Source organism: Globicephala melas, chromosome 12 (assembly GCF_963455315.2).
Source record: "Globicephala melas chromosome 12, mGloMel1.2, whole genome shotgun sequence".
NCBI lineage: Eukaryota > Metazoa > Chordata > Mammalia > Artiodactyla > Delphinidae > Globicephala > Globicephala melas.
This window is the reverse complement of record NC_083325.1, coordinates 8,061,070-8,205,248: the sequence shown is the minus strand read 5'-3', so window position 1 is coordinate 8,205,248 and position 144,179 is coordinate 8,061,070. Positions and strand designations below refer to the sequence as shown.

Here is a 144,179-nt window from a genome sequence, read left to right as displayed (position 1 = left end):
AGGATTCCATTTATAAAAAGTTTCCAAATAGGTAAAACTGAACTATTTGTCTTAGAAATCAGGACTCTGGTTATTTGGCAAGACAGGAAGAGTGATTGGGACGGGGTACCAGGGAAACTGCTGAGATGCTGGAAATGTCCTGGATCTTGACCCAGCCAGACAGTGGTTTTATGGGTATTTGTGATAATTCATTGTACTCTTCTACGTGGTTATACTTTACCACCAAAAATGCACTCTATGAAGTACTGCTAAGATTTTATTTTTTTATTACTAGATTTTTCTAATAATGAAATACAGAAAATTGGGATCAAATACTTCCCTTATCCCTATAGGTGACATTTTCTAGCCTTTCTCAGTGTATCTGGCATATCACAATATCAGGTTTATGATCCTATAAGATCATGGTCACAAAGACATTTTGCCAGAAAAGAAAAAGTCCTACTTCTCATTGTAGAATCCAGAGATGTCTGCTCTATTTTACCCCAGAGAGCTCTGAGACAATGAACAACAGAGCACAAAGAAAGAAGCACAGAGAAACACAGAGAGGGACAACAGTCTACCCTGTCTGGTTCTGATGATCTGCGGAAACTCCTCAAATGGACGATTCCTATTCATTCTTTCTCATCAGAATTTACCTGTGTCAATCTGCCATTCACTGCTATAAAGGGAGATACTGTTCTATTGCTTCATGTATGAATTAACCACTTGCCCCAGTGAAGGTGTTTATTTCAAAACCTTTAAAGGCTAACGTACTGCCAGATGGGAGCTTAGTGAAACCTGAAGTCATTTATCTTTGATCTACTTGCAGAAAATCCTTGTCTCTGAACAATTCAAACTTCACAAGTGACTGAGGTTTGTAGGTAAGCAGAGGGATTTGAAAGATGCTACAATGGGGGCTGCAATAATCAAATGTAGATCAGTTATAGCAGTAGCCAAAATTCAATCAAGGTACAGAATTGGAAGAAAAAATCTTTTTTTTTATCCACAGCAAGTGTAAAATTCTGATCATAAACACAGTTTAGAACTTTTTAACACATGGAAATTTTTTTGCAATAGGAAATTGAAAGTCCTGGGTTTATGTGGACACATAATGTATAAATTTCTGTGAGTTTATACATAAACCCATAACTTTCAATTACTTATTATAAAAAGTTTTCACTAGTCTGTGTAGTTATTAAGGGTTTTTTTTTAAGTCATTCAATACAGCTTTTTTCTAATAGAGGCAATCAAGTCCTTGTACTAATGCCTATGAAGCCCAGGATTAACTGTCCACTTCCAAATGGAAGTCCTGAAAATGGTCAAAGGGACTTGTTTCATCATGGATTAACTTGATTATTGAATTTTACAACTCTGGGCTGCTAAGGAAAAGATCTTGAATTTTTTCCCACCTGTGACCATCTTCTTCAGATCTGCCTTTAACTCGCTTCTGAAAAAACCCACTGTCTGCTTTTTTCTGAGGAAATTATTATTATAAATAACTACATAAATGCATTAAAGCTGTGTTTTGTTTAGCTAGAAATTTTTAGAAGGTGGAGAGAAGTGGGCCATGTTTCAAAAATGTAAATGCAGTTGAAGAGAATCCCTCAGCCGAGCAGAGTCTTTACCAGCCATTTGGCTGCAGTGAGGGAAACATACTAAGGCTGCCTGCACTGGAGCGCAGTTCCAGTGAGTTCTTGGAGCTACAGGGAAGTACTGAGGCAAACCTTTCATCCTGATGAATATAAAACGTAGGTCTCACTCATTTGTTCATTCAGCAAATATTTATTGAACATCTACTCTATCAAAGTCACTGGTACTTGAGTGTGAATTGGCGGAAAATGCTGCAACAGTACAATGAAAGAAAAACAGGAAGAACTATATGAAAGTAAATATCAAATGAAGGTTACACTTAAATACAGATAAAAACACTTTCCTCTGAAAACAAGATGACCGTGAGGCATATTCCTGATTCTCTCCATCACTCTCATTAGTAGGAAGCCAAACCATAGGTCTATTTGTCTAGAGGCTGTTATCCTGAAGTACAGACATGCACAGATGGAGTTAATTAGCTGCCCTTGAGCTAGGCGTACTTCCAATTGCCTTGACTTTGATGGAAACATCATTAAAGAAACTGGTCCTTTAATAGCAATCCCTGCAATTCCATAGCCTGTTAAGAAAACTGAGGAAGCAGAAGGGATTTCTGCCATATCAAGGAGTCTGAAGTCTTCTCTTTCAGAATATTGCAAAATGGCCTCTCTATTATATCAGACGCTATAGCCTAAGAGATGATGCAAATGTATTAATAATTACTATAATGTCTGTTTCCTACTGAGATAAAACTGGTTTAAGTCCAGCTCAACAAAACACATATAAAGAGGCAGCAAGCAGAAGATAGATTTTTTTCCCCTTAAACCTAAAACAGGACACTGTATTTGTCTTAATAGATAACAGCTCATGTTACCTTACCTGTAATTAACCTTACCTCCAGAAGCAAAGTAAACATAAGATAATAATTCTTCATCCTAGGGACAAAATGGGATATTTTCTATATTTTATCTTCTCTTATTTGTTGAGTCTTTATGAAATTTGGTCTTCATTTTACTAAATGTGTAAGTGTAAGATGCAAAATTTCCTGGAAGTGCAGCAAGAAGAAATTTAGAACACAGAAAGCTTTTGCACGGTCAAGGAAACCATTAACAAAATGAAAAGGCAACCTACAAAACGGGAGAAAATATTTGCAAATCCTATCTCTGATACGGGGTTAGTATGCAAAATACACAAAGAACTCATACAACTCAATAGCAAAAACAAAAAATTGGATTAAAAAATGGGCAGAAGATTTGAATAGATATTTTTCCATAGAAGACATACAGATGATGAACAAGTACACGAAAAGATACTTAACATCACTAATCATCAGGGAAATGCAAATCAAAACCACAATGAGATATCACCTCATACCTGTTAGAATGGCTATTATCAAAAAGACAAGTGCACCAGAGGGCAGACAGCAGAAGCAAGAAGAACTACAATCCTGCAGCTTGTGGAACAAAAAACACATTCACAGAAAGATAGACAAGATGAAAAGGCAGAGAGCTATATACCAGATGAAGGAACAAGATAAAACCCCAGAAAAATAACTAAATGAAGTGGAGATAGGCAACCTTCCAGAAAAAGAATTCAGAATAATGATAGTGAAGATGATCCAGGACCTCAGAAAAATAATGGAAGGCAAAGATCGAGGAGATGCAAGAGATGTTTAACAAAGACCTAGAAGAATTAAAGAACAAACAAACAGAGATGAACAATACAATAACTGAAATGAAAACTACACTAGAAGGAATCAATAGCAGAATAACTGAGGCAGAAGAACGGATAAATGACCTGGAAGACAGAATGGCAGAATTCACTGCTGTGGAACAGAATAAAGAAAAAAGAATGAAAAGAAATGAAGACAGCCTAAGAGACCTCTGGGACAACATTAAATGCAACAACATTCGCATTATAGGGGTCCCAGAAGGAGAAGAGAGAGAGAAAGGACCTGAGAAAATATTTGAAGAGATTATAGTCGAAAACTTCCCTAACATGGGAAAGGAAATAGCCACCTGAGTCCAGGAAGCACAGCGAGTCCCATACAGGATAAACCCAAGGAGAAACACGCTGAGACACATAGTAATCAATTTGGCAAAAATTAAAGACAAAGAAAAATTATTGAAAGCAGCAAGGGAAAAATGACAAATAACATACAAGGGAACTCCCAAAAGGTTAACAGCTGATTTCTCAGCAGAAACTCTACAAGCCAGAAGGGAGCAGCATGATATACTTAAAGTGATGAAAGGGAAGAACCTACAACCAAGATTACTCTACCCGGCAAGGATCTCATTCAGATTCAACAGAGAAATCAAAAGATTTACAGCCAAGCAAAAGCTAAGAGAATTCAGCACCACCAAACCAGCTCTACAAAAAATGCTAAGGGAACTTCTCTAAGTGGGAAACACAAGAGAAAAAAAGGACCTACAAAAACAAACCCAAAACAATTAAGAAAATGGTCATAGGAACACACATATCGATAATTACCTTAAACATGAATGGATTAAATGCTCCAACCAAAAGACACAGGCTTGCTGAATGGATACAAAAACAAGACCCATATATATGCTGTCTACAAGAGACCCACTTCAGACCTAGGGACACATACAGACTGAAAGTGAGGGGATGGAAAAAGATATTCCATGTAAATGGAAATCAAAAGAAAGCTGGGGGCTTCTCTGGTGGTGCAGTAGTTGAGAGTCCACCTGCTGATGCAGGGGACATGGGTTCATGCCCTGGTCCGGGAAGATCCCACATGCCACAGAGTGGCTAGGCCCATAAGCCATGGCCGCTGAGCCTGCACATCCGGAGCCTGTGCTCTGCAACGGGAGAGGCCACAACAGTGAGAGGCCTGCGTACCGCAAAAAAAAAAAAAAAAAAAAAAAAAAGAAAGCTGGAGTAGCAATACTCATACCAGATAAGATAGACCTTAAAATAAAGCATGTTATAAGAGACAAGGAAGGACACTACATAATGATCAAGGAATCAATCCAAGAAGAAGAAATAACAATTATAAATATATATGCACCCAACATAGGAGCACCTCAATACATAAGGTAACTTCTAACGGCTATAAAAGAGGAAATCAACTGTAACACAATAATAGTGGGGGACTTTAACACCTCACTTACACTAATGGACAGATCATCCAAAATGAAAATAAATAAGGAAACAGAAGCTTTAAATAACACAATAGCCCAGATAGATTTAATTGATATTTATAGGACATTCCATCCAAAACCAGCAGATTACACTTTCTTCTCAAGTGTGCACGGAACATTCTCCAGGATAGATCACATCTTGGGTCACAAATCAAGCCTCAGTAAATTTAAGAAAATTGAAATCATATCAAGCATCTTTTCTGACCACAATACTGTGAGATTAGAAATGAATTACAGAGAAAATAACGTAAAAAACACAAACACATGGAGGTTAAACAATACGTTACTAAATAACCAAGAGATCACTGAAGAAATCAAAGAGGAAATCCAAAAATACCTAGATACAAATGACAATGAAAACATGACAATCCAAAACCTATGGGATGCAACAAAAGCAGTTCTAAGAGGGAAGTTTATAGCTATACAAGCCTACCTCAAGAAACAAGAAAAATCTCAAATGAACAATCTAACCTTACACCTAAAGGAACTAGAGAAAGAAGAACAAACAAAACCCAAAGTTAGCAGAAGGAAAGAAATGATCAAGATCAGAGCAGAAATAAATGAAACAGAAACAAAGAAAACAATAGCAAAGATCAATAAAACTAAAATCTTGTTCTTTGAGAAGATAAACAAAATTGGTAAACCATTAGCCAGACTCATCAAGAAAAAGAGGGAGAGGACTCAAATCAATAAAATTAGAAATGGAAAAGGAGAAGTTACAACAGACACTGCAGAAATACAAAGCATCCTAAGAGACTACTACAAGCAACTCTATGCCAATAAAATGGACAACCTGGAAGAAACAGACAATTCTTAGAAAGGTATAACCTTCCAAGACTGAACCAGGAAGAAATAGAAAATATGAACAGACCAATCACAAGTAATGAAATGGAAACTGCGATTAAAAATCTTCCAAAACAAAAAAAAGACAAGTGATAACAAGTGTTGGAGAGGATGTGGACAAAAGGAAGGAATGTGCACTGCTGGTGGGAATGTAAATTGGTGCAGCTACTATGGAAAACAATATGGAGGTTCCTCAAAAAATTAAGAATAGAAGTACCATATGATCCAGCAATTCTACTTCTGGGTATTTATCCAAAGAAAATGCAATGAAAATGAACCCCCATATTCATTTCAGCAATATTTACAGTAGCCAAGATATGGAAACAACCTAAGTGTCCATTGATGGATGAATGGATAAAGATGTTGTGGCATGTATATACAATGGGATATTATTTAGCAGTAAAAAGGAAGGAAATCTTGCCATTTGCAACAGTATGGATAGGTCTTGAGTGCATTATGCTAAGTGAAATAAGTCAGACAGAGAAAGACTGATACTGTATGATCTCACTAAAACAAAACAAAAACAAAAGAATGAGCTCGTAGATACAGAGAACATATTGGTGGTTGCCAGAGGCAGTGGGCTGGGGAGGAAGTGGGCAAACTAAATGAAGGGGGTCAAAGAGTACAAACTTCTAGTTGTAAAATAAATAAGTCATGGGGATGTAATATACAGCATGGTGACTACAGTTAATAATACCATATTGCATATTTGAAAATTGCTAAGAGTAAATCTTTAAAGTTCTCATCATAAGAAATTAGGTATGGTGATGGATGTTAACTAGACTTACCGTGTTAATCATTTCACAATGTAGACAAATACTGAATCAGTATATTGTATACCTGAAACTAATATAACATTATATGTCAATTATACCTAAATTTTTAAAAAAAGAATAGTAGGTTTTCCCCAATATTAAATCATAGACTTATAGAAAGAGAAGGGGCTCAGAAAGGATACCAGGAGCATGTTTCCCAGCTGAAAAGCCGACCTTTCTCACAAGGAGAGCTTCCCTGTGCATCGGGGCCTCTAAAATTTCTCTCCTTGGCTTCATTGGCTCCTTGTTTGACTCTCTCTGCCACATCTCTGCCCACCTTAACTGAAAGTAATAAAGGTGAGCTCTCCAATCACAGTCCAAAGAAAGGAACTCTTATTATCCATGAATCTGGGTGCCCATCAAGTGCATGTTCTTTTCAAAGACCTAATTCTTTTCACTGCTCATCAATAGACTAAACTCACCATCATTTCATTCTTCTATTTTCATTAGTAGATACAGCAAAATACCCTTTTTTAAAAAAAGAGGAAATAAAAGAAAAATCTCCTTTGAAATACTCTGAAAGTTTATCGCTACAAATAGAACTCCCATAAGATCCAGTGATTCTACTTCTGGGAATATATTCAAATGAAAACATTAACTCAGAAAGATCTGCACCATGTTCATAGCAGCATCATTTACAAAAGTCAAGACATGGAAACAACCTACGTGTCCATTAACGGATGAATGGATAAGGAAATGTGGTATGTATGTACAATGGAATAACATTCAAACATTTAAAAAAATGAGCAAATTCTACCATTTTCGACAACATGGGTGGACCTTGAAGGCATTGTGCTAAGTGAAATAAGTCAGACAGAGAAAGACAAATACTGAATGATCTCACTTATATGTGGGATCTAAAAAACACCAAAACAAAAAACCAAAAACCCCAACCTCCCCCAACAAACTTATAGAAAAATTGGTCAGATTTGTGGTTACCAGAGGTAAGGGTTGGGGGAGGGGGAAATGAGGAAAGGTAATCAAAAGGTATAAACTTCTAGTTATAAGATAAATAAACACTAAGGATGTAATGTACAACATGATGACTGTAGTTAACACTTCCACATGATATATAGGAAAATTGCTAAGAGTACATCTTAAGAGTTCTCCTCACAGGGAGATTTTCTGTGTGTGTGTGGTACGCGGGCCTCTCACTATTGTGGTCTCTCCCATTGCGGAGCACAGGCTCCGGACGTGCAGGCTCAATGGCTATGGCTCACGGGCCCAGCCGCGCCGCGGCACGTGGGATGCTCCCGGACCGGGGCACGAACCCGCGTCCCCTGCATCGGCAGGCGGACTCTCAACCACTGTGCCACCAGGGAAGCCCCAGGAGATATTTTTTTTCTTTTTATTGTACCTATCTGAGATGAGGGATGTTAAATAAACCTATTTTGGTAATCGTTTCACAATATACGTAAATCAAACCATCTTGCTGTATAACTTAAACTTATACAGTGATACATGTCAATTATTTCTCAATAAAACTGGAAAAAAAACTGGAATAAATTTATCAAAAGAGGTGCACTGAAAACTGCAAAACATTGTCAAAAGAAATTAAAGAATCCATATCACATATTCATGGATCAGAAGATTTAATATTGTTAAGATGGCCATACTCCCCAAAGTGACCTATAGATTCAATGCACTTCCTATCAAAACCAGGTACTCTCTTTTGCAGATGTTGAGAAGCTGATCCTAAAATTCATATAGAAATAAAAGCAACTTAAAGTAACTAAAGCTATCTTGAAAAAGAAGAACTAAGTTGCAGGACTCACACTTCCTGGTTTCAGAATTGACTACAAAGTTATAGTAATTGTGACAGGGTGGTACCGGCATAAAGAGAGACATATAGGTCAATAGAACAGAATTGAGAGTCCAAAAATAAACCTTCACATTTATGGTTAATTTATTTTCATCAGGATGCAAAGGGAATTTGATGGGGGAAAGAATGGTCTTTATAACAAATGTTGCCCAGACAACTGGATATCCACAAGCGAAAGAATGAACCCAAACCCCTTCCTCACACTGCACATAAAAGTAATTCCAACTGAATCATAGAATTAAACTTAAGAGCTAAAGCTATAAAACTCTCAGAAGAAAAATAGGAATCAATATTCATGACCTTGAGTTAGGCAACGTTTTCTTAGATACAACACCAAAAAGTACACCTAACAAAAGGAAACAATACATAAATTGGACTTGATCAATTAAAAACTAGTACTACAAGTGATACCATCAAGAGAGTGAAAAGACAGCCTAAAGAATGGGAGAAATATTTACGAACCATACATCTGATAAGGGTCTAATATCTAGAATAAAGAAAACTTACAACAATAATAAAAAGATAACACAATTAATAAATGGGAAGTGGATCTGAATAGACACTTCTCCAAAGGAGACAGACAAATGTCAAATAAACACATGAAAAGATATTCAGTATCGGTAGCCATTAGGGAAATGTAAGTCAAAACAATACCATTTCACAACCACTAGGATGGCTATTTAAAAAAAAAGGCTGATAATAACAAGTGTTGGTGAGGATGTGGAGAAATTGAAACCCTCATACATTGCTGATGGGAATGCAAAGTAGTGCAGCTGCTTGGAAAACAGATTGGTAGAATCAACATTGTGAAAATGACTCTACTACCCAAAGCAATCTATAGATTCAATGCAATCCCTATCAAACTACCACTGGCATTTTTCACAGAACTAGAACAAAAAATTTTGCAATTTTTATGGAAACACAAAAGACCCCGAATAGCCAAAGCAATCTTGAGAATGAAAGAAGGAACTGGAGGAATCAGGCTCCCTGACTTCAGACTATACTACAAAGCTACAGTTATCAAGACGGTATGGTACTGGCACAAAAACAGAAAGATAGATCAATGGAACAGGATAGAAAGCCCAGAGATAAACCCATGCACATATGGACACCTTATCTTTGATAAAGGTGGCAGTAATGTACAGTGGAGAAAGGACAGCCTCTTCAATAAGTGGTGCTGGGAAAACTGGACAGGTACATGTAAAAGTATGAGATTAGATCACTCCCTAACACCATACACAAAAATAAGCTCAAAATGGATTAAAGACCTAAATGTAAGGCCAGAAACTATCAAACTCTTAGAGGAAAACATAGGCAGAACACTCTATGACATAAATCACAGCAAGATCCTTTCTGACCCACCTCCTAGAGTAATGGAAATAAAAACAAAAATAAACAAATGGGACCTAATGAAACTTCAAAGCTTTTGCACAGCAAAGGAAACCATAAACAAGACCAAAAGACAACCCTCAGAATGGGAGAAAATATTTGCAAATGAAGCAACCGACAAAGGATTAATCTCCAAAATTTACAAGCAGTTCATGCAGCTCAATAACAAGAAAACAAACAACCCAATCCAAAAATGGGCAGAAGACCTAAATAGACATTTCTCCAGAGAAGATATACAGACTGCCAACAAACACATGAAAGAATGCTCAACATCATTAATCATTAGAGAAATGCAAATCAAAACTACAATGAGATATCATCTCACACCAGTCAGAATGGCCATCATCAAAAAATCTAGAAACAATAAATGCTGGAGAGGGTGTGGAGAAAAGGGAACACTCTTGCACTGCTGGTGGGAATGTGAATTGGTTCAGCCACTATGGAGAACAGTATGGAGGTTCCTTAAAAAACTACAAATAGAACTACCATATGACCCAGCAATCCCACTACTGAGCATATACCCTGAGAAAACCAAAATTCATAAAGAGTCATGTACCAAAATGTTCATTGCAGCTCTATTTACAATAGCCCGGAGATGGAAACAACCTACGTGCCCATCATCGGATGAATGGATAAAGATGTGGCACATATATACAATGGAATATTACTCAGCCATAAAAAGAAATGAAATTGAGCTATTTGTAATGAGGTGGATAGACCTAGAGTCTGTCATACAGAGTGAAGTAAGTCAGAAAGAAAAAGACAAATACCGTATGCTAACACATATATATGGAATTTAAGAAAAAAAATGTCATGAAGAACCTAGGGGTAAAGCAGGAATAAAGACACAGACCTCCTAGAGAACGGACTTGAGGTTATGGGGAGGGGGAAGGGTGAGCTGTGACAGGGCAAGAGAGAGTCATGGGCATATACACACTAACAAATGTAGTAAGGTAGATAGCTAGTGGGAAGCAGCCGCATGGCACAGGGATATTGGCTCGGTGCTTTGTGACAGCCTGGAGGGGTGGGAGGGAGGGAGACGCAAGAGGGAAGACATATGGGAAAATATGTTTATGTATGACTGATTCACTTTGTTATAAAGCAGAAACTAACACACCATTGTAAAGCAATTATACCCCAATAAAGATGTTAAAAAAAAAACAAACAGATTGGTAATTCCTTAATTACTATATGACCTAGAAAGTTCTCTCCTAGGTACCTACCCGTGAGGTTAGAAAACACATATCCACACAAAGACTTGTACATGAATGTTCATTGTATTATCATAATAGCCAAAATGTGGAAATAATCAAAGTGTTCATTAATTCATGAGTGGATAAATAAGATACAGTATATTCATGCAATGGAACATAATTCAGCAATAAAAATTAAAGAAGCACCAATACCTGCTATAGCATAGAAAGCCCCTGAAAATATGCTATGTGAAAGAAGCCAGTCACAAAAGACCACATGTTTGTATGGTTCCTTTTATGTGAAATGTCTGGAACAGGCAAATCATAGAAGTGGAAAGATGATTAGTGGTTGCCTAGGGCAGGGGGTTGAGTGTGTGGAGGAGAATGGGGGATGAGTGATTGCTAATGGGAATGCTGTTTCTTTTTGGGTGACAAAAATGTTCTAAAATTAGATTGTGACGATGGTGACACAACTCTGTGAATATACTGAAAACCATCGAATTATATACTTTAAATAGGTGAATTGTATGGCATGTAAATATCTCAATAAAGCTATTAAAAGGAAGGATAAAGGGAGGGAGGGAGCAAGGGAAGAAGGGAGGGGGGATGGAGGAACTAGAGCTTTGACTCAAAGGAAATATTTTGAGGGACTGGAACAAAATGTGTATATTCTCAGCACCAGAAAACACTACAAACAAATAGACCCTGGTGTGTACAAATAAAGAAAAGGACACTAAGTAAATGAAGATAACTAAATAGACTGTATAGAGGGTGTGCATTCCAGTTTATGTTTCTAGCACATTAGAACAACGTAGGTTGTTTCGGAAAATTAGTTTTGGCATACTGATCAATCTTACCTTGTTCAAAATCTAGAGATCTGATACTGCACCTGTGAATCACCCTAGCATTTATTAAGCACCCACTTACATTTTCAGCATGGTTAGAGATGGAAAAACTTAAAAACCGGATCCTAGTATTGTATTTGATGAAACAAAGCAAAAACACGTGAAGTGGGAACCTAGCTAAATACACTTTAACCCATTCAACATATATTTAAAGACTACCTGTGATGTACAAAGGACTGTTTTGAGCAGGAGAAGGCTGGGGATAAAGATAAAAGTGGGTGAAACTATGTTCCCTTCCCTCAAAATATTCAAAGTCTATTATAAAACATCTACTCAAATAGGTGTAATACAAGGCATTATGTGATACAGGCCTAAAAAACGTAAACATTTTAAGGGGAGGTCAGAAGGGCAAACTAATTTAGGGCTGATGGGATTAGAGAAGACTTCAAAAGCCTTCTAGCTGTTGATCTGTTTCTCACCTTCTCTCTTAAAACAAAATAAAAACTTAACACTTACACATTCTGTTTTAATTTTAATCAAAATTATAAAAGATTCAGATAGTTCCACAAGGTTATTAAGACAAAAGTCTCCAGCCAGCCTTATTTCCACCTGTGCACTTTCCCCTCCCAGAGGCCACCAGTTTTACCTCTTTTAGCTGATTGTTTTGGTGTCCCTTTCTCTAAATAACAAACTTGTATCACTATTTCTTGACTTTTCAGTTTTAGGCATTAGCTATTGACTTACCACCACAAAGGAAGAGAATTTAGCTTTATTTCTTTCCAAGGCCTTCATTACACATTGCTTCTTTCCAATTCCTTCATTCTCTCATTAATTCATTTTGTTCATATTTATATTCAGTGTTTACATTATTATGTCTGCGAAGTACTATTTGCAATTGAGCCACCTGGTAAACCATGATTAATCTTTCCCTTCCTAAACTGCTTTTCGTTTTCCCTATCTTGTTTTTCATTCGTTTGATCTCCTATCTCTTACCTGCTAAGGACTAACAAATCTCTTTCCCCAGGCAAGTTTTCTCTCTTGATACTGAAACCTATAGATTTCTTTATTAATTCAACAAATCATAAAAACATCAACTGACCACCTACTGTACATCTGGCATTGTACTGAAACTAAGCACTTTAGATATATTATCTCAGTTAAACCACATGATTCTATTTTGGGTTAGGTACTATTATAAATATACCTTTTACAGATAAGGAAAACAAAAAGTTAGCACTTTAGAAAGTGCTAACTTGCCCAAGTACACAGCTATGTAGAAACATGACGTAAGGTCAAGCAGTGGGACTTAAGAACCTATGATCATAACCACCTATGCTTTATACTCTTTCAGTAAATATATATCAACTGGAAACCACCATGAGTCTGGCATGGTCTGTACCATGATAAATAAACCAGACTATTCTTGCCTTCATGGAGCTCACAGTCTAGCAGGTATGACACACAAACAAGAAGATACAATAAGAATGCAACGGATACTCCAATAAAGATGTTAAAAAAAAAGAATGCAATGGAACACATGGGATAAGTGAAATTAATAGTGAATAGAAAAATACACAGAAATTAGCAAGAAATAAAAAGGATTTCATTTTTAGAAATAAATATTGAGCACACATCAGTGCCAGGCACTGTGCTAGGTGCTGAGGACACAATGTTAAGACAAACAAGAATCTTCCAGGCTGGGAGGGGAATAGGAGAGAGGGAAAGGAGTGATCCAGGCAGGAAACAGCATGTGCAAAGGCCGAGAGATAAAAGAGCATAAACTGTTCAAGGTACTGAAAGCAATTCAGAATAACTATAATATATAATTGTAAGGTGGGGGGTGAGGTATGAAGTTGAAGAGATTAAAAAAAAACAAAACAGAGAGGTCTGTAAAGGCAATGTTGAAGAGATTGGACTTTAGTCTAATGATAAATTTGGTACTCACAGCGTGCGTGTGAGGAGAGAGAGAAGTAAGCATATTTGTGTTTGAAAACTTTCTTGATTACAGTGTGAAGAATGGATTAGATGGAAGTATGAAAGCATACCTGTTTTTTGTTTTGAGTTGTAAAAATTCTATATATATTCTGGATATGACATCTTTATCAGATGTGTGATTTGCAAACATTTTCTCAAATTACTTGGGCTGCTCTTCATTTTCGTGATACTGTCCTTTGATGTACAAGGTTCTGTAATTCTGATGAAGTCCAATTTATCTATTTTTGTTGTTTGTCATTTAGTAATATTTAAGAAACCTTGTGAAATGCAAGGTCATGAAGGTTTGCTTCTATGTTTCCTTCAAAGAGTTCTACAGCTTTAGCACTTACACTTAAGTATAGGATCCACTTTGAGTTGATTTTTGCATGTGGTGTGTGGCAGGATCCAACTTCATGCTTTTGCATGTGGTCATCCAGTTGTCCCAGCACCACTTCTTTTCTTTTTTTTTTTAATAAATTTATTTATTGTATTTACATTTTATTTTTGGCTGCATTGGGTCTTCATTGCTGTGCGTGGGCTCTCTAGTTACGGCGAGCGGGGCCTACTCTTTGTTGTGGTGCGTGGGCTTCTCATTGTGGTGGCTTCTCTTGTTGCCGAGCACAGGCTCTAGGCACACGGGCTTCAGTAGTTGTGGCACGTGGGCTCTAGAGTGCAGGCTCCATAGTTGTGGCATATGGGCTTAGTTGCTCCACGGCCTGTGGGATCTTCCCGGACCAGGGCTCAAACCCGTGTCCCCTGCATTGGCAGGCAGATTCTTAACCACTGCACCACCAGGGAAGCCCCCAGCACCACTTGTCGAAGAGACTGTTCTTTCCGCATTGAATGGTCTTGGAACCCCTGTCAAAAATCAATTGACCATAGATGTATGGGTTTATTTCTGTGCTAATAGAATAAACCAATTCTATTCTATTGATCCTTATGTCTGTCTGTATGCCAGTACTACACTATTTTGATTACTGCAGCTTTGCAGTAAGTTTTGAAATTGGGAAACGTGAAACCTCTAACTTTGTTCTTCTGTTTCAAGACTGCTTGGGCTATTCTGGGTCCCTTGTAATTCCATAAGAATTTTAGGACTGGCTTTTCCATTTCTGCAAAAAATAAATAAATAAATAAACTCCATTGGGGTTTTGATAAGGATTGTATTTAATCAGAAGACAGTTTGGGAGAATATTTCTTCTTAAGAATATTAAGCCTCCCAATTCATGAATGCAGGATGTCTTTCCACATATTTAGGTCTTTAATTTTTTTCAGCAATATTGCATAGTAGGAAGTGACATTTAAGTTGACAGAATGTGTGGAGTGAGAAGGGAAGGGAGTGACCTGGTGTGGCATCTGGCCTCAGGGTTCAGGTGTCTGACTTAGTGGCTGGTGTGGCACTCCATGGTGGGAAACCAGGGTAGAGACTACAAGGAGGAAACATTGTTGAATTGAGTTTAGACGTAACAAGACTCAGTGCCTATGAGATATTTAACTCAGAGGGTTAATAATCCTCTTTTAAAACACACTTACCTCAGCAAGAGTGGATGCTTTGTACTAAACATGACTTTTCAAAACTGAGAGCTCTTTTTCAGGAGATTTCTTTGTCATCAAAGAAAGAATATGTTTGGTATAGTTTTTGCATTCTGTATTTTATTGCAGTTTCTCTATTGTGTCTTTACCATATCAATAGGCTATTACACATTTACCTCAAGCAAATAGAATCTCATTTAAAACAATAAATGCGATGGGCCCCCAGCCTGAGGAGCAGGGGCGGGAGCTTTGAGACTAGGGTGGTGCAAAAGCCGTGTGGATAACAGGCTCTTGGTGCTCCAGCCAGGCATCAGGGCTGTGCCTCTGAGGTGGGAGAGCCAACTTCAGGACATTGGTCCACAAGAGACCTCCCAGCTCCACGGAATATCAAATGGCAAAAATCTCCCAGAGATCTCCATCTCAATGCCAAGACCCAGCTCCACTCAATGACCAGCAAGCTACAGTGCTGGACACGCTATGACAAACAACTAGCAAGACAGGAACACAACCCCACCCATTAGCAGAGAGGCTGCCTAAAATCATAATAAGTCCACAGACACCCCAAAACACACCACCAGATGTGGACCTGCGCACCAGAAAGACAAGATCCAGCCTCATCCACCAGAACACAGGCACTAGTCTCCTCCACCAGGAAGCCTACACAGCTCACTGAACCAACCTTAGCCACTGGGGACACTAAAAACAATGGGAACTACGAACCTTCTGCCTGAGAAAAGGAGACCCCAAACACAGTAAGTTAAGCAAAATTAGAAGACAGAGAAACACACAGCAGATGAAGAAGCAAGGTAAAAACCCACCAGACCTAACAAATGAAGACGAAATAGGCAGTCTACCTGAAAAAGAATTCAGAATAATGATAGTAAAGATGATCCAAAATCTTGAAAATAGAATGGAGAAAATACAAGAAACATTTAACAAGGACCTACAAGAACTAAAGAGCAAACAAACAGTGATGAACAACACAATAAATGAAATTAAAAATTCTCTAGAAGGGATCAATAGCAGAATAACTGAGGCAGAAGAATGGATAAGTGACCTGGAAGATAAAATAGTGGAAATAACTACTGCAGAGCAGAATAAAGAAAAAAGGATGAAAAGAATTGAGGACAGTCTCAGAGACCTCTGGGACAACATTAAATGCACCAACATTCGAATTATAGGGGTTCCAGAAGAAGAAGAGAAAAGGAAAGGGACTGAGAAAATATTTGAAGAGATTATAGTTGAAAACTTCCCTAATATGGGAAAGGAAATAGTTAATTAAGTCCAGGAAGCACAGAGAGTCCTATACAGGATAAATCCAAGGAGAAACCTGTCAAGATACATATTAAGCAAACTATCAAAAATTAAATACAAAGAAAAATTATTAAAAGCAGCAAGGGAAAAACAACAAATAACATACAGGGGAATCCCCGTAAGGTTAACAGCTGATCTTTCAGCAGAAACTCTGCAAGCCAGAAGGGAGTGGCAGGACATATTTAAAGTGATGAAGGGGAAAAACCTACAACCAAGATTACTCCACCCAGCAAGGATCTCATTCAGATTTGACGGAGAAATTAAAATCTTTACAGACAAGCAAAAGCTAAGAGAACTCAGCACCACCAAACCAGCTTTACAACAAATGCTAAAGGAACTTCTCTAGGCAGGAAACACAAGAGAAGGAAAAGACCTACAATAACAAACCCAAAACAATTAAGAAAATGGTCAAAGGAACATACATATCGATAATTACCTTACATGTAAATGGATTAAATGCTTCAACCAAAAGACATAGACTGGCTGAATGGATACAAAAACAAGACCCAGATATATGCTGTCTACAAGAGACCCACTTCAGACCCAGGGAAACATACAGATTGAAAGTGAACAGATGGAAAAAGATATTCCATGCAAATGGAAATCAAAAGAAAGCTGGAGGAACAATTCTCATATCAGACAAAATAGACTTTAAAACAAAGACAATTACAAGAGACAAACAAGGACACTACATAATGATCAAGGGATCAATCCAAGAAGAAGATATAACAATTTTAAATATTTAATCCACCCACATAGGAGCACTTCAATACATAAGGCAAATACTAACAGCCATAAAAGGGGAAATCGACAGTAACACAATCATAGTAGGGGACGTTAACACCCCACTTTCACCAATGGACAGATCATTCCAGAATGAAAATAAATAAGGAAACACAAGCTTTAAATGATACATTAAACAAGATGGACTTAATTGATACTTATAGGACATTCCATCCAAAAACAAGAGAATACACTTTCTTCTCAAGTGCTCATGGAACATTCTCCAGGATAGATCACATGTTGGATCACAAATCAAGCCTTGGTAAATTTAAGAAAATTGAAATCGTATCAAGTATCTTTTCCAACCACAATGCTATGAGACTAGATATCAATTACAGGGAAAAATCTGTAAAAAATACAAACACATGGAGGCTAAACAATACACTACTTAATAACCAAGAGATCACTGAAGAAATTAAAGAGGAAATCAAAAAATACCTAGAAACAAATGACAATGAAAACATGACAACCCAAAACCTATGGGATGCAACAAAAGCAGTTCTAGGAGGGAAGTTTACAGCAATACAATCCTACCTTAAGAAACAAGAAACATCTCAAAAAAACTAACCTTACACCTAAAGCAATTAGAGAAAGAAGAACAAAAAACCCCAAAGTTAGCAGAAGGAAAGAAATCATAAACATCAGATCAGAAATAAATGAAAAAGAAATGAAGGAAACAACAGCAAAGATCAATAAAACTAAAAGCTGGTTCTTTGAGAAGATAAACAAAATTGATGAAACATTAGCCAGACCCATCAAGAAAAAAAGGGAGATGACTCAAATCAATAGAATTAGAAATGAAAAAGGAGAAGTAACGACTGACAGTGCAGAAATACAAAGGATCGTGAGAGATTACTACAAGCAACTATATGCCAATAAAATGGACAACCTGGAAGAAATGGACAAATTCTTAGAAATGCAAAACCTTCTGAGACTGAACCAGGAAGAAATAGAAAATACGAACAGACCAATCACAAGCACTGAAATTGAAACTGTGATTAAAAATCTTCCAACAAACAAAAGCCCAGGACCAGATGGCTTCACAGGCGAATTCTATCAAACATTTAGAGAAGAGCTAACACCTATCCTTCTCAAACTCTTCCAAAATATAGCAGAGGGAGGAACACTCCCAAATTCCTTCAACGAGGCCACCATCACCTTGATATCAAACCAGACAAGGATGTCACAAAGAAAGAAAACTACAGGCCAATATCACTGATGAACATAGATGCAAAAATCCTCAATGAAATACTGGCAAACAGAATCCAAGAGCACATTAAAAGGATCATACACCGGGCCTCCCTGGTAGCACAGTGGTTGAGAGTCCGCCTGCCGATGCAGGGGACACAGGTTCGTGCCCCGGTCGGGGAAGATCCCACATGCCGCAGAGCAGCTGGGCCCGTGAGCCATGGCCGCTGAACCTGCGCATCTGGAGCCTGTGCTTCGCAACGGGAGAGGCCACAACACTGAGAGGCCCATGTAATGCAAAAAAAAATAAAGAAAATATCATACACCATGATCAAGTGGGGTTTATCCCAGGAATGCAAGGATTCTTCAATATATGCAAATCAATCAATGTGATACACTATATTAACAAATTGAAGGAGAAAAACCATATGATCACCTCAATAGATGCAGAGAAATCTTTTGACAAAATTCAACACCCATTTATGATAAAAACCCTCCAGAAAGTAGGCATAGAGGGAACTTTCCTCAACATAATAAAGGCCATATATGACAAACCCACAGCCAACACTGTCCTCAATGGTGAAAAATTGAAACCATTTCCACTACTATCAGAAACAAGACAAGGTTGCCCATTCTCACCACTATTATTCAACATAATTTTGGAAGTTTTAGCCACAGCAATCAGAGAAGAAAAAGAAATAAAAGGAATCCAAATTGGAAAAGAAGTAAAGCTGTCACTGTTTGCAGATGACATGATACTATACATAGAGAATCCTAAGGATGCTACCAGAAAACAACTAGAGCTAATCAATGAATTTGGTAAAGTAGCACGATACAAAATTAATGCACAGAAATCTCTTGCATTCCTATACACTAATTATGAAAAATGTGCAAGTGAAATTAAGAAAACACTTGCATTTACAACTGCAACAAGAACAAAATATCTAGGAATAAACCTACCTAAGGAGACAAAAGACCTGTATGCAAAAAACTATAAGACACTGATGAAAGAAATTAAAGATGATACAAATAGATGGAGAGATATACCATGTTCTTGGATTGGAAGAATCAACATTGTGAAAATGACTCTACTACCCAAAGCAATCTACAGATTCAATGCAATCCCTATCAAACTACCAATGGCATTTTTCACAGAACTAGAACAAAAAAAAATCTCACAATTTGCATGGAAACACAAAATACTCCGAACAGCCAAAGCAATCTTGAGAAAGAAAACTGGAACTGGAGGAATCAGGCTCCCTGACTTCAGACTATACTACAAAGCTACAGTAATCAAGAAGTATGGTACTGGCACAAAAACAGAAATATAGATCAGTGGAACAGGATAGAAAGCCCAGAGATAAACCCACGCACAAATGGTCACCTTATCTTTGATAAAGAAGGTAGGAATATACAGTGGAGAAAAGACAGCTTCTTCAATAAGTGGTGCTGGGAAAACTGGACAGCTACATGTAAAAGAATGAAATTAGAACACTCCCTAACACCATACACAAAAATAAACTCAAAATGGATTAAACCTAAATGTAAGGCCAGACACTATTAAACTCTTAGAAGAAAACATAGGCAGAACACTCCATGACATAAATCACAGCAAGATCCTCTTTGACCCACCTCCTAGACAAATGGAAATAAAAACAAAAATAAACAAAAGCGACCTAATGAAACTTAAAAGCTTTTGCACAGCAAAGGAAACCATAAACAAGACCAAAAGACAACCCTCAGAATGGGAGAAAATATTTACAAATGAAGCAACTGACAAAGGATTAATCTCCAAAATTTACAAGCAGCTCATGCAGCTCAATATCAAAAAAAAAAAAAACAACCCAATCCAAAGATGGGCAGAAGACCTAAATAGACATTTCTCCAGAGAAGATATACAGATTGCCAACAAACACATGAAAGAATGCTCAACATCATTAATCATTAGAGAAATGCAAATCAAAACTACAATGAGATATCATCTCACACTGGTCAGAAAGGCCATCATCAAAAAATCTAGAAACAATAAATGCTGGAGAGGGTGTGGAGAAAAGGGAACCCTCTTGCACTGGTGGTGGGAATATAAATTGATACAGCCACTATGGAGAACAGTATGGAGGTTCCTTAAAAAACTAAAAATAGAGCTACTATACGACCCAGGAATCCCACTACTGGGCATATACCCTGAGAAAACCAGAATTCAAAGAGTCATGTACCATAACGTTCATTGCAGCTCTATTTACAATAGCCAGGACATGGAAGCAACCTAAGTGTCCATCAACAGATGAATGGATAAAGAAGATATTGCACATATATACAATGGAATATTACTCAGCCATAAAAAGAAATGAAACTGAGTTATTTGTAGAGAGGTGGATGGACCTAGAGTCTGTCATACAGAGTGAAGTAAGTCAGTAAGAGAAAAACAAATACCGTAAGCTAACACATATATATGGAATCTAAGAAAAAAAAAATGGTCATGAAGAACCTAGGGGGAAGATGGGAATAAAGACGCAGAACTACTAAAGAATGGACTTGAGGATATGGGGAGGGGGAAGGGTAAGCTGGGACAAAGTGAGAGAGTGGCATGGACATAAATACACTACCAAATGTAAAATAGATAGCTAGTGGGAAGTAGCCACATAGCACTGGGAGATCAGCTCGGTGCTTTGTGGCCACCTAGAGGGGTAGGATAGGGAGGGTGGGAGGGAGGGAGACGCAAAAGGGAAGAGATATGGGGATATATGTATATGTATAACTGATTCACTTTGTTCTAAAGCAGAAACTAACAAAAAATAAAATAAAATAAAACCATAAATGCTCTTAAATATTACCATAAGGACTTCCCTGGTGGTGCAGTGGTTAAGAATCTGCCTGCCAATGCAGGGAACACAGGTTCTAGCCCTGGTGCAGGAAGATCCCACATGCTGTGGAGCAACTAAGCCCGTGCACCACAACTACTGAGCCTTCACCCTAGAGCTCTCGAGCTACAACTACTGAGCCTGTGTGGCACAACTACTGAAGCCCACATGCCTAGAGCCCGTGCTCCGCAACAAAGAGTAGCCCCCACTTGCCACAGCTAGAGAAAGCCCATGCACAGCAACGAAGACCCAATGCAGCCAAATTAATTAAATTAATTAATTAAAAATATATATTACCATAAGAAATCATCTTTTCTTTGAATTTTAGCATAGAATATACTTAAGGTTTCCCTACCTTTGGATAATGTTGGCCCCTTTATACTTACCATATAATTTTCCTTTTAAGTATTCTGCAATTAATGGCACAAGTCAAGTACAGTATACTTTTAATCAAGTATGGAAATATTTTCTGACATACTTCATTTCTATTTCTGTCACGCCCCTCTCCCTCATACTGCCCTCTCCACTTACAATATCAAAGAGAGTCATACAGAGTGAAGTAAGTCAGAAAGAGAAAAACAAATATTGTATATTAATGCATATATTTGGAATCTAGAGAATTGGTATAGATGACCTTATTTGCAAAGCAGAAATAGAGACACAGAGGTAGAGAACAAATAACAAGGGGTAAAGGGATGGAGTGGGAGGAACTGGGAGATTGGGATTGACACATACGCAGTATCGATACTATGTATAAAGTAAACGATTGAGGGGAACATACTGTATAGCACAGGGGACTCTACTTAATGCACTGTGGTGTCCTAAATGGGAAGGAAATCCAAAAGGCAGGGGATATATGTATAATGTATGGCTGATTCATTTTGCTGTGCAGTAGAAGCTAACACAACATTGTAAAGCAACTATACTCCAATAAAAATTAATTTAAAAAACCCCAATATATGTTAAGTGCACGCAACAGGTGACACTCAGCTCCTTATCAGCTCTTCTAGGAGGTGGAGAGACTAAAATGAATATTGTGATGCTTTGCTACCTAGCAGAGGTTAATTTTGCATATCTATTGGTATATTATTTAATACCAGTAAGAAAAACTTTTCGTATATTATTCTGTAACATGTTTATAAAAAGACATCTTATTTTTAATTATTCAATTTTTAAAACCAATCTGTAATAACTGTCCTGAACTAGCTGTGTAAACCTCAAGGGTTTTAAAAATCAAAGTAAAGTGAATATAGAGCATAAATTTATGGTGAAAAACATTAGAGAGCTAATGCATAAACAAGACCTAAATCGGGGTACTATCCTACATTACTGTAGTCATAATGAATAGTGACTCTATAAAATGAGAAACTGTCTGCATCATATGAATACTATTAATGACAGGGCTTTTTAAAAATTATTAAAATGGCAAGAGTACAAATAGCTTTTACCAGTAGTGTTCAGACTGTAATATCAACATTAAATCAAAGTCTATGGACAGAAACGGTAAGAGATTTAGGAGATTTTAGGGAATAAATAAGGAATAAATAAGGAAACACCACTGAACTTGGTACTCTACATTATAGACAGCTGCCACAGGCAAAAAAATAAATAAATAAAATGGCAATTAAGTTGACTGCAGTATTTTAATATTTTAAAGAAAAACATATTAAAAATACAGACTTTTAAAAAATTTTTACATTCTTGACAGATATAGCATCACCTACCTTTCTAAAAATAGTAAGGGTAAACAATTGTAGAAAATGTATGTTAATTAGTGGTACAACACTATGTATTTAAAAACCCTGACACACTCGTACTATCTACTGCTTTGAAGTTAGATTATGGCCTAGAGTTAATGTCACGTTGGTTCCAAAATGGAATATGGGGTCCCAGGCCAGTATTGGTACACTGCACCTATTGTGGCACAACTTGTCCAGCCATGAAAGCATAAATCACAAAGAAAAAATCAGTTTTGTAAAAACGCTTTTCCCCCTTTTTATAATCTTCTTTATTTACTCCGGAGAGTTAACATAACAGTGTTCAATAGTGAAGTAAGCAGGTTTTACACTCACTATTACTGTATGGATAGAAAGAGACATATGCATTTTTGTTTTTTACAAGTCATCTCAGATCACTGCGATATGGCACATGAAAACAGAGATTCAGAGGCACAACGTTAATAAATTCATTTAACATTGGAAAGCATTCAAAAGATAAATGCAATCATATAGCAAGAAAAAAATCAGTTTGAAACTTTGACCTCTCCCAAGGATATGAAGAATCTTTTCACGTGTCAGAAATCTCTATAGCAAAGATTCCTATAAGAGAGAAAAAAATTATGTAGATTAATATTTTCAACTCAATGATTTCATGATGAATAAAAAAATGTGTTCTAATATTAATTTGGTAAGACTTAGGATTTCTCCCTCAGCTTCTGTGTAAGAAAACAGATACAATGTATTTTTTCACTCAGTTTTCACAAGCTGTGATACATCCATATCATGGAATACTATGGATTCAACAATAAAAAAGAATGAACTATTGACACACACAACTTAGATGGATCTCCTGGGCACTGTGCTAAGAGAGAAAAACCAGTCTCAAAAACTTACATCCCATGTGTGATTCCATGTATACAACATTCTCAAAAGAATAATAGAGCTGGAGAAGAAATTAGTGTTTGCTCAGGAATAGGGAGGAGAACGAGAGGACTGTGACCATAAAAGGGTATCATGAAGGAATGAGTTCCTCGGGGCTGATGGAACAATTCAGAATATTGACTGTGGTGATGTCATATGTTCTCTGTGTAAAAAAACTGCACACACACACAAGCACATGTAAAAACTAGTGAAAACTAAATAAGGCCTATAGACTGGTTAATTATGCCAATGTCAGTTTCCTGGCTTGCCATTGGGGAAGCTGGGGGAAGGATATGTGGGACTATCTGTACTATTTTTGCAACTACCTGTGAGACTGCTGTAATGATTTCAAAATAATAAAAAGTAAAACAAAGCAAAACAAAACTGTGTTACAGTCACACAATGGAATATTACTCAGCAGTTAAAAGGAATATCCAATAATATCTGATACATACAACAAGCCGGATAAATCTCAGATATGTAGTGCTGAGTGAAAGTCAGCCACTACTTAACACATGATTCTATTTATATGACAACTTGAAAAGGCAACACTAGAGGAACAAGAAACAGATCAGTGGTTCGGGGAAAGTAAATTAAGTACATTGACTGTTGTCTGGATAATAGGTGGCAGTCAAAGGATACCATTTAAAACTAACAGCAAAAAGTTAAAATTTTTTAAAAAGGGTACTTTAAGGGTACTATTAAAAGTATTAATAGAAAAGTAACCATTATAATGAAACACAAAACTTCTTGAATATCAAAAGAAATGTTCACAAGCAAAGAAGAATAATCAAATAGAGTAAATATCACATAGTAAACACGGTTATCATAACATAAGATGATAGGACAGAGTTGAGGCCAAATTTAAGTTATATCAATAAAATGAAGGAGCTTAATTCACCTGTTTTAAAAAAATTTCAAAATGATTCATAAAGCAAAACTCAAATCCATACTATATAGAAGTGAGATACTTAAAATGCAGTGATTCAAAAAAGTTAAAAATAAAGTGATGGACCAAGATCTACCAGGCAAATGGAGACAATAAGGAAACAGGAGTTGTAACTCTAATACCAGACAAAGCAGGCGTCAAGTCCTTCCTCCTTCCAAAAAAATTAAACGCATCAGAAAATAACACTTCATAAAAGCCACATTCACAATAAAGATATGATAGTTCAGAATATCTATGCCACAAATAAAACAGCAAACCACCTATATAAAACAAAATTTATAGGAGACATAAGAAGAAATAAAAACATACTAATAATAGGTTTTAAAACACCATTCTTAGTAAAACAAGTGAACAAAAATTAAACGACATTATAAAAGAACTAAAAATTAAAAAGGCAAATCTTTTAGATATATTACACTATACTCTGATAAGAAAGAATGTATCTTCTCAAGTGCACATGAACTGTTCACAAAAATTGATCATGCAGTAAAGTACAAAAAAAATCAGTAGTGTCCATAAAATAGAAATATTATAGACAATACTCTCTGATCACAATGCAATAACACTCAGAATTAAAAATGAAACCAAAACCAACAAACAAAAAAGCTCTTCTCATTGAAAATTAAAAGATTTTCTATCAAATAACTCTTGGGTAAAAGTGAAAATACAAACAGAAATTACAGAATTTATGAAAAATAATGATCACAAAAACACCATATATCAGAATCTATGGGATATATTTAAAGCAGTGATCACAGAAAAATTCATAGCTCTGAATATCTACATCAATAAAAGTGAAAGAATGGTAATAAATGAATTAAATTTCTAACTCAAAACTCTAGGGAAAAAAACCCAACAAAGTAAATGAAAAAGCACAAGGAAGGAAATAATATAAATAAAAACAGAAATTAATAAGAAAGAAAAACAGATTAAATCAATAAATCAAAATGCTTGTTCTTTGAAGCAATGAACAAAGTAAACAAACCATAGGCTAAGGTAATCAACAAAAAAAGGAAGAAACATACAAATAAGAAATGACAAAGGATATAACTATTGATACAGAAGAAATTTTAAAATTTATAAGATATTGCATTGGTTACTTCTGTGCAAATAAATTTGAAAACCTAGATAACTGAAAGCCTAGATAACTTTTAGGCAAATAGAGATAGAAAGCTTAAAAAGACCAATTTCCAAAGAAGCAATAGAGGACTTCCCTGGTGGTGCAGTGGTTAAGAATCCGCCTGTCAATGCAGGGGACATGGGTTCGAGCCCTGGTCCGGGAAGATCACACATGCCGTGGAGCAACTAAGCCCGTGCGCCACAACTACTGAACCTGTGCTCTAGAGCCCGCAAGCCACAACTACTGAGCCTGTGTGCCACAACTAGTGAAGCCCACACACCTAGTGCACATGCTCTGCAACAAGAGAAGCCACAGCAATGAGAAATCCGCGCACTGCAACGAAGTAGCCCCTTCTCACCGCAGCTAGAGAAAGCCCGCGTGCAGCAATGAAGACCCAACGCAGCCAAAAATAAATTAATTAATAAATTAAAAAAAAAAGTCGTGTCAAGGCTTTAAAAAAAAAAGAAGCATAGAAACAGTTATTAAGGAAGTACATCCCACAAAAAAAAAGAACCAAGGCCACATGGTTTGACAGGTAAACTCACCCAAATCTTTAGAGATCAAATAATCCCCAACTATATAACTTGTTTCAAAGCACGGTAAACAAAAGATTTTCAAATTCTTTTTTTGAAACAAATATAACATTTATATCTAAACTTGATAAAAATAGCACAGAGAGAAAATTACAGACCAATATCACTTACGAATATTGATACACAGATCTAAAATAAATGAAATAGTAGTGAACACCAAGAAAATAATATACTATGACCAAGTAGGGGCTATGCCAGAAATTCAAAGATGGTTCAGTACTTGAAAATCTATTAATATAATTCACATATTAATAGTTCTAAAGAGAAAAACCATATCTTCATAGATGATAAAAAGGCCCTTGACAAAACATACTTTCCTAATAAAAAGTCTTGAAAAAATAGTAATGAGTAGTATTTCCTTAATATCATAAAACATATAAACCTCAATCCTAAAGCCAGTATCTTACTTAATGGGCAAACCCTACTGGCATTCCCACCACAGGTCAGAATTAAAACAAGAATGTCCACTTCAGTACGCGGGCCTCTCACTGTTGTGGCCTCTCCCGTTGCGGAGCACAGGCTCCAGATGTGCAGGCTCAGCAGGCATGGCTCATGGGCCCAGCCGCTCTGTGGCATGTGGGATCTTCCCGGACAGGGGCACGAACCTGTGTCCCCTGCATCGGCAGGCGGACTCTCAACCACTGCGCTACCAGGGAAGCCCCAAGAATGTCCACTTTTGCTACAGCTATTTATCATTATTCTGATGATACTGGCAAATGCAGTCAACTAGAGAATACAATTCAAGAGATACATATAGGAAAAGAAGAAATAAAATTATCTCTTTTTGCAGGTGACATGATAGTATATCTAGAAACCCCTAAAGATTCAATTACAAAACTTAATGAAAAAGTAAAAGAATTTAGCAAGATAATGTGATAGAAGAGAGAGAGAGAGAGACGAAGGAACAAGTGCAAGAATGTGAGTGCGTGAGACAGCATGTGTTGTCTAAACACAGAAAAAGCAAATGCGGTAAAATTTTAATAATAGTGAGTATGGGTAAAGGGTTGCACAGATGTTCTTTGTATTTTTTTTTTAACTTCTTGTAACGTTGAGATTATTTCTAAATAAAAATGTTTTTATGAAATTTGTGACATACAGGAATATATCTAAAATATTTTCCTCTGAAAAATTAGCCTATTATTTTCCTGAAGTATATGTATTTTATGGTGCTGTAATAATTAGCCAATATTTTGTCAATGAAAGTATATGAAAAAACTGTATGATGTAGAAAAAAAAAGAAAATCAGATTTTAAAAATATAATTTATGTAGACATTAGATAAAATAGACCTTTCTTTAACATATTTATATAAAACTAATTATCAAAATACTTTATTTTTATGTCTACATATCTAATTATGTAATGATGTTTAAATAGCACTATTAATGGTAGACTGTTACAGAGTTTTCTTACCCCCTCAGATATTCAGTTTTTATTGCTATATGGTTCCCGAAGAATGGAACCTTAAACCACTTACTCTTCTACTGATCGATCCAGGCCTCGGTCAGGAGATCGATGGTGAGAACGTTCTGGTGAGTGACATTTTGTATTTGGCTTTATTGTGGAACTCAAATGATAAGCATTACTTGAGTAATTCTGGCGGCGAAGTTCTTGCACAGCTCTTTCCCTAAAGCAAAACAGTGAGACTTTTACTAAACTTTATATCCAGCGACATTATTAACACTGTCGTAGAACTATAGTTCAAATCATGCTTTAAAATCTAAGCATCATGAAATAACCAAAATCTGTGGTTATCCAAGGAACAATGCTTTCCAGGCTGAACGTGGCATAGAGACACACTTACCTTTCAAAGCGCTCTGTCCCTAGTTGTCTCTTGGTAATGTCTAAATCAGCTTCCAACTGCGTTATGGCGTTCCTGAACTGGGCCACATCTCTACTCTGGATGGCCCTGTGTAAAAGAATGTGAGTGACAGTTAATTACAGGTAAAATATGGCTAGGACTCCTAGAGTACATGAAACCATGTTGGCAATGGTTTCTCAGCTGGATCCAAGCAAAATTGTCATTTTCATAGATGTATTAGTGCATCTAAAATATGCCAGCTTTAGATGTAGTAAATGTGCAAAGCAGCCTACTAAAAGCCTAAGCTGTCCCAGCCCCATTCAATTAGTTAAACCTTTTCTGTCTCAGTTTCTTTATGTTTAGAGGGGTACTATTATCTATTATCGACCTATATTACTTATTTACTGCAGATCATTTTTACAAGTGTACTTTAAGGTATTAGGTGCATACTCCAGTGCATATAATACTGGAATTCACTAGCACCATGATGAATGTGTGTGTATATATGTACATTTAATTGACCAAATGCCTTATATATACTTGCAATGAAATTTGATATATCTACTGTTAAAAACAAAATCTCTTCAATTTAACAGGATCTTCCTTAGGGCTAAACACTGCCTCAAAAACCCTGTGATAAGGCACACTACCATGAGGCAGATGACAGAGGTGAATGCTTCTTGCACAGAACATTCTATCCTATCTGCTGGCTTTCAGGACTGCATTACAGACTGCTGGAGTCTAAACTTTAGAGACTAAGAACACACAACTTTATCAAGCTTACTTGATACTACTCACCAGCCAGTCTAAAACAGAATGTACCCCTTAAGGTGGGAGAGTCGGCACATTTCACTGAGGCAATTTCCATCTACGGCTTGAGGAAATGATCCTGCAGAACTGGTTGAAGGTACCCCAAAAGCCCAGCTGCAGTGATTGAAAAGAATGACTCAATCACAGCTGCCAAAACCTAAAATCAGTTTCTGAAGGAAACGGGCCCTGGCTTTGCAGCCTTTGCTTAGTCGGGGCTCCTACAAGTAGCTGATTCCTGAGACCATGATTCTTGTCCTTCCCCACGTCCCCTGCTCGGATGGGAGGGCAGAGTTGAGGCTGGATGAAAAAGTGTTATAGGTTGGACAGATAAGAACAGAGGCTAAGGGTCCCCATGAAGTTTTGTGAGAAGTGAGTTTAATAATAAAATATTAAGTTTAATAATAAAATATTTTAATAATAAAATATTAGTTTAATATTTTAATAATAAAATATTCACTATGTTTAATAATAAAATATTCACTATGCAGGCAGGCATTTCCACCTAATCCTCCAGTCTTGTAAACAAGGTGCTAACGGTATTAGGGATTCTTAAAATAAAAAGTCAAAATCAGGGCTTCCCTGGTGGCGCAGTGGTTGAGAGTCCGCCTGCCGATGCAGGGGACACAGGTTCGTGCCCCGGTCCAGGAGGATCCCACATGCCGCGGAGCGGCTGGACCCGTGAGCCATGACCGCTGAGCCTGTGCATCCGGAGCCTGTGCTACGGAGAGGCCACAACAGTGAGAGGCCACAACAGTGAGAGGCCCGCGTACCACAAAAAAAAAAAAAAAAAAAGTCAAAATCAATGCTCTGGGGGAAGTCTTCAGCATTCTGTAAATGCAGTGGTTCTTCCACGTAACCAGCATACACTTACAGGTACATAGGGAAATATTATGTGGCAAATGGAAAGACAGTAGCACTATCAGGTGGGTCCATAAATGGAAAAATTCTTCTGGTTTCAGAAGTGCTTAATTTCTTCTAATCTGGTTATTTCCTAAAGGCAATATGTTAGATCAGTAGGTGTTCATTTATACCCAAACAATCAACAAAGATGGTTAAACTTAAATTTAGATAAATTTAGATAAACATATAATAGAAATAAGTACTAAATCTTAGACAAATCACAATATTTGGGGTCCTCAGTTTAATTAATAGCAAATTATGACACTAAATTGTCTAAACGCCAGCTTTGAAATTCTATTAATCTATAAAGTACCAAAACTTTAGAAATATGACTTTATGCTATCATATTGCTAACCAACTCACATTTTACTTTCTGCCAAACAAAGGTGTTCTTTAAGAAGCTGAATTTCAGATTCTTTTTCTTGAAGTGCTATCTGAGACTGATATTCTTTGTCTCGATTGGCCACCAGCAAAGCTTCTAGATTCTGCATGGAGATTCTCTCATTTGTCATCTGACTCCTGAGGAGTTCTATTTCAGAACGAGCAGAATCCAACTCATTCTCCATCTGTACAATAATAGGAAGATACCTATACTTATTCCTATTCGTTCACTTAACTGATGTATTATCAGAGACTCATAAAATGTCTGTATTATGTTATAAACTGACAACCACTTTTAATTTCTTGATTAGAAATTGTGTCCTCCTTCTTACCAGATACACACACGCACACACACTGAGTATCACTTTCCCCAACTCTCTGATAATATCAGAAAGTTCATTAATTTAAGTAAAGAGTTATTAATCTCAAACTTCAAACAATTTCCATTTCCAGCTTTGATATTTCTTATTTCTGCAAGACTGACATGGTAGTATCTGTAACTACTGCTTTGTCCTGAGTTGGGTGAATTATAAACACCTAACTTCCTGACGGAATGTCATCGCGCTCCATAGTTAAGAAAGATAAGGAGTAATTGCACATTCCCTCTCTTGCATGATCCTGTGGAAAACTTCACTTTTTGAAGGTTATCTTGAGCCTAAAATACGTTCTATAAGCCAAATGTTTCTTCAAAAGGAGAAAAACCAGACATTATTTAGAAAAAAAATATTCCTTATCTCATAATACATATTATAATAATTTACATATGCATTAAAAAAGTTAAATGTTGGGCTTCCCTGGTGGCGCAGTGGTTGAGAGTCCGCCTGCCGATGCAGGGGATGTGGGTTCATGCCCCAGTCCGGGAAGATCCCACATGCCGCGGAGCGGCTAGGCCCGTGAGCCATGGCCGCTGGGCCTGTGCGTCCGGAGCCTGTGCTCTGCAACGGGAGAGGCCACAACAGTGAGAGGCCCGCGTTCCGCAAAAAAAAAAAAAAAGTTAAATGTAAAAGATAAAACCCTAAGAAAAAAAAGTTAAATAAAAATGAAATTATTAGGAAAGGGGCGGGCAGGTAGGGGAAGAACTTTTTAGACTAGATACAATTAAAAAATTATGTCTGACTGTAGAAAAAACAAACATATTTATACTCATTATAAAGAAACAAAATTTACGAGGAAAAAAACCAGATGAAAATAAACTCAGTAAATAGTTAATATCTTATTAATATAAGGAAGATGAACAAACTGCAGAGAAATATGAACTAATGATGTGAACAGAAAATGTACAAGATACAGCTAATTAGTAAACATATAGAATAACTTACCCTTACTAATAATCAAAGAAATAGAAATTAAATCAAGACGGTATTTCTAGTCCAGGATTTCTTAACTTTGACACTACTGACCTTTTAGGTTGGACATTTATTTGGGGTAGGGAGTTGCCCTATGCATTACAGGATGTTTAGTGGCATCCCTGGCCTCTACCTACCAGAGATCCACAGCAGCCCCCGACCCTGGTTGTAACAGTCAAAAATGTCTATAGACATTGCTAAGTGTTTCCTGGGGAGCAAAATCTCTTTCAGGTGAACCAATGTTGTAGTTTATCAAACTGGCAAATTTCTTAGCTTTTGTGTTGATTAACATTAAAGTGGGCAATGGCAATCTCATATACCTTGCTGGCAGGAATATAAAATGGAGCGTCACATTTTTGGTAACAGCTTTATTGGAATATAATTCACATACCATACCACTTGCCCATTTAAATTGTACAAGTCAATGGTTTTTAGTACATTAACAGAGTTGTATGATCATACCACAATCTCACAACCTATTGTGAGAACTTTTTCATCATCCCCAAATGAAACCCAGCACACATTAGCAGTCATTCCCCCACTCCTACCCCAGCACGAGCCCTAGACAATCCCTAATCTATTTTCTATCTCTATGATCTGCTTTATTTTAAACATTTCATATAAATGGAATCATACAATGTGTGTGTGGTCTTATGGGACTGCCTTCCTTCACTTAGTGTAATGTTTTCAAGAGTCATCCATGTTTTAGCAGGTATCAGTACTTCATTACTTCTATTGCCAAATAATATTCCCTTGCATAGATGTAGGAATATTTGAGTTATTTACACTTTTTGGCTATTATAAATAATGCTGATAAGAACATTTGTGTATACGTTTTTACATGGACCTATGTTTTCATTCTTCTTTGATAAATAGGAGTGGGATTTCTGGACTTTACGGTAATCCTATTTTTTCACATTTCGAGGAACTGCCAAAATGTTTTCCAAAGAGGCCTATTTTACATTCCCACCAGCAATGTATGAGGGTTCCAAGTTTTCTACATCTTTGCCAACATTTGCTATTGTCTTTTGTAAATTATAGCCATCCTAGTGGTTATGAAATGGTATAGTTTTGTTTTGCATTTCTCTGATTATTGATGTTGAGCATCTTTTCATGTGCTTTTTGCCCATTTATGTAGTGTCTGTAGAGAAATGTCTATTGAGATCCTTTCCCCATTTTTTGAGTTGGGTTATTACTAAGTTGCAAGAGTCCTTTATATACTCTGGATACAAATCTCTTATTAGATATATGATTTGCAAATGTTTTCCCCATTCTGTGCATTGTCTTTTTACTTTGTTGATATCATTTGCAGCACAAAAGTTTTTTATTTTGATGAAGTCCTTCTAATCTATTTTTTCTTCTGTTGTACTTTTGATGTGACTCTAAAAAAGCATTACCTAACCCAAGGTCACACAGATTTATTTGTATGTTCTCTTCTTAAGAGTTTTATAATTTTAACTCTTACATATAGGCCTATAAAACATTTGAATTTAATTTTTGTATATGGTACGTGATAGGAATCCAACTTCATTCTTCTCCATGTAGATGTTTAGTTGTCCCAGTAGCATTTGTTGAAAAGACTATTCTTCCCCCATTAAATTGTATTGCTACCAATTTTTTGGAAATCACTTCACCACAAATGTAAGAGTTTATTTCTGGACTCTCAATTCTGTTCCACTGACCTATATATCTTTTCTTATGCTAGTACTACACTGTCTTGATTACTATAGACAGTTTTGACATTGGGAAGTGCTCTGACTTTGTTCTTCTTTTTCAAGATTGTTTTGGCTATCCTGGGTCACTTGCACTTCCATATTAATTTTATGTCATCTTGTCAGTTTCAATGAGGAAGCCAGCTGGCATTCTAATAGGCATTGTATTGAATTTGTAGACCAATTTGGGGTAGTACTGCCATTTTAACAGTGTTAAGTCTTCTGATCCATGGATGTGGGATGTCTTTCCTTTTATTTGGGTCTTCAATTTCTCTCTCTCTCTCTGTCTTTCTCTCTCTCTCTCTCTCTGTCTCTCTCTATATCTCTCTGTCTCCAAACTGGAAATAACAGATGTCCTTCAAAGGATGAATGATTAAACAAACTATGTTACAGTAATGAACCACTAATATATGCAACAACCTGGATGAATCTTCAGAGAATTATGCTGAGTGAAAAAATCCAATCCCAAAAGTTTACATATCGTATGATTCTATCTATATAACATTCTTGAAGTGACAAAGTTTACAAGTGGAGAACAGATTAGCTGTTTGTTTCCAGGGGTTAAGGAGAGGTTGTGGATAGGAGGGGAGTAGATAGAGCTAAAAAAGGGCAACATGATGGGTCCTGTGATAGAAATGTTCCATATCTTGCCTGAAACAATGTCAAAAGCCTGGTTGAGATATTATACTATGGTTTTGCAAGATGTTACCATTGGGGGAGGCCAGGTAAAGGAGACACAACATTTCTTTGTATAGTTTCTTATAATTGCATGTGAATCTACAATTATCTCAAAATCAAAAGTTTAACTTAGAAAAATTATTTGACTGTTCCTTATATGCATAGTACAGCTGAAGAAATACAAAGATAAATAAGATAGTTCTTGCACTTGAAATACAGCTTATTATGGGGATAAACATAAATATATAAATAACTAAATTCTAAGGCAAAAAAATTTATGTCAGGAGTATTTAAAAATACTATGAGAATTAGCCTGATGACTTCACACCCATCTGGATAGTTATTAGCAAAAGAGAGAGAGAGGTTGGGGGAAGAAGGGAGGGAGGGAGGGGGGTAGAGAGAGAGAGAGAGAAAGAAAGAAAGAAAGAAAGAAAGAAAGAAAGAAAGAAAGAAAGAAAGAAAGAAAGAGAGAAAGAAAGGCTGAAAAACAAGTGTTGGCAAGGATGTAGAGAAATTGGAACACTTGTGCACTGTCAGTGGGAATATAAAATGGTACAGCTGCTTTGGAAAACAGTATGGAGATGCCTCAAAAAATTAAAAATAGAATTACCATATGATTACCATATGATCCAGAAATCCAACTTCTGGGTAGAGACCCAAACAAAATGAAAGCAGCATCTTGAAGAGAGATTTATACCCCCATGTTTATAGCAGCATTATTCACAATAGCTAAAACATGGAAGCAACCCAAGTGTCCACAAACTGACAAATAAATAAGCAAACTGTGGTATATTCACACAATGGAATATTGTTCAGCCTTAAAAAGGAAAGAGAGGGTGGAGTCAAGATGGCAGTGTGGGAAGACGTGGAGTTAGCTTCTCCCCACAACTAGGGTGCCTGCTGGCCGCTGGTGGGGGACTCTGACACCCAAGGAGATGGGAGGAACCCCAAAGTGAACCAGTAGGATGTAGGGGGACTGAGGGAGGAGGAGAAGTGGAGGCCAGACAGGATCTGTGCCCCCTAAGGCCAGGGAGATCAGTAGAGGCAGTTGGGGGGGACTCTCCCAGAAGAGAGGGAGAGGAGAGGAGGGCCATCGCCTGGCCCACTAGGGCCGGGGAGCCTGCTGAGCTCCCAAGCTGGTTTCCCCTATCCAAAGCCCGATCCAGGCCACATGCGTCCTTGGGGGCATAGCAGGGAGGCCGGAGAGATCAGGAGATGCAGGTGGGAGAGGCCATCCAGGAGGAGCAGGAGAGGAGTGGAGGATGATTGCCCTGCCCACTCGGGCCCAGGGAGCCTGCTGAGCTCCCAGGCCGGTCCCCTGCCCTCCAAGGCCGCCCACCCCTCATTGGTCCTGGGGACATAGGAGGGAGGCCGGGAAGATCAGGAGAGGCAGGTGGGAGGGGCCCTCCCAGACGGGAAGAGCAGGAGAGGAGAGGAGGGCATTTGCCCTACCCCCTCAAGCCCAGGAAGCCTGCTGGGCTGCCAGGTAAGGTTTCCTGCCTTCTAAGACCAGGGGTGGGGGGCATGCCTGGGCCTCTTCTGTTCCTAGAGCCTAAGCCCCAACCCCCCACAGCCCCCAGGGTCTTTTCCAGCCCTGTGGGTCCTAAGCATAGGCCCCGCCCACTGCCCAAACCTCGCCCTTGCTTAGGCCCTGCCCTCCACAGCCAAAGTCTTCCCCACACCGCTTTTTTTTGCTTTTTCCTCCTCTTTTTTACTATTGGGGTACTGATGTACCTTCTGGTTGTTGATTCATCTATATTTTTATTTTTATATTCTTTCTAACCTATCTGTTAGTTTCCTAGTCTAATTTTATTTTTTACTTTGTTATTGTTCTCTCTCATTTTTTTTTTTTTTTTGCTGCCCCATGTGGCTTGAGGGATCTTGTTCACGAGCCCAGGGTAAGGCTGAAGCTCCTGTGGTGGGAGCTCCGAGTCTGAACCACTGGACTAACAGAGAACCTCAGACCCCAGGGAATATTCATCAGAGTGAGGTCTCACAGAGTTCCTCATCTCAGCACCAAGACCCAGCCTACAAACCCCAGTGCTGGAAGCCTCAGGCCAAATAACCAGTAGGACATGAACATAATCCCACTCATTAAAAAAAAAAAAAAAATGTCACAGATGAAGCAGCAAGGTAAAAACCTACAAGACCAAATAAATGAAGAGGAAATAGGCAATCTACCTGAAAAAGAATTCAGAGTAATGATAGTAAAGATGATTCAGAATCTCGGAAGTAGAATGGAGGCACGGATTGAGAAAATACAAGAAATGTTTAACAAAGATCTAGAAGAACTAAAGAACAAACAAACAGAGATGAACAATACAATAACTGAAATGAAAAATACACTAGAAGGAATCAACAACAGAATAACAGAGGCAGAAGAACGAATAAGTGAGCGGGATGACAAAATGGTGGAAATAACTGCAGAGGAGCAGAATAAAGAAAAAAGAATGAAAAGAATTGAGGACAGTCTCAGAGACCTCTGGGACAACACTAAACACACCAACATTTGAATTATAGGGGTCCCAGAAGAAGAAGACAAAAAGAAAGGGTCTGAGAAAATATTTGAAGAGATTATAGTCGAAACCTTCCCTAACATGGGAAAGGAAATAGTCACCAAAATCCAGGAAGCACAGAGAGTCCCCTACAGGATAAATCCTAGGAAAAACACACCAAGACACATATTAATCAAACTAACAAAAATTAAATTCAAAGAAAAAATATTAAAAGCAGCAAGGGAAAAACAAAAAATAACATACAAAGGAATCCCCATAAGGTTATCAGCTGATTTTTCAGCAGAAATTCTGCAGGCCAGAAGGGAGTGGCAGGATATATTTAAAGTGATGAAAGAGAAAAACCTACAACCAAGATTACTCTACCCAGCAAGGATCTCATTCAGATTCGATGGAGAAGTCAAAAGCTTTTCAGACAAGCAAAAGCTAAGAGAATTCAGCACCACCAAACCAGCTTTAAAACGAATGCTAAAGAAACTTCTCTAGGCGGAAAACACAAGAGAAGAAAAAAACCCACAAAAACAAACCCAAAACAATTAAGAAAATGGTCATAGGAACATACATATCGATGATAACCTTGAATGTAAATGGATTAAATGCCCCAACTAAAAGACACAGACTGGTTGAATGGATACAAAAACAAGACCCATATATATGCTGTCTACAAGAGACCCACTTCAAACCTAGGGACACATACAGACTGAAAGTGAACACATGGAAAAAGATATTCCATGCAAATGGAAATCAAAGGAAAGCTGGAGTAGCAACACTCATATCAGATAAAGTAGACTTTAAAATAAAGACTGTTACAAGAGATAAGGAGGGGCACTACATAATGATCAAAGGATCAATCCAAGAATAAGATATAACAATTATAAATGTTTATGCACCCAACATAGGAGCACCTCAATACATAAGGCAAATGCAAACAACCATGAAAGGAGAAATCGATAGTAACACAGTAATAGTAGGGGACATTAACACGCCACTTACACCAATGGACAGATCATCCAAAATGAAAATAAATAAGGAAACACAAGCTTTAAATAACACAATAGCCCAGATAGATCTCACTGATATTTATAGAACATTCCACCCAAAAGTGGCAGAATACACTTTCTTCTCAAGTGCACATGGAACATTCTCCAGGATAGATCACATCTTGGGTCACAAATCCACAAAGCCTCGGAAAATTAAAGAAAATTGAAATTGTATCAAGCATCTTTTTCTGACCACAATGTTATGAGATTGGAAATCAATTACAGGAAAAAATCTGTAAAGAAACACAAATACATGAGGCTCAACAGTGCGCTACTAAATAACCAAGAGATCACTGAAGAAATCGAAGAAGAAATAAAAAAATACCTAGAAACAAATGACAATGAAAACATGATGACCCAAAACCTATGGGATGCAGCAAAAGCAATTCTAAAAGGGAAGTTTATAGCAATTCAATCTCACCTCAAGAAACAAGAAAAATCTCAAATGAACAATCTAACCCTACCCTTGAAACAACTAGAGAAAAAAGAACAAAGAAAACCCAAAGTCAGTGGCAGGAAAGAAATCATAAAGATCAGAGCAGAAATAAATGAAATAGAAACAAAGAAAACAATAGCAAAGATCAGTAAAACTAAAAGTTGGTTCTTTGAGAAGAAAAACAAAATTGATAAACCCTTAGCCTGACTCATCAAGAAAAAAAGGGTGAGGACACAAACAGATAAAATTAGAAAAGAAAAAGGAGAAATCACAACTGACACTGCAGAAGTACAAAGGATTATAAGAGACTATTACAAACAACTATATGCCAATAAAATGGACAACCATGAAGAAATGGACAAATTCTTGGAAAGGTACAATTTTCCAAGACTGAACCAGGAAGAATTAGAAAACAAAAACAGACCTATCACAAGTAATGAAATTGAAACCGTAATTAAAAATCTTCCAACAAACAAAAGTCCAGGACCGGGGGCTTCACAGGTGAATTCTATCAAATATTTAGAGAACAGCTAACACCCATCCTTCTCAAACTCTTCCAAAAAATTGCTGAGGGAGAAACACTCACAAATTCATTCTATGAAGCCACCATCACCCTGATACCAAAACCAGAAAAAGATATCACAAAAAAAGAAAATTATAGACCAATATCACTGATGAATATAGATGCAAAAATCTTGAACAAAATACTAGCAAACAGAATCCAACAGCACATTAAAAGGATCATATACCATGATCAAGTGGGATTTATCCCAGGGATGCAAGGATTCTTCAGTATATGCAAATCAATCAATGTGATATACCACAATAACACATTAAGGAATAAAACCATAAGATCATCTCAATAGATGCAGAAAAAGCTTTTGACAAAATTCAACACCCATTTATGATAAAAACTCTCCAGAAAATGGGCATAGAGGGAACCTACCTCAACATAATAAAGGCCATATGTGACAAATGCACAGCAAGCATCATACTCAATGGTGAAAAACTGAAAGCATTTCCACTAAGATCAGGAAAAAGACAAGGATGTCCACTCTCACTACTCTTATTCAACATAGTTTTGGAAGTCCTAGCTACAGCAATCAGAGAAGAAAAAGAAATAAAAGGAATACAAATTGGAAAAAGAAGAAGTAAAACTGTCACTGTTTGCTGATGATATGATACTATACATAGAAAATACTAGAGATGCCATCAGAAAACTACTAGAAGTAATCAATGTATTTGGTAAGGTTGCAGGATACAAAATTAATGCACAGAAATCTCTGGCATTCCTATACACCAACAATGAAAAATCAGAAAGAGAAATTAAGGAAACACTCCCATTTACCATTGCAACAAAAAGAATAAAATACCTAGGAATAAACCTGCCTAAGGAGGCGAAAGACTTGTACTCAGAAAACTGTAAAACACCAATGAAAGAAATCAAAGATAACATAAACAGATGGAGAAATATACCATGTTCTTGGATTGGAACAATCAATACTGTGAAAATGACTATACTACCCAAAGCAATCTACAGATTCAATGCAATCCCTATCAAACTACCAATGGCATTCTTCACAGAATTAGAACAAAAAATTTTACAATTCATATGGAAACACAAAAGACCCTGAATAGCCAAAGCAATCTTGAGAAAGAAAAACAGAGTTGGAGGAATCAGGCTCCCCAACTTCAAACTATACCATAAAGCTACAGTAATCAAGACACTATGGTACTGGCACAAAAACAGAAATATAGATCAATGGTACAGGATAGAATGCCCAGAGATAAACCCACGCACATATGGTCACCTAATTTACGACAAAGGAGGCAAGAACATACAATGGAGAAAAGACAGCCTCTTCAATAAGTGGTGCGGGGAAAACTGGACAGCTACATGTAAAAGGATGAAATTAGAACACTCCTTAGCACCATACACAAAAATAAACTCCAAATGGATTAAAGATCTAAATGTAAGACCAGACACTATAAAACTCTTAGAGGAAAACATAGGAAAAACACTCTTTGACATAAACCACAGCAAGATCTTTTTTTACCCCACCTCCTAGAGTAACAGAAATAAAAACAAAAATAAACAAATGGGACTTAATTAAACTTAAAATCTTTTGCACAGCAAAGGAAACCATAAACAAGACAAAAAGACAACCCTCAGAATGGGAGAAATATTTGCAAATGAAACAACAGACAAAGGATTAATCTCCAAAATATATAAATAGCTCATGCAGCTCAATATCAAAAAAACAAATAATCCAGTTAAAAAATGGGCAGAACAACTAAATAGACATTTCACCAAGGAAAACATACAGATGGCCAAGAGGCACATGAAAAGATGCTCAACATCTCTAATTATTAGAGAAATGCAAATCAAAACCACTATGAGGTATCTCCTCACATGGATCAGAATGGCCATTATCAACAAATCTAGAAACAATAAATGCTGGAGAGGGTGTGGAGAAAAGGGAACCCTCCTGCACTGTTGGTAGGAATGTAAACTGATACAACCACTATGGAGAACAATATGGAGGTTCCTTAAAAAACTAAAAGTAGAACTACCATATGACCCAGCAATCCCACTACTGGGCATATACCCTGAGAAAACCAGAATTCAAAAACAGTCATGTACCACAGTGTTCACTGCAGCTCTATTTACAATAGCTAGGACATGGAACCAGCCTAAGGGTCCATCAACAGATGAATGGATAAAGAAGATGTGACACATATATACAATGGAATATTACTCAGCCATAAAAAGAAATGAAAATGAGTTATTTGTAGTGAGGTGGATGGACCTAGAGTCTGTCATACAGAGTGAAGTAAGTCAGAAAGAGAAAAACAAATACCATACGCTAACGCATATATATGGAATCTAAAAAAATAAAATAAAATGGTACTGATGAACCTAGTTGCAGGGAAGGAAAAAAGAGGCAGACATAGAGAATGCACTTGAGGACATGGGGTGGGAGGGCGAAGCTGGGGCAAAGTGAGAGTAGCATCGACATATATACACTACTGAATGTACAATAGTTGGCTGGTGGGAAGCAGCAGCATAGCACAGGGAGATCGGCTTGGTGATTTGCGATGACCTAGAGGGGTGGGATAGGGAGGATGGGAGGGAGGCTCAAGAGGGAGGGGATATGGGGACATGTGTATGCATATGGCTGATTCGCTTTGCTGTGCAACAGAAACTTACACAGTATTGTGAAGCAATTATACTGCAATAAAAATCTACTTAAAAAAAAGGAAAGAAATTCTGCAATATGCTACAACATAGATGAACCTTAAGGACATTATGCTAAGTGAAATAAGTCAGCCTCCCAAAGACAAATACGTATGATTCCACTTATGTGAGTTACTTAGAGTAGTCAAAATCATCAAGACAGAAAATATAATGGTGGTTGCCAGGGGCTGCAGGGAGGAGAGAATGGGGAGTTAGTGTTTAATAGGTATAGAGTTTCAGATTTATAAGATGAAAGAAGTTATGGTCATGGACGGTGGTGATGGCTGCAAAACAATGTGAAAACCACTGAACTTTAAAATGGTTAAGATGGTAAAGGTTATATGTATTTTAACAGAATAAGAGAAAAAATATTTAAAGACTAGTAAGTAAGCAACAAAACCTGTGGTAAACATCCTTGAAAGATTAAAAAATAAATATAAATCATTATCGATTTTATATTTAGTTCTGCTAAGGGTAATAATTTTAAAGCTTACTAATCCTTTTGGTTATGGTGTATTTGTGTATGTGTATCAACATATAACCAAAATGTGTTGATATTTCAATTATACTATGCATCTTGAATACATATCCCTTCAGGACTCAGGCTCCATCTATTTTTCCAGATGCATCTCAGCCACCTGGCCATTGCAAATGACTTACTACTCACTCAAGAATTTACTTATAACTTCAGACCATTGCCTAAGTGGTTGTTCCCTCTGAATGGGATGCCTCATCACTTCCGAGTTCAGTAGTTTGCCCTTGTGAACTCCTCTCTGACACCCATAGGCCAAAAAGGAATTCCCTCTCTGAAAACTTGAGCATTCCTTACTAGTAAAATATTCACCCCAAATAATTTGTATGTCAATACCAGGAGGCCCTTGAGGGCAGGGGACTGTATCTTTTGAACATTATATTCACAGTGGCAAGCACAATGTCAGGCACGTGGTAGACACAGTCAAGTGAATTACAGTTTAAAAGAACTCAGCCAAATAGTAAATTTTGCTTAAAAGGATATCATTAAAGTTATTATTTTGCTAGATAAACCTCAGCCTCATGGTTCTTTGCTGATTGATATGTCAATGTGTTTTATACTTCTTTTGGCTAAAAGTAAATGCAAATTACACACTCAAAGGAAGAGCTTCTGTTATGGTCTTGAGTTGTTTGGAACACAGCATAGATTAATTTCTTGGACTTTAAAAATAAAATCTAAAGTTGAAAGGCATGGCTTGATGTAATATTTTATTAAAAAATAGTTCATTTTTTGAAAATGGTGGTAATTTTATAGTAATATTAAAAGAACCATTTAAAAACATAATACATACCATTTCTATTTCTTGATCTTTAGCAATCAGCTGTCGATTAAGAAGTTCTTTGCTTGAGTCAAGTTTAATGCAAAGTTCCCTTGTGGAAGACAAGTCTGCAAGGGCAGACACTTTTTCAAACTGAACCTTCTGAAGCTCCTCTTCCATCTTTACAACAGACTTATGTAAAGTAGCAATCTGGGACTTGTAAGACCGTTCTGCATTTAAGTGCTGCAAGGACAAAATTATTATATATATGTATTTTTTTAACTTGAAAAAAACCTACAGCATGGAAAACAAAGTGGGGCAAATATTTTAATGATAGTACTTTTAGATTATAAGGAACTTTAGATGATATAGGTGGCAATAGTATGCACAAAACATTCTGGGAAAGATAAATTTGGGCTTCACATTTCTATATATAAAATCCAGAAGTAAAGTGGTCAACTGGTCGTTCTTTTTTTTTTTTTTTTAAATAAAGTTATTTATTTTTGGCTGCGTTGGGCCTTCGTTGCTGCACACGGGCTTTCTCTAGTTGCGGCGAGAGGGGGCTACTCTTCATTGCAGTGCGCGGGCTTCTCACTGCAGTGGCTTCTCTTGTTGCGGAGCACGGGCTCTAGGCACGCGGGCTTCAGTAGTTGCAGCACACCGGCTCAGTAGTTGTGGCGCACGGGCTTAGTTGCTCCGCGGCATGTGGGATCTTCCAGGACCAGGGATTGAACCCGTGTCCCCTGTATTGGCAGGCAGATTCTTAACCACTATGCCACCAGAGACGTCCCTGGTCATTCTTTTCAATGTATTTAGAAAACAATTGAAAAGTCTCATCCCCAAAGTTAGTTGAGATATACACGTTTGGCCTGTAATTCTGTCTATATTTGCCATAGTTCCAATTATTCTACAGTATAAATATTATTATTGTTAAAGACAAAACATTGTCTACTGTTTCATTCACAATACCCATTTTCTAATTCTTGAATGGCATGCTGATATGGATCATAATATCATAAAACGAGAGCTGATAACTCTCTAGCACTTACTAATACCTCTGAAGGAAAAAGACTCCGGGCAAGTATAAATCACGAACACATCCACATTATGGAAAATAAGAGCATGTCTTTAAAACTGTAATATGAGAGTCAAGTTATATAAATGCTTTCAAATGTTCAAGATAATTCCACACGCCGCCCCTTTTTTTTTCAGAAAAATGTCTTATGTAAGTGCACTGCCACCTACAGAGTATTTGCTATTATGTGAGACTAACAGAACTGAGAGACAAATAAAGAAATGTTTCTGCTTTTACAAGCGTTTTTACAAGTACAATGCACAAAAAATTGCTCCTGGAATAAGTTATTTGGCCACAATTCACTCCTACCTTTCTGCCTCCCTTCATTCCTTACTCACTCAATTTCTCACTCATTCTTCAAACAACCTTCTATCCATCCATCCACCCACCCGCCCATCCATTCCATACTTATTGAGTATATTCTATGTTCCAGTCAATGTGCCTTGATGCATATCCAATGATAAGCAAAATGGTCTCTGCTCTCATGAAGTTTCCAGACTATGGGGGAATCATGCATTAATAAAATAATCATATACATGAATATGTAAATATATACTGAGCAAATATTTCTAGAGAAAAAAGTGTAGAACACAGGAAAGTGACCTAGACTGATGGGATCGGGGAAATCAGGAAAGTCTTCTCTAAGTAAATGACACTTGAACTGAGATCTGAAGAGTGAGTAGATATACAGTGTGTTGGGGGAGGGTGGCTTTTCAAATCAGAGGATGCTAAGTGCAAAGCAAGAGCAGAGAGAAGGCTAGTATGGCTAGAGCCCAGAGACTACAGGGAAGAGTGATAGGAGGTGCAGTTGAAAAGGTACATAATTTACAAAATAGAGCCTAGTAAGCCATGTAAAATTCAGGTCTTTATTACAATTGACAGATCTTACAGAGTAAGTTATGTGATCGGTTTTGTGTTTTGAGAAGAATGCTTTGGACGTTTCAGGTTCTAGTAAAATAGCTGATTAAGCTAAGAGGAAAATCTGGATAAAACAGAATAAAAAATTATTTTTGCAGTTCATAGTTGAACTTGCAGGTAAGAAAGAGAAATTCTCACATGCCAAAAACAGAGAAAACAAAACCAGAGCAAGGAGCAAATGAGCAGGTCTGAAGCTAAGAGTTGGGGGTTGGAAGACCCAGTAATGGCGAATGGCTTAACACACTCAAGTAAGACTAGGAGACAAGAATTTAGGACTAATGGAGAGTTGGAATTGAGATCTCCATATAATCTGGGACCCTTGAAAGGAGGCTCCAGGAAAAAAAAATTCACTCAACCTCACATAGAGACAGTCAAAAGTTTATCTTGACCTAGTCTCTGGATAGAGAAAAAAAAATGTCTTCTGTAAGAAACTGAAAACTTTGGTCTGGCTTCACCCAATTTTGGAGTCTGACTTTACCCTGCCATACACAATTCTAAACTTTAACATAACGTTTGTTCCATGCCAATGATAACTCAGAGTCCTTCTGTAGAAGCAGATGCACCTCCCTGAAATTCACAGTGAAGCACAACAGGAAAGATGAACGTTTTCTGGCTGGGTTGTGGAGGTCTTGAGAGCTACTTTCTATCACAAAACAATCCTCTAGTCTCCATTCCTGGCAGATTTAGAACTTAAGAGTTCCCATGAAATCCTTTCTCCCACATGTTCCGCTTGTGTTTTTACAATAACTCCTGTTTTCTTGAACTAGCTGGAGTAGATCTCTTTTCCTTACACTTGAAAAAGTTTTAATATATAAATGAATTTACTCAGACATGTGAACACATATTAAATGTCTTCAAAAATGTTTTCCTTTTAGAAAAAGTGAAAAATGTATCCTTAGGAAATCCCAAATTTCAGTAACATATATTCTGCTAAGTATATTTTACCAAAGTTCTGCAGAGAACTGGATTTTTAGAATTGGGTTGAGCATGTTTTATACCAAACTCTTGGCCCTGATCACTATTGCCCTTAATATCACCTAAAGTCAACCCTCCTGGATTTGATCACAAGGTTTTAGGATCAAGGATAGCAATATTGTCATAAAACAATGACAAAAACAAACAACACTGATATTGAAACAAGCATACCAATTATTTATAAGGTTCTTTGAGCAAGAGTTATTTACAGTGATTAAAGCAGATGATTTTTAATATATTCATGACAAAAAAAAGAAGCAACGATGAATGAAGGATTCTGTACACATATGGGTAGATACAAATAAGGATTGACAAAGAATAAGAATAGTAATGATTTATTTTTAAGAATATAAAAACAAGGTGGAACTAAAATAGTACACAACAGTATCATAAAAGATTGGTGTATGTGTGTTTGTGTGAAAGAGAAAATAAGAGAGAGGGCACAAGATCTAGTAAGCAGTAGTTTTATGCTCAGTATTCAAATTTTCTCAGGACCATATATTATTGTTTAGGAGAAAGGTTGGAGATACTAACAACAGACTTTGTTAAGTATGCATATTACAATTTTAACTACCAAAAGAAGAGACTGAGAACATATAACTGCCAAACCAATCAGCAGTGGGGTAGGAAGTGTGTAAGGAAAATAAACACATAAAAGACATGTAAAAAAAGGAGGTTCTTCAGAAATGAGGGTGAAATAAATACTTTTTAAAACAAACAATACCTGAGAGAATTCAATGCCAACGTACTACAAAAAACGGGTTTTTTCCCCCTCAGTTGAAAAGAACTTAGCTCTTACCACTTTATTTTATTTTACTTACTTTTTGTTAAATTTTTTTCTATTTGTTACTTTATTTAGAAGAAATGTTTAAAGGAACTTCTTCTAGCAAAAAGAAAATTATAGTAGATGAAAACTTGGATCTCCCCAAAGGAATGAAGAACATGAGAAATAGTAAATATGTGGGTGAATAAAAATGTCTTTCATATTTTAATTTCTTTAAAGATAACTATTAAAAGTTAAAATAATAATGTACTATGGGGTTTACAATATATGTAGAAGAAAAATGGAGGAACAGTAGGATAAAGAATGGGAGGGGGAAGTAAAGGGGTACTAAGAAGTAATCTATTATTTGAAGGTAGACTGTGACAATTAAAAGATACATGGTCTAGGGCTTCCCTGGTGGCGCAGTGGTTGAGAATCCGCCTGCCGATGCAGGGGACACGGGTTCGTGCCCCGGTCCGGGAAGATCCCACATGCCGTGGAGCGGCTGGGCCCGTGAGCCATGGCCGCTGAGCCTGCGCGTCCGGAGCCTGTGCTCCGCAGCGGGAGAGGCCACAACAGTGAGAGGCCCGCGTACCGCAAAAAAAAAAAAAAAAAAAGATACATGGTCTATACTCCAGAATAATCAGCAGAAAAAATAATGATGTACAGCTCATAAGGCCATAATAGAGATAGAATGGAATACTAAAAAAAAATACTCAAAAGAAGGCAGAAAAAGAGTGAAAATGAAACAAAAAATAAGTGGGACAAATAGAAAACAATAACATGGTAGGTTTACACACAACTATATTAATAATTCCATTAAATATAAATGGCCCAAAGACAACTAAAAGACAGATGTAAGACAGGATAAAAAAGCAAGATCCAACCATATGCTGTCTAAAGGAATACTATTTTAAACATAAAGACATAGAAAGATTAAAAACAAAAGCATGGAAAAAGATATACCATACAAACAATAATTAAAAGAAGTCTGAAGTGGCTATATTAATACCTTACTTGTAGTATACTACAGTAAGGTATTACTTACTTACTTACTTGTAGTATACTACAGAATGAGAAGCATTACAATGGATAAAGAGATGAATTCATTAAGAAGTAATATAACACAGATTCAAATACATGAAGTAACATGACAGAACTGAAATAAAAAATACACAAATATGTTTGGAGATTCAACACTCTTCTCTCAATAATTGGTAGAACAAGTAAACAGAAACTCAGTAATGATAGGAATTGAAAAACACTATTGATGAACTTGACCCAATAGACATTTATAGAACATTTTACCCAACAACAAAATAATACACGTTATATTCATGTGTACATGGAAAACCCAGAAAGATGACCATATGCTAGCCATAGTCTCAATAAATGTAAAAGACTGAAAAATCAATAACTAGAAAGGTATTTTTTAAAAATCTCCAAATACTGAAAATTAAACAATACCACAAAATAATATAAGGGTAATCAGAAAATTATTTTGACATAAAATAAAATGAAAACATATCAACTGTGTAGAATAAGGTTCCATTTCTGGCACGGCAGTGTGAGCAGCTCCATAGAACCAGTGAAAGTAGTGAAAACTATAAAAAAGCAACCTTAAATGGTCTTTAAATAGTCTCTGGAAATGGTCTTAAGAACATACAGTAAATGAAGAAACACTTTTAAGAAAACCAACTAAAACTGGGAGAAAACAGGAAAAGTCCGTGGCATCTGAAGTATGACCCTCTCTCCCCACACCCAGCTCAGCACGATGGAAATTCCACTCCAGGTGGGTGCAGCTAAAAACAATGCTCCCTCTCCCCTCAGTACTCAGTCAAGAACTATAGTGTATTCCCAGGAGAGGCAGGCTATCAGCATTTCTCATGCCACTCCAACAGCTACTTATTTCAGAGGCCAAGTTTCTGGCAACAATGTCTGGGAGGCATTCTGACCAGCCTCTCCACATGGGATGGAGGTTCTATCTTGTTTGTGGCATACTGAGAACACTGTGGCTCTGATTCTCCTTGACACAGGTTATTCATAAGGAAGAGGTTCCATACCTGGAGAGGCATGCTGAGAAGGCCAGAGGCTACAGCTATATACCCACCATCCCCTCCAAGTGCCCAGATCCTAAAGTGGGCACGTCACTGCAAGAGAACTGCACCACTGTCCCCGTACCAGCTTTAGAGCCAGGGCTCAGAGATTTTGCCCAGGGAGAGAGAGAGGCCTTAAAGCAGGAAGCTCCTAAATTCTTCCAAAGGAACTTTACTTCATTTACAACTGACTATAGGAAAATTCAAGTCTAAGGCACTCTCAAGAACAATGGAAGGTACAGCGAAAATACTTCAAGGCTATGTTGAAAAGAAATTTTAAAAAGAATGGTAAACTCTTAAGAGATACAAGCTCCACCATAGGTCAGCTAGTTTACCAGCGAAAATTAGGGGAAGAGACTGCTAAAAAGAATGTTCTCGGGTTCAGAAAAAACTCAAACATTGACCTCAAAAGCTATCCCTGTAAAACAACCCAAATTTAATTGAATCAGTCTATGAAGCAATTTGTGCTTGAGGGCACTGTTGAAAACAATAAAGCAAATAGCCAGAAATTAGTTGGGCTTAACAGCTGAGTGTAGTAAAGGAAGAGAGTCAAAAAAGGCCCTGCCACAGCCACTGTCATTGCAGGGTAACTGTGGACGCATTCAAGGCTGCACCTCTGAGGAGAAACATCAGAGGCTTCACACTTCAAGGGGAAAGGGGAGAAAGAGATTTCACTAAATAATCCAGCCAGTCTCTAATCATATAAACAAGCAGCCTTCCAGTTTCTGTTCCAACATGTAAACAGCTTAGAGATCATCACTCCCATGCTCACAATACAAAAAAAGCAGAAAATATGACAATAAACAACTCCTCTTTGATCTATCAGAGAATTGAAGACATAAAATGAATCACTGCACCCAAAATATAGAGAAAGGTAAATACAGAGAATTGCAGCTTACCAGGAGGAGAAACTGCCGTTGGAGCTAGCAACCGGTAGCGACTCTTAAAGGGTAATTGACCACCTGCTAGAGACTGAGCATGAACTAGCTTGAGAGATACATCCTCCTGGGCTCCCAGCCTGAGAAGAACCCCACATTTTTATTAGTTTTACCTCCTGGAGCCCACTGGGTTTTCAGGATTAATATCCGAGAAAAATCCCCTCATGCTTCTAGCAGGGTGAGGGGAAAAGTAACCATTTTGAATAATCCCACAGGATTCTGTACTTCTTGACAAAGGTCTGCCCTCAAAGGAGATGATTTTGTGACAGCATAACCAACATGGTTGTACCAGAGCCTAACCAATGTGGAGGGATGGTAGTACCTGACGCAGAGTCTCTCAAGCCTTTCTACCTCATCTAAGGGAGAAAAAAACTGAGAAACGCTTGTGAAGGTCACATCCCAGGGGCACATGCCCACTAAAAGACTAAGACCTAATCGTAGGATAATAGAACACGTCTCCTCCACCTACACTTCACTACCACATCAACAGGGCTCCTGTATAATAACAGGAGGTCACAGTTGAAAGAACTACAAGGTTCAGACTCTATTTAAGGAGTCTCTTAAGTGAACCCAAAGACAATAGAGGAGACAAAGAAGGAGACCAGAAGGAATTTTAGCCTCTCTGACATGCACGGCTACAGTAAACAGTAATCATAGCCTAACTCATAGACAGATAAACACAAAACTTCACAGTAAAGGCCTATTTACCTCAGTAACTTTTACCAAATGCTGCTTGTTGCAGCATTTTATTATAGAAAAAGTGAAGACAGTTAAATGTCCTTTAGTATGGGAATGAATTTTAAAAATAAAATATTTTATTCAATGACTATAGAAGCAACTGTTTAGATGTACACTCTATGTATTAAAATAGATACATTTCAAAATTATAATATTGAGCAAAAAAGGCAAATTGCAAATAGATACCTACAGTGTATTATCACTTAAAAAAACTTAAAGCACACAAAACACAAAATACATCATTTGTGGGTGACAGATATGTAGAAAAAGTACAAACATGATAAAGAGTTATACAACTGACATGAAAGTTCTACATACCAACCATTAGGGAGGGAGGAGAAGAAAGGATGAGGAGTTGTATCTGCAATGTTTTGTTTTTTTAAATAAAGAGAGACTTTATTTAAATAATAAATATATTCTTCATAAATATGGCAAAATGTTAGCATCCTTCAACTTTGGAGATGGGCATATGTGGGTCTTTTATATTACTTTTGGGGAGGGCACTGTTTTTGTATGCTTGATATAGTTTCTAATTTTCAAAAAAGCTAAAGATTATTCTAGTTGTAGAGTAGGTAAGAGATTAGAGAACCAGAGCGGAGAACAGTTAACAGACTACAATTCACAGTATATTTAAATAACTTAAGTGTTTGTTTATACACTTAATTTACAGAAAGCCAAACAAAACTCTTTTAAATATGATACAGGATGTACTACAAGCATATTTTACCAAACTTACCTGCTCGACCTCTCTGTTGAGGGCATCTACCTTTTCTTTTAATCTGTTACCCTCTGCCTCAGCAGTGATAAGTTCTAATTTGAGGGTACTGTTATCTGCCTCTGCTTGACGGCACTTATTTTCCCAGTTTTCAGCATCTTCACTGGCTTTTCGGAGTTGGTCCATCATTTGCCGGTTCTCAGATTCCTAAAAAGCAAATCTTAGGTATTACTTTAGGAGAGTAAAATGTTAAACATGTGATGCAAATTAAACATTATTTGCCAGGCCACTGGGAATTTACTTGCCACGATGACCAACTGTACCACAATCTCAAGGACTCCTATCTCTACTCTCAGTTTAGAAAATTGGTCATCCTGTAATTAACAGAAGGGAATGGAAGCAGGATCTGCCCTGGCTCCTGAGTCACACTCACTCATCTAGTAAAGTTTTCACTCTTATCTTCAAGACCTCAATAAATATGTTCTTCTATTTGCTTCTGTTCAAACAAAATCCTCATTGCCTCCCTATAGCTGCTTGCTGACTACTTGCTGGTCTGGTTTCCGAGCTTCTGCCTCGACCTGACCTTTTGTATCTGTGTAATTCCCTTGTTCCTGACTGCTCTTCTGGGTTGTACTACGGCGATAGAGCTTCTGCCTGATTGCATACCTTAAGCGTCAGCTTCTGATAATTCTCTTGGTTTGGCATGCTTCCCATCTGGTTCCTGCCTTTCATTCATAACCCCAGGCTTAATTTCCTTGATCATGGACTGTTCTATAATTCACTTTTGCTCACTGTTCTAATAACTTGCCTGAAGTTGCTCAGAAGTAAAATATGGAACCTATGCCAATAGACACTACTCACAAATATACATTCATGTATATACTGGGCATACAGTATAGAACCACTGTTAGAACCTATCATGATAAAGTTCTATCATGATGGACTGACTAAAGTAGGATCTCATTTCTAAAGGAAAACAATCAGCTCCTCAAATAATATATTATATGGAGTAAAAATTATGAAGCTACTTTTAAAAATATAATTTTAGTAGTATGGTTTGGCCAACTCATTCTAAAAAATCATTTATAATTCTGGTAATTCATTAAAAAGGCACTAGATCTCTTTGCCTCCTACCTGTTAATAAACAGTTCAGAAACACTGGAATAAGCAACATCTAATTGTATAAGGCAAATTACAATAAACAACACTGCATTGTATAAAGCTTTCAAATCAGATTTTTCTCAGAAATATGATTAATCATGAGACTGGTTGAAATTCAGTTAATATTGCCACCTTGTGGTCTGGTTGTACCTTGACCAATATGAAGGATCTTTGCCAAGTCTGTTGATTAACAAGTTAACATACTAAACTGCTGTATTGGCTTTTAAGATTCAGATATTCCAAATGTGCCGGTAGGAATCTGATGTGTGTTTTCTATTATTGTACTAAAAATAACAGTTTTGTACAGAGTATGTACTTGGGAGTTACATGATATAATATACATAAACTGAATTTTACCCACATTAATTTTTACCCTCTTTAACTTTCTGTAGCACTTATTGTGTGTCATTCTCTTAAAAGAGCCTTATAGCTTTATGTAGTTAGCTGTGGATGTACCATCTCCCCAATAACCCCTCAGATTCCTCAAAGATAGGAACCATTTTTATGTTGAATTCAGTTTTCTAAGGTAGAAATCATTTTTATTTTAAATTTGGCTCTGTGACTAGGTAATATATGGGTCCAAGTTTAAGCAGCGAAAAAGCCTGCATTAAAACGTCTCTCTGCCCTCTAACCACTTAGTGCCCTCCCTCCCAGCAGCCGGCAACCAGTTTACCCTTTTTTGTACCTGCCCAAAGCAGCCAGAGCAGTGTGGGGTGCAAGATGGGCAACATTATAAAGAAAGTGCAACTGATCTTTGGTATTCTCCAGTTCTCTCTTTGCAGATCTCTTTCCCTCTTTCTGGTGCTTCCCCACCAGTTCCCTCTGGTTGACCACTGGGCTCTTTACACCCCTCCCCTCTCCTAACTGCTCTTCCCCCTCTTTTGTTACCCTTCTGATTTATTCTTTTTCCAACATTTCCTGAACAATCTTTCTAAAAGACAATTCTTCAAATAACTTCTGTGTATGTTGTAATGAAAGCTTCCTAAAAATACAGTTCAGACATATCCTTCTTACCTCTTTATTACCACCCACTTTCACATTCCACTCTAGCTACAGGACCTACTTTTCCCCCCTCTACTTGTTGTCCCCACTGCCGGGGATGCCATTCTGTCTCCTCGCAGTTTTTCAACTCTGTCACCTCAGCGCCCAGCATACTGCACACTGAATGGATGGGTGATGAATAAAGTACTCGACAATCCTTAATGGACCTCCCTACCAAAATGGACCCGTGATCCTTTCTCTCAGGCGGGTGCCTGGATCCATCCAGCTATGTTGTGAAACAGGGTCTCAAAAAAGAACTCACATGAGGATGCTAAAAGCTGAGAGGAGTTTGATGTGTGATGTCTGAAAATACAATTCCAGAATCTAAAAGCCCCAATCCCTAATGGTGGAATTTCAGGTAATGCGATGGGCTAGGGAGAAAAAGTGTCTAACACCGACTGAAAGCTTACTACGCTAAATGTTGTTCAGATAGTCTTTTATTTATATTCTGCCCTATTCCAGAATAGACTTAGATGGCTCACTGTGCTAGGCGTATCTTACTCACTTGGGTGTTCTTCCCAATTACCGATGGGACAGTGAGACTGAGGGAGGTTGAGTGGCCTACAGAAGTCCATGGCATTAGTGAGAGAAAGAGTCAGACCTACCTGACTCCAAAGCTTCTGTCCATTTATGACATTACATTGCTAGCACCTTCAACTCAAGAAGGGTAGGAAATCACCTGATTTGGCAACATGAGGCTGCTGCCTTACTGCCTGAAAACAAGGGTTGCAATTCAGGAGTCCTTAGAATCTCTCACCTCTCAAAGTCCTGAACGGTCTTATGTACACCATAAATAAATGCTCAAGGTATGTTTATGGACTGAAATTAAATGATATGTTAAATACGATGAGGAAAACTGTTTGGGGGAAGAATTCCTATTAGTGGTTTGATTGTTACGTAAGTAGGTAACACCACACCTATTACAGGAGTCAATCCAACACTATTTTATATAATAGTTTATCAGATGGACATACCTAACATCCTTGGTCTAGCTGTCTCTTTATTCCAGGGTTGTCACACATGTGCCCAAATTTATCGGGAATCATCTGATATCAGACATACCAGTCGACATGTGTCTAGTCGACTGGTTACTAACAGAGAAATGGAGAAGAGAGCCATCTGCCCTCTGGTCCTGGGAAACAGGTGGCTCCACAACAGAGAGATCAATTCTGATCTGCTACACAGTCAGGTGGAGCCTCTTTTGTCAAAGGTTTGTAACCGTAAACTACCATTTCCAAATATAAGTGAGCCCAACTTGATTCTGGCCCCTTGTTCTTCATCCAGTTAGGAGGATTCTGCTTATCTAAAATGGCTAAGTGGCAAATAAAGGGGGTGTATCCTTGAGTTACCCTTCTGGACATTGGTGACATTCTAAATATATAGTTAACACGTAACTGTCAACATTAAAATAGGTTATGCCTTAAAGAAATGCACTTGATTCAGCTGTCCCTATCAGTGCAATCAATCAACAGCTTTAGTGAAAACTCAAGTGTCTCGAGCCAAGGTGGAAATATATATATACGTACTTCAGACTGTAATATATTCTTCAGTTTATTAACCTCCAAATTAGTGTCTTGAACCTTCTGTTTAATGTCACTAAGCTCATTATGAGTATCATTCAGTTTTTTAGACAGTGCCTATAAGAAAAAGACAGTTAGATCTGACTACAAAAAATTAAAAATTGCTCTGTGTCAAAACTACCATAAATTTTTAAATATTTACAGTAAATATGATAAATAAAAATTAATATACCTAATATATAAAGCTCATATAAAGACAGTGAGAAAAACACAAGAGTCCAAACAGTAAATGGGCAAAGAACCCAAACACAATTCACAAAAAGGAAGCATAAGTGGATAATACTTGAAAAAAGTTAAAATTTACTAGTAATCAAAGATATGGTAAGGAATGGGCGTTTCCATGTATTATTAGAGTAAATGTAAATTTGAGAAAAGCAAATCTGTGATCTGCTACCTGGTGATGACATGAGACATTTTTAAAAGCTCATAAAAACAAGAAAGACAAAAATATGTTACTTTTTGTTAAAGGTGGGAGATGGATACTTGGGTATTCACGATACCCATGTCCACTTAGAAGGTTTTTTAATTTAAAAAAGAAACCTCATAAGCGTTTGATTCAATTTGAAACTCAATCTATAAAATTTAATGAAAAAGAATGTTTATTAAGGCATTATTTGCTATGTGACAATATTTATTCACATTAGGTGAATGATGCAGTACATAATAGTATCTACATAGCGGTAAAACCACACAGAATACTATGAGTTCATGAGAAATGTTTGGAATAATTTTTAATAACAGAGAAAAATGTTAATGTATATTTGAAAAAAATCAGGATAAAACACTAAAAACAACTCAATTTGTTTAAAATCGTGGTATTGAGGAAGAAATTTTTTTTAAGGCTTCTGCTTTCCAAATCTTTTATGATATGGGTTTTTTCTTTTTTTTAACATCTTTATTGGAGTACAATTGCTTTACAATGTTGTGTTAGTTTCTGCTGTATAACAAAGTGAATCAGCTATACATATACATATATCCCCATATCCCTTCCCTTTTGCGTCTCCCTCCCACCCTCCCTATCCCACCCTTCTAGGTGGTCACAAAGCACCGAGCTGATCTCCCTGTGCTATGCGGCTGCTTCCCACTAGCTATCTATTTTACATTTGGTAGTGTATATATGTCAATGCTATTCTCTCACTTAGCCCCAGCTTACCCTTCCCCCTCCCTGTGTCCTCAAGTCCACTCTCTACGTCTGCGTCTTTATTCCTGTCCTGCCCCTAGGTTCATCGGAACCATTTTTTTTTAAGATTCCATATATATGTGTTAGCACACGGTATTTGTTTTTCTCTTTCTGACTTACTTCATTCTGTATGACAGACTCTAGGTCCATCCACCTCACTACAAATAACTCAGTTTCATTTCTTTTTATGGCTGAGTAATATTCCATTGTATATATGCACCACATCTTCTTTATCCATTCATCTGTCGATGGACACTTAGGTTGCTTCCATCTCCTGGCTATTGTAAATAGAGCTGCAGTGAACATTGTGGTACATGACTCTTCTTGAATTATGTTTTTTTCAGGGTATATGCTCTGTAGTGGGATTGCTGGGTCATATGGGAGTTCTATTTTTAGTTTTTTAAGGAACGTCCATGCTGTTCTCCATAGTGGCTGTATCAATTTGCATTCCCACCAACAGTGCAAGAGGGTTCCCTTTTCTCCACACTCTCTCCAGCATTTATTGTTTGTAGATTTTTTGATGATGGCCATTCTGACCAGTGTGAGGTGATATCTCACTGTAGTTCTGATTTGCATTTCTCTAATGATTAGTGATGTTGAGCATCCTTTCATGTGTTTGTTGGCAATATGATATGAGTTTTTAAACAACCTGCAGTCCACAGAGGGATCCATCTTCTACTCTTGGGCCCTCTGACCCAAACAAAGGAAAAAACTATTCTTGAACATTTGTATATTGTTATGATACTAATTTTCTTCTTCTGATTATAAAAGATGTTTATGAAGGTGTAACAAACAACTATGATGTTACAGTAAGCTAATAACAGTTAAAAAATATTTATCTAGTGATTATGCGAGACACTCTACATTCTTGCCAGGCATATTCTCATCTACTCTCCATTTTTACAGTTGATAAACTGAGAGAAGTTAAATGATAGGATCACACAGCCAGGCAGGGGACTTGAACTCATGTGGGTCTTAAACACTCCACTCTATTGTCTTCTCATGTAGAACAAAACATGATATAAAGTGCTATGTGGTTTTATCCCAGCTACATTAAAAAGTTCATGTAAAAGATAGTATAAAAATTTTTTAAGTACATTGAAAATCAGTAAAAAATACATTAACAGTGGGTAACTCTGGGTGGTAAATATGAGAGTTTTTAATCTAATTTTCATAAATATAAGTTATATTTACCTTTAGCCTATTTGCTTTAGCTATAAATAGAGCACACAAAGTAGATCCTATAAATTCACATCTCTTGTTTTTATTGCTATTAACTTTTAAAAAATAAACTTTCTTTTAAAATAGTTTTAGACTTATAGAAGAGTTATTAAAATAGTATAGAGAGTGCCCATATACCCTACACTTAGCTTCCTCTATTATTAACATCTTATATTAGTATGGTAAATTTGTCACAATTCATGAACAAATATTGATACATTATTGACTAAAGTCCATATTTTATTCAGATTTCTTCCATTTTTACATAATGTCCTTTTTCTGTTCCAGGATCCCATTATTCATTAATTTTTGAACAAAGTACTTTAACACCTCAGGCAACTTTTTAATAATTAATCAAGTTTTGCATCTTCATATCTGATTATGTAAATTAAAATATTTAACAGTTAAAAAAATACAGACTTTTATGATGCAAACTGAACACATTGAGAGTGATAGCAAAGCAAGGGAAATTATTTGGACCAAAAATTTTAAAGGGGGAAGAAAGTTTCCAAATAGAATTTTTTTTTTTTTCTTTTTTTTTTTTGCGGTACGTGGGCCTCTCACCGTTGTGGCTTCTCCCCTTGCGGAGCACAGGCTCTGGCCGCGCAGGCTCAGCGGCCATGGCTCACGGGCCCAGCCGCTCAGCGGCATGTGGGATCTTCCCGGACCAGGGCACGATCCTGTGTCCCCTGCATCGGCAGGCGGACTCTCAACCACTGCGCCACCAGGGGAGCCCCAAGTAGAATTTTTTAATGTTAAAATTAAAAGTGATATTGGTAATGAGAGCTCTGGATAAAGCTGAACTGTACTGGCTTAGAGAGCAAGTAATTAAAAGAAATTTTCCTAAAAAGAATCACAGTGCTAAAGAGGACCAAATGATGTATCATGGTCTGTATACTCATATTCAAACGGAGTAACAGTCCATCAAATAAATCTATGCTTTTCTTAAAAATTTCGGAAGGTTATCTTCATTTGTTGGTTTATTCAAATATTTATCCTTCACTAAGGAAGTACTTCCTAAGGTTTAATGCAAATCTATTATATCCCCGTTCCCTCTTTTCTCTGATATTTAAACTATATGTCTGAAAATTTCATTTAGAAATTATGTGGCATATTCTGTGTAATAAAGGTAAAAAATTGCTAGTTCCAAAGCCTGAGCTTTTCTACAAAATGAAATGAGGGTTATGTCTCAGAAGAAATACCTATTTTTCTCAGAGAAAAAGATTGTAGGAACAAGTATACCTGGTTTTCTTGTTTAGCTTTAGAAAACTGTTCTTGGAGACTGTCATTCTCATGAGCCAAGATATCCCTTTCCTTGGCAATTTGAGACAGCTCATCATTTGTTTCATCCAATTGCCGACGCATTCTGGAAATGTCTTGTTCACACATAATTAGGGCTTCAGTAGACTGTCTATTCCACAAATCAAATAGTACATAAGAAGAGACATTTTACCAGAAAAGAATAACAAATTTTCACAAGACAGAAGATAGACAGTTAGCATGAAAACATTTGAAGAAGTTTTAAATACATTTAAATGTGTAGGAAGAAACACTGCAGAGATAGTGCACTGCAGTTCCTCTGTGTTGCCAACATTTCACTATAAACAAGGATGCCAAATATACACAGTAGTCAATGATTTGTTAAGCATTTCAAAACTTCTGACATTCAAGTATAAGAAAGACTTCATCCTACCTCTAGCTGCTATGGCTTAGTCTCCTCTGCAGGCTCCTCTTCTCCTGCCCTCTTAAAAATGAATGGTTCTCAGAGCTTAACCCTTAGCCTCCTGATTCTTCTCACGCTACCCCTTCGCTCAGACAATTCCTATTCATATCCGTGGCTCCCAACCCTGTCTACACCCAGATGACTCTGAAATGATCACCCCAGCCTCAGCCTCTCCCTCACACTCTAGACCCTTATATTTAACTGCTAACTAGACATACTTATAAGGACATCTCAAAAGCTCTTCAAAGAAAAATCTTTTCTCACGTAGGTTCATCATGTCCAGTATTCATCCCCAGACAGAAACCTGGCATTTTCCTAGATTTTCTCCTTTACAAACACCACACTCCTGTCCTCCAAACTCCCAACCCCAATTTATCATCACCTCTGCAGCCTAGCTCATCTTTCCGGCATAAAAATCTCAAAATTCTTTAATGATTTCTCATTGCCCACAGACTCATTTGTCTGTAACACAGGCCTCTGCCTGCCTACCTAGCCTCTTCTCCTTCATTTCTCCCCTTACACTTTGGGTTCCAACACACTCACTTACTTGTCATTCAAGAGGCTCTTGAACATGATCTGTGGTTCTTTGTGGCTTTGTTATTCTTTCTACCTTGAATGCCTTCTCTTTGCTTTCCTTGGCAAACAGAGTATCCTCCCTTTACTTCCCTAAACAGACTTAGGCCTCCTTTCAACATTAGAGAGTTATCATCTTACATATAACATTAAGCTCCTTGTTTCTTACTATCTTTGTACAATACCTAACATAGAACTTTGCCCCCAATAAGTGCTCACATTTTTGTTGAATAAGTGACTTACCTTGATGCCTGTTCCATCTCAGCAATGATATTCTTCATGCCTGAAATGGTCTTTTCCTTGAAAAGTAATATAAGTATTAAATAAAAAATTATCTTAAACTGTTATTTCTGTTAAAACTGAATAAACTAAAAGAATTTCCCCTCCTTTTTGGATTTCCATTTGGTTTTAAACATTTATATTCTATTTTTCTTTGCTACACTTTAAAACTAAAGCCTAATATATCAGTGTGAGTATACGTACTAGATAAAAACAATAGATTATGCTCATTTAAGCAAAGACTATACTTAAGTATATTGATATGATATCATTATATCAAATACTGTTAAAAGATGTTTTGTGCAGTTATCCAGCAACACAAGAACCCCTTAAGCACCCTGTTTTTGGAAGAAAACCAATGGTTGGCATTGTAGTGTTCTATACTGGGAATAGGACTGATGTACTTCCTCACTTCTTCATGCTATAAAACCCAGGAAAGTGAATCATGTAAAACTGAATTTAGTTATTAAGAATAATAACTTTGACCAAGTATAATATATATATGTCATCAACATTATCTTCAAAAAGCTGTTCCAATGGAATTACTTATAAAAGTATATGATTAATTTTAGGTGTGAGTTAACAAGGAGGTAAGCATTAGGCCTAGAGCAAAGGTATAAAAAAATAAATTGCTATTCTTCCTTTTCAAGGGTATGGTGAGGAAGTAGAATTAATGGAGTCAATCAAGACTGAAATGAGGGGGAATATCTTAAGGCCATCAATACCATTCCCACACCTCCTCCTTTAAAAACTCGCCGATCCTGAACTAGTTACAGATACTTTACATAGGTTCTTAGCACTAACATTAGTCCTAAAAAAGGAAAATTATTCTTTCACTAAATACCTAGATTTCACCTTGCCCTTTAAATTTTCAAATCCTTAGTAACCAAGTAGCAAGATGAAAAACTAAATCTGTATTTCCCAACTAGTGCTGTTTTTTTCATCAGAGAGACAGGTGTGTGTGTGTGTGTGTGTGTGTGTGTACGTGATCTTCCTTTATTCACATGCTCCTCTCTAGGGTATTTTTATCTCTGGTTTCCCATTCTGCTTTCTGGTAGAATGGTACAGATTCCACATCTGGCAGTAATAGGTATTGAAGTATGGTTAAAATATCCATTAGCAAAACTGTTAAACCCCTTTAAGAAGCACAAGCCAATGGAAGAAAAACTCAAAGAGACAATACCACTTAAAATGGAATATTTACACATACTTTCGAAATATAACTTAATACACTTCTAAATAAATTCTGAAAAGCTCATTGAACTTCTAGTGTTTCTGACAGAAGTTCCTTGGTTAAAATTTAAACATGGCTTATAAGCCTAAAAAGGACTTTCCTTTATCAATAGAAATTCATCTTGAAAGACTCTCTAAGAACACTGTAAAGTATCCAGGGCAACAAAATTACTGTATAGAATCCAATAATATATCCTCTTAGCCTAGTTTTCTCTTAATATGACACAAATAGTACTGTTTCTTAAATTGTTGAAATTTATGCCATCATTATCAATTTGATATTCCTTGTACAATCTCAATACGTCTGTCCAACCAGTGACATAGATTCAAGTTAATTGTTAAAAATTCAACCTGGACAGGATGGTCATAAATCTACTCAGAAAAAAGAAACAAACTAAAATTTTACACAAATAATTCTGGCTTTTATGATTCAAAAATCGGTGAACTGGCTATTGAATTTTCTAACTTTAATTGGTAGCAGGTAGTAGAACATCTTTTAAAACTATGATTACCAGTAAAAATTCACCTTATTCACTATAATATAGACTTTTCCTTGGTAATTTATTTCTGTGATCTCCAGATTAAACTATAAAACTACTGCTTTTCACTGAAAGGCATTATAAATTCAGCTCTGAAATATCACTCTAGAGAACATTTTCTCTTTTGAATGTCTAACACTGCTTTAAAAAGTTATTTTCCTTTCATAGGATGGATGCGTTTACATTCATAATCCTATACAAAACTCTTAATTTTGAAATAGACTTGCAACTCAATATTCTTTGTGAAGGAAAAGATAATATTGGTACAGTTAGTAGAATGGAAGAAATGTGAAATACAAGATATAACAGAAGGAACAGATATTCAGAAAGAATTGAGTAATTTGTTTCTAAAGCAAATCATGTTTAACTATTCAAAAAGTGGTTTGAATATAATGAGAAACAAAATCCCACCCCCCAAAATACCATAAAATTTCAAAAATATTAAAAGGTATTAACTATAATGAGTCAGACTTTTCAACAAGTTAAAAGCCAAAATTTACTATCTCATGTATTTTGATAACTTCAATTGTGCTCATGATTCCCAAATCTATTAACTTCAATTTTCTCTCCAAACCTTAAAATCCAAGAGCCTATGAATATTTCACTACATGTCCCAAAGGCATGTCAATAATCTTCCTCTCTAAGCTTGTTCTGTGTCCTGTGTTTCCTACTTCACACATAGGAACTATTCATTTGGTTCTGAAGTCAGAAAGCGCATCTTGTCAGTCTTACTTCCTAGAGTTGTCTATTTCTCTCATGGATACTGCCACTCTCCTAATACAGTTCTTATCATTTTACTCCTAACTAGTGTCCTTGTCACTACTCTCATTTCCCTACAATCCACCTTTTATGTAGATTAACAAGGGCTAGGATAATGTTTTTTTAATGATCTAATTGTAACATTTCATTTTCATTATTTCAATGTTCCTCTATGTCCATGATGATGGAAACTAAACTCAATATCATGTGTAGTTCTGATTTGTTGCTTATCTATCCCACCTCATCTTTTACCACCGCCCCCCCCTTCATCCCCCCATACTCCCCTTTGCACTCTATTCTCTGGACATATTAAACTATCAAGAAATCTCATGAAATTCTCTTATGAGAGCCACTGGGCTTTCATATAATCTGCTCTACTTGTTTGGATCACCCTTTCTCTAAAAAGTGCTCTGCCTGTCTGGATCACTCTTTCTCTCACTGTCCCCTTTCTCTAAATCTTTTCTTGGCTAATTCCTAGTCATCTTTCAGGGCAGTGTAGGCACCATCACCGTGTGGAAGGCTTCCTAGATCTTCTCCCTCCCCTAATCCAACCCCCAGGCTGAATCAGGTATGTTTCTGACAAACTTCACTCATACATTGTGCATACGTCATTATGGTACTTAGCACATTCTATCATAACAGCCTCTTTCTTTATCTTTCTCTGAATTATACCATAGGCCTTTGGAAGGTATGCCCACTCAACCTCAGTTTCTAACATAATTCCTGGTACATGTCAATAAATGTTTGTTGAATGGATGGATGGCTGGATAAATGAATGAATTAGTTCCCTTAGAGAGGGGAAAGACCTTATGCCAGAGATGCTGCCTTTGCTTAAAACATTTGTGGAAAACAGTTTAGGAATTGCCTTCAGAATCAGCTTATGAGCTAGAAAAGGGGGTCAATATATCCCTGCCTTTTTGAGAACACCTTTTTGTTGTTGTTGTTGTTGTTTGAACAACAGAAATGTGGGATGAAGCTTATCATCTAACTTTATTCACCAGTTCCATGTGATCCGCTCTCAAGGCTAAGGATGAGGTAACAACGTGCCCCAGTTCTGAATACAATTACAAAGGTGGTTTTAATGAAATACACATATTGCCTCCCAAGGTGGCTACCTGAAAACGTAAGTTCTGGCGTGCTTTTAAAAAGAAATCAGTCTCACTGCTTTTTTTTTATTATGCTTTACATTTTGATATTTGAATTAGTTATGGTTAGTGAATGTTGATCATAAAGTGATGAAAGAAAAATCTATTTCAAAATATTAGCTAGTGAATTTGAACACATATTTCCTAAGACTATCTTGAAATATTTCAAAATCAGATTTTAAAGTTTTAGCTCTCTAGGAAAAAATTGAGAAAATCCTATTATTTTATTCAGATTCAAGTTCAAACATTTCTTTTAAACCACGGTTGTCAGAACATACTTTCATTGCCAAACTCTCTCCAAGGGATGCAATATTCTCAGATTTTTTATCCAAACATGCTTGCAGGCATTCCTTTTCTTTAGCCAGATCATTGAGGGTTGCACCGAGAATGCTGATTTCTTCTCGCTGGGCAATACTTTGTCTTGTAAAATTATCTAAATGTGTAATCATAAAGGCATTGTTTTAATCAAGATAAATTTTTTTCCAGTTCAAGCAGAGTGAAATACTTTTCAAAGAAAATTATCCTGTATTATATTCAATGACTAAATATAAAGTACTGTATCCCAAATAAATAATGGCTTTTGTTGTTAGTGATTAAAAATGAAAGTTAATCATGAAATTCTAAATGATATAAATGTAAAAGCACAATTAATACATTTGAATTAGAACAGCAAAGGATATATGTGGAATCTAGAAAAATGGTACAGATGAACCGGTTTGCAAGGAAGAAATAGAGACACAGATGTAAAGAACAAACATATGGACACCAACGAGGGAAAGAGGTGTCGGGGGAGGTGGTGTGATGAATTGGGAGATTGGGATTGACATATATACACTAAATGTATAAAATAGATAACTAATAAGAATCTGCTGTATAAAAAAATAAATAAAATAAATTCAAAAAAATAACGGAAAAGAATATGATAAAGAATGTATATATAGATATATATGTATAACTGAATCACTTTGCTGTACAGCAGAAATTAACACAACATTGGAAATCAACTATACTTCAATAAAGTATATTTTTTAAAAAAAGAACAGCAAAGGAAAGTTCTTTATAACAAGTTCTCAAAGTAGGATGTGTGGTGGGGTAGGGAGGGTGTGTGGATGTAGCACGTGGACTATCAATCTTCCCCCCTCTAATTTCACCTCCCTCTAGCTTAGAATCACTGTTGGATGTAAGCTGGTAACTAACAGATCTTAATAAAATATCCAGTTAAGTCATCTTCAGAGTCAAATATCTTCTAGTATTTTGGTTTTTCTAAAGTAGTGTTATAAAAATTCCTAGAAAAAAAATCATCCCAGGAAGTCTGATTTGATTTGTAAGAACGCTGGCAAGCCAAGGTCACTGTTGAAGGACTGAAAGATGGTGTGGAATAGTGGTTTCTAAATTGTGGTTTCTCAACCAGCACCATTGGCAGCACCTGGGAACTTGTGAGAAATACAAATTCTTAGGTCCCATCCTAGTCCTACTGAATTAGAAATTCTGAGTGGGCAGACCAATTTATGTTTTAACAAGCACCCCTCCCAAGTGATTCTAATGCACAATAAAGTTTGAGAACCACTTGAGGAAATTGGTAAGGATACAAAAGCCCTGGCCGTATCCTACTTCGAGGAGCCCAGCTCAATGAGGTTTAGCTCTCCAGGTAAAGACTGAAGTTTGAGAACCACTGGTCTAGAGCTCTACTAAGGAAGCTCTGTGTGACTAGACCTCTAAGTAAATGCCCACCAAGGGCCACCCAGTGCACCACTAAGAGACGTAATCCCATATGCCAAGAGGGTGATTTATATAATACATCACATCCCTTTTCCAGGCAAACCACATGTTTTGGGTGTTCTGTTATCTGAGTTCATTCCCATTGGCATAAAATAAACTCTAAAACAACTAGTATATCCTAGCTTAAAAAAATCCTCAACCCCACATTCCACTTAAGCTACCACCCCATTTTTCTACTACTCTTAATAGCCAAACTTCTTAAGACTTCTATTCTCTCCTGTCTCTACCTCCTCACTTCCCAATCATTCGTCAACCTACCCCATCTTCCACATCTAACACTGTAATTCAAACTTTTTGGGGGGGTCAGTGCTACCAAAACCTCCAATGTGCCAATCCAATAAATGTTTTTTCATTCTCATCTTATTTTGCTTCTTGAAAGTATCTGACAATTGATCATATCCTCCTTTTTAAAACATGTTGCTTTCTTGCTTCCCCAAATGACACTCACTTCTGGGTTTTCTTCCTATGTCTTTGGCTTCTTCTTACTGAGTCCTGGATCCTCTTCTCCTCATTCTCTATATTTCCCCTAGGTGATTTCATGGTTTTAAAATATCATTTATATGCTGATGTGTCCCAAATGTATATCTTTAGCTTAGATTTCTCATCTGAGATACAAACTTATCTATTTACCTGCTTACCCTACCTTTTTACTTGAACTTAAAATATCCAGAAATGAGTTCTTCAATCTTCCCCTTTTATATTTTCTTTTAATACTTCCTGTCTCAATAAAAAGCACCTCCACCCACCTAATTGCTTATGTCAGATATTTTTGAACTGCATAATAGTAAATCTTAAAAATATTTATTGTTTTAAAATGGGCTCTTTTATAGTCTTGACCAAAATTTTACTTTAAAGTTATAACCATATTTTCATAAAGATCACTGGTAAGAAACAATAATAGGAGACTTTATAAAAATAATCTTTATAAACTCAAGTGATACCATAGATATAGCCAAATATATGTACACTTTCCACCAAAGATAGTATATATGTAATGTATTTCATTACAACAGCTATGGGCATGACATATAATACAAAAACTTATAAATTCAAAATTGATCATCATAAATTTACAAAGTATTGCTGCTTTGTTTAGCTATTTCTTCATTGAAAAATATGAAGCCATGTCTAAGTATTTATGGTCCTAAATTTAAGTAAAAATTTTTATTATCAAAGAAAAATATATTTTCCCATGATTTCTGACTAAAAAACTTTAAGGGCATATTTCTAAGTTTATCTATGTTATAACTGAAGAGAAGAAAACTTTTTTTAAACCAGACTTTAAAAAAAAAGTAACATCAGGGAAAAAAAAAACAACTCACCAATTTTTTCATCCAAGCACATAATTTTCTCCTGAGTAAGCTGTAGCTCATATTTTTTCTTAGCAAGGTATCGTTGAGTATCAGAAAGATCTTTTTCTGTGTTTTCATATAAAAGTCTGTAAACATTTTAATAATGAAACTAATTCTGAAATTTTGTTTTATCAACTTTTTAGTGTATTTAAATCTAAAAACTTTTAAGAATACTAATGTACATTTTTTTCTTCTTAGTATTTTCATTATAAAAACACATTATAGGAGGTTTGAAATATAAAGGATAAAAAGGGATACTCAATCCGCCACTCCAACATAAGCAACTATTAGCATTTTGGTGTTCATTAGTTCGTATTTTTTTGGCTACACGTATTTTAAAGTTACCATATTCTAAATTCAAAACTGAATCCTGATTTTTTTCCACCTACACTTAATCTTTAATATTTTTTAGTCTTATTATTCAGCCCTCCAAATTATCATTTTTTGGCTGAAAAACCTTATATGAGCAGTAACCATTTACTTAAGTACTTCCCTAATATTAGACATTTAGGTTCATTTCAGGTTTTCACTATTACAAATAAATCTGTAATGAATAGCATTTCATTGAGTCCACAAACATTTATTAAGTGGCTAGTATGTACCAGGCACTAGGTGTTGAGGAAGCCATGGTGAACTAGGTGGGCAGTGGCCCTGGTCTCATGGAGTTCACAGTCAATAAACAAATATTAATAAGTAAACAGACTATAATTTCTGGAAATATGGAAGCTAGATAATCTGAAAGTCCTCTCACCACAAAACACTTACACATACTAAATATGATGTAAGAAGCATCCTTTTAAATGTATAGCAAAACTTAGAAGGATTTGTAAGGGAAGTCCCCTGGAGCCAAATCAGAGCAATAAGACAATGAACTGATGTTATGTTAGATACAGTTGGGGTTTGCCTGTCTCTGTGGCCTAGAGTCTTGCCTTTTAACTCAGAAACAGAAGATGAGGCCACAGAGATGGCTGCAACACAAGTATTAGAACTAAGGTCCGGGAATTCCCTGGTGGTCCAGTGATTAAGACTCTGTGTTCTCACTGCTGAGGGCCCAGGTTTGATCCCTGGTTGGGGAATTAAGATCCCACAGGCCATGTGGCATGGCCAAAAAAGAAAAAAAAAAAAGAATTAAGATCCTCTACCATAAGGCCACTAAGGGCTACACTATTACTGGAGAGGACTAGAAGAAATCAGCTTGCCAAACATTGCTAGGGCCAGGGTAACAAAAATAACTAAAAGTCTTCATTGGGAATTCTCAACCTCAAGATAAGAAATCAAAATAAAATCTGGTTCCAGGATGGTCATATAATCTAGAACACTCAGTGGAAATAAAAGTTCTCTGGAGGGACATGTCCTCAACTCAGGCACAAACTAAACCTCAGACAAAGGTCTGTTGAAAATGAGCTCACAATTCAATCTCAAAAACACATTAAGAAACAACCCAAACTTAGTGGGAGTCAAAATACACACAAACTAAATTAAATCCCAAAGAACTTCAGATTATAGCATTATTAAATAGCAATTTAAAAAGTTTTAAATACTAAGACATAACATAAGTAATAGAATACACAATGAAAAGAAAAAAGAACCAGCAGATTTTTAAAAGAACCAAAGAGAACTTCAGGAAATTAAACTGAAGTCACTGAAATAAAACTTTTAAAAGGACAACATCAAATGACAAGTTTAAGAACAAAATAGACACAGCTAAAGAGACAATTAGTAAGATAGAAAGAAAAAAAAAAAAAGCCAGATCAGAGGAAATTACCTATAATAGAGCACAGAAAAAAAAGATAGAAAAAATACAAAATAAAGTTTAAGAGACATAAAGAATAGAATGAGAAGGTCCAATATTCACCTAATAAAAATTCCACAAGAGAATAAACATAATATTCAAAGAAACAATGGCTCATATAATACATGAAATCTTAAACTAAAGAAACATCAATGAAAAACATAAACAGCAGCTTTGAGGGAATGTAAATCATGGGTAGAGCCAAAAAAAAAAGCTGTATCTATTAAGACAATTATAAATGGAGGAGGGTAAAAGTATTTAAAGGGACACAAGATTTCTACATTTAAACTGATAAAATGTGACACCCGTAGGCTGTGTGTATAATGTAATATCTAGAGCAACCAATGAAAACATCTACATAGAGATACTCAAAAGTATTAAAGATAGATCCAAATGAAATTCTTAAAAATGTTCAAGTAACCCACAGAAAGGTGGGAAAAAGAAAACAGAGATAAGAAAAACAAAGGGAAGAAACAAACAAAAAAACAAATAAAACAGGAGACTTGAGCCCTAACATATAATAATTACATTAAATACATAAGGTCTACCTTATTTGTGTTAGCTAAACACTAGAAACAATCAAAATGTCCCTCAATAGATGAATGGTTAAACTGTGGTACATCCATACCATGGAATACAATGATAAAAGTACATAAAACTATACATACACATTGAACTAGTGACAATTTCTGCTTCTGATATTGTACTATAGTTATATAAAATGTAATAGCTGGGAGAAATTGGGTGAAGGAATCTCTCTGTATTTTTGCAACTTCCTTTCACCCTAAATTATTTTAAATTTAAGAAGTAAAACAAATTCTCAAATCCAATCTGCACAACTAAAATAAATAAATAAAAATCTCAGGGTGGGGGGACTTCCCTGGTGTCACAGTGGTTGAGAGTCCACCTGCCGATGCAGGGAACACGGGTTCATGCCCCGATCTGGGAAGATCCCACATGCCGCGGAGTGGCTGGGCCCGTGAGCCATGGCCCCTGAGCCTGCGCATCCAGAGCCTGTGCTCCGTAACGGGAGAGGCCACAACAGTGAGAAGCCCACACACCGCAAAACAAACAAACAAACAAAATCTCAGGGTGGGAATTAGGAATCACTATTTTTTTTAAAGTTCCTTATTTGATTTCAATATGCAGCCAAGGTTGTTAAGGAGTGCCTCCTACTGCTGCTTCACCCAGGGGAGCAAAAGGTGAAAAACTGACAAAGCAGATGTTATGTAAGACAAAATGTTATTGCAATTTTATGGTGTCTCTCCCATCTTAGGACTCTTCCATCACCCATAGTGTGAACTCAATGAGGCTGTTCCCCCCAAAGGACTGTATGACATAATAACTTATATCTTGATGGAAAAATGTGCTCACAGACCAAAATGACAAGACATTTGAAAAGACAAGTCATTTCAAAAGAAACAAAATATACTGATTACAGAATCCAGCAATAGCAGATATATTAGAAGAAACAGATCAAAAATTTTTAATTAGACTAATAAACATATTAAAAGAAAGAGAAAGATATCAGCAATATGAAAAAAGAACCAAGGGGAAAAACAGATGTGACAAGTATGAGAAATGTAATAGATGAAATGAAAAGAAAAAAAAAACAGATGGTGTAAATAGCAGAATGAATATAGCTGATCAATGAGTTAGCAAACTGAAAGACCAATTGAGGATATTTCTCAGAATGAAGTATAAAAGGACAAATAAATTGAAAACATGAGGGCTCCCCTGGTGGCGCAGTGGTTGAGAGTCCACCTGCTGATGCAGGGGACACAGGTTCGTGCCCCGGTCCGGGAAGATCCCACATGCCGCTGAGCGGCTGGACCCGTGAGCCATGGCCGCTGAGCCTGCACGTCCGGAGCCTATGCTCTGCAACGGGAGAGGCCACAACAGTGAGAGGCCCGTGTACCGCAAAAAAAAAAAAAAAAAATTGAAAACGTGAGATGAAAAGTTAGAAGACTTACCAAACCTGACTTTAAGACTTACTATAGAAACCATAATAGAGAGCCCAGAAATAGGCTCACATTTATTCAGTCAATTAATTCTCAACAAAAAGCAATATAATGGGGAAAAGAAACAATTGGTATTGGAACAACTGAATTGCCATGTGGGGAAAAAAATGAATCTTAACCCCTACATCACACCACATACAAAAGACATAATATAAAAGCTAAAACTATCAATATAATGCTTTTGAGAGAAATCACAAACATACACATAAGAAGTTTTAACCAATTTTAGTAAATCAAATCCAAAGATATAGAAAAACTATAATACATCATGTCCAAGTGGAGTTAACTCAGGAATGCAAGGTTGGTTTACAATCTAAAATTATTTAATGTTATTCACCATATTAACACCCTAAAAAAAAGAGAAAAAAGCCATATGACCACATTAATAGATGCAAAATAGACATCTGACAAAACTCAATATCCACTCTTCATATGAACTCTCAGCAAATTAGGAATAGAACTTTTTCAATCTGATAATAGGCACCTACAAAGAGTCTACAGCAAACATCACAATGGTGAATGGTTGAATGCTTTCCCACTAAGATTAAGAATAAAACAAGGATGACTGTTCTCATCCTTCTATTCAACATTATACTAGAGGTTCTAGCCAGAGAAATAAGGCAAGAAAAAGAAACAGGCATTCAGATTGGAAAAGAAGCAAAACTCTCTATTCACAGACAACATGATAATCTATGTAGAAAATCCTACTGAATCTACCAAAAAAAACTATCTTAACAAGTGAGTTTTAGCAAGATTGCAACATACAAGAGCAGTACACAAAAATCAATTTTGTTTCTTACACAGGAATACCTCATTTTATTGCATTTTGCTTTACTGCACTTTGCAGATATTGCATTTTTTTTTTTTACAAATTGAAGGTTTGTGGCAACCCTACATCATACAAATCTATTAACACCATTTTTCTAACAGCGTTTGCTCACTTCATGTCTCTGTGTCACATCTTGGTAATTTTCAAAATATTTCAAACCCTCCTCCAGCAAAAAGATTGACTTGCTAAAGGCTCAAATGATAGTTAGCATTTTTTAGCAATAAAGTCTTTTTATTTTATTTATTTATTTATGGCTGCGTTGGGTCTTCATTGCCGTGTGCGGGCTTTCTCTAGTTGCGGTGAGTGGGGGCTACTCTTTGTTGCAATGCACGGGCTTCTCATTGCAGTGGCTTCTCTTGTTGCAGAGCACAGGCTCTAGGCACACGGGCTTCAGTAGTTGCAGCACGCGGGCTCAGTAGTTGTGGCGCATGGGCTTAGGTGCTCCATGGCATGTGGGATCTTCCTGGACCAGGGCTTGAACCCATGTCCCCTGCATTGGTAGGCGGATTCTTAAACACTGTGCCACCAGGGAAGTCCAATAAAGTCTTTTTAAATTGAGGTGTGTACATTGTTTTTTAGACATAATGGTACTGCACACTTAAGAGACTACAGTATAGTGTAAACATAACTTTTACATGTACTAAGAAGCCAAACAATTTATGTGACTTGCTTTATTGTGATATTTGCTTTATTGCAGTGGTCTGGAACAGAAGATGTAATATTTCCAAGGTCTGCTTGTAATAGCAAAAAAACAATAGGAAACTGAAATTTAAAAAGCATTTATAATAGCATAAAGAATGTGAAATACTTAGGTATAAATATGACAAAGGGTGTACAAGATTTGTACAATGAAAAAATATAAAACACTGTTGAGAGAAATTTTAAAAGATCTAAATAAATAGAGAGAGATTTTCTGTTTATGGATCAAAAGGCTCAATACTGTTCATAGTTAATTTTCCAAAACTGATCTGTAGATTCCACATAATTCTAAGCAAAATCCCAATAATAATTTGTATATGTTGACAAGATGATCCTAAAATTTATATGAAAATGTGAAGGATCTAGGACAGCCAAAACAATTTTGAAAATGAACTAAGTTGAAGGACTTAACAGTACTTGATTTCAAGACTAATTATGCAGCTTCAATTATCAAGACAGAGTGATACTAGCATAAAGATGGAGAAATAGATTGATGGAATAGAGTCCTGAAACAGACTCACATATGTGGTCAACCAATTTTTTCACTAAGATGCCAAGGCAATTCAGTGCATGAATGGATAATCTTAACAAATAACTAATGGATACCCATATACAAAAAACAAACAAAAAAACTACCTCTACTTTTATCTCATACTTTACACAAAAATTAATTCAAAAAGGATTACAGACCTTACATTTATGTAAGAGGTAGAACTATAAAACTGCTAGAAGCAAACACAGCAAAAATTTTTAGTGACCTTAGGTTTGGCAAAGATTTCTTAAATAGAACACAAAAAGCATGATATAAATGAAAAATAATTTCAATTGTGCTTCATCAAAATTTAAAGTCTTTGCTCATCAAAAGACACTGATAACAAAATAAAAAGGCAAGCTCTATACTGGGGCAAGATATTTGCAAAACATGTATCTGACAAAAAATTTGTATCTAGACCCTATAAAGGACTTTTATAAGTTAATGATAAAGAGATAAACAAACCAATAAAAATGGGCAAATACTTGAACAGATATTTCACTAAAGAAGATATATGAATGGCAAATAAGTAAATGAACAGATAATCAATATCACTGATCATTAGGGAAAAGCAAATTAAAACTACAGTCAGATACTACACACCCACTAGTATAACTAAAGTAAAAAGACAGATGATATCAAATGTTGATCAGGATATAACGCAACTGCACTCTCATGCACGGCTGGTGGGAATATAAAATGGTAAAACAATTTTGGAAAACAGTTTGGCTGCCCTGGAAGCTATCAGGGGAACCACCACTGTGTCCTTGGGTTATAGGATCAGGGCAGCAAGGATTTACAGTGGTACTTATCTGGCTTTTGGTGGAGAGCTGCCCTTGACAACGGAGACCAACATTCTGTGCACTATACTTGACTGTTAGAAGATCCTACCTGATAACCCTCATTCAGTATGCATCTGGGAAAAAAAGCACCAATGCATAGTAAATCAACAGTAATAAAATATTTTAAAATATAGTTAAATTCTACTGTAGTCCAAGAAGAATCCCTTCAAAGGCCCTGACGGATTATTTTCTTAGCTTTCTTCTTGTAAAACACTTCTAAAATGCATGTTAATCATACTGCTCAATATCAAAAAAATAAACAACACAATCAAAAAATGGTAAGAAGATCTAAATAGACACTTCTCCAAAGACGTACAGATGTCCAACAGGAACATTAAAAGATGCTCAACATCGCTAATTATTAAAGAAATGTAAATCAAAACTACAATGAGGTATCACCTCACACCAGTCAGAATGGCCATCATCAAAAAGTCTACAAATAATTAATGCTGGAGAGGGTGTGGAGAAAGAGGAACCCTCCTACACTGTTGGTGGGAATGTAAATTGGTATAGCCCCTATGGAGAACAGAATGGAGGTTCCTTAAAAAACTAAAAATAGAGCTACAGTATGATACTGAAATCCTACTCCTGGACATATATCTGGAGAAAACCGTACTGTGAAAAGATACATGTACCCCAATGATCACTGGCACACTCTTTACAATAGCCAAGACATGGAAGCAACCTAATTGTCCATCGACAGATGAATGGATAAAGAAGATGTGGTACATATATACAATGGAACATTACTCAGCCATAAAAAAGAATGAAATAATGCCATTTGCAGCAACATAGATGGACCTAGAGATCAGCATATTAAGTGAAGTAAGCCAGACAAAGACAAATATATGATGTCGCTTGTATGTGGAATCTAAAAAAAATGATCAAATGAACTTATTTACAAAACAGAAAGAGATTCACAGACATAGAAAACAAACTTATGGTTACCAAAGGGGAAAGAGGGGTGGGAGAAAGGATAAATTAGGAGGTTGGGATTAACATATACACACTACTATGTATAAAATAGATAACCAACAAGGACATACTGTAGAGCACAGGGTATTATACTCAATATTTTGTAATAACCTATAAGGGAAAAGAATCTGAAAAGGAATATATATATGTATATGTATATAACTGATTCACTGTGCTGTACACCTGAAACTAACACAATACTGTAAATCAACTCCATTAAAAAATTCTTTAAAAAATGGATGCTAATATAAGAGCCATAAATATATTGCAATAATAAGTATATCAATGCATATGATAATGAATGAGTCCAGAAAAGACAAGCGGAGGATGTGGCAAAACCTTCCGGTTTACACTGTGGCCGTCCTTATCCTGTTAAACTGCACTGCAGCCACATATCTTCCCAAATAGCCATAAGACCCCTGCACAACACAAGAATATACCTAATAAGAAAAAGGAAAAATGGAAAACTACATTCATAATCCGAAGTTCTCAGATTAGACCTTTAAATCACTGACCAATAAACCCACACCGAAAACAGACATTCAAGAAATAGAAACTTTAGAAATAAAGCTGGTAGCTTCTTTTGCAGACTCTTCTAACTCCAATATGAGAAAACAGGCACTCAGAAAAGTTGTTCAAGATATGTTTAGGAGTTGCTTTTACCGAAGCCCAAAGGGGCTTTGGTTAAGCTATCTAACATGGTTTTTATCAAATGCCTATTTTGGGGCTTAAAACCAACCCTCTGTGCAGCCTTAGGAGGAGGTGTTAAAAATCAGGGATCTGCCATGGGGTGCGATTCCCCTGATTTCTCTGTATGGTCTTATTCTCAAAACAAATTACCATTTAGTTCTCAAGTTGCACTCTCCATTAGAGCTCAGATGTATACACTTCTGTCCATTTCTAAGGGAGACACTCATTCAGAGACACTCAAAATAATGCTTTTACACATAGTTGGTTATAATCAAGTAGACTCTCCAGAGAAACTCACACCAGTGAAATAGAAAACGCTACAGACGACAGCACTGATAAACCAAGCTGCAATGTATGGTGACAGTTTTTTATAGTTTCCACTCAGCATTTTAACAAATAATATTACAAGCAACAGTTTGATTAGCAGAGGCTGAAATTCATGCTTTGTTATCTCAGAATGATTCTAAGACTTAAAATTCAAGATGAGAAATCTGCACTTATTATAAACCTCACTGCACAGAATGCTTCCTTCACAAAATGACAGAATCAGAACCAAATCGTAGATTTTTAAAGCAATTGGGGAAAATGTGTTATCAGGTGATTTGTCTGGCCAGAAAACAGATAGTGAGGGTTCTCAGTATGACATTAATATGGGATCTGACATACAGTTGTCATCTCCAGCTCAGAGTCCTAGAATAGACTTTGGTTGTTTCCAAATTTGGACAATTATGGCTAAAGCTGCTATAAACGCTGCATGTAGGTTTTTGTGTGGACATACATTTTCAACTCCTTTGGATAAATACCAACAAGCATTTAAGAAAATTGAAATTGTATCAAGTATCTTTTCCGACCACAACGCCATGAGACTAGATATCAATTACAGGAAAAGATCTGTAAAAAATACAAACACACAGAGGCTAAACAATACACTACTTAATAATGAAGTGATCACTGAAGAAATCAAAGAGGAAATAAAAAAATACATAGAAACAAATGACAATGGAGACACAACGACCCAAAACCTATGGGATGCAGCAAAAGCAGTTCTAAGGGGGAAGTTTATAGCAATACAAGCCCATCTTAAGAAGCAGGAAACATCTCGAATAAACAACCTAACCTTGCACTTCAAGCAATTAGAGAAAGAAGAACAAAAAAACCCCAAAGCTAGCAGAAGGAAAGAAATCATTAAAATCAGATCAGAAATAAATGAAAAAGAAATGAAGGAAACAGTAGCAAAGATCAATAAAAGTAAAAGCTGATTCTTTGAGAAGATAAACAAAATAGATAAACCACTAGCCAGACTCATCAAGAAAAAAAGGGAGAAGACTCAAATCAATAGAATCAGAAATGAAAAAGGAGAAGTAACAACTGACACTGCAGAAATAAAAAAGATCATGAGAGATTACTACAAGCAACTCTATGCCAATAAAATGGACAATCTGGAAGAAATGGACAAATTCTTAGAAATGCACAACCTGCCAACTCTGAATCAGGAAGAAATAGAAAATATGAACAGACCAATCACAAGCACTGAAATTGAAACTGTGATTAAAAATCTTCCAACAAACAAAAGCCCAGGACCAGATGGCTTCACAGGCGAATTCTATCAAACATTTAGAGAAGAGCTAACACCTATCCTTCTCAAACTCTTCCAAAATATAGCAGAGGGAGGAACACTCCCAAATTCCTTCTACGAGGCCACCATCACCTTGATATCAAAACCAGACAAGGATGTCACAAAGAAAGAAAACTACAGGCCAATATCACTGATGAACATAGATGCAAAAATCCTCAACAAAATACTAGCAAACAGAATCCAACAGGACATTAAAAGGATCATACACCATGATCAAGTGGGGTTTATTCCAGGAATGCAAGGATTCTTCAATATACGCAAATCTATCAATGTGATAAACCATATTAACAAACTGAAGGAGAAAAACCATATGCTCATCTCAATAGATGCAGAGAAAGCTTTTGACAAAATTCAACACCCATTTATGATAAAAACCCTGCAGAAGTAGGCATAGCGGGAACTTTCCTCAACATAATAAAGGCCATATATGACAAGCCCACAGCCAACACTGTCCTCAATGGTGAAAAACTGAAAGCATTTCCACTAAGATCAGGAACAAGACAAAGTTGCCCACTCTCATCACTGTTATTCAACATAGTTTTGGAAGTTTTAGCCACAGCAATCAGAGAAGAAAAGGAAATAAAAGGAATCCAAATCGGAAAAGAAATAAAGCTGTCACTGTTTGCAGATGACATGATACTATACATAGAGAATCCTAAAGATGCTACCAGAAAACTACTAGAGCTAATCAATGAATTTGGTAAAGTAGCACGATACAAAATTAATGCACAGAAATCTCAGGCATTCCTATATACTAATGATGAAAAATCTGAAATTGAAATCAAGAAAACACTCCCATTTACCATTGCAACAAAAAGAATAAAATATCTAGGAATAAACCTACCTAAGGAGACAAAAGACCTGTATGCAGAAAATTATAAGACACTGATGAAAGAAATTAGAGATGATACAAATAGATGGAGAGATATACCATGTTCTTGGACTGGAAGAATCAACATTGTGAAAATGACTCTACTACCCAAAGCAATCTATAGATTCAATGCAATCCCTATCAAACTACCACTGGCATTTTTCACAGAACTAGAACAAAAAATTTCACAAAAGACCCCGAATAGCCAAAGCAATCTTGAGAACGAAAAACGGAGCTGGAGGAATCAGGCTCCCTGACTTCAGACTATACTACAAAGCTACAGTAATCAAGACAGTATGGTACTGGCACAAAAGCAGAAAGATAGATCAATGGAACAGGATAGAAAGACCAGAGATAAACCCATGCACATATGGACACCTTATCTTTGATAAAGGTGGCAGGAATGTACAGTGGAGAAAGGACAGCCTCTTCAATAAGTGGTGCTGGGAAAACTGGACAGATACATATAAAAGTATGAGATTAGATCACTCCATAACACCATACACAAAAATAAGCTCAAAATGGATTAAAGACCTAAATGTAAGGCCAGAAACTATCAAACTCTTAGAGGAAAACATAGGCAGAACACTCTATGACATAAATCACAGCAAGATCCTTTCTGACCCACCTCCTAGAGTAATGGAAATAAAAACAAAAATAAACAAATGGGACCTAATGAAACTTCAAAGCTTTTGCACAGCAAAGGAAACCATAAACAAGACCAAAAGACAACCCTCAGAATGGGGGAAAATATTTGCAAACGAAGCAACTGACAAAGGATTAATCTCCAAAATTTACAAGCAGCTCATGCAGCTCAATAACAAAAAAACAAACAATCCAATCCAAAAATGAGCAGAAGACCTATATAGACATTTCTCCAAAGAAGATATACAGACTGCCAACAAACACATGAAAGAATGCTCAACATCATTAATTATTAGAGAAATGCAAATCAAAACTACAATGAGATATCATCTCACACCAGTCAGAATGGCCATCATCAAAAAATCTAGAAACAATAAATGCTGGAGAGGGTGTGGAGAAAAGGGAACACTCTGGCACTGCTGGTGGGAATGTGAATTGGTTCAGCCACTATGGAGAACAGTATGGAGGTTCCTTAAAAAACTACAAATAGAACTACCATATGACCCAGCAATCCCACTACTGAGCATATACCCTGAGAAAACCAAAATTCATAAAGAGTCATGTACCAAAATGTTCATTGCAGCTCTATTTACAATAGCCCGGAGATGGAAACAACCTAAGTGCCCATCATCGGATGAATGGATAAAGAAGATGTGGCACATATATACAATGGAATATTACTCAGCCATAAAAAGAAACGAAATTGAGCTATTTGTAATGAGGTGGATGGACCTAGAGTCTGTCATACAGAGTGAAGTAAGTCAGAAAGAGAAAGACAAATACCGTACGCTAACACATATATATGGAATTTAAGGGAAAAAAATGTCATGAAGAACCTAGGGGTAAGACAGGAATAAAGACACAGACCTACTGGAGAACGGACTTGAGGATATGGGGAGGGGGAAGGGTGAGCTGTGACGGGGAAGAGAGAGTCATGGACATATACACACTAACAAATGCAAGGTAGATAGCTAGTGGGAAGCAGCCGCATGGTACAGGGACATCAGCCCGGTGCTTTGTGACCGCCTGGAGGGGTGGGATAGGGAGGGTGGGAGGGAGGGAGACGCAAGAGGGAAGAGATATGGGAACATATGTATATGTATAACTGATTCACTTTGTTATAAAGCAGAAACTAACACACCATCGTAAAGCAATCATACCCCAATAAAGATGTTAAAAAAAAATACCAACAAGCATGATTGCTGGTTTATATGATAAGAGTATGTTTAGTTTTGTATGAAACTGCCAAACAGCCTTACAGAGTGACTGTACCATTTTGAATTCCCACCAGCAATGAATAAGAATTCCTGTTGACCCACATCCTCACCAGCATTTATTGTGTTTCCGATTTTGGCCATTCTAATAGATATGTATTGGTATCTCGTTGTTGTTTTTAATTTGAATTTCCAGATGACATATGATGTGGAACATCCTTTTATATGCTTATTTTCCTTCTGTATAACTTCTTTGGTGAGATGTCTGTAAAGGTCTTTGGCCCATTTTTTAAGTGGGTTATTTCTTATTGTTGAGTTTTTTAAAAGTTCTTTGTATGTTTTGGAAAACCTATCTATGTATTATTAAGGTACAGTTGATGTACAATATTATATAAGTTTCATGTGTGTAACATAGTGATTCACAATTTTTAAAGGTTTATGCCATTTATAGTCTGATTTATTTCACTTAGCATAATACCCTCCACGTCTATCCATGTTGTTACAAAGGGCAAAATGGCAAAATTTCTTATATTGTATATTCATATTCATGAATATATATATGTATATATTCCCATACATATATATACACACAGACATGTATATACCACATCTTCTTTATCTATTCACCTGTTGATGGACACAGGTTTTCTCCCTATCTTGGCAACTGTAAATAATGATTCTAGGAACACTGGGCTGCATGTATCTTTTTTTTTTTTTTGATTTATAGTCATTCTTTTTATCTTTTTAATTTTATTTATTTATTTATGGCTGTGTTGGGTCCTCATTGCTGCATGTGGTCTTTCTCTAGTTGCGATGAGCGGGGGCTACTCTTTGTTGCAGTGTGAGGGCTTCTCATTGCGGTGGCTTCTCTTGTTGCGGAGCACGGGCTCTAGGTGCGTGGGCTTCAGTATTTGGGTTACGCGGGCTCTAGAGCACAGGCTCAGTAGATGTGGCACACGGGCTTCGTTGCTCCATGGCACGTGGGATCTTCCCAGACCAGGGCTCGAACCCATGTTCCCTGCATTGGCAGGCGGATTGTTAACCACTGCACCACCAGGGAAGCCCCTATATGTATCTTTTCAAATTATTATTTTCATTTTCTTCAGATAAATACCCAGGAGTGAAATTGCTGGGTCATATGGTAGTTCCCTTTTTATTAATAGTTTTTTGAGAAACCTCTATACTGTTTTCCATAGTGGCTGCATCAATTTCTGTTTCCAGTGCACGAGGGTTCCCTTCTCTCCACATCCTCCCCAACATTTGTTATTTGTGGTCTTTTGGATGATGACCATTCTGACAGGTATGAGCTGATATCTCATTGTGGTTTTAATTTGCATTTCTCTGATGATTAGTGATGTTGAGCATCTTTTCATGTGCCTGTTAGCCATCTGTATGTCTTCTTTGGAAAAATGTCTATTCAATTCTTCTGACCATTTTTTAATTGAGTTGTCTTTTTAAAATTGAGTTGTGGATAGCAGTTTTTATCAGAGATGTCTTTTTTTTTTTTTTTTTGAGGTACACAGGCCTCTCACTGTTGTGGCCTCTCCTGTTGCAGAGCACAGGCTCCAGATGCGCAGGCTCAGTGGCCATGGCTCACGGGCCCAGCCGCTCTGCGGCACATGGGATCTTCCCAGACCGGGGCACGAACCCGTGTCCCCTGCATCGGCAGGCGGACTCTCAACCACTGTGCCACCAGGGAAGCCCCAGAGGTGTCTTTTGCAAATACTTTCTTCCAGTCTCTGGCTTGTCTTCTCACCTACTTGACATTGTGTTGTGTGGAGTAGAAGTCTTTAATTTTAATGAAGTACAGTTTATCAATTATTTATTTCATGGATTGTGCTTAAGGGCTGTATCTAAAAAGTAATCACCATACCCAAGGTCATCTACGTTTTCTCCTATGTTATCTTCCAGAGGTTTCATAGTTTTGCATTTTACATTTAGGCCTATGATTCATTTTGCGTTAATATGAAAGGTGTAATGACTCTGTCTAGATTCTTTGTTTCTTTGTGTATGGGTGGGGTTTTGTTTGTTTCGGGGTTTTTTGTTGTTGTTGTTGTTGTTGTTGTGTTTTGGTTTTTTTGCACGTGGATGTCCAGTTTTTCCAGTACCATTTGTTGAAAAGACTGTCTTTGCTTTATTGTATTGCCGTCACCTTTATCAAAGATCACGTGACTATATTTATCTGGATCTATTTCTGGGCTCTCTATTCTGTTCCATTGGTTTGTCTGTTCTTTTGCCAATACCACACTGTCTTGATTACTGTAGTCTTATAGTAAGTCCTAAGTCAGGTAGTGTCAGTACTCCAATTGTGTTTCTTCAGTATCTTTTAATTCTTTACCTCTCCATATAAACTGTAGAATCCATTTGTTAATATACACAAAATAATTTGCTGCAATTTTGATCAGAATTGCACTGAATCTGTAGACCAAGCTGGGAAGAGCTGACATCTTGACAATATTGAGTTTTCCTTTCCATGAATATGGAATATCTCTTCAGTTATTTAGTTCTTCTTTGATTTCATTCACCAGTTTTGTAGTTTTCCTCATATAAATTTTACACAAAGTTTATTAGATTTAACTTAAGTATTTCTTTTGGAGGGGGTGCTCATATAAATGTGTTTTAATTTCAAATTCCACTTCTTCATTGCTAATAAATAGTGAAGCAACTGACTTTGTATATTAACCTTGTATCCTGCAACCTTGTTATAAATGTTTATTAGTTCCAGATTTTTTTGTTGATTCTTTTGGATTTTCTAGGATATCATGTCATCTAGAGTAGATTTTAATATTGAAATATTTTTAGCTTCAAATATCCAAATTCAAACCAAACCAGTTTTAGAATCACTGGACACGGAGACCCAAACTAACTTTTTAGTAACAGATAACTCTATCGATCATTCAACTCCATGGGATATTCTAACTTCTTGGGCCTAGAGATGTTTGATGTACAAATGCAGACATAGAGACCTTTTTTTCAAAATGATATGCTTCTAGGAAATATTCTGACAACACTCCAGCTTTTTAGAAGTGTTGATTTATCTGACATCGAAATCCAAACTGAAGAACTTTTACTACTAAAATATAGCTGTTTAGAAAGAAAAGTTCATGTAAGCAGTATAGAAACACAGAAAATAAGTATTGGTTTTGAAACCTGGAGATTTTTTTTTTTTCCACTAGCAATGAAACATAAACAGCAATAGATACATTTCTTTCTGGCTGGTTCAACCTGAACACTATGGAACCTCAGTTTAGAGTTATAGAAACCTAAGCATGTGCTGAACTGTGCTCAGGACTTAACTTCTAACGAGTGGAGTTCACATGTGGGATAAACTTAAAATTTTTCTCATGAACTGACAAAATGGAAAACAGAGACAATGGTATTTTAACTATGCATAGGTTCATTATAATTCTTTGCCTTTTGTACACATATATATGAAATCTATGATAAATGTGAGTGCGTTATAAAGACATTGACCTATTAAAATAAACGGACAGCTGACTTCTCAGCAGAAATAATTTAAGTCAGAAGACAGTAGGATATCATCCAAGTGTTAAAATAAAAATAATTCCCAAACTGTAGAATTCTCTACCTAGCAAAAATATCCTTCAGTACAGTAAGGTTGCAAAAGAGGTAGTGAGAAACACTTAGCTTTTGGATACATTTTGAAGACAAAATCAACTGGATTGTATATGGGTATATGAAAGAGAAATCATGGATCACTTCAAGGTTTCCGTATGAATGGAGTTTCCATTGACTGAGATGAGAAGACTGAAAGAGCGGGTTTGGGTTTGTGTGTGTCAGAGGGGAAGGGTGGAGAAACTCAAGTTTGGAAATGTTAATTTTGAGAGGCCTATTAGACATCCTAGTGAAGATGACAAGAAGGTGGTTGGACACTCAAGTTTACAGTTCAACAGAGAAGTCCAGGCTACAGATATACATTTGAGAGTCAAGAGTAAATACATGAGAGTGAATGAGATCACCTAGGGATCAGTATAGATAGAAAAAAGAAGCAGTCTAAGGACTGAACTCAGGGACACTTCCAACATTTGGAGGTAAGGAGATGAGGAAGAACTATCAGGAAAGATTGAATAGGACAACCCAAGAGATAAAAAGAAAATCAAATGAGCATGGTATCTCAGAAGCCAAATGAACATGTGTTTAAAGGAGCAGAGAAAGAGAACGTAAGTGATCAACTTTGTCAAATGTTGCCAATAGGTCAAATAAAATGAAGACTGATAACTGACCACTGCATTGAGCAACATGAAAGTAAATATTACCTTGAAAAGAAGTTTTGATAGGATGGTGAGGGAGAAAGGCAGATTATAGTAGGTTCAAGAGAAAACAAGAAGTGAGACATTGGAGCCAGAAGTTCAGGCAACTCTTTCAGTGAAATTCCTGTAAATGAGACACAAGATTTAGTACAAATATAGGACATCTGAATAACATGATTACAAATCTGATTACAAAGGGACAAATACAAAAACAATGCACCAACTATTTCGGAATTTATAATTTCTCAAGTATACACAGATCACTACCAAAAACTGACCATAAAATAGAGAACAACAAATTTCAGAAATTTTAAATCTAACAGTATGTTATCAAAACAATGTAATTAAGCAAGAAATCAATCACAAAGGGAAAATTCGTTATGTTTTTTGGATATTTAAAATCACACTTATAAATAACCAATGGATCAAATAAAAAGTCATAATGGAAATTAGAAAATATTTTATAAAGAAAGAAGTACATACCAAAACTTATAGCTTACATTAAAAGAAGTATTTTGAGACTATATGGCCTTAAATGTTTATATGAGAAAAAAGACTTAAAAGTAATAAATGTAAGCATCCACCTTAAGAAATTAAAAAATAGAAAATAAATTTAAAGAAAATAGAAGAAAGGAAATAATAAAGAACAGAAGTTAATGAACTAATAAGACAAACAATAGGGAAATCGGTCCTTTGAAAAGACTAATAACAGACTAGAAAAAGAGCAAATCACTACTGATTCTGTGGACAGTAAAATGTTGATAGAATATTGTATACAACATTATTCTAAAAACGTTTTAAAATTTAGGGAAAATGGACAAATGCCACAAAAATATATATTTTGAAAGGCATAAGAAGAAATTTCTGATTGTCCCTTTTTCCATTAAACAAATAAAATAAAAGCTTCCCTCAAAGAAAACTTGAGACCTAATTGGCTTCACTGGGAAGTAATAAATTATTCCAGATAATGAAAGAAGACAAAATGAATTGGAAAGATTATTATAAAGTTTATATTACCTTGATACCAAAATCTGATTTAAAAAACCCCCAAGATTGGCAAATTATTAGCCAATCTCATTTATAAAAATAGAGTTGAAAAATATTTTAAACAAAGCATTAGTTAACTGAGACCAGAAATTTATAAAAAGTATAATAATACCCTGACCAATCTGACAAAGCACATCCATTCCTGAAAAAACACTCTCAGTAATCCACAAATAGAAGGAAACCTCTTCATTATGATAGAAAACATCTGGGAAAAACATGAAGCTAACATCATACCAACTATTGAGAGTCTGAATGCTTCCCCTAAGATGTGGAACAAGACAAGGATGTCCACTTCACCAATTCCATTCAACAAATCACTGGATGTTCTAGCCAGTGCAATAAGGCAAGAAAAATAAAGGGAAAAAAAGCATGCAACTTGAACAAGTAAAAGGGTCTTTATTTGCAGATGATCTAATTATCTATGTAGAAAATTGAATGGAATCTATAAAAAGGCTACTAGAACTAAAAGGTATATTTAGCACGGTTGTAGAATACTGGATAAATAAAAATAAATTGTAGGACTTTTGGTTTTAGCCCTGACATGTAAAGAGCTTAGGAGCCATCATTCCCATTGTTATGGGGGAAATAAAGATGAAAAAGCTGAGAATCAAAGACTTTTCATGGACATATCAGAGTAGTGAGTTGCAAGACAAATCACCACCCCAAAAACTGAAAAGTATGGCAAATTAGGAGACTTACAACTGAAATCTGCTTATCTTAAGCGGAAGTCACTAGAATTATAATTGGTTAAGAACATTTAAACAATAAACACTTCATCAAAGATATACAGATGGAAAATAGCAATATGAAAAGATGTTCCACATTACTTGTCATTAGAGAATTGCAAATTAAAACAATGAGATATCACTACACACTTATAATGGCTAAAATACAAAAGTCTGACAATACCAAATGCCGACAAGGATGTGGAGCAACAGAAAGTCTCCTTCACTGCTGATGGGAATGCAAAATTTTACAGTCACTTTGGAAGAGAATTTGGCAGTTTCTTACAAAGCTAAATAAGTTTTTCTATATATGATTCAGCAATTGTGCTCCTAGGTATTTCCTGAACTGATCTGAAAACTTCTGTCCACACAAAAACCTGCACATGAAAGTTTATAGCAGCTTTATTCACAACTGCCAAAAACTGGAAGCAACCAAGACGACCATCAATAGATGCATGGATAAACACAATGTGGTACATATATATGATTGAATATTATTCAATGGGAAGAAATGAGGTATCAAGGTATGAAAAGACATGGATGAACCTTAAATGCACATTACTAAGTGAAAGAAGCCAGTCTGAAAAGGCTATGTGCTGTATGATTTCAATTATATGACATTCTGGATAAGGCAAACATTACCTCAGCCAGGCGACCAAAGTCAAAATCAACAGTAATGAATCATATCAATAAGATGTACTCATGACACCCTGGGTATCTGTGTATACTAAAATGGCACTTTAATTCTGTGATCTTTCTCTCAAAAACATTACCCAACCTAATCATGAGAAAACCATCAGACAAACCCCAACTGAGAGATATTCTACAAAATACCTGATCAGTACTCCTCAAAACTGTCAAGGTCATCAAAAACAAGGAAAGTCTGAGACTGCCAAGAGAAGCCTAAGGAGACATGACAACTAAATATAATGTGGTATCCTGGATGGGATCCTGGAACAGAAAAAGGACATTAGGGAAAAACTAAGGAAATCTGAATAAATTACAGACTTTAGTTAATTATAGTGTATCAATGTTGAGTCATTAATTTTAACAAATGTACCATACTAATGTAAGATGTTATTAACAGAGGAAATTGGGTGTGAGGTACGTAGGAACTTTTCACCATCTTCACAATTTTTCTGTAAATCTAAAACTGTTATATAATGCAAAGTTTATTTTTTAAAAACAATCGTATTGATATTTTCACATACAAGCAATAAACAATCAGACAGTGAAATTCTAAAATTCCACTTACAACAGCATCAAAAAATGGGAAATACTTAGGGATAAATCTTACAAAAGAAATGAGAGATCTATATGTATAAAACATTGCAGAGGGAAATTAAAGACCTAAATAAAGAAATGGAAAGTGTTCATGAGTGGGAGTTTTTCCCCAATTCCAATCAAATCCCCAAGCAGGCTTTTGTGTTTACACTATGAAGCTAATTCTAAAATTAAAATAAAATGCAAAGGAACCAGAATAGCCAAAACAACTTTGAGAAAGAACAAAGTTGGAGGACTAACATTACCTAATTTGAGGATTAAAAAAAAAAAAAAGGAATCAGGAATGTTGTATTGGCATCAAGATATATATAGATCCACCAAACAAAATAGATAATCAAGAAACAGACCTAAACATATATGGACAATTGACTTACTACAAAGGTACAAAACAATTCAGTGTAGACAAGTAAGGAAAGTTTTTCAACAAATGGTGCTGGAACAATTGGATATCCATATGCAAAAAAACTGAACCTTGTACTATATACAAAAATTAACTTGCATAGATTTAAATTTAAGAACTGAAACTATAAAACTGCTAGAAGAAAACACAGGAGAAAAATCTCATCTTAGGCTTGACAACCATTTCTTTAAAAGAACACAAAAGCTGGATATAAATTTTTAAAAATCAATAAGTTTTGCTTAATCAAAAATCAAAAACATTTCCTCTTTAAAAGACACTTAAGAAAATAAAAAGGCAGGCCATAGACTGGGAAAAAAATATTTGCCAAACATATATGTACCTAACAAAGGACTTTTATCTAGAATACAGAGAGGATGTTTATGACTTAATACTATAAAAAACTCAATAAAAGTGTGCAAAAGTTCTGAACAGACACTGAAGAAGATATATGTATGGCACATAAGGACATGAACAGATGTTCAAAATTACTAGTTATTAGAGAAGGCAAATCAAAACCATAATACGTACCTATTAGGATGGCTAAAACTATAAAGATACTGCATACCAAGTGTTGGTGAGGATATGTAACAACTAGCACTCACACACTGCTGGTGCAAATGTAAAATGAAATAATACAGCCACTCTGGAAAACAGTTTAATGGTTTCTTCAAAAGTTAAACATATCCATCATATGACTCAGTCTTAGGTATTTACCCAAGAGAAATAAAAGCATATGTCCATACAAAGACCCATATAAGAATACTCATAACAGTTTTATTTGTTATAGCCCTAAACTGGAAGCAACTGAAATATTTATGTGGTATATTCATACAATGGAATACTACTCAGTAATAAAAAGGAATAAACTATTGATTATATGTGACAACATGGATAAATCTCAGAATAATGATGCTGAGTGAAAGTAGCCCAACAAAAGAATATATACTGTATGATTTCACTTATACAACATTTTAGAAAATTCAAACAAATCTCTATGACAGAAGCCAAATCAGTGGTTGCCTGGGGAGGGCAGGGTAGGGGAGAGGTTAGAGGAGTACAAGAAGACTTTGTGGAGTGATAGATAGAGCCACTATCTTGAGGGTGGTGACAGTTTTACAGGTACACACACATGTCAAAACCTACCACACTGAATACTTTAAATATGTGTAGTTTACTGTACATATATCAATTAAACTTGAATAATACTGTTAAAACTGTATACAAAAAAACCTCTAACTTATTGTACATTTATCTGTTAGAATATTTTAATAAACCATGATAATGCTTTCAAAGAATTTCTAATGACATGTGTAAATGTTTATGGTATACAATTAAGTGAAATGGGCCAAATATATAACTTAATATAGGATGATATCAATTACATAGAAAGCTTCTATACACACAGAGAGATCTATTTCTGGTTAGAAAAATGATCTATATTAATAATAGTTTTCCCTGGGTTATGGAATCATGGATGATTTAACTTTCCTGTATGCTTTTCTCTATTTTCCAAAGTTTTCTTTGTTGTCCTTCTTATTTTATTACTATTTTTATTTTACCTGAGCTTGCAATATCCTTTTAAGCAGGAAAGTAAAAAATAAATGAAGGGAAAAAATTTAAGTGACTCTCTGTCCTGACAAGTGATTCCAATATATGCACCACAGACCCATGAAAGACCAAAGAGGGGATTCTGGGAATTCACATATGAACCAAATATTATCTGTAGATTTAATAATATACTTCATACTCATATGAACTATTATATTTCATATGTTCATAGATGCACTGAAATTCAACCTTACTGAATCTGTAGAATATGTTTCTCACATCAATAGATACTACAAGTAAAGCACTAACATGGAGGTCTTCAAACACTTATTCCCCTACGTTATTGCCTGTAGGTTGCTTCAATTGGAATATCTTCTGCTACCTTTCTGCAATATGTAGAAGCGCTAAGCACAGTACGTAGCATTCAATTAATAGAAGTTCTATTACATATTCCTATTTCTCTGCTATGGCTTTTATTACATGCTAAACTACCCCTTTCCTAAGCTACTATCAAACCGCTGCTTTGTGCTTTCTTATATCATTCAGATCCCAGAACATAACTAAAGTTATAAGGTAAATAAAACAGTAAGGGCTTCCCTCGTGGTGCAGTGGTTAGGAATCCACCTGCCAATGCAGGGGACATGGGTTCGAGTCCTGGTCTGGGAAGATCCCACATGCCGCAGATCAACTAAGCCTGTGCCCCACAACTACTGAGTCCGCGCGCCACAACTACTGAAGCCCGCACGCCCTAGAGCCCATGCTCCACAACAAGAGAAGCCACCACAATGAGAAGCCCACGCACCGCAACGAAGAGTAGCTACCGCTCGCTGCAACTAGAGAAAGCCTGCGTTCAGCAACAAAGACCCAATGCAGCCAAAACTAAATAAATAAAATAAAAAATAAATTAAGCAGTGAAATACCAAAGTCAAATATGCTCTTTACACAGGAGGGCTGTGTAAAAGCTATTTCAGCTAAACATTGAGGCCTTCTGCAAATATAAGATTAAGATTACTAGTTAAGTGTGGCATTCCCAGTCTGTGACTGACCTTCAGGAAATCATTTAATGTCTGCTAAGGTGTCTATGACTGCTTCATAATAATCCTCTCAGAAAATAAAGTCAACAAATAACTTAATTATCACTATAAAATACACTACAAAAAGCAGAGCTATTATTTATAGTTAAACTATTAGTTGTTTAATGGTAATTGAGTTTACCTCAAAGAATTATTCTCTACTTTTTGTCTGCCAAGTTCACTTTCGGTATCCATTGCCTTTCTTGCTAGTGATTTCATTTCTTTTTCCACAGTGGTTATGGTTTCCTTCATCAAAGTCATATTTGACATTTGTTCCATACGTTCATCATCGAGCTATACAAGCAGAATGACAAAGTTACTGCCATCACTAAAAACGTTTCAGTAATCTTCCTAAAGAGACATCCTCTCTTTGTACAAACTGGTATATAAGATTCACACAATGAGATGATCAGATTAGACTTAAACGTTGCAGGAGGCTGTATGGACAAGGCTACCGTGGAGCAGGAACTCAGACAAGCCACTGCACAGCTTTTCCATAAAGCCTATCACAGTATACATATCTATATTTTCAGTCTGGTTCAGCTGGACTATAGCACACACAGCTTATTTGCAAAAGGATTTCTTATTTGTTGCTCAGCATTAACAAATTACATATATAAAGTGGGATTATGAAAAATAATGTTTTTCTCCTGTCTACTGCTTTTTCTAAAACTCATTATAACAACATAAAACAGATGAATTCAGAAATATAATCAATTAAATTTGGTTAAAAGAAAGTTGAATTCCCTTAATTCTGTTTATATAGTAAAAACATTTCAAATATATATTCATAGCATCTCAAATCCTTGATTAGTAAAAAGGTGATGCTTCACAATGAAATTCAGTTTAAATACATTTCATTAATTGCCATTTCATTATAATTTTCTCTACCCTAGCTACTCTTTAGGTAGAATAAGCCAGTTTTTCTATCCCTGGCAATGTTATCGTTAATGAAACAGGGAGATGACAAAGTTGCTAAAATCCCTTAGAATGCATCCCTAATGGTTTATTTAAAAAAACACACTTTGCAACCTAACACAAAAAAAGACTTCACTCACATTTTTTAGAAGGAAATAAATAATGAAAAGGTGACTATTTACACCATACATACTACCATAAATATATTAGGATTACAAACACTATCATAAAAAACCAACTTCTCGGGGCTTCCCTGGTGGCGCAGTGGTTGAGAGTCCGTCTGCCAATGCAGGGGACATGGATTCGTGCCCCGGTCTGGGAAGATCCCACATGCCACGGAGCAGCTGGGCCTGTGAGCCATGGCCGCTGAGCTTGCGTGTCCGGAGGCTTGCTCCGCAACGGAAGAGGCCACAACAGTGAGAGGCCCGTGTACCACAAAAAAACAAAAACAAAAACAAAAAACAAAAAACCAACTTCTCTGAACACAGAAAAGGGGGAAAGGGGGGAACCGCTGAGAGTTTATAGCCGAAAGTGCAAAAGTGATTTTTCTTTACATTATGAACTGTACACTCCAGCTCCTCTATCCTTTGTTCCAAGTGAGCCTTCTCATTAAATGCTGTCTCTTGGGCAATCTGTTTAAAAAACAAAAACAAAACAGAGCGCTTTCAATGTCACTGCATGGTGTCTCACAAATGCTCGTATAGATAAAATTCTTCCAAACCTTCAGCCTTTCCCTTAGACTATCTCGTTCTGTGGTCATTCTTCGTAAATCAGTGAAGGCCACATCTCTCTCAGTCTCCACCCGCCGGAGGATGGCATGAGCTGTTGTTGATTTAGGAGATTTACAGCTTTTCATCATTTCTCGTCGAAGTCGGGCAATTTCTTCCTGTGCCTATTATTTAAATACACAGATAGACTTTTATTTAACAAGCTTTAGAACAGAAATAAATACAGCTATCTTATATCCAGCCAGTTAAAATGCAAACCTATATTAATATGCATGTGGCAGGATAATGGTATAATTCTTTAATGAGTTTACACATATAAATGCAAATGATTCCCCCATATGTAAATGAATGTCTACAAATAGAAGCTTGGTTTACAATGTCTTTGCCAAAAATTAAAAAAAAAATTAATTTGGAAGCAGTCAATGAAAGAGACAGTGTTTTACTAAGAAATATATATGGTACTCCATCTATTTTTTTTTTAGACTTTTTTTTTTAACATCTTTATTTGGAGGATAATTGCTTTACAATGTGTGTCAGTTTCTGCTGTATAACAAGTGAAACAGCTATATGTATACATATATCCCCATATCCCCTCCCTCTTGCGTCTCCCTCCCACCCTCCCTATCCCACCCTTCTAGGTGGTCACAAAGCACTGAGCTGATCTCCCTGTGCTATGCAGCTGCTTCCCACTAGCTATCTATTTTACATTTTAGTGTATATATGTCCATGCCACTCTCTCACTTTGTCCCAGCTTACCCTTCTGCCTCCCCATGTCTTCAAGTCCATTCTCTACATCCGCATCTTTATTCCTGTCCTGTCCCAAGGTTCTTCAGAACAATTTTTTTTTTAGATTCCATATAGATGTGTTAGCATACGGTATTTGTTTTTCTCTTTCTGACTTACTTCACTCTGTATGACAGACTCTAGGTCCATCCACCTCACTACAAATAACTCAATTTCATTTCTTTCTATGGCTGAGTAACATTCCATTGTATATATGTGCCACATCTTCTTTATCCATTCATCTGTTGATGGGCACTTAGGTTGCTTCCATGTCCTGGCTATTGTAAATAGAGCTGCAGTGAACATTGTGGTACATGACTCTTTCTGAATTATGGTTTTCTCAGGGTATATGTCCAGTAGTGGGATTGCTAGGTCATATGGTAGTTCTATTTGTAGTTTTCTAAGGAACCTCCATACTGTTCTCCATAGTGGCTGTATCAATTTACATTCCCACCAACAGTGCAAGAGAGTTCTCTTTTCTCCACACCCTCTCCAGCATTTATTGTTTCTAGATTTTTTGATGATGGCCATTCTGACTGTTGTGAGGTGATACCTCATTGTAGTTTTGATTTGCATTTCTCTAATGATTAGTGATGTTGAGCATCCTTTCACGTGTTTGTTGGCAATCTGTATATCTTCTTTAGAGAAATGTCTACTTAGGTCTTCTGCCAATTTTTGGATTGGGTTTTTTTTTTTTTTTTTTGATATTGAGCTGCATGAGCTGCTTGTATATTTTGGAGATTAATCCTCTGTCAGTTGCTTCGTTGGCAAATATTCTCTCCCATTCTGAGAGTTGTCTTTTCGTCTTGCTTATGGTTTCCTTTGCTGTGCAAAACCTTCATTAGGTGCCATTTGTTTACTTTTATGTTATTTCCATTTCTCTAGGATGAGGGTCAAAAAGGATCTTGCTGTGATTTATGTCATAGAGTGTTCTGCTTATGTTTTCCTCTAAGAGTTTTATAATGTCTGGCCTTACATTTAGGCCTTTAATCCATTTTGAGTTTATTTTTGTGCATGGTTTTAGGAACTGTTCTAATTTCATTCTTGTACATGTAGCTGTCCAGTTTTCCCAGCACCACTTATTGAAGAGGCTATCTTTTCTCCGCTGTATAGTCTTGTCTCCTTTATCAAAGATAAGGTGACCATATGTGCATGGGTTTATCTCTGGGCTTTCTATCCTGTTCCATTGATCTATATTTCTGTTTTTGTGCCAGTACCATACTGTCTTGATTACTTTAGCTTTGTAGTATAGTCTGAAGTCCAGAAGCCTGATTCCTCCAGCTCTGTTTTTCTTTCTCAAGATTGCTTTAGCTGTTGTCTTTTGTGTTTCCATACAAATTGTGAAATTTTTTGTTCTAGTTCTGTGAAAAATTCCACTGGCAGTTTAACAGGGATTGCATTGAATCTGTAGATTGCTTTGGGTAGTATAGTCATTTTCACAATGCTGATTCTTCCAATCCAAGAACATAGTATATCTCTCCACCTATTTGTATCATCTTTAATTTCTTTCATCAGTGTCTCATAGTTTTCTGCATACAGGTCTTTTGTCTCCATAGGTAGGTTTATTCCTAGGTGTTTTACCTTTTTGTTGCAATGGTAAATGGGAGTGTTTCCTTAACTTCTCTTTCAGATTTTTCATCATTAGTGTATAGGAATGCAAGAGATTTCTGTGCATTAATTTTGTATCGTGCTACTTTACCAAATTCATTGATTAGCTCTAGTAGTTTTCTGGTAGCATCTTTAGGATTCTCTACGTATAGTATCATGTCATCTGCAAACAGTGACAGTTTTATCTCTTCTTTTCTGAGTTGGATTCCTTTTATTTCTTTTTCTTCTCTGATTGCCGTGGCTGAAACTTCCAAAACTATGTTGAAAGACAGTGGCAAGGGTGGGCAACCTTGTCTCGTTCCTGATCTTAGAGGAAATGCTTTCAGTTTTTCACCATTGAGAATGATGTTGGCTGTGGGTTTACTCCATCCATTTTGTGAAATTTGAATTCAGCACAACTCAGGTAGAATACTGGTTTAAAAAATATCATAGCGTTCCAGTCTTTCTCTCCAAAATGTATATGCCATTTCCATGTCCTGGCTACTTTTACCCTGACAGAAGGGCCCATCAATCCTTACTGACAACCCAACAAACTCTTTACACACTTGTTCAACAACGATCCTCGGGTTCCAAATCTATTCTATATCTACAGATGATTTCATATCCTACTTTTTGAATCCTACTTTTGTTTCACATCCTACTTTTTTTTGAATATCATCCTCTCCACTGACTCTTTCTCTACTTCTTCAACCATGCACACAACTCCCATATCTTGAAAAACTGTCACTAAATCCTGCTGCCCCATTTACCATCAAATGTCTCTTTTTCCTTTGACAGGCTTTTTTTTTTTAGTGCCATGGATTGTACATCTTGACTGTTCCTTACCTCTCACTCTCTCTCCCCAGTCTAACCTGACTCCCACACCCACCACTCTGCAGAATTTCACGTAATGACCTCACCAAATCTAATGGCCTCTTCTCAGTTCCTGTTCTTGATATTTCGGCAACACTTGCCATTGCCTTCAACACTCTCCTTGAGATTCCTTCCTTCCTTGGGCGTATAACAATGTTCTGCCTTAGTTTCCTGTCTTCTTTATCTCTTTCAAAGGTTCCTCTACCAATTGAATAAAACTTCCCAAGATTCCATCTTGACTTCTCTGTTACTCTATTTATAGCTTTCTCATTCAGAAACTTCATCCATTCTGAAGGCTCAAAACAGACGACTTCTCAATCTACATACTCAGCTCTTGCCTCTCTCCCCACTCCAGTCCCACATTTCTTACTGCCTGATGGCAGTTACTACCTGATGTACCGCCATCATCTTACTCTATTTCTCTGAAACCAAACACATCTTTTCTCTCAAACCACTGATGACTTTCCTGTTTCTTTTTCTATTACCACAATTCTTCAGTCATTCAAAACAGAACTTCAGTGATCTCCATTTGTCCCTCCTTTGTGCTAAAATCAAATCTTGTTAAGTCTTCCTTTTCAGTGTCTTTTGCATCTGTCCCTATCTTTATTTCCACTGATCACACCCTAGGTTAGTCCCTTAATGCTTCATGCATGGACTACTGTTAACAGCCTTCTAAAGAGTCCATGGGGACTTCCCTGGTGGTGCAGTGGTTAAGAATCCGCCTGCCAATGCAGGCGACACAGGTTTGAGCCCTGGTCTGGGAAGATCCCACATGCCACAGAGCAACTAAGCCCGTGGACCACAACTACTGAGCATGCATGCCACACGTACTGAAGCCCACACGCCTAGAGCCCATGCTCAGCAACAAGAGAAGCCACAGCAATGAGAAGCCCACACACTGCAATGAAGAGTAGCTCCTGCTCACTGCAACTAGAGAAAGCCCGCGCTCAGCAACAAAGACCCAATGCAGCCAAAAATATAAACAAATAAATTAATTAATTTAAAAAAAAAAAAAGAGTCCATGGTTTCCCCCTCCTCCAAATCTCCTGAAGGAGAAATTGTTATATAAGATGATAACATAGAAAGATTACGTAAGAGATAATAAAGAACTGTTACCAGATTAAAATTGTAAAAATGTAGATTTCATCATATTTCTTCCACTTTAAAAAAAAAACAAACAGACTGTCCATTGCTTATAAGAAAGCAAAGTATAAACCTCCTACAGGGCCCTCTGAACAGCTTCTACCATGTAGTCTAGAAATTGGCAAACTATATATAGTTCACAGGCCAAATCCAGCCTGCCTATTTTTGTAACTCTGTAAGCTGAAAATGTTTTTTATATTTTTAAATGGTTAAAAAAAAATCAAAACAAGATGAATATTTCACAACAGGTAAAAAGAATATGAAACTCAAATTTCAGTGTTCATAAATAAATTATACTGGAACACAGCCAAACTCATTCATTTGTATATGATCTATAGCTGCTTTCACACTACAACAATAGAGTTGAATAGCTGTGTCAGAAGTCACATGGCCTGCAAAGCCCAAGCTATTTCTTATCTGGGCCTTACAGAAAATGTTTTCAGACTCCTGCTCTAGTCTAGTCTACCTCTCAAGCCCTTACTCCACTGACATATACTTTTATTCTAGTCATAAACTGATCCATTTATGTACTGACTTTCCCACCTTTATCCTTTGCTTCATACCATTCCTTTAGTCTGGAATGTTCTTTCTTACCCCTTTCAAGATAAAAGAAACCCCATTCATCCTTCAGGACTCAAACTCCACATCGTCTAGCAAAGATCTTGATAACCATAACTAAAAGTACTCACCTCTTTTATTTCTTACAGTATCTTCTAGACTACTTACGCTAAAGTAACAAAAATTAAATACAAGATAATATATTTTATCTCCCCAACTAGATTGCAAACATATAAAACAGTGTCTGGTTTATTTTTTCTATCTTTTAGAGTAGCAAGTCCAGAACCCTGCACTTAGTAGCTGTAATTCTTAATAAAATTTGATATTTTTAAAATAAATTATATTGGTGATGTATGGGGTTTATTTGTTGAGTCAAGAAGCCATTTGATTAATAAGGGTTATATAATCTTAAGCTAAAAATAGAGATAAACTACAAACTAATTTTACTCTCTATATTAAATTATATGGCAATTCCTAAAGTGACTGACAGTACATCAAAGTGATGTGTTTGTATTTTTTAACCCCCAAGTCCAAATTTTTTACCTTGAACTCACCACACCCTATCATTTAACACTTTCCCCATTTCTTATTCCAAAAATCAGACTATTCCGATGCATGCATATGAGCTTTTTCGGATACGGGGATAACGTGTGTGTGTGTGTGTGTGTGTGTGTGTGTGTGTGTGTGTGTGTGTGTGTGTGTGTGTGTGTGTGTGTGTGTGTGTGTGTGTGTACACATACACAAATACATTACATTTCATTAAGAATATCATAAGAACAAAGGCAATTCCCAAATGTTAGATTAATTTGATTGACAGATTTAAGCATTCTCATAGAACTTAAAGAATTACCTATCTCTAGAATTGTTAGTATTTATGTATTTTGTTTACTTATAAATAAGTTTACCTGCTCATACAGAAAAAAGCTCTTGTCTCTCTCAGATGTGAGAACCTTGACATTACCCTGAATTTCTGCCAAATGACGCTCATATTTTTCCAGCATGCATTTGAGCTCTTCACGGTCTCTTGTTGTCTTCAAAAGCTCTACATCACACTTTGTACCCTACAATTATTACATAAGAAATCTGAATAAACAACAAGGTCCTTCTGTAGAGCACAGGGAACTATATTCAATATCCTGTGATAAACCAAAATGGAAAAGAATATGAAAAAGAATACATATGTATAACTGAGTCACTTTGCTATACAGCAGAAATTAAACAGAACATTGTAAATCAACTATACTTCAATAAAATTTTTTAAAAAAGAAATCTGAAATTATTCTTTGACATGTGTTACTGATAGAAAGGTGCTACTGATGGCAGCACACGATCTCTAGTTAAGCAAACATGACGATATAATGAAATGATGAAAAAAGTTTAAAAATTGCCTCTCTTTTAAACAACTTCATCCCAAATTGCTCCACATTTGTATGATTACCCCCAACCACTACTAATGCTGGGGATAAAGGCCAATTTCAACGGTCCACTGTGCTATCAAAGAGAGCTCTGTCTCCCATCCTTGTTGGTATACCAATTCATGCCAAATTAAAAGGAATTATTTCCAGATTAGATAAATCAAAGAATAAAAGTCACTGAGCAACAAACTCCAAAGTATTTATAAGTTTCCAAAACCTACCCGGGAAGATGGAGATGGGCGTCTTGGGCTTTTAGATCTACTTCTGATCATCTTTCTCAAATTTTGAGCTTCTCTCTTGTAGTATTCTCTGTCTGCTTCTAAAGTTTTGACAAAGGAATCAAGTCTGGAAGGAGATTTATTTTGTGCTTTTTCAGTCTCTAAAATTATCTTGCCAAGGAGGAAAAAATTAGGCCATTATTTCAAGCTAAACTATAGCATCATTTTCTAAATGAAAGTTGAAAGCAAACAGGATCCTTAAAAATAATAAATTTGGTATTTTGAAAATAATTCAAAAAATAATAATTCATCAATACGTTTTAAAAAGCAGTTAGACACCTTTCTTTTCCAGCATTTCTGAATGTAGTGTATTTTTATTTCACTGAAAATGTCCCTACATTTACTCAATAATTTGAAGAAAAAATAGTAAAGAAATTTCAGAGAGGCCAGAATTGTTTCTTGTATCAGATCTAGTAACAAATCCTAAAAATGGAATTAATTTGCTTAGAGAAACTTGTATGCTACTATTAAAGCACCTGTTCATAGCGTTCAATTTTGTTCAATAATCATTCAATGAATGAATAAATTAAATGAATGCTGGATATTCTATACGTATATATACTTTCAAGTGCATTTCCATTCACTTTAATATATTTAGAAACATTTGTTTTACAATATTTATTTTACCAATACTTTATTGGGAAAAAAGTACAGATATTTTAGAGAGGATGTTTCAAATATTTTAAATGATAACACTAAAATGTCTAATCAGAGCAATTTTCATTTCACATTGTTAAAGAGAACATATTACTCAGAACTAAGTAACAACATTTGACTTTAAAATATTTATTATTAAGAGGAATAAATGTGTACACAAATACATCTTACATTTTGAGAATTAAATTACTCACAGCCATCATTTTAATCAAGTAACAGCTAAGAGCATTAATAAAACCAACCAAAAGTTCTCTCCAGCTCTAGGAAAGAAAGAAGTAATGATGAAATAGAGCAAGAATAGCATTGCTCTTACGGATGGGAGTACCCCTGGGCATCAAGCAGAGCGTGCTGATTTTAGAAAACAAACATTTTTTACTGTTCACAAAATGCATGAGAGCCAAAACATATGTACAATTTTTGCTGTCCTACTAACAGAATAAAAATGATTCCTTAATATATATTTATGAAAAATGTACTTACAGATCTGAGTCTTTTTATTGTATCTTCCAATACTATTATATTATTTTGCTGGCAAATGAGTTCAATCTGAAAAACAAGCCAGAAAACATTGTTATTTAGGTGTAAAATGTTTAAACTGATTTCACTGGAAAGAGAGCATCAAAAACAGGAGCTGCTTAAAAATAAAAACATGCAGACAGTGAATACTTTACGAAAGAAAAGATAATCCACTCTTATGTTTACCTACTTTTGATGGTAAAAGAACCTAGAATGAAATGAAGCAGTTCCTTTAAACTGTCTAATGTTTTGTATAAAATACTAATTGATTTTATTTTGTCAAATTGCTCCTCATAAACTGGAACAAACTGTTAATACTAATTATAATTTTGAAGATGATAATGCGGAAGAGTCAAAAGAATGACTAGAATAAGTTTTCCCAAGTCACCATAGTCAGAAGTGATTGCTCTTTCCTCTGAATTCTTTTAATAGTTTAGTTCAATCCAACCCACAAAATACTTTTTGTATCAGTTTTATAACATTGTCTTAAAAGTCTTACAGTATAGCCACCTGCAATCATATATCTAGTCTATGACTAGATTGTACCTTCCTGGAGGATACTGACTATGTTTTTATGTAAAGCTGTAAATCTCTTTGTTAAAAGTTGGCATATTAGTTTAATGGATTTCTCAATTCGTAAACCTCCCCCTTGTTATTCTAATCACAAATATCTCCTGTTATATTTTAAATTTGAATTTTCTGCAATTATTCCTTCTCATTTGTTCTTTAGACCAAAGTTCTAAGATTTCTCTGGCAGTTATATTTTAGTTTATGATATACTAAGGGGTGTTATGGTATAGAATATAACTTACATACAGTTTGGATAAGGTTATATATGGTTTTGGATAATTTTGATAATTTTTCAATGCTTTAATGTGTACTACTATGTAGACACTAAAAAAAAATGGATCTATACTGAATTATGTGCAAAGATGTCCATATATATTAAGTATAAAAACTCACACTGCCAAAAATTTTATCTAGTATGACACATTCTTGTAAAAACTAAATTCATACACACATATCCTAGGTACAGATGGAACATAACCAATAAGTAAATTGCGCAAGATAGATTATGTCTAGGTATAGCAAGGTGTGATTAACAGTACATACTATTTTCTTCATTATACTCTTCTATTAAAAAAATATGTATTACTTTTATAAAGATAAAAACATTAATGCTTATTCCACTCTGAAAAACAAACTTATAACTGGCTCAAATGAAAAGATGCCAGCCCAGTGCTTTCATTTATTTGACAATTGTTTAATGAGTGTCTACTATGTGTCTGACATTGTGTTATTTGCCGGCTATAGCAGTGAATAAAACAGACAGAAACCTCTACCCTCATGGAGCTTACATTCTCGTTGAAAAGAGAAAAATAAAAGATAATAGGTAAAGTATATATCAGATAGTCATTGTGTCATTCAAAAATATATAATGAGTACTCACATCTGTTCTATACTTAAGATTTTTAAAAAGGGAATAAAATAGACAAAGATCCTTGCCTTTGGACAGCTTACATTCCAGCTGGATAGACAACAAAAAATAAACCTAACAAATAAATTACATACTAGATTAGAAAAAAAGAGCAATATCCTTAAGAATATTGGGAGTGTTTATGAAGGAATAGGCTGGAATTTTAAAGGGGGTGATCAGGGAAGTCCTCACTGAGGGAGTCAACCATGTAAAAATTCGGGAGAATATTCCAGGCAGAACATTCAGCTATAGCAAAAGGCAAAAGATTGTCTGCTAAATTCCAAGGAATAGTAAGGAGGTCAGTGTGGCTGCAGCAGAGGGAAGGAGGAGGAAAGTAGTAGGAAAGTGCTAGAGAAAAATGAATCAGGGAGAGAGAGAAGGAATAAGCATGTGTGGTTGGGGGTGTAGGTCAGAAACTGATACAGGCTTTACGCCTTGTCTTCCTCATAGTAGGTTCTGAAGCATTTTTGACCGAATCACGTACAAAGTAACAGTAATGACAAGAGCTACCAGAGATCCAGTCCAATAATGGCCCCATGTTAATTAAAAATATAAACTGTATGAAGAAATAGTAACGGTAAAATTGCAACTCTGTTTCTTCATATTTCACAAACTTGTGTTCAGTAATCTGGGAAACACTGCATTAAGTCATGAATGATAACAACTCAAGAAGAAAAGATCAAAGAAGGCTTACGGTTGTAGAAGCTTTAAAATATGTCCCAAAATTCTGATACTCTTTCCTTCAAAAGACGGAGCTTAATTTCTCTGCCCCTTAAGTGTGGTCTATACTTAGTGACTCACTTCTAAAGAACAGGATATGGTGGAAGTGATGGTATGTAACTCTTGAGACTGGATCATAACAGGCACTGGAAATTCTTCCTTGTTGTCTCTTTTGGATCACTGGCTCCAATGGGAAGACAGATGCCATAAAGAATACATCAAGAGACTTCCCTGGTGGCGCAGTGGTTAAGAATATGCCTGCCAATGCAGGGGACACAGGTTTGAGCTCTGGTCTGGGAAGATCCCACATGCCGCAGAGCAACTAAGCCCGTGCGCCACAACTACTGAGCCTGCGTTCTACAGCCTGCAAGCCACAACTACTGAGCCCACGTGCCACAACTACTGAAGCCTGTGCACTACAACTACTGAGCCTGCACTCTAGAGCCCACGAGCTACAACGACTGAGCCTGCACTCTAGAGCCTGAGAACCACAACTACTGAGCCCGTGTGCCGCAACTACTGAAGCCCGCGTGCCTAGAGCCTGTACTCCACAAGAGAAACCACCTCAGTGAGAAGCCCACGCACCGCAATGAAGAGTAGCCCCCGCTCACCGCAACTAGAGAAAGCCCACGCGCAGCAACGAAGACCCAATGCAAACAAAAGTAAATAAATAAATAAACTTATATTTAAAAAAAAAGAATATATCAAACAACCTAGGGAGAGGTTCACATGTCAAGGAACTAAGCTTCCTGTCAAAAGCCAAGAGCCATCTGAATAAGTCATCTTAACAGCAAATCCTCCAGTACCAATCAAGCCATGACTGCAGCCTGGCCATCACCTCGATTACAATTTCCTGAGAAACCATGAACTAGAACTACTTAGTTAAGCTGCACTTAAAACTGTGAGATATAAATGTTTGTTGTTTGAAGTCATTAAGATTTAGGGGTAACTTGTTACATAGTGATAGATAATACAATAGCAAATCCTCAAAACATTTTCATGGAATGAATGATGGAAGAAGTTACTCAGTGGACTTTAAAAATATGACTAAAAGTAAACTCTTCTGAGTAAATAAATTTAATACTATCTCAATTCTAGACAAACAGCAGTTTTAGCCTCAGACTCTACCTCCACATATCTAAAGAATAATCTCAAATAGTACAGGGACCCAAACATTCTCAGCTCTCAAATTAGAAATTCTCTTGTTTCAAGTCTCATCTCACAAATCAGACAAGGAATCTCTCCCCAGTGACTGGATGCCTAAACTGTACACCCAATGACTTCATGATGATAACAACACGCATTGGTATTCACATTCCCAGCACCTTTCACGCATCTTTCTAATCCCCATTCTACCTGGAACATCCCCTCACTGAGGTTGGTGTTTTCATTTCAGGGCATTTTACCAACACAAAGGACCTATTTCCATTTTGTCCTCTCTTTATTAACTTTCCAATGTTTTCCCTGCATCAGCAATGTTATCTCTACCCTAAGACTACAGTCCACCTCTTCTACAAATAGCTTTCCAATTCTCGAATACACCAAACATTCCAAATCATATATATATGGATATCTATTTCTTAGAAACACTCTTTTCTGAGCTAGGCAGAATTTCCATCTATGAATTTAATATTTTCAGTTTTAGGTAAATCCTAGCTCTTTTATTTTAGATGTTCTGCATTCCTGAAATTCTTCCTTTTGATAGCAGAGGATTCACCCTCAAAGAGTACTCACTCTCTCTCTAGAACACAGACCCTAACAACCCTTTAAAACTGATGACTTCTAAACCAGGCATTCTCTTTATGGGAATTTGGCCAACTAGGCTTCCCACAGTCTGGGAAGGAGTGCTGTTAATTTTAAATTTGAAGAAGAAAACAAGAAAGACATAATAAAACATCAATCCAGTGTTTTTTGACAATTTTTATAATTAAGACAACTCAATTTACCATTAAACTGTGAATGAATGATAACTATTATTAAAAAAGAAACAATACAAACAAAAAAGTTTGTTGAGAATGTTTAAAATAGTTAAGTTACTTTTAAATACCCTTCAAATACTTTGGTAACAACTATTACAAGATAAATAATTTGCAAGTTAAAAACAAATCACTCTTATCTACTCTCTCAAATAGTTCTCCTAAGGACCTCCTCCAGGCAACACAATCTTCCTCCGGGAAGATTGTGTCCTTATATTAAAGTAATAAACTTCATGTATTTAAATATTCCATTATTCAGACTTTTCATTAATACAGACTTATCCTTTACACACTCTAAATAAGTGAGGCTACTGTATGTAAACAAATACCATCCTAGTGCTCATTAACGAGGCTCTTAGGTTTCAAATTACTGTAACAAATAATGTCTTCAATAACACTTAGGTTTATAGCCTGATCATTTAGGTGCTTTATCATATGCTACCAAGAGTACCATATAATATGCTTTATTAAATTATTATAATAAATAATATATTTTTATTTTATTATATTATATAATAATATATGCTTTATTATATTATATATGCTACCAAGAGTATATTAAAAGGATGTGTATGAAATAACATGTAATAACAATTAGCTTTGGGAAACTACCATCTTACAGACACAATTTACTAATTTGGTGATTAATAAAATCAAGATGAATAAGCACATGTTATCACTTAAAATTTCAACAGGTTGTTTTCTGGCTTTCACATATACCATGTGTCTTGCCTGTAAGCCATTAGACAACAAGGAGAAATCAAAGTCTTCATTTTATAGTAGTGTTTAAATTCCTAGTTTCTAAAGGTCATGGTAGGGTACTAAAATTTAATCAAGAAATAAAATGTTTATCAAAATATCATAAAGCTATAGTTATTAAAATAATACGGTAGTGGCATAGAAGATGGCAAATGAATCAATGAAACCAAATCGTCCAGAAACATATCCATGCACGTACAAGAATTCAGTAGCTGTTAAAATGGCGCTTTAAATCAGTGACTGAAGAAAGGACTATTCAACCATACCTCATACTAGAACAAAAAGAAATTCCAGAAGGATTAAAACTTTAAATATACATGTTAAGAATTCTTTAAAGAAAACTGTAGAAAATATTCTTGTAGTTCTTGAGGTGAGAAGGCCTTCCTAAACAAGGTTCAAAACTAGGTGGAGAGGGCTTCCCTGGTGGCGCAGTGGTTGAGAGTCCGCCTGCCGATGCAGGGGACACGGGTTCAAGCCCCGGTCCGGGAATATCCCACATGCCGCAGAGCGCCTGGGCCCGCGAGCCGTGGCTGCTGAGCCTGCGCATCCGGAGCCTGTGGTCCGCAACGGGAGAGGTCACAACAGTGAGAGGCCCACGTATCCCCCCCCAAAAAAAAAACCTTAGGTGGAGATAGAGGGTTTTTAGGGCAGTGAAATTACTCTGATACTATAATGGTAGGTACATGTCATTTTACATTTGTTCAAATCCATAGCATGTACAACATCAAGAGTGAACCCTAATGTAAACTATGGACTCTGGGTGATCATGATATGTCAATTCTTTTTTTTAATAAATTTATTTATCTATTTATTTATTTATTTTTGGCTGCATTGGGTCTTCGTTGCTGTGCACGGGCTTTCTCTAGTTGTGGCGAGCGGGGGCTACTCTTTGTTGTGGTGAGCGGGCTTCTCATTGCAGTGGCTTCTTTTGTTGTGGAGCATCGGCTCTAGGCACACAGGCTTCAGTAGTTGTGGCACATGGGCTCAGTAGTTGTGGCTTGCAGGCTCTAGAGTGCAGGCTCAGTAGTTGTGATGCATGGGCTTAGTTGCTCCGCAGCATGTGGGATCTTCCCAGACCAGGGCTTGAACCTGTGTCCCCTGCATTGGCAGGCGGATTCTTAACCACTGTGCCACCAAGAAGTCCCAATATGTCAATTCTTTATCATAAAATGTAACAAATGTGCCACTTTGGTGGGGGATTGTGGATAATGGGGGAGACTAGGCATGTGTGGGGGCAGGGAGTATATGGGAAATCTCTGTTACCTTCTGCTTCACGTTGTTATGAACCTAAAACTGCTCTAAAGTAATAAAGTCTATTCAAATATATATTTTTAAATTTTTATTTATTTTATTTATTTTTGCTGCATTGGGTCTTTGTTGCTGCGCGTGTGGGCTTTCTCTAGTTGCGGTGAGCAGGGGCTATTCTTCATTGTGGTGTGCAGGCTTCTCAGTGCAGTGGCTTCTCTTGTGGAGCATGGGCTCTAGGCCCGAGGGCTTCAGTAGTTGAGGCACACGGGCTCAGTAGTTGTGGCTCGTGGGCTCTAGAGCGCAGGCTCAGTAGTTGTGACACACGGGCTTAGTTGCTCTGCAGCATATGGGATCTTCCCGGGCCAGGGATCAAACCTGTGTCCCCTGCACTGGCAGGTGGATTTTTAACCACTGCGCCACCAGGGATGTCTCATTCAAATGTTTTAAAAGGGGGTGGGACCTCAAAAAATAAAAGATCAAAACTCAGAATTCAGTAAAGATTGACAAATTTGACTACATAGAAATTTAAAAGCTTTGGTTAAAAAAAACCCACCTTTTTTTAAAGTGTGAAATAAATTGTGTATGTGTGAAAACAGAAAAGAAGAATGGAAATATACATATATATACTTGTTGGTAGATACCTCTGCAGAGGAAAAAAGGATTAGAGAGAAAGAGAAATGTTCTATATACAGAACATTCCCATTGCTTTGAGTTTTTACTATGACTACATATTACTTAGGAAAATTTTTGAGTAAAAATTTTTAAAAGAAATAAAATGTGAAACACAAAACAATTTAATCCTTAGAATAGACATTTAATTACAATGTCAAATCTAAAAAACTTTCAAATGATGTAAATGAGAATGCCACTTTTTCCACTGCATTAATAACTATATGTTTAAAGTAGAATTAAAATCCTGATCAGTAGTTGGATGTTACCTAGACTTGTGGTGATCATTTCACAATACATACAAATATTGAATCATTATGTTGTACACCTGAATATAATCGTACACTAGTTGTACACTAATATAATGTTATATGTCAATTATACCTCAATTAAAAAAAAAAACCTGATCAGTGATCAATCTAATACCTTTGCTTCTTCAAGTTCCTTGTTGGCAGTATCCACCACAAACTTTTTCTCTTTTTCTAGTTGCTCTGTTAGTTGGTCAATTTTAATCAGTTCTTGACAAAGATGCTCATTGTGGCTGGTTAAATCCTCTACTTGACTGCTTACCACCTCCTTACCGTCCAAGAGTTTCCTAACACATTCTTCCAAGCCATGATTTGTCTGTTTGAGATCTTCAATCTGTTACAAGTAGAAAGAAAATAATCAAATTAAACTATTTCCTTAGCTTCTCTCTGAGGAGAACAACTAGGTGACTAGATTCAGGAAGGGAGGTTTGCTTCCCTGGCAAGGAGACTTAACTATATATCTTTTTTTACTTTCTGAATTTTGTACCATGTGACTGTGTTACCTATCTGAAAAAAATATACTAAGTGAAAATTTAAAGGTTTATAGCTATAATTCTCAAAACAATTTACAGCTTAACAAAAAAAACCACTTAGTGTTGATATTTAACAAAACTATTAGAAAAATTGCCAAATATTTATATCTGCAGAAAAGAAACCAGTCTCGAAATAATTTAAATAATTAATATCATCAATTAGGCATTCTTTAGAATTAAGTTTCTAACTACTGTCATCAAAATATGTTAACTCTTTAGAAAAGTCCTTTGAACATATCAGTAACTTACTTGACTAAGCTAAATACCAAATCAATCAAGTATTTGCTGACTTATGTGGAGGACCACAGCTTTCTTTCTTAGCCCACTATCAAACCATCAATGGATGAAGAAAAGGGCCTTTTCTATCACGAAGGTATCCAAATGCCTTTAAAGGAAAAAAGATATGTTATACCAATTGAATAATGATAATATGTCAAGAACTATGTTAAATTCAACAGATACAAAGACAGGTTAGCTATCTGCCTCAGAGAATGTATTGTTTACTTGTGGAAATACATATACAGTATGTTAAGTGCCGTAAGAGAAATATCTGAGATAAAGGGGTGGCACAAAGCCCTTTTCCACAGGATTTGTCTCTCACTGTATATTTAACAAATATTTATTGAGCACCTACTATATTCAAGGCACTGTGTGTGCAAGATGTGAAAAGACAGAAGAAAAAAACAGTCTTGGTCTTTAAAGAGCATCTAAAATTGCTAAATCTCTTAGGTAACGTTATTCTTAGTTCTAACATTATTTTTGCTGTAACCTTGCCCTTTTCAAGTAACTAGAGAGAGCTCTTTCCAAACCATCAAAATCAACAAAGTTTTCTTTAAAAATATAAACTTTATTATTTGTCACTATATAAAGAAATATCCTAAAGGTCATGAATTATATATAACTAACTATACCACAATGACATTTATTATACTCAAGAAGCACAATAAAAGCCATTATTTTAATCCAATTCTCACTTTGGTATTTTGTAAGGCACACTAACTTGTGAGATTTACAGGAAAAGAGTAAATTGTCAAAACCAGGAGACAAAAAAAAAAACTTGAAGAATTTTTTAAAAAGCAAAAAGGCAAACTGTAAATGCACTTATTTCTGTAGTTGAGCCTTTTATCACAACCAGGCTGAATTTCAGCAATACCTCTTACTCTCTTCTTTTTTGGCATTCTCCCAACTACAGCTAAAAATTCTTTGAAAATGCAAATTTGAAGTAATTCCTGTAGCCTTATGGTGCTTCATTACACTGAGAATAAGATGAACAAATACCATTTGTGGTCCCAGGCCTACTGCCCTGTCCAAGCCCTCTCCACCATCTCCAATATACACCTAAGCTCTAGACATGCTGTAAGAAACTTGCTAAACTCATTTTAAAACCTGTTAGGAAATTTATTGAAAATGTTATATACTATATCACAGAACCCTCTCTATAAGAATCCTCAGGGGGCTTCCCTGGTGGCGCAGTGGTTGAGAGTCCGCCTGCTGATGCAGGGGACACGGGTTCGTGCCCCGGTCCAGGAGGATCCCACATGCCGCGGAGCGGCTAGGCCTGTGAGCCATGGCTGCTGAGTCTGAGCGTCTGGAGCCTGTGCTCCGCAGCGGGAGAGGCCACAACAGTGAGAGGCCCGCGTACCACAAAAAAAAAAAAGAATCCTCAGGGAAAACTTTGCTCAGGTCTCAATTTCAGAAAAACATGTGCTTCTTTTGTATACCTGGTTTGTTTTTATTCTTTGTACCGTGAATTACTTTACAATTTCCTTGTTGCTTTTGCCTGTAGTAATTTTAAAGAAATCTGCAGCTCACCTCTAGCAACTAGTACAGAAACCATGCAATGATTTCCTGTTTGCTCTGCTTATCCATGCTTTCACTGTTTCTTTACTTTCCCGCACTCTTATTACCTCTTTTCATTACTAGCATTTTTTTTTTAACTATAGGGATAAACAAACTTCAATTTATCTATCTTTTTGTCTTTGTTCATGGCTTCAACAGGGCCACGTCTCTGAGCAACAAGAACATGCTAAAAATGTTTCCTGACCTCCCACCAGGAAAGGTTACATGCTTTTCCTCTCTGGGCTCCCATACAGCTTCTTATATATTTTTATCTTAGTATTTTATAAGATGTGTTATAATCATTTGTTTCCCTGTCCCTTCCAGTAAGTTCTAAGCGACTTTAAAGGGATCATGTCTCTAATTTCTGTATCAACATACCTCTCCTTTCTGTATCATTTATTATATATCTAGCACATGATGCTCAATTATTAAATGAATAAAACAAATACATTATAAATAAATAAATGAACACTTCCCTCACCTTGACATCAAGCCCCACTTTTACTTAATTCCAAGACACAAGTACTTTAGAAGAGGAAGTTACAAAGGATGTGGGCTTTGGACTGAGGCAGACAGGTTTAAATCCTGCTGCAGTTCCTCACCAGTCACTTAACCTCAGACAATTTACCATATTTTCTTGATCCTAAGAGATGCATCTGACTTCAGAAAAAAATAAATGGAAGCTTCTTGAGTTTCATCTGTTAAATGGAGAGAATACCTACAATTTTCAGGGTGTAGTTAGAGAGATATAAAAGTTCAAGTAAAATTTTTGGCAGACAATAGGTACTCAAAAAGTAGCTTTTATTAAAAAAAAAACTTGCCAAAAAAAAAAACTTTTTATTTTGAAATAACTAAAGGTTCACAGGAAGTTGCAAACATAGTACAGAGGTTCATGTGCCTTTAACCTGGTTTCCCCAAACAGTTACATCTTAAATTACAGTAAAATATCAAACCCAGAGATTTGACATTGGTACGTGTGCCTATTGTTCTATACCATTTTATCACGTGTAAAATGCTGTAACTACCACCTCAATAAGACACAGAACTATTCCATCACCACAAAGATCACCCTCCCGTTACTCCTGTATAGTCACAGCCATCCCTCCCCACCCATAACTCTTAGCAACCACTGATCTCTATAATAATTTTGCCATTTTGAGAATGTTACATAAATAGAATCATGTGATAGAGATCACAGTATGCTATCTGTTGACGGTGGCTTTTTCACTCAGCACAGTGCCCCTGACATCTAAGTTGTTAAGTGGATCAACAGTTCATTCCTTCTTATTGCTGAATAATATTTCATGGTATGGATTACCACGGTTTGTTTAATAATTCACCAATTAAGGGAAGTTTTAGATGTTTCCAATTTGGAACTATAACAAATAAAGCTGCTATGAACAACTGTATAACTGTATACAGGTTTTTGAGTGGACATAGTTTTCATTTCTCTGGAATAAATTCCCAAGAGTGCAATTGCTGGGCTGTATGGTAAATGTATGTTTAGTTTTTTAAGAACTAAACTATTTTCCAGAGTAGCTGTACCATTCCCCATTCCCACCAGGAATGTATCAGTGATCCAGTTTCTCCTCATCCTTGCCAGCATTTGGTATCATGACTATTTTTTATTTTAACTGTTCCTTAACAGTGTGCATTGTTATCTCATCATGGTCTTAATTTGTATTTCCCTGATGTTTAGAAAAGATGAACATCTTTTTATTTGTCAACAATACATCCTCCTGTGACATATGTCTTTATATTCTTTGTTCATTTTCTAACTGGATTGTTTGCTTTTTACTGTTGAGTTGTGAGAGTTCTCCACATGTTCTAGATACGATTCCTTTGACAGAAACAGGGGTTGTAGCTTGTCTTTTCATCCTATTAACAGGGTCTTTCACAAAGCAAAAGACTTAAATCTTGACGAAATTCAAATTATCAATTTTCTCTTTTATGAATCACACTTTTGCTGTCATGTCTAAGAACTCTTCAGCAAGCCCAAGGTCCTGAAGATTTGTTCCTATGTTACCTTTTCAAACTTTCATAGTTTTATGTTTTACATTTAAATCTATGATCTATTCTGAGTTAATTTTTGTATAAGGTATGAGGTTTAGGTCTAGGCTCATTTTTGTTCCTAAAAGATATCAAATTGCTCCAGCACATTTTGTTGAAAAGACTACCTTTCTTCATCAGATTGCATTTGCACCTCTGTCAAAAATCATTTGGCTGTATTCGTGTAAGGCTATTTCTGGATTCTCTATTCTGTATCACTGATCTATGTCTGTCCCTCTAGCAATACCATACAGTCATGATTACTGTAGCTGTATATTAAGTTTTTAAATCAAGGAGAATGACTCTTTCCACTTTGGTCTTTTTCAAAATTGTTCTTTGCTGGGATTTTGATGGGAATCGTATTAAACTTGGATATAGATTTGGAGAGAATTGATATCTTACTATGTTGAGGCTACCAATCCCTGAATATTTGTTTCGATCTTCTTAGATTTCTCTTATTAGCATTTTGTAGTTTTCAGAATGTGAGTTCATACTTATTTTGTTAGATTTACATCTAAGGATTCCATTTTCTATTTGAGTGACTGAAATGGCATGTAATTTTTAATTTAGATTTCCACAGGTTAATTGATAATATACAAAAATACAGGGCTTCCCTGGTGGTGCAGTGGTTAAGAATCCGCCTGCCAGTGCAGGGGACACGGGTTCGAGCCCTGATCCGGGAAGATCCCACATGCCGCGGAGCAACTAAGCCTGTGTGCCACAACTACTGAGCCTGTGCTCCAGAGCCCGCAAGCCACAACTCCTGAAGCCCAGGCACCTAGAGCCCGTGCTCTGCAACAAGAGAAGCCACTGCAATGAGAAGCCCGTGCACCGCAACGAAGAATAGCCCCCGCTCACCACAACTAGAGAAAGCCTGCGCACAGCAACAAAGATCCAACGCAGCCAAAAAATAAATAAATAAATACATTTAAAACAAAAATACAGTATGTTTGTGTTGTATTCTGACCTTTTGAACTCATTTATTAGTTCTAGTTTTTACACTGTAGATGGTATGAGATTTTCCAGGAAGAAGATCATGTCATCTATAAACAGGGATAGTTTTATTTCTTCATTTGGGTCTGAATGCCTTTCAACCTAGCTATATCATTATATTTGAAGTGAATTTCTTATAGACAGCATAATGCTAGGTCATGGTTTTTTAATCCACTCTGCCAATTTCTAGCTTCTAATTGGTGTATTTAGATTACATATATTTAATGTACTTACTTTTATGTTAAGATTCAAGTGTGACTTTTCTGTTGTTTTCTGTTGTGTTTTTTTTTTTAATTTTTCTTTCTGTTTTGTTTTACCCACTTTCCTCTGGGTTTCTTGAACATTTTTTAGAATTCCAGTTTGAGGCATCCATAGCAATTCTGAGTATAACTCTTTTTACAGATTTTTAGTGGTTGCTCTAGGTGTTTCATTATATGTTCATAAGTTATCACAGCCTACAGTTTACCAGTTCAAGTGAAGTGCAGAGACCTTACCTCCCTTTACGTCCCTCTACCCTCCTTTATTAATAAAATGATTCTTAAATATTTCCTCTACATGCACTGAGAACTACATTCGACAAACATAATTTAGAAAAGTAGAAAAGGAAATTCGATCACGTTTACCCATATTTTTGCTCTATATGTTGTTCCTCCTTCCTTCCTATTCTTCCAAGACTACTCCTTTTACCACTTCCTTCCTTGTTAGAGAAATTCCTTTAGATATTCTTTTAGGGTAGCTTTGCTGGCAACAAATTCTCAGTTTTCTTCATCTGAGAATATCTTAATTTTCCCTTCATTTCTTACTTTTCCCTTCATACTTTTCTAAATACAGAATATGCACTGGGTTGACAGTTCTTTTCTTCCAACACTTGAAAAATGTTGTGCCACTTCCTTCTGATCTCATTTCCAGACCTGCTGCCATTTGAATTGGTGCTCCCCTATAAATAATGAATTGTTTCTTTCAGGATTTTTTTTGTCTTTAGTTTTCAGTTTGAATATGAAGTGTCTCAGTGTAGATTTCTTTGGGAGACTCCTGGTAGCTTTTCACTCACCTTCTTTCATTTGTTTATGTCTTTTGCCAAATTTGGGGACTATGTAGCCATTATTTCTTTGAATATTTTTTCAGCCCCACCTTCTCTTACCTCTCTTTCTGGGACTCCAACAATCCAAATGTAGATCTTTTGTTATATTCCCACCTGTCCCTGAGCCTCTGTTCACATTTTTTCAATCTATTTTCTCTCTATTGTTCAGATCAGGTAATTTCTTTATTTCTATCTTCATGTTCACTGATTCATTCTTTTCTCCTCCTCTTCATGTTTTTGTTTGAGAACACTGAGTTTTTAATCTCAGTTACTGTATTTTTTTAAACTTTTTTATTGTGGTAAAATAGAACATCATAAAATTTACCACTCTAACCATTTTTAAATGTAAAATTCAATGGCATTAAGTACATTCACAACATTGTGCAACCATCCCATATCCATTTCCAGAACTTTTTCATCATCACAAACTGAAACTCTGTACCCATTAAATAATTATCTATGAATTTTCCTACCTCATATAAGTGGAATCATACAATATTTGTCCTTCTGTGCCTGGCTTATTTCAATTAGCACACTGTTTTCAGGGCTCTTCCATCTTGTAGTCTCCTTTCAGAATTAAGGTTGAATAATGTTCCATTGTTTGTACGTACCCCATTTTGTTTATCCATTCATCTATCGATGGAATCTGAGTTGTTTCCACCTCTTGGCTATCATAAATAATGCTGTTATGAACATTGGTGTACAAGTATCTGTTTGAGTCCCTGCTTTTAATCTTTGGGGGATATTCCTAGGAGTGGAATAGCTGGATCACATGGTAATTCTATACTTAACTTTTTGAGGAATTGCCAAAATTTTGTACTGTGCTTAAACCATTTTACATTAGCAATGCACAAGAGCTCCAGATTCTCCACATCCTCACCAACACTTGTTATTTTCTGCTTTTTGATAATAGTGGTCCTGATTGGTGTGAAGTGATATCTCATTGTGGTTTTGATTTGCATTTCCTTAATGACTGGTGATGTTGAGCATCTTTTCATGTTTATTGGCCATCTGTATATCTTCTCTGGAGAAACATCTATTCAAGTTTTTTGCCATTTTTGAATTGCGTTGTTTTGGGGTTTTTTGTTGTTGAGTTATAGGATTTCTTTATATATTCTGGATATTAATCCCTTATCAGATACATAATTTGGAAGTCTTTTCTCCCATGTATTTTTTAATAGAACTTACTTTTTTTTAGAGCAGTTTTAGGTTTACAGAAAAATTGAGCAGTAAGTACAGAGAGTTCCCACATACCCCTTCTCCCCCCTCCAACTCACCCCAGTTTCCCCTTATTTACATCTTGTTTTAGTGTGGTACATTGGTCACAATTGATGAGCCAACATTATACATTATTATTAACTAAAATCCAGAGTTTAATTAGGGTTCACTCTTAGGGTTGTTGATTCTGTGGCTTTTTACAAATGTACAGTGACATGTATCCATCATTACTGTATACAGGATAGTTTCACTGCCCTAAAAATCCCCTGTGCTCCCTTCACCGCTTCCTCCCTCCAAATCCCTGGCAACCAGTGATCTTCTAATGTCTCTATGTTTTGTCTTTCCCAGAAGGTCGTATAGTTGGAATCACAGAGCATGTAACCTTTTCAGATTGGCTTTTTTCACCTCACAATATCCTTTCAAGGTTCCTTCATGTCTTTTTATGGCTTGATAGCTCATGTCTTTTAATCAGTGAATGATATTCTATTATATACCACAGTTTGTTTATTCTATTCACCTACTGAAGAACAGCTTGTTTGCTACCAAAATTCCACTTGCCTCTACTTTATATCTTTTATTTCGAACAGCCTGTTTGCTACCAAAATTCCACTTGGCTGTACTTTATCTGTTTGTTTCAAGCATGCTCAAAATTACTTGTTGAAGCATTTATATGATGGCTAATTTAAAATCCTTGTCAGATAATTGTCATATTTGATTCATCTCTGTGTTGGCATCTCTTGATTGTCTTTTCTCATAGAGGTTGAAATCTTCCTGATTTTTGGGATGAGGAGTGTTTTTTCCTTTTTTTTAATTGAGACCTCATAGTCTAAGACACTGACTCTTATCTTTCAGTAGGCTTCCTGTGACACCGCTCCAGCAAGAAAAGGGGGACACTGCCTTGTTACTGTTGGATGGGAGTAAAAGCCCAATTTCTCCACTAGGCCTCCTTTGACACCTGGGAAGGGTGGGGCTCCTCGTTACGGCTAGGCAGGGATGGGACTTCGGGCTACCCACCAGGCCTCTGCTGATATCACCAGAGCTGGAAGAATGGAGGCTCCTTATTACCGCTCCCATGTATCCTCCACTGCCACTGTGGGTGGGTGGACTTGTTACTGTTGGAGGGTGGTAAAGGTTCTGACTCCGCATTAGGTCTCTTCTGATATCATCCCAGCAAAGAGGAAATGGGGCACCTCTTACTACCAGGTGGCAGTGGACTTCTTGGCTCCCCATGTGGTCTCTGCTGACAATATGGGGTTGGGGACTTCCTTACTTCCTGAATGACACAAAAGTCTTGGTTCCCCACTCAGCCTTCTTTGATACCACCCTGGTGGGATGGGGGCCTTGTGGGGCAGGGTAGGGGGATGAGGGAAGGATGGGGTTCTTTGTTATAGCATGAGAAGGGTGGGTGTCTGGGCTCTTAGGCTTTGCTGGCAGGAATGGAGCTAGTTTTTTTCCCTGGTGTCTGCTTAAAATGGGCAGTTCTTGTCTAAGAGTAATCTGCCTTGCTAGATTGCCCAATTCCTAGTCCTTCAGCTAGAAAGGGATGGCTTTTCTGAGACCTTTATAAATCTGCACCCATGATTTCTGGTTGCCAGTTTTTCCAGTACTCTGCCTGGGATATATGGAACAAAAAGAAAAACCAGGAACTCCCTAACATGTCCTAACATTCATTGTGTGCTGAGGTCTCTAGCCAGTCTTCCTTCTTCCCACCTTTCAGAGTGTTCTTATGCTTGTTTTATACATAATATTCAGGGTTTTTAGCTGTACTTAGTGGGAAGAGTAAGGAAAAGTAAGTCTACTCCATTTTCCTAGAAGAGGAAGTTTCTTTTAATAGCCTTTATTAATAGCTATACCACAGGTCAGACACCAGGAGAACAGAAACAATAATGAACTTGGGAGTTCAGAGAACTGGATTCAAATTTTAGCTAACGTGGGAGTTCAGAGAAATCCTAGCTCTGTCACTCATTAGTCAAATATCATAATTCTTTAGCCTCTTGGAACTTGGGCTTCCACATTGGTAAAATGGAAATAACATCACAATTTCACAAAGTTGGGATGATTAGGTAAGATTATGTACTTGAAAGCATCTGATACAACACCTGGGATATAGTTTTCACTCACTAACTCTGAATCTATGTGTTTCAAAATGGTTAAGATAAAAATGGAATGATTTTAGACCCATACAATTTAAATGAGCACTGAATTGGTATTTATTCTCTATCTTATTTTAATATAGGCCCCCATCCCAAATTAATTTAGGGAAATATGCAGAGAAATTAAATGTAACCTGTAACTTCAGTGAAGAAATGAATTTGTCTTGATTTCTCACTTCTTGTTCTAGCTGGAGAATATTCTGGTGTTTTTCAGCTTCAGAAACTGGAGCCCCTAGATCAAAAGCATGTTCTTTGGTGGTAACCTAGTGGAAGGAATGGGAATAATATAGAGACAGTCAGGTTTAAAACAGCTTTGTGATTTCCCACAACAACCATAATTTTGAAAATTAACAACATTCAATTAAAAAATTGTTTTTAACCTGTTCCACCAGCTAAAAGGACTTCATCAACATTTACTTTCTTAAAACTTTATATTATAAAACTTCTTCTGTGTGTTTTCCAAATATGAAACTATAGTATTGAACATGCTTTTCAAAAAAGACATACTCCACTCTATCTAAGGGAGTATGGGTCAGCAGCAAATTAAGTAGTCTACTTCCAGGGCTATGATGTTCACTAGCTACCTGTTTATTGTTATTTTTGTATATTAACAAAAAGGTTTGCTACCCATATCACAAAGGGCTAATTTCCCTAATATATAAATAATTCCTATAATTAAAAAAAGGAAAAGAAATACCCTAATATAAAAATTGGCCAAGAATATGGATATTTCACAGAAATGGCTTTTAAATAGATTTAAAGATATTCAATCTCACCATTTGGAGGAATACAAATTAAAACAACACTGGGATACCATTTTTTAACCATCACATTGGCAAAATCATAAAGTTGGATATATAAATTAGCATTCTGTGGCAGTGTAAATTGACACAGTATTTATGGAGAACCACTGGGTAAATCTAGCAACATTACAAATGCACATAGCTTCTTTACAAATAATTCCATTTCTCAGAATTTTTCTACATACATATTTGCACATGTGCAAAATAGCAGTGTTAAAAGATTTCTCACTTTAGCATACTACACATACTACTCTTCACTGTGCTTTTTTTACTTGACTATGTATCTTAGAAACTGTATAATTTAAGGAAATAATTTTTCTTTCTCTGAATCAAGGCTACCATTACGTTAAGAGAGAATTTGCTACAAGCAAAGCAACACAGATGCTATGCTCCAAAATCTAGTGCTTGGGAAATTAAGGCTCAGGATCACTGACCTTGTGTTAACGCCCTGTACAATCCAGCCCTTAGCAGTCCGACAGGTTTATTTCCCTTTTCCCCTTTCCCTAAACAAGACACAAATCTGCTTTTTCTGTTCTCCAGTCCAGCAGTTCCTGCCTCTCCTGGAACTTCAGCATTAGATCTCACACAGCATTTCTAACTATGAATCGTTTTAGGCCTTTATGGGTTAGGCTGAAATCCTAACTACCATTTCTTACATAGTTTCTGTTGAAAAATGTGTTCCTAGTTATAAACATGTGACTAAGTATAACTGAATCAAATGACTCCTCACTATAGCAGTACTTTTCAAATTTTAGTAAACATACGAATCATTTGGGAATCTTGTTAAAATGAGATTATTACTCACAGTAGGTCTGAAATACTGCATTTCTAAAAAGCTGCTCAGCGATCCCTATTTGGCTAGCACACAGACTATACCTTGCATAGCAAGGACCTAAAATCTAAACCTGCCTAGCATACAGTTCTTCATAATCTGGTCCCTTCCTACTTCTTCAAATTTACCTCCTACTTGACACCTCCAAGAACCCCTCTATTAAAGACAAACTATTCTACACCTTCTTTATACATACATTCAGAAACATATTATCTTTTGTTCATGAGCTTTGCCCTCACTCTTTTCTCCACTGAAGTAAAGACACTTCTAAGGCTCAGCTTGAATTCCATATTCTCTAGGAGGTTTTCTCTGTCTTCTCCATCGAACGGTGATCACCTCTTCATTGAGACATCCAAATATCTTGGTAATAGAACAATTTATGTAGCTATTTACTTTTTCTGGCTATGTCTTCCTCACACAGTTATTAGAATCTTAACAAATAATATCCTAGAGCTCTCTGTATTCCATGAATCTGCACAGTTCTTTGGCTAACAGGAAGGTGTCAATACAAATTTGTAGAGGTTGATAATGAAGCAGTGTACTAAAGCAGATAAAATGGAACCTTCCCTCTTCTTTTTGGTAAAATGAACAGTCACGTTTACTATCAGTCTAGTCTAGAAATCAGAAGTATAAAGAGACCAAGAGTCTACCTGACAATTGTGAGCCATCATATTAGAGCTGCGACTTTCCCTACACTAACTTTGGAGGCAATAAAAAGGGAGAGAAATCAGTGTATCTGAAATGCCCATGCCTGGCATGCCAGTTTCTCCACCTCAGGCTACCTGAATATCTTCCACCTTCCAGTGATCTCTAGATGGAGCTTTGAATGGAACTTGTGTTCCTGTACAGATCTCAGAGAACACAAGTGAAGTACTTTGTAAGCAGCAAATTGTCATCATAAACACCCAAGCTAGAATCACAGTCATTCTCAACGGGGAACCAACACAGCACAGTGGTTAAGAGCATGTTCTTTAGCCTCAGACTGCTTCCGTTCATAATGCCTGTTCTGCCCCTTCTTAGCTGCGTGACCACAGGCAAGTTACTTCTCTGGCCATGGCTTCCTCATCTCTAAAATAGAGATGAAAACAGTACTTGCCTCATAGAGTTGTTGTGAGGATTAAATGAGTTATTATATGTAAAGCACTTAGAACAGTGCCTGGCAATAAATAATAACTGCTATATATATTATTATTATTTACAATTACTATTATTACTAATTCCTCTCACTGACTCAACTTATTTAATTGGCCGTCATGTCCTACTGATCTTTTCACTAAAATCTCTCTCAAACACATTTCTTCCATCACTACTATCACTGTTTCAGTTCATACTATCAGATTGTAACATTTATTCACTTACCAAACAAATTTATAAACAGTTAGGATAAGGATGAACCAATATTAGATTGGGAAGCTAGAAAGATAGAAAACAAATAAAAACTTACAATTTCAAGGGGCTTCCCTGGTGGCACAGTGGTTAAGAATCCACCTGCCAATGCAGGAGACACAGGTTCGAGCCCTGGTCCAGGAAGATCCCACATGCTGCGGAGCAACTAAGCCCGTGCGCCACAACTACTGAGTCTGCATTCTAGAGCCCACGAGCCACAACTACTGAGCCCGTGTGCCACAACTACTGAAGCCTGCACACGTAGAGCCCATGCTCCCAACAAGAGAAGCCACCACAACAAGAAGCCTGCGCACCGCAATGAAGAGTAGCCCCCACTCACCGCAACCAGAGAAAAGCCCGCGTGCAGCAACAAAGACCCAATGCAGCCAATATAAAATAAATTAAATTAAATTAAATTAAAACAAAAAACTTACAATTTCAAGCCTCAATGAATCTAGGGAAGTCCAAAACAAATCAGAAATTACAGTACAGTATGATTCGTGCCACATACATGTATGCTAAGGGAATACAGGACTACAAAAAAGTATTTCTGACTTCTACTTCCCCCCAAAGACTTAGCATATATTTTCCATGTTCCCTCCAAACTATGAACATATCCATACTGGAGCACTTAACACATTATATTGTTTATTGGATGTCCAAAGCCATCACAACTTAACATGTTAAAACAGACCTCTTGGGCTTCCCTGGTGGCACAGTGGTTGAGAGTCCACCTGCCAATGCAGGGGACACGGGTTCGTGCCCCGGTCCAGGAGGATCCCACATGCTGCGGAGCGGCTGGGCCCGTGAGCCATGGCCGCTGAGCCTACGCGTCCAGAGCCTGTGCTCCGCAATGGGAGAGGCCACAACAGTGAGAGGCCCGCGTACCACAAAACAAAAAACAAACCAGACCTCAATTCCCCCACCTGCACTTCTACTCTCAACCCTGCCTCCACCATGTTCCTTCCCAGTCTTTCCCATGTCACATGGCACTGTCATTTGTGCAGTGATCAAAGTCAAAAGCCAAGGCGTTGTCTTTGTTTCCTCTTTTCCTGAACCTCATCAAATCCATCAACAAGCCCTTTGGATCTACCTCCAAAATATATCCCCAATCCATCATCCACTTCTGTACACTTTTATTATCACCTACTTGGTTCAAGTCACCATCATCTCCCACATGGATTACTGCAATTGTCTCCTAACTGGTCTTTTTCCTTCTACTGCTGCTCCCTGCAACCTGTTTTCCAAACTGAAATCAAAACAATCATTTTAAAATAATGAGATCCTGCTCAAAACACTCCAATGGCTTCCCACTGAAATCAGAATAAAAGTCAAACTTTTTTTTTTACTTTAATCTCTAGCCTACAAAGGTAGCTCATATATTTTTTTTCTTTTTTCCTTTAACATCTTTATTGGAGTATAATTGCTTTACAGCGTTGTGTTAGTTTCTGCTGTATAACAAAGTGAATCAGCTATATGCATACGTATATCCTCATATCCCCTCCCTTTTGCTTCTCCCTCCCACCCTCCTTATCCCACCTCTCTAGGTGATCACAAAACACCAAGCTGATCTCCCTGTGCTATGCAGCTGCTTCCCAGTAGCTATCTATTTTTCATTTGGTAGTGTATATATGTCCATGCCACTCACTTCATCTCAGCTTACCCTTCCCCGTCCCCGCATCCTCAAGTCCATTCTTTATGTCTGCGTAGTTATTCCTGTCCTGCCCCTAGGTTCATCAAAACCATTTTTTTTTTTTAGGTTCCATATATATGTGTTAGCATACGGTATTTGTTTTTCTCTTTCTGACTTACTTCACTCTGTATGACAGTCTCTAGGTCCATCCACTTTACTACAAATAACTCAATTTTGTTTCTTTTTATGGCTGAGTAATATTCCACTGTATATATGTGCCACATCTTCTTTATCCATTCATCTGTCGATGGACACTTGGGTTGCTTCCATGTCCTGGCTATTGTAAGTAGTACTGTAATGAATGTTGTGGTACATGACTCTTTTGAATTATGGTTTTCTCAGGGTATATACCCAGTAGTGGGATTGCTGGGTCATATGGTAGTTCTATTTTTAGTTTTTCAAGGAACCTCCATACTGTTCTCCATAGTGGCTGTATCAATTTACATTCCCACCAACACTGCAAGACGGTGGTTCCCTTTTCTCCACACCCTCTCCAGCATTTATTTTTTGTAGGTTTCTTGATGATGGCCATTCTGACCAGTGTGAGGTGATACATCACTGTAGTTCTGATTTGCATTTCTCTAATGATTAGTGATGTTGAGCATCTTTTCATGTGTTTGTTGGCAATCTGTATTTCTTCTTTGGAAAAATGTCTATTTAGGTCTTCTGCCCATTTTTGGATTGGGTTGTTTGTTTTTTTGGTATTGCGCTGCTTGTATATTTTGGAGATTAATCCTTTGTCAGCTGCTTCATTTGCAAATATTTTCTCCCATTCTGAGGGTTGTCTTTTCATCTTGTTTTTGTTTTCCTTTGCTGTGCAAAAGCTTTTAGGCTTCATTAGGTCCCATTTGTTTATTTTTGTTTTTATTTCCATTTCTCTAGGAGGTGGGTCAAAAAGCATCTTGGAGGCAGCTGCCAAAGATGGCGGAGGGGCAGGTCCTGGTTCTCGATGGCCAAGGCCATCTCCTGGGCTGCCTGGTGGCCATGATGGCCGAGCAGGTGCTTCTGGGTCAAAAGGTGGTGGTTATGTGCTATGAGGGCATCAACATTTCTGGCAATTTCTATAGAAACAAGTTGAAGTACCTGGCATTCCTCTGCAAGTGGATGAACACCAACCCCTCCCACAGCCCCCTACCACTTCTGAGCCCCCAGCTGCGTCTTCTGGCAGACAGTGCAAGGCATGCTGTCCCATAAGACCAATCAAGGCCAGGCCGCTCTAAACTGCCTCAAGGTGTTTGATGGGATCCTGCCACCCTATGACAAGAAAAAGAGGATGGTGGTTCCTACCGCCCTCCAGGTTGTGCATCTGAAGCCTATGTGGAAGTTTGCCTACCTAGGGTCCCTGGCTCATCAGGTTGGCTGGAAGTACCAGGCAGTAACAGCCACCCTTGAGGAGAAGAGAAAGGAGAAGGCCAAGATCCACTACTGGAAAAAGAACCAGCTCACGAGGCTATGGAAGCAGGCCGAAAAGAACACAGAGAAGAAAATTGACAAATTCACAGAGGTCCTCAAAACCCATGGATTCTTAGTCTGAGCCCAATAAAATTGACTGTTTATTCTTAATTTAAAAAAAAAAAAAGAAGAAAAAGAATCTTGCTGTGATTTATGTCAGAGTGTTCTGCCTATGTTTTCCTTTAAGAGTTTTATAGTGTCTGGCCTTACATTTAGGTCTTTAATCCATTTTGAGTTTATTTTTGCGTATGGTGTTAGGAAGTGTTCTAATTTCATTCTTTTACATGTAGCTGTCCAGTTTTCCCAGCACCACTTATTGAAGAGGCAGTCTTTCCTCCACTGTATACTCTTGCCTCTTTTATCAAAGATGAGGTGACCATATGTGCATTGGTTTATCTCTGGGCTTTCTATCCTGTTCGATTGATCTCTTTTTCTGTTTTTGTGCCAGAACCATACTGTCTTGATTACTGTAGCTTTGTAGTATAGTCTGAAGTCTGGGAGTCTGACTCCTCCAGCTCTGTTTTTCTTTCTCAAGATTGCTCTGGCTATTTGGGGTCTTTTGTGTTTCCATACAAATTGTGAAATTTTTTGTTCTAATTCTGTGAAAAATGACTTTGGTAGTTTGATAGGGATTGCATTGAATCTGCAGATTGCTTTGGGTAGTATAGTCTTTTTCACAATGTTGATTCTTCCAATCCAAGAACACAGTATAACTCTCCATCTGTTGGTATCATCTTTAATTTCTCTCATCAGTGTCTTATAGTTTTCTGCATACAGGTCTTTTGTCTCACAAGGTAGGTTTATTCCTAGGTATTTTATCTTTTTGTTGCAATGGTAAATGGGAGTGTTTCCTTAATTTCTTTTTCAGATTTTTCATCATTAGTTTATAGGAATGCAAGAGATTTCTGTGCATTAATTTTGTATCCTGCTACTCTACCAAACTCATTGATTAGCTCTAGTAGTTTTCTGGTAGCACCTTTTTGATTCTCTATTTATAGTATCATGTCTTCTGCAAACAGTGACAGTTTTACTTCTTCTTTTCCAATTTGGATTCCGTTTACTTCTTTTTCTTCTTTGATTGCTGTGGCTAAAACTTCCAAAACTATGTTGAATAACAGTGGTGAGAGTGGGCAACCTTGTCTTGTTCCTGATCTTAAAGGAAATGCTTTCAGTTTTTCACCATTGAGAATGATGTTGACTGTGGGTTTGTCATATATGGCCTTATTACATGTTTAGATAGGTTCCCTCTATGCCTACTTTCTGCAGAGTTTTTATCATAAATGGATGTTGAATTTTGTCAAAAGCTTTTTCTGCATCTATTGAGATTATCGTATGGTTTTTATCCTTCAGTTTGTTAATACGGTGTATCACGTTGAATGATTTGCATATATTGAAGAACCCTTGCATTCCTGGGATAAACCCCACTTGATCATGGTGTATGAACCTTTTAATGTGCTGTTGGATTCTGTTTGCTAGCATTTTGTTGTGAACTTTTGCATCTATGTTCATCAGTGATATTGGCCTGTAGTTTTCTTTTTTTATGACATCTTTGTCTGGTTTTGATATCAGGGTGATGGTGGTCTTGTAGAATGAGTTTGGGAGTGTTCCTCCCTCTGCTATATTTTGGAACAGTTTGAGAAGGACTGGTGTTAGCTCTTCTCTAAATGTTTGATAGAATTCACCTGTAAAGCCATCTGGTCCTAGACTTCTGTTTGTTGGAAGATTTTTAATCACAGTTTCAATTTCATTACTTGTGATTGGTCTGTTCATATTTTCTATTTCTTCCTAGTTCAGTCTTAAAAGGCTATACCTTGCTAAGAATTTGTCCATTTCTTCCAGGTTGTCCATTTTACTGGCATAGAGTTGCTTGTAGTAGTCTCTTAGGATGCTTTGTATTTCTTCAGTGTCTGATGTAACTTCTCCTTTGTCATTTCTAATTTTATTGATTTGAGTCCTCTCCCTCTTTTTCTTGATGAGTCTGGCTAATGTTTTATCAATTTTGTTTATCTTCTCAAAGAACCAGCTTTTAGTTTTACTGATCTTTGCTATTGTTTCCCTCATTTCTTATTCATTTATTTCTGATCTGATCTTTATGATTTCTTTCCTTCTGCTAACTTTGGGGGTTTTTTTGTTCTTCTTTCTCTAATTGCTCTAGGTGTAAGGTTAGGTTGTTTATTTGAGATGTTTCTTGTCTCTTGAGGTAGGATTGTATTGCTATAAACTTCCCCTTAGAACTGCTTTTGCTGCCTCCCATAGGTTTTGGGTTGTTGTGTTTTCATTGTCATTTGTTTCTAGGTATTTTTTTGGTTTCCTCTTTGGTTTCTGCAGTGATCTCTTGGTTATTTGGTAGTGCACTGTTTAGCCTCCATGTGTTTGTATTTCTTACAGTCTTTTTTCCTGTAATTGATATGTAGTCTGATAGCGTTGTGGTCGGAAGAGATACTTGATACGATTTCAATTTTCTTAAAAAAAGTCAAACTTTTTAAGGTCCTACATGATTTGGCCCCTGCCTTCACTTCCCTAAATAGACCTACTACTCTCTTCTTTGTTCACCCCCCAGGTTTATTGGTTTTCTTTCTGTTCCTCTACTGTGCCAATCTCATTCCACTCTGAGGCCTCCTCCCTTGCTTTCCCTCCGTCAGGAACATTCTCACCCCCAAGCCCTTGACATGAATGGCTCCTTCTTACCCTTGGCAATTTGGCTGAAATATCAGAGCATCCTCCCCAACCTCTTACCTAAAGTAGCCTCTCTCCTACTCACTCGCCCATTAGGTTATCACACTTAACACTATTTGAAATTATATCACTTATTTCTTCATTTGTTTATTGTTCGTCACCCCCCACCAAATGTAAGCGCCAAGTGATCTAGGCTCTTGTCAAGTCACTGTTATATCCCTAATGCCTAGAAGAGTGCCCAGCACAAAGTTGGTACTCAATAAAACATTTCCCAAATAATGAATTTTGATGATTCAAACAAGGTAGTTTCAATGGTAGGAGGACGAACAAATGAATGAGTAGTGAAGAAAAAGAAATAGAAAGTGTAGATTTCTTTTACAAAGCATGATTGTGAGAAGAAAGAACAAAATTTGGGAAAAGACCAGGGTTGTTGAAGGGCCAACAGAAGAGGAGAAAAACTTGCTTCTTAATTTCCTCTATATCAAGGACCCCTTTCAGAATTAAGCAAAAGCCCTAGGTCGTTACCCCAGGAAAATGCAAACACATACAAAACTTTAAAAACAATTCCAGGGGGTTCAAGAACTCCCCAAATTTCTTGTACTCCAGGTTAAAAATTCTTACCAGTATAAACACAATGACGATTCCTAAGACATGGGTTAATGTTAACTAAAGGAGAAAGGCCAATAAGCTAGTAAGAGAAAACCCAGGTAAAGGGTGCGCACTGTCCTTTGAGACAAGACAGAAAAAAGCAAGGTCAAGTAACGATTTAGATAAGAAGGGGTAGAAATCTGAAGAAGTTCCTGCCTGGCAGAATTTTAATTTTTCAGTGAAACAGGAGTTGAGATCACATGCTAAAAAGTATCATCAGTGCTGAGCAAAATATAATATGTGCTCAACAAACGTCTACTGAATATTTTGATAGAATAATTGAAAATACTGGAGTATCTTATATAGGATTTTGAAATCTGGTTCCACAAAAGGTCAACTTGTTTTCTTTTTAGAAAACTGTCTCCAAAAGTTTAGACTGAAAGACACTTTGAAGTAGGAGGCAATAGCTTCACTAAGAGAAGGATGTAGAAAACCACATAAAATTTTATGAATAATTTTGAGGTGGGTTCTGTATTTATAAAAAATAAGTGAATATATGTTTTGGAAATTCACTTCAAACAAAACAGTAAGGTCACTTGTTTAACCTTTCTTAAAAAGAAATAATCTCTCCAGTCACTCCATCCAAACCAAAGCTCCTCAGTTCTCTTCAATCCAGACTGTACCGTGAAGAAATAACTTGCCCTTTTTAAGGAGCATAAAACAATGGCCTTAGGAGAAGAATCATTTATCAGTTCCTCTTGGAAACATAAGAAGGGGGTCAAAGAGTTGTTGTCAAGAGGCTTTTCAGAACCAAAGGAATTTAATACAGACTGACATAAATAGCATAACTAAGACAAACAGAACTACCTTACCAACCAGCACACTTCAAGAGATTATCATGGGGTATGTGTACAAGAAAATTCACAGCAGTGTTCCTCATATTCACCAAAAAACATAGAAACCCTAGTGTCCACCAACAGTAGGTAAATTGTGGTATACTCTTACAATGGAACACCAAACAACAAACTAACTACAAGCAATAAAAAGGATCAATCGTAAAAACAATGTTGAGTAACATTGTTACAACAGCAAACTTTGCAAAATACAAAGGAAAACTTAGTACAATCCCATCTACCTAAAGTTCAAAAACAAGCCAAACTAGGAAGTGCATGGTCACATACAAAGATGGTGAAACTACAAGGAAAAGCAAGGAAGTGGCTATCATAGAAGTCATGAAAGGGAACAAGGAGGAGCATGTGATGGGAAAAGGGAATGAATAACAACACCTGCTCTAACTGCCTCTGTATGTGGAGTACTTTTAAAAGCAAGTGATCGTAGGGCTTCCCTGGTGGCGCAGTGGTTGAGAGTCAGCCTGCCGATGCAGAGGACACGGGTTCGTGCCCCGGTCCGGGAAGATCCCACATGCCGCAGAGCGGCTGGGCCCGTGAGCCATGACCGCTGGGCCTGCGCGTCCAGAGCCTGTGCTCCTCAACGGGAGAGGCCACAGCAGTGAGAGGCCCGCGTACGGCCAAAAAAAAAAAAAAAAAAAAAAAAGCAAATAATCCTAAAACAAATGGAAAAAGAAGCACCTGAAGAAGACAGAGAGGTCAGAGAATGTCTACATCTGTTGGGCCATAAGCAGTGATTTTTTTCAGAAGGTAAACAAGATTTATTTTGGAAGCTGCCATTAAATAATGCTAAACTGTATACTGTTTAAAATAAATATATAATTAATGTATCTTCCTAGTTACTACCCACTAATTAAGACTAAATGGCTTACTTAGCTCATTCATCAATTAACATACAAACAAAAATCAGTTGTATCCTGGAGGCAGATCTGAGCAATGTAACCCTTTCCTTTCATAGTTATAACTAAACTATTTTCTTCTAGTTGCAACCCGATTATTCTTCTATTTATTTCCTTACAGGTTAGGAAAAAACAAAAAAAAAGTGTGCTTGAAATTTTGAAAACCACTAGAGGAAATTTAAAACAACGAATATCGTGAGATATAATGGCCTTAAATGGAAAAAGGAAAACAAACACAGAGACCCTGTGTCATCTATGTAACGTTTCCTGAAATCGCTATCCTTGACTTTATTTAAAGAAAAAAAAAAGTGTATTCCTATGCGTGTTTAGGTATCAGCTCCCTGATCGCCGCAGTTATTCAATTTAAACCTCAAGTACTTTTTCCAAGGAAAGTCACCGTACCCTGCCTTTCTGGTGTATAATTTCTACTGTAATTATATGAGATTTTCATGCAATTGACTACGTAGTCTCGGCCCTTCACCTCGCCAAGTCTATAAAGTGGCTTAAAAGTGAGAGGCTGGGAGTCAGGAAGAGCCAGGTTGAACTCCCAAATCTCTCGCTTCCAAATTCCTCAGCTCCACTCCAGAGCGTTTCTAAACAGAACAATCCCCGCAACGACCAAGCGGAGAGCCGCGGTAGGCAGCGAGGCGGTCACCATAGGAACTGGGCTCAACCCTAAGCTCCCAAGAAACGACAACACGGGCAAAGTTTGCTCCTGGCGGGCTTCCCTGGACCGCAACTCCGCCGGCTACCGCCCCTAACAGCGGCTCCAGCAGCCAATACCCACCTCAGGGGTCGCCCTCAGCCCCGGACACCCACCACACCCGCCCCCTGCAGCTGCCCTCTCAGAGGCCTTCTGGCCCAGGAGATGCTTTTTACCCCAACACGGCGCATCCCCGCGCTTCTACCTGGGGCTGCGGGTCCCTCCCCGGGCTTCTCGGCCTGCCATCCTCCCCGGAGCTCATCCTGGCGACTGCCAGGACTCCGCCTCCGTCAGGGATCCAGGTCCCTCGAGGTCTCCATCCTCCGCCCCTTTCCTCTCCCTTCCCACCCCAAATCGACCTGGCCCCGCCCCGGGAGTCGCAGGGAGGCGGGACCCGGCAGGAAGGAGGCGGGGACGGTTAGCGCCGGCCTCCGCCGCCGTCGGCCCCGCCCTCACGCTCTGTACCTGAGGGGACTCGTCCTCCACCTCCCCGGAGCCTTTGCTCCGCTTCTGTCCAGCGCGCCCCAAGTCCCTGTGCGCACGCGTACCTGGCTCGACCCTCCCTCTCGCGGGGACTACAAGCGGCGCGCGGACACCCACGCACGTAGCGACGCGTACGTCCTCCTGTCCGCCTTACAGGGCGCTTGAGGATAAGGCCTCTTCCTGGTTCATCCGCGCCGCGCAGGCGCACGCCCACGCAGCGTCTAGACTACCCCTCCGAGAGTCCCGTCTCCTAGTAACCAGCCGCTATCCCCTTTTCCAAGACTTTTTCCTCACTCCCTGGGGGCGGCGGCCGCACCTGAGTGGAATGCGCATGCGCGGGGCTCCATTCCCTCTGGCTGCCTTCAGTTAGCTCTGGGACACCTGCTGCTTTGCTGCCGCTCTTTTGTGCTATTTTCCCCAGGGATCGGGTACCATTCTGGACCCACGTTCAGTGAATTCGTTACTCCGCAGAGTTGCTCTTGGGCGCTGGGAGGGTGGTGCGCTCTCGGTCCGCAGTCAGGGGCCTGTTTGCGTGGAGCCTCCCGGGTCGGGTGCTGCTGCTTGCAGCCTCGGGGGAGAGACCGTCCTGTTGCGGTAAGCGCCCGCAGCTGGGGAGCCTGCGGACCCCGAGCCCCGTCCGCCAGGCACCATCCAGTCTGGGTTGAATCTGAGAGTGACAGAACTAGTGATGACAGCGCAGGTTCCTGACCGGTATGCCTTCTCCACAAGCCAGGCCTACTCCAAGTCCCCTTTGAAGAAAAACTGATCATGGTTAACAAAAAAAAGAAATATCACTTGATATTTAATATTGTACAGATTCTGCTCCTGTTTAATACCGTTTAAATTTGTCCTCTCAAATAGGAGCCTTCAGTCTGGGAACACTCATTTAAGTTAACCAGGTGTAATATTATTTTTGGCCATCCAACTATGTTAATATTGACCACATTACCTAAAAATGAAGAAATGAACTTTTTAGGGGAAAAGAATGAGAATTGCATTATTCTGCCAAATTTTTGGAGCTCAGCTGGAAAAGAAATATTGTCCTTTAAACATTTCTTCATGTTTAACATGTTCCACTTTTCTTAAGTAACCCAAGGGCTTCTGAACTCTAAAGGTGGTTTTATCTCCCTGTCTTTTCCTACAGATGAAATAAACTAGGTTTTCATAGCTGTTCTCTGATGATCTTGATATAGTATTCGCCTGTGTCTTTCAAAAGTAATCTCACATTTCAAGAGACTAACGCTTCCTGTTTTTGCCAGGTGAGTACTCATTTTTTTCCCACAATGTATTTTGACAGGCATAAATAAATTTTATGTTAGAACGAATTTCACAGAAGTGCATTTAAATATGTGCCATATGTTTTCCAGTCTCTGCTCTGATTTTTTTATGCCAGTACATTTTATTTGTTATTTGTGCCAGTACATTTTCTCATCTTTTCAGATATAATATACTTTGTAAGTATAGCTAGATACTAAAAAATTAAATCGTGTCCCTGTTATTTTAGATAAAGAAGTCAGAGGTCCCAAGAGATACATTTCCTGTGAAATATAATTATACCTAACTGATAAAATAAGTTACAAAGAAGCATGAGCTCTCAAAGACCATCCTGAAAAGTTATTTTAGGGAAAACAAAGTATAATCTCATTTCCTCTTAAAATACTAAGATTATTTTGAATAAAATGTTCTCATGATCTAGCATTATTGAAAAGAAATGGGGAAAAATGTACAAACCTCAAAACTCTAAGATAGAGTTGAAGGCTTGTGGGGAGAAGGGGATTGTTAATACAGGTGGTAGGAAAGTACTCCCTTTAGGGAAAAAATTAGGGAGCGGCTGGGCCCGTGAGCCATGGCCGCTGAGCCTGCGCGTCCGGAGCCTGTGCTCCGCAACGGGCAAGGCCGCAATACTGAGAGACCCGCGTACCGCAAAAAAAAAAAAAAAAAAAAAAAAAAAGAATGTAGGGAAAAGATCATTTTAAAGCTAGACCAGGGCGTGAAGAGTTTCCTTTCTTTTCCTATCAAGGACTGTTGACTTCCTCCCTCAGCCCAAGAAAGTGAAAAATTTCCTCCCTCTGTGGAAACCCAAAGAGTGCTGAGTGCCCCCTCCTGCCCCACCTAATCCTTTTATAGCACCTGAGCTCTCTCCCTTGTAATAGATACTCCTGTGCAAGTCTGAGATCGGGTTTCTCCATTTCACAAACTTCGCTACAAAAACCTCTATTTCACCTTTTTTCTTCCTCGGTACCTCCCTGGTCCCCTTAAAAAAAAAGTATACACATGTTAAGCTGCTTTTTGCTGTTCTGCAGCTAACTGATGCTCTGTTCATTTTTTTTTTAATTGGATAGTTTGTACTGATATATTTTCAAGCTCACTGTTCTTTCCTTTGGCAGTGTTACTCCCATCCACGATATTTTTCATGTCCGATTTATATTTTTCATCTCTGGATTCCAGTTTGATTTTTTTTAAATGTCTTTCATTTCTCACTTCATCATGCCCATGCTTTGGGAAATATGGAATATATTTAAAATAGCTGTTGTGTACTAATTCTATCATCTGTCTCATTCTTGGCATTGTTTCTATTAACTGATTTTTTTCCTCCTGGTTATGCGTCACATTCTTCTGCTTGTTTTCATGCCTGGTGAGTTTTTATTGGCTGCCAGGTGTTGCAGATTTGACATTGTTGGGTGCTGGAGGTTTGGGTTTTGGTTTTTCTTTAAATATATTTAGGCTTTTTTCTGAGATGCAACAAGTTTACTTGGAAACAGTTTGATCCTTTAGAGCTGCCCTGTTGAAAATAGTAACCACTAGCTACATGTGGCTATTTGAATTTGTATTCATAAAATTAAATAAAATTTAAAGTTTAGTTCCTCATTTGTATTCTGTATATTTCAAATTCCAACACCCAGCTTGCATCGGTCGTTCTGTATTAGAATTCTCGCCTGCCAACATCCACACGTGGCTAGTGGCTACTATATTAGACAATCCATATAGGATATTTCCATCATTGCAAAAAGTCCTGTTGGACAGACCTGCTTTAGAAGCTTGCTTTTAAGCTTTGTTAGGTCCAAAATAGTCTTTATTTAGGGCTAATTTGACCCCATTACTGAGGCAATACCTTTCTGAGGACTCTATTCAATGACCAGTGTATTAAGAGTTCTTTCTACTCTGACTGGTGAGAACTCTATTCTTGGCCCTGTGTAGGCTCTAAGAACTATTCTGCCTTCTCCTTTTTGGTGTTATTTTCCCCAGGGCTCAATAGTTTTTTTACACACATACACTGATAAGTATTCAGCCAAAGAACTGTGGGGAATCTTCTGCAGACCTCTGGAGCTCGCTCTCTCACTGCACCTCTCCCCTCTCTCCACAAATTCTAGCCATCTTGGCCTCTGCAAACTCTGAAGTCTGTCTTCACAGTTCACTGAAGTGGCCAGAGTCAATTTGGATTCCCCTTCCTTGTGATGAAGCCTAAAATTTCCAGGCCCTGAGCACTCATAAGACTTAACCTTATCTCCTTTCTCTTAGGGATCACTCTCCTGTACTACCTATTGTCCAGTATCTAAAAACCATTGCTTCATGTGTTTTGTCTGTTTTTAAGATGTTTAAGGCATGAGGATAAATCTGGTCCATGTTACTCCATCCTGGACAGAAGCAGAAGTCAGCTATCTCCACTAATCATCCCCATCAGAAGTGGTTTGCAATTCAGAAATTGCTTCAGCCTGAGGGAACTGTCAGTGCCTGGGCCCTGAAGCAGAAGAGGTCCCCGAAGCATGTCCTGGAGGAACAGTAATGAGGTCATGGGGCGGGGGGCAGAGTGGAGAGGAGAAGAGCTTGGGATGACAGAATGTTACTGGTGTATCTGTTTCCTATTGCTGCTGTAACAGTTTGGCACAAATGTGGTAGCTTTAAGCAACACCAATTTATTATCTTACAGTCCTGGAGGTTAGAATCCAAAACGGATCTCACTGGGCTAATACTGAGATGTCAGCAGGGCTGCATTCCTTCTGGAGGTTCTAGGGGAGCATCTGTTTTCTTGCCTTTCCAGCTGCTACAGGCTGCCCGCTTTGCTTATTAGCTTGTGGTCCCCTTCTATCTTCAAAGCCAGCGATGGCCAGTCATCACTCTAACAGTGACATTCCTGTCTCTCCCTCAATTTTTCTTCTTTTTTCTTTTTTTGCTGCACTGAGTGGCTTCTGAAATCTTAGTTCCCCAACCAGGGATCGAACCCAGGCCCTTGGCAGTGAGAGTGCCAAGTCCTAACCACTGGACCGCCAGGGAGTTCCCCTCGCCCTCACTTATAAAGACCCTTGTGATTATATTCGTAGCCACCAATTAGCCCAGGGTTATCTCCCCACCTCAAGGTAGGTTGATTGGCAACCTTAATGCCCCCTTGCCATGTAACAGAACGTTCGCAGGTTGTGGGGATTAGGATATGGACTTCTTTGGGGACCATTCTTCTGCCTACCACAGCTGGAGACTTGTTAGGTAGAGAATTTGGCTTTACTCTGTGATGGGAAGTAACTAGAGTGTGTTGAGCAGAGGATGGATGTGATATGCCTTATGTTTTAAAAGGCCCATTCCAGATACAGTTAGAAGAACAAACAGTGGGGAGGCATAGGCAAGGGTAGAAACAGAAACAGGATTCACTGAAGGATTGGATGTGGAATGTGAGGTAGGAATTAAAAATTACTCCATCAGCAATGCACAAGGTTTCCTGCATTCTACTAAATATTCGGTGCTACCCACCTATCTGCCATTCAGATGGTAGCAAACTTGCATTTCTCTGATTTCTAATAAGTCTGAGCATTGCTTTATGCACACGTTATCTTTTGGGGATTCTCCAGTCGGTGAATTATGTCTCTGTATCCTTTGCCCATTTTTCTAATGGGTTTCCTTTTTCCTTGTTAATTCATAGTTGTTCTTGTTATATTATAACTATAAATCCCTTGTCAGCTTGGACAGCACATCTTCCAGTCCTTTCTCTGTCTTCTGAACTTTGTTTACAATTTCTTTTTTTATTTTAATTTTTGAATTTTATTTTATTTATTTTTTTATACAGCAGGTTCTTATTAGTCATCAGTTTCATACACATCAGTGTATACATGTCAATCCCAATCGCTCAATTCATCACACCACCACTGCCACCGCCGCGCCGCTTTCCCCCTTGGTGTCCATATGTTTGTTCTCTACATCTCTGTCTCAATTTCTGCCCTGCAAACCAGTTCACCTGTACCATATTTCTAGGTTCCACATATATGCGTTAATATACGATATTTGTTTTTCTCTTTCTGACTTACTTCACTCTGTATGACAGTCTCTAGATCCATCCACGTCTCAACAAATGACCCAATTTCGTTCCTTTTTATAGCTGAGTAATATTCCATTGTATATATGTACCACATCTTCTTTATCCATTCATCTGTTGATGGGCATTTAGGTTGCTTCCATGACCTGCCTATTGTAAATAGTGCTTCAATGAACATTGGGGTGCATGTGTCTTTTTGAATTATGGTTTTCTCTGGGTATATGCCCAGTAGTGGGATTGCTGGATCATATGGTAATTCTATTTTTAGTTTTTTAAGGAACATCCATACTGTTCTCCATAGTGGCTGTATCGATTTACATTCCCACCAACAGTGCAAGAGTGTTCCCTTTTCTCCACACCCTCTACAGCATTTGTTGTTTGTAGATTTCCTGATAATGCCCATTCTGACTGGTGTGAGGTGATACCTCATTGTAGTTTTGATTTGCATTTATCTAATAAGTAGTGATGTTGAGCAGCTTTTCATGTGCTTCTTGGCCATCTGTATGTCTTTTTGGAGACATGTCTATTTAGGTCTTCTGACCATTTTTGGATAGGTTGTTTGTTTTTTTAATATTGAGCTGTTTATATATTTTGGAGATTAATCCTTTGTCCGTTGATTCATTTGCAAATATTTTCTCCCATTCTGAGGGTTGTCTTTTCATCTTATTTATGGTTTCCTTTGCTGTGTAAAAGCTTTGAAGTTTCATTAGGTCCCATTTGTTTATTTTTTGTTTTTATTTCCATTACTCTAGGAGGTGGATCAAAAAAGATCTTGCTGTGATGTCAAAGAGTGTTCTTCCTATGTTTTCCTCTAAGAGTTTTATAGTGTCTGGTCTTACATTTAGGTCTCTAATCCATTTTGAGTTTATTTTTGTGTATGCTGTTAGGGAGTGTTCTAATTTCATTCTTTTACATGTAGCTGTCCAGTTTTCCCAGCACCACTTATTTAAGAGACTATCTTTTCTCCATTGTATATCCTTGCCTCCTTTGTCATAGATTAGTTGACCATAGGAGCATGGGTTTATCTCTGGGCTTTCTATCCTGTTCCATTGATCTATATTTCTGTTTTTGTGCCAGTATCATATTGTCTTGATTACTGTAGCTTTGTAGTATAGTCTGAAGTCAGCTCCAGCTCAGTTTTTTTCCCTCAAGACTGATTTGGCTATTCAGGGTCTTTTGTGTCTCCATACAAATTTTAAGATTTTTTGTTCTAGTTCCATAAAAAATGCCACTGGTAATTTGATAAGGATTGCATTGAATCTATAGATTGCTTTGGGTAGTATAGTCATTTTCACAATATTGATTCTTCCAATCCAAGAACATGGTATATCTCTCCATCTGTTGGTATCATCTTTAATTTCTTTCATCAGTGTCTTATAGTTTTCTGCATACAGGTCTTTTGTCTCACAAGGTAGGTTTATTCCTAGGTATTTTATTCTTTTTCTTGCAGTGGTAAATGGGAGTGTTTCCTTAATTTCTCTTTCAGATTTTTCATCATTAGTGTATAGGAATGCAAGAGATTTCTGTGCATTAATTTTGTATCCTGCAACTTTACCTAATCCATTGATTAGCTCTAGTAGCATCTTTAGGATTCTCTATGTATAGTATCATGTCATCTGCAAACAGTGACAATTTTACTTCTTCTTTTCCAATTTGTATTCCTCTCATTTCTTTTTCTTCTCTGATTGCTGTGGCTAGGATGTCCAAAACTATGTTGAATCATAGTGAGAGTGGACATCCTTTTCTTGTTTCTGATCTTAGAGGAAATGCTTTCAGTTTTTCATTGAGAATGATGTTTGCTCTGGGTTTGTCATATACGGCCTTTATTATGTTGAGGTAGGTTCCCGCTATGCCCACTTTCTGGAGAGTTTTTATCAAAAATGGGTGTTGAATTTTGTCAAAAGCTTTTTCTGCATCTATTGAGATGAGCATATGGTCTTTATCCTTCAATTAGTTAATATGGTGTATCACACTGGTTGATTTGTATATATTGAAGAATCCTTGCATCCCTGGGATAAACCCCACTTGATCATGGTGTATGATCCTTTTAATGTACTGTTGGATTCTGTTTGCTAGTATTTTGTTGAGGATTTTTGCATCTATGTTCATCAGTGATATTGGTCTTTAATTTTCCTTTTATGTAGTGTCTTTGTCTGGTTTTGGTATCAGGGTGATGGTGGCCTCATGGAATGAGTTTGGGAATGTTCCTTCCTCCGCAATTTTTGGAAGAGTTTGAGAAGGATAGGTGTTAGCTCTTCTCTAAATGTTTGATAGAATTCACCTGTGAAGCCATCCGGTCCTGGACTTTTGTTTGTTGGAAGCTTTTTTTTTTTTTGCGGTATGCGGGCCTCTCACTGTTGTGACCTCTCCCGTTGCGGAGCACAGGCTCCGGACGCGCAGACTCAGCGGCCATGGCTCAAGGGCCCAGCCACTCCGCGGCATGTGGGATATTCCTGGACCAGGGCACGAACCTGTGTACCCTTCATCAGTAGGCGGACTCTCAACCACTGAGCCACCATGGAAGGCCCTGTGGCATATCTTAAAATCTGGTATGGCAAGTCTCTGTGCTTTTTGTGTGTGAATGTCCAAATTTATTTAGCTCTTTATAGATCTTTATTCTTCCATATGCATACAAGATTTCCTTTGAATGGCAACTGAAATACTAGGTCAAAGAGGCCCCCAATAGACTTCTTCTCCCTTCCTGTCCTCAAAATCCCAGAGAAGTTAAGGTGAGACTCATAGGGCCAAATCTAATCTATTGCATTTCATTCCTTCTCAGTCCCTCTGTTAGAGTGAAGTTTAATGTGCTAGTGGGTAATTATATACATTACCATTATTTTACCCTCTGTCAATTTCAAATGTGGTATGTTTTATAGTTTTGTTAGTATTTTCTTTTAAATTTTTTTTTAATTTGGTTGCACCACGTCTTAGTTGTGGCAGGCGGGCTCCTTAGTTGTGGCACATGGGCTCCTTAGTTGTGGCATATGAACTGTTAGTTGCAGCAAGCACGTGGGATCTAGTTCCCTGACCAGGGATCGAACCCGGGCCCCCCGCATTGGGAGTGCGGAGTCTTAACCACTGCACCACCAGGGAAGTCCCTTTAATTTTTTTTTAACTTTGTATTTTGAAAAAGTTTTAAACATATAGAAGTTTAGCAAAAATAATATACTGAAGAATTTTTTATCCTTTCCCACCTAGAGTCATTAACATTTTGCATATGTTACTTTCTCTCTGTATCTATCTCTCACTAGATAATTTGAAAGCAAGTTGTAGATATGATCCTTTACCCCTATGTCAGCATGTTATCTCCTGAGACCAAGGACATTCACTAATATAACCACAATACAATTATCCCAATCAGGGGATTTAACAGTGATGCAACATTATTATCTAATAAACCATCCATATTCAAATTGTCCAATTGTCCAAGAAATGGCCTTTGTAGTACATTTCCTCCACGTTCCAGCCCACCCCACCTCCCAATTCAGGATCATTGACTACATTTGGAAATCATGTCTCTTTAGTACCCTTTAATCTGGAGCAGTTCCTCAACTTCTCTTTGTCTTTCATACATTGACATTTCTGAGTACGGGTTATTTATTTTATATAATGTCTCTCAATTTGGGTTTATCTGATTGTTTCCTCATGATTAGATTCAACTTATGCTTTTTTTTTTTTTTTTTGCGGTACGTGGGCCTCTCACTGTTGTGGCCTCTCCCATTGCAGAGCACAGGCTCCGGACGCGCAGGCTCAGCAGCCATGGCTCACGGGCCCAGCTGCTCCGCGGCATGTGGGATCTTCCCGGAGCCGGGCACGAACCCGTGTCCCCTGCATCGGCAGGTGGACTCTCAACCACTGTGCCACCAGGGAAGCCCCAACTTATGCATTTTTGAGAGGAGTGTTTCCTTTTTAAATAATCAAAGAGGAGGAACCAAATAACAGAATAAACTCACTTTTACTCATTTGAAGGTAGTATTGGATATTCACTTGATGAGAAAAAAATTCATCTTCAATTTCCAAATCTAAGAAACAGGTATTTGTTATACTAACAACATTTGATTAACTACTATGTTTAGGATACTACTGTAGACCCTGGACTCTGTTCTGTTACAGATTAAACACTGATACTCAATCACGAATATGGATAAACAAGGTTTCAACATGATATCTTTAGAAATCTTCTGTCAGTAAATGATTAGGGCTTGATGGGGATGGAATTGTAAACTCATAAAAGATAACTCCAGTACCTAAATATTAAAGAAATACATTCTAAAAGGTGAGTAAGTGCTTTCATTCACAGCTGTGGAGTGGGTTCCAGATCTCAAGTTGCTGCTAGAGCTTCTTCAGTAGATCACTGTTCTGTAACAAGCTCTGGTCCCTTCTGCCATCCTGGTCAACTCTGCTTACCAAATTCCTGACCATCTTTCAAAGCCCAACCCTGACGTAGGCCCCCTCCTTTCACAACCTTTCCAAGCCCCTCCCGCCATGTTGCATGCTCATCTCTCTAAGCAGATTGGGCATTGGTAATAAAAGGTACTGTTTCTTTATTGGACATCTTTTTTTTTCTTTAGTTTTTTGTATTGTGGTAAAATACATGTAACATAAAATGTAGCATCTTAGCCATTCTTAGGTGTATAGTTCAGTGTATTAAATATATTCATAATTTTGTGCTGTCATCACCACCATTTATCTCCAGAACTCTTTTCATCTTGTAAAATTGAAAGTCTATACCCCTTAAACAACACCTCCCCATGGCAACCATCATTCTACTTTCTGTCTCTATGATTTTGACTTCTAGCTACCTCATGTAAGTAGAGTCATACAGTATTTGTCTTTATGAGTTATTTCACTTAGCATAATGTGTTCAAGGTTCATCACGTTGTAGCATATTGCAGAATTTCCTCCTTTTTAATGCTGAATATTTCATCATATTTATATACAACATTTTGCTTACCTATGATCCATCGTTGGACACTTGAGTTGCTTCCACATTTTAGCTATTGTGAATAATAGCTTATGTTATTTGTACATGGGTGTACAAATATGTCTTCAAGACCCAGAAGTTGGTTTGCTGGATCGTATGGTAATTCTATTTTTAATTATTTGAGGAACTGCCACACTGTTTTCCACAGTAGCTGTACCATTGAACATTCCCACCAATAGTGCATAAAGGTTTGAATTTCGGGCTTCCCTGGTGGCTCAGTGGTTAAGAATCCGCCTGCCAATGCAGGGGACACGGGTTCGAGCCCTGGTCTGGGAAGATCCCACATGCCGCGGAGCAACTAAGCCCATGCACCACAGCTCCTGAGCCTGTGCTCTAGAGCCCACAAGCCACAACTACTGAAGGCTGCGTGCCTAGAGCCTGTGCTCTGCAACAAGAGAAGCCACCACAATGAGAAGCCCGTGCAGCACAACGAAGAGTAGCCCCCACTCGCTGCAACTAGAGAAAGCCCATGCGCAGCAATGAAGACCCAATGCAGCCAAAAATAATTAATTAATTTTTTTAAAAAAAGGTTTGAATTTCTCGACATCCTCAACAACACTTGTTATTTTCTGTTTTTTTTTTTAATAGTAGCTATCCTAATGGTTGTGAGGCTGTATCTAATTGGTAGCTGTGATCTGAATTTCCCTAATTATTAGTGATGGTGGGCATTTTTTCATGTAATTGTTGGCCATTCATATATCTTCTCTGGAGAAATGGCTATTCAAGTCCTTTGCCAAATTTTGAATTGGATTATTTTGTTGTTGTTGAGATTCAGTTCTCTGTATATTCTGGGTATTAGTCCCTTATCATATATATGGTTTGCAAATATTTTCTCCTTCTGTGGGTTGCCTTTATAGTCTCGTGTCTATTAATGCACAAAATTTATATATTCTCATAAGTTCCAACTTGTCTATTTTTTCTTTTGTTGCCTCTGCCTTTGGTGGTGTATTCAAATCATTGCAAATCCATCAGGAAGATTTTGACTTATGTTTTCTTTTAAGAGTTAGAGCTTTAGGTCTTACATTTAGGTCTTTGATCCATCTTGCGTTAGTTTTTGTATATGGTATTAGGTAAGGGTCCAACTTCATTCTTCTGCGTGTGGATATCCAGTTTTCCCAGCACATTTTGTTGAAAAGGCTGCCCTTTCCCCCACTGAATGGTCTGAGCAGTCATAGGTCTATTCAGATTTTCGTTTCTTATCGACTTAGTCTTGGTAGGTTTTGCGTTTCTAGGAATTTGTTCATTCAGCTAGGATATCCAATTTGTTGGCATACAGTTGTTCATAGCACTCTCTTATAATACTTTTTATTTCTGTAGACTCAGTAGTAATGTCCCCTTTCATTTCTGATTTAGTAATTTGAGTTTTCTCAGTCCATCGAGGTAGTCTGTCAATTTTGTTGCTCTTTTCAAAAACTACTTTTGGTTTAATTGATTATCCTCTATTGCTTTTCTGTTCTCTACTGCATTTATCTCTGCTCTAGTCTTTATTATTTCCTTCCTTCTGCTAGTAATGGGTTTAGTTTCTTCTTCTTTTTCTAGTTCATTAAGCTGTAAAGTTTGTTGATTTGAGATCTTTCTTGTTTTTTTAATGCAAGTATTTATAACTATAAATTCCCCCCTTAGTACTGATTTTGCTTCATCCCATAAGTTTGATATGTTGTGTTTTTGTTTATATTCATCTCTAAGTATTTTTTAAAATGTCCCTTGTGATTTCTTTGATCCATTGGTTGTTTAAGAGTATACTGCTTAATTTCCACAAATATGTGAATTTTCCTGTTTTACTTCTGTTGTTGATTTCTGACTTCATCCCATTGTGGTCAGAGAAGATACTTTGTATGATATCCATACTTTGTATGATATCCATCTTTTTAAATCTACTGAGACTTAATTTGTGGCCTAACATATGGTCTATCCTGGAAAATGTCCCCTTGAGAAGAATATGTATCCTGTTGTTGTTGGGTTTTTTGTATTGCATGTGTTTGTTAGCTCTAGTCAGTTTATTGTGTGGTTTAAATCCTCTATTTCCTTACTTGTGTCCTGTCTGGTTGTTCTCTCCATTATTGACAGTTCAGTTTTGAAATCTCCAACTATTATTGTAGAACTGTCTATTTCTCCCTTCATTTCTGTCAGTTTTTCCTTCATTATTTTGATAGTGTATTATTACGTGTGTAAATGTTTACAGTTGTTTGGGCAGCTTTTTTTTTTTTCCCTAGAACACCTAGCAGAGTGTTTGGCCTTCAGTAATTATTTCTTTAATCCATTAATAATAAATTAAAAGTTTTTGATAATAAGAATGATAGGCAGGACTAAGTAGAGAAGTTCTATTATTTTCTGCAAGGTGATGAAAGGTAACATCTAGTAAATTCCTTTTAATAAAAAGACTTTCGGAGAATCTGTAGAACCTGCAAACCCTTCCACAAAGAAAATGTAAACACTGAGAGGTGGAAGGCGATTTTACTTTATATTTTTGGCATCATCACCATGAAATTTCATTAAAACAAACATTGCCATGAAGTTAGTTGAAATTCCCGCTGTATTCACTTGTAACAATTTTTTCCCCAAGCAGTCAAGTTGAAGAAACGTCTCCACTACTTAAAGAGGGACCTGCAAACTATTTCTATTCAGCTGTCCCAATGGGATTTTCTCTTAGTAAATCTGCTACTCAGGTATCTGCTATGCGTATGGATTCAAAAGTGGATGATCACTTAATGCAAGGCACTGAGAAAAGCAAATTGGAACCAGTGACTCAGTTATTTCAAAACACCAAGAAAATAAGATTAGAAGACACAAACCAAGAAAACTTTACAAGGAGCAAAGATACTGGCACAGGATCTCTTTCGGAGAAAGCCTTGGGTTCAGTGGTGTATGTTAAAGAAAGTGATGGAATAGAAATGATAGATGTGGAATGAAGTTATTTGTGTATGTTACCAAAGAAACCAAAAATTGGTTTTGACTAAGAGGGCCTGTTGAATGAGAACGTAACCTTATTATGAAAACCTAACAAAATGAAGGAAGACGATTGCTTATTTTTCACTATTTATGAATCACTGTAGATTGCACTTTTTGATGATACATATTCAGAAAAGTTGCTTTAGAGAGAAGAAGCTTTCCAAAATTCAAAGAAGATTTCTCTGGTATTACATTCTGTCCTTGTCAAAAAATCAGAGTTTTTGTGTAACAGTATTTAAATGGCACCAAAACATTTTAATTATAATGTATTTCTCTAACAAGTGATCAAAAACCCAAAAAAACAGTGCCCAAACAATTTGACATCAGTATTTCACATGATTTCTGCTGTACTGATTTTGTATGTTGAAATTCCAGTTAGGGATTTTGCTTTAGAATACTTTATCTTCTTGCATTTTTTCATGTCTGTTCTGTTAAAGATCACTGGCAGCTAAACTCAAAGACCAGTAAATTACGTACCTTGAGAAGCATTTCACATTTCAAATAATCCTTTTAAAACTTTTTTTTCACCCACGTGGAATTCATTTCAGAGTTCACAAAACCGTTTTTTCTAAGTGTAATAATTTATCTTGCGGATGTTACCATTTTATACCACCAATATTTAATATAATAAAACAGCCTAGTTGTTAAAAAAAATTCTTGTTTTGTATATATCAGTTTGCCATTCTTATTAAAACATCTACTAGTTTGAAACAGCAGTATTGTCCCAAGTAATGTAAGCTGAAGTTAAAAACCATTTGTGTCTGGACAAACAGTGACCTATAAATATTTCTATTATGTATGGTTTGAACATTTTCCTGTACTTTAATATTTACTGGTGATCTCTAATGCTCAATTGAGTAATCTCCTTAATATTCATAAAGGAAAAAGGCATATTCAAACAGGAAAAGGCATCTTCTTTTAGGAGAAGAAATATTTTGTAAATCAGAAAAAAACCAAACAGATGTCACGTATTTGTAGAGTTAAAAAAAAAAAAAATTGAATGGGATGTAAGCCACTAAGATAATGCTCTTTATCATTTATAGAATATAATTCTTTGGGAGAGAAAAAATACACAAATCATTCATTTGTTCACCTAGCCCGGCACTGTGCTTGGTGCTCAGGATACAGTGGTGAATAAATTACCACTACCTTCATAGTGCTTACTGTCTGTCTACCAGGGAAGGTAGAACGTCAGACAGTAATTATATGATACAAATTGTGATGTGCCATGAAGAAAAAGTTAAATTTCAGAGAGACAGAAGAGGAGACATAACACATACGCTTGATTTTTTTTTTTTTTTTTTTTTGCGGTACGCGGGCATCTCACTGTTGCGGCCTCTCCCGTTGCGGAGTACAGGCTCCGGATGTGCAGGCTCAGTGGCCATGGCTCATGGGCCCAGCCGCTCCGCGGCATGTGGGATCTTCCCAGACCGGGGCACGAACCCGTGTCCCCTGCATCGGCAGGCGGACTCTCAACCACTGCACCACCAGGGAAGCCCTACACTTGATTTTTAATTGTGGGAACTAGGAAGGCTTCTCTGAGGACGTGACATGTATAGCTTTTGCAGGGACATGGTTGTCCAAGTGAGGTGATGGTGATGGTCGAGGTATATCGAGAAGGGGACAGAGTCCAGGTGAAGTTTGGCAGGGCAGACTGATGGTCTTAAAGTGGGAAATGAGGAAAATGAAAGGATTTCTAGTAAAAAAAAACAAAAACAGAAAAAAAAAGCTAGATGCATGGAGGTTCCCTGGGGGAAAGAGCTTGGGAGCATGGGTTTTGGGCATACCTGTTTCTAAGGCAGACAGTACTATGTATGGAATGAAAAAATACAAATTGTGAAGTTGTATACAGAATGGTATCTAAAGCTATGGGAACGAAAGAGGTTGCTTATAGTGGATGTATAGTGTGAGATAAAGCAACTACAACACTTAGGAGCTGGGCAGCACAGGGGGAGCTGGCTAAGGGGACTGAAGAGTTGGCAGAGTTGGTGGAGCTGGTCAGCGCATGGGGAGCTGGCTAAGGGGACTGAAGAGTTGGCAGAGTTGGTGGAGCTGGTCAGCGCAGGGGGAGCTGCCTAAGGGGACTGAAGAGTTGGCAGAGTTGGTGTAGCTGGTCAGCGCAGGGGGAGCTGGCTAAGGGGACTGAAGAGTTGGCAGAGTTGGTGGAAAACCAAGACAGGATAATGTCAAGATTGCCCACAGAAGTCTTTAAGGTGGAGGCAGTCAACTGAAATGGTAGATGAGGACTTGAAAGGTCCACTGGATCTAGCAACATGAATGGCACTAGTGACCTTAGCAAAACCACTTTTTTCTTTAATAGGGACTTGGCTCAAATATTTACAGACTGGTTTTTCACCTCCATGAATGTCCAACAGGACATTTGATAGTGTGTTGGACACTGAATTTGGGATGTCCTTCATTGTATGTGATGCCCCAG

General features: G+C 37.1%; 2 protein-coding genes and 1 pseudogene across 15 annotated transcripts; 2 read left to right on the top strand and 1 right to left on the bottom strand.

Annotated features, from left to right (window-relative positions):
- Positions 1 to 22,996: 22,996 nt before the first annotated feature.
- On the bottom strand, positions 22,997 to 128,579 carry TSGA10 (testis specific 10). Of its 10 annotated transcripts, none has more exons than XM_060309399.1 (20): positions 128,576 to 128,579; positions 116,222 to 116,350; positions 106,340 to 106,555; positions 99,029 to 99,094; positions 97,835 to 98,002; positions 97,104 to 97,259; positions 91,248 to 91,418; positions 91,081 to 91,158; positions 89,751 to 89,902; positions 66,485 to 66,600; positions 63,662 to 63,816; positions 59,672 to 59,727; positions 58,375 to 58,543; positions 54,678 to 54,788; positions 50,971 to 51,156; positions 42,765 to 42,974; positions 30,462 to 30,664; positions 28,392 to 28,496; positions 28,065 to 28,214; positions 22,997 to 23,605 (listed from the first exon to the last, which is right to left on the bottom strand). In XM_060309399.1, the coding sequence occupies exons 5-20, from the start codon at positions 97,883 to 97,885 to the stop codon at positions 23,581 to 23,583; spliced, it is 2,094 nt and encodes a 697-aa protein (XP_060165382.1). In that variant the 5' UTR covers positions 97,886 to 98,002; positions 99,029 to 99,094; positions 106,340 to 106,555; positions 116,222 to 116,350; positions 128,576 to 128,579; the 3' UTR covers positions 22,997 to 23,580. The 10 variants fall into 10 exon arrangements, with proteins under 10 accessions (XP_060165382.1, XP_030694697.1, XP_030694688.2 ...); XM_030838837.2 differs by lacking the exon at positions 128,576 to 128,579 and adding an exon at positions 128,493 to 128,556; XM_030838828.2 differs by lacking the exon at positions 128,576 to 128,579 and adding an exon at positions 128,233 to 128,362.
- On the top strand, positions 121,723 to 122,335 carry LOC115843123 (large ribosomal subunit protein uL13 pseudogene; annotated as a pseudogene).
- On the top strand, positions 128,578 to 142,372 carry C12H2orf15 (chromosome 12 C2orf15 homolog). 5 transcript variants are annotated; one of them, XM_060309405.1, is made up of 4 exons: positions 128,578 to 129,221; positions 129,655 to 129,769; positions 137,923 to 138,085; positions 141,357 to 142,372. In XM_060309405.1, exon 4 carries the CDS (start codon positions 141,427 to 141,429, stop codon positions 141,700 to 141,702), a length of 276 nt encoding a protein of 91 aa, XP_060165388.1. In that variant the 5' UTR covers positions 128,578 to 129,221; positions 129,655 to 129,769; positions 137,923 to 138,085; positions 141,357 to 141,426; the 3' UTR covers positions 141,703 to 142,372. The 5 variants fall into 5 exon arrangements, with proteins under 5 accessions (XP_060165388.1, XP_060165390.1, XP_060165384.1 ...); XM_060309407.1 differs by lacking the exon at positions 137,923 to 138,085 and having other exon boundaries at positions 128,578 to 129,104; XM_060309401.1 differs by lacking the exon at positions 137,923 to 138,085.
- Positions 142,373 to 144,179: the final 1,807 nt, after the last annotated feature.

Excerpts from the sequence above, each read along its gene's own strand:
- TSGA10 (XM_030838828.2), bottom strand. The coding sequence starts at position 128,289 with ATGAGCTCCGGGGAGGATGGCAGGCCGAGAAGCCCGGGGAGGGACCCG. Across the intron at positions 91,159-91,247 it reads GTCTAAGGGAAAGGCTGAAG|ATTGCCCAAGAGACAGCATT; the intron begins GTTTGGAAGAAT and ends TTTTTTAAACAG. Across the intron at positions 58,544-59,671 it reads GAGATGGAACAGGCATCAAG|ACAGTCTACTGAAGCCCTAA; the intron begins GTAAGTCACTTA and ends TTTGTGGAATAG.
- C12H2orf15 (XM_060309407.1), top strand. The coding sequence starts at position 141,427 with ATGGGATTTTCTCTTAGTAAATCTGCTACTCAGGTATCTGCTATGCGT.